The 144,179-nt window shown below is 42.9% G+C and overlaps 3 protein-coding genes across 4 annotated transcripts in view; all 3 read right to left on the reverse strand.

Moving 5' to 3' along the window:
- Positions 1–48,116: 48,116 nt before the first annotated feature.
- On the reverse strand, positions 48,117–111,290 carry CLIC4 (chloride intracellular channel 4). The gene is made up of 6 exons (XM_081962003.1): positions 111,083–111,290; positions 75,897–76,006; positions 60,251–60,376; positions 55,823–55,929; positions 50,724–50,905; positions 48,117–49,219 (listed from the first exon to the last, which is right to left on the reverse strand). Exons 1-6 carry the CDS (start codon positions 111,161–111,163, stop codon positions 49,058–49,060), a joined length of 768 nt encoding a protein of 255 aa, XP_081818129.1. The 5' UTR covers positions 111,164–111,290; the 3' UTR covers positions 48,117–49,057.
- Positions 111,291–118,480: 7,190 nt separating this feature from the next.
- SRRM1 (serine and arginine repetitive matrix 1) lies at positions 118,481–137,304 on the reverse strand. 2 transcript variants are annotated; one of them, XM_081962219.1, is made up of 17 exons: positions 137,146–137,304; positions 134,103–134,192; positions 133,182–133,304; positions 130,845–131,015; positions 129,895–130,007; positions 129,100–129,300; positions 128,704–128,904; positions 128,205–128,324; positions 126,305–126,576; positions 125,862–125,942; positions 125,474–125,560; positions 124,406–124,550; positions 122,398–122,502; positions 121,467–121,925; positions 120,709–120,904; positions 119,986–120,168; positions 118,481–119,589 (listed from the first exon to the last, which is right to left on the reverse strand). In XM_081962219.1, the coding sequence occupies exons 1-17, from the start codon at positions 137,164–137,166 to the stop codon at positions 119,485–119,487; spliced, it is 2,673 nt and encodes an 890-aa protein (XP_081818345.1). In that variant the 5' UTR covers positions 137,167–137,304; the 3' UTR covers positions 118,481–119,484. The 2 variants fall into 2 exon arrangements, with proteins under 2 accessions (XP_081818345.1, XP_081818346.1); XM_081962220.1 differs by lacking the exons at positions 134,103–134,192; positions 137,146–137,304 and having other exon boundaries at positions 130,845–132,888.
- A 6,328-nt stretch (positions 137,305–143,632) lies between these two features.
- The window catches only part of NCMAP (non-compact myelin associated protein), a 60,222-nt gene continuing 59,675 nt past the window's right edge, over positions 143,633–144,179 (reverse strand). The window contains exon 4 of the mRNA XM_081962015.1: positions 143,633–144,179. This exon is cut by the window's right edge and continues 302 nt beyond it. The gene's annotated coding sequence lies outside the window, so the exon portion shown is untranslated.

The raw sequence follows: 144,179 nt of genomic DNA on the forward strand, positions 1-144,179 counted from the left end.
ACAACTTGCCTCCAGGACTTATGGATGCTTCACCACTGGAGGTTTTTAAGAAGAGGACCGTTTATTAGGTATACAAGACCCAAAGATGGATAAGAAATATCAATATATAATATTATACATACTAATCGCTTGCTAGGATCGCCTTTACGCAAAATTGGAAACAAAAAACTACACACACACACACACACACACACACACGATGAAATGGTAATCAGGAAGATACTCAAATGTGCTGAAATGGACAGGATGACTATGGAGTTAAAAGAAAGAGAAGAGTTGGACTGCTATAAAATTTGGAGTAGACTGTACAAGCGGCTAGAGAATAAGCCAAAAGATTTAAAAACTATTGATTTTACTATGAAGAAGAATGTACATATGTAAAATCTGATTATATATATATTATACTATTATATTACAATATAATTATTACATTAGTATTGGAATTCTTTAAAAACTATGAGAAGGCAATAATTGAATAGTAAACTACAAAAGCAGAATATACATGCTGACACGGGAAGCTGTAAAATTATATTATATTGTTATGTTGCTTATGTTTTTATCTGTTTTGTATTTGTTTTTGTATTTTTTCTTGGTTTTTTCCCCCTTTTTCTCTATTCTTTTTTTAATTGTGGCTTTTAAACTTGAAAAAGTTCAATAAAAACTGTTTTTTTTTTTAAAAAAGAGAGAGACTGGGCAGCCATTTGTCTGAAATGATTAGGGTCTCCTGCATGAACAGGGGGTTGGACTAGAAGACACTTCCAACTCTGATGTCCTATGAAAAAGTAGTGACTTCCAACTTTTTTCAATGCAATAGAATACCCCAAAAAAGTTACCTCCTCAATCGTTTGCTTTACATTGCTAAATGTTTCAAGCTATTTCTATACTAACAAGAAAATCCAGGTTTTAAAGGGGATTAAATTGCATTTAGAATATGATCAGAGTGCAGTCCCAATGGATCTCAAGGGGAATATCATTACACCAGACAGTTACTGCCAAAGAGTTGTGCTTTTTTGTGTGCTACAGTATGTGTAAAGAATGCTGATATGAGACTTTAAACATAACCCATTAACTGCTGCCAATCAAATATTGGATAAGATAATTTGTAGGATTTTAATGTTTGTAAATCTGATTGTGATGACGTCAGTGCCTCACCAGCCATAAACCTCACCACACGTCACTGCTCCGAACTACTCAAAATTTCTGCAACTGGTTCTCCAGAACCTATCAGAACTTGCTGGATTTCATCCCTGGGTACGACCCTACTTATCTTACTCAATGGGGGGGGGGGGGAATTACTTCTATTTGAAGGTTTTAAAACTACACCACCTATCATCACGCACAACAGCAATGGTAACACAAAATCTCCTCTTCCTGTCGACCAAGGCCCTTGATTTATATTGAATTTTGAATTATTTAAAATCCGTTTCATCATTTTCCAAGATGGGTTTCTTGCCAGGAACTTCAATGCCCAGTTGAGTTGCTTGCTACTCAACATTGCCCTTAGCCTGACTCCACTTCAAGAAATTAAGAAAAATAGCACTAATGGGGCATTCATTAAGGCTGATTGCTTTTGGAAAAATAAGGATGCAAACGTCTTCCTTTGTGAGAACAATTCCAGCAGAATGCCCAAGGAAGGACCAACAGCCCTGGCAATAATAACAAAGCATGTTAACATGTTTCAGATAACTTCATTTTATCCAGCTAAAGCCCTCTTCACATGAGGATTTCAAAGTATTTTCCTGGCATTAACTTAATTAAGTTAATTTGGCCATTGGATGCTGTGTTATAAGTAGGCGTTGTGTGTAGCCTGTTCTAACCCTGGGTGCATCTTAGTTAAATATTCCTTTTATTTACTTTGATTGAACTATTGGTGTGCCAACGTTTTCTGAACCATTGCCTACCCAAGAAGCAATAGGTGAAACAAAAATCTGTAAATATTGTAATACAGGTTAGTACTCAAATAAAAAGGGATTTATGAAATCTACTTACCTTTGCTACCGGTTCTGCAGCCGTTCTTCAGACAGTAGGTTTTAGTCTCCAGGCCATTAATCATCTTAGTTGCGCTTCTCTGAACTTTTTCCAAGGTCTCAACATATTTTTGGTAGTATGGTGACCAAAATTGGTTCCAGATATAGATGAGAGAGAGAGGCAGAGAGACCCAGAAACACCATGGATATCTATCTATCTATCTATCTATCTATCTATCTATCTATCTATCTATCTATCTATCATCTATCTATCTATCTATCATCATCTATCTATCTATCTATCTATCTACCTATCTATCTATCTATCTCTATCTATCATCTATCTATCTATCTATCTATCTATCTATCTATCTATCTATCTATCTCTATCTCCATCTCTCTCTCTATCTAATCTATCTCTCTATCTCTCTATCTATGACTATCTATCTATTTATCTATCTATCTATATCTATCTATCTATCTATCTATCTATCTATCTATCTATCTATCTATCTATCTATCTATCTATCTCTATCTCCATCTCTCTTTATCTCTCTATCTAATCTATCTCTCTATCTCTCTATCTCTCTCTCTCTCTCTATCTATCTATCTATCTATCTATCTAATCTCTCCCCCCCCCCTATACCTACACACACAATTTTTTTGCTGATAAATAAATGGAGACTAATATAGATCTATTTCAAGCTATTTAGCTCTCATCAGCTAGCCATACCCTTACTGGGATTTGAACCTGGGCTGTTTTTACATGTTAGGCAGTTATTGAGATTGTCTTGGCAACGTTTCGGCGAAGTGTCACTCGCCATCCTCAGGCTGGTGTTTTCGGTTTAAAGTGTCATCAGAGCTGCCGTCTTTCTATAAATATTGGTGGGTGGGTGTGGAGTGTTTGCCCCGTTTCAGCAAGTGGATTGATTGGATGTGTGGCTGTATCATGATTGGTAGATTGGTGCTGATTGGTGCTGGCTATGGGTCTGTTGTTGTTTTGTGTTGTAACGACTTGGGTGGTGGGTTGGGCTCGTTTGTTCACCAGGGCTGGTTTCCAGATGTCTAGTAGGCGGGAGGTGTCGTCACGTCTATTCATGTTGTGGGGGTGTTTCTCTATTTCGATAGCTTCCATAACTATTCTCTTGTTGAAGTGTTCAACTTTGGAGATTAACCTGGTTCCTTCAAAATTAATTTCATGTCCTGTAGCTTTAAAGTGCTGGAAAAGGGAGGAAGTTTTTTCTTTTTTTTCTTACTGCGCTCTTGTGTTCTGCGATGCGTGCATTTATTCTCCTGTTCATTTGTTCATTTGTATGTTGCAGGGCAGATTTTGCACGGTATAGGACCTAGTTATCTGCAGGATCGCATCCTACCACACACGTCCCTACGACCAATCCGCTCACACAGGGAGGGACTCCTCCTGGTGCCGTCCGCTAGGCAATGCCAGCGGGCGACACCTAGGGGTAGGTCCTTCTCTGTGATGGGCCCAACCCTCTGGAATGACCTCCCCCCCGACATCAGAACCACCACCGACCTCCGCTCCTTCCGTCAAAAATTAAAGACTCACCTGTTTCAATTAGCTGGCCTGGCACTCTCTTAGTTTTGCCTCCCGGGGATATATTTTAACTGGGTTTGGGTATTTTAATTAGGGATGTTTTTTAGGGTTTTCATAGCATATTTATTTCTTGTACAGTCTCATCTCCTCCACCTAAATGTTTAGTATTCAATTGTTTTATATTATTTATATTGTTATTCATGTATTTTATCTGCATTTTATCTGACTGTACACCGCCCCGAGTCCCTTTTTGGGAGAGGGGGTGGTTTAGAAATCTAAATAAATAAATAAATAAATAATAATAAATTTCATAGACTCCTTGGTTTTCTAGCTGGGGTTTCTTAAGATGTTGTATATATATAAAATTGTCTCTGAAAGAGAGAATTTAACATTCAAATAAAGCACAGGTACTCCTTGACTTTCATTTAGTGACTGTTTGAAGTTAAAGCAGCACAGAAAAAAGTAGCTTGCAACCAGTCCTCACACTTATGAACATTGCATGGTCATGATCAAAATTTGGTTGCTTGGCAACCAGTACATATTTATAAGAGTTGCGGCATCCTGAGGTCATGTGGCCACCATTTGCGACTTTCCCAGCCAGCTTCTAGCAAGCAAAGTCGATGGAGAAAGATGGACTCACTTAACATCCACTGGATGTATTTAATAAATGCAGTTATTTCCCTTAACAACCATGGTGAAAAGGTTGTAAAATCAGGCACGCCTGCCTTGCTTAGCAATTGAAATTCTGGTCCCAATTGAGAGCGACCAAGTATTCATACCCTGTGCCAGTTAATTCCTTTTCCTCGTTGTTTGACACTTAGCATCCTCCTAAGTGTCTCAGAAATATTAACGGGGGGGGGGGGGAAGAAAAATAAAAGAATACTTGGCAATCAATAAACTACAGCCCCATGCTGCTTGCCTTGGGGGGAACTAATCCGGATGGCTGCAATTCCAGGGTTCTCGATTTCAGGGTGAAAGGAATTGCAATTCATACTTTCATTGGCTGGTGTACAATGAAAACAACGGCATGTTAAGCTTTTCCCATTAAAAAACAAGGCCATTCACATCCAGAGCTCTCGGTCCAGCTGATGGAATAACACCCTGTGTTTTTAGCACCACTTTGGGTTAAGGCCAGTGAAGAACAGAAATAATCCATGTTTATTTGTAGTTCTGAGGGCATGAATACTCTTCTCCTCTGGCTTAACTACGACTGGGCTGAGACTTTACTCACAGGCTTTACCAATATTAATGTTTAATTAAAGTTTGACTTAAGTTGGTTTTTATTTTGAAAGAAAAAAAAAAGCTAACTCCAGAAGCATTCAATGTGGAAACATTGCTTTTAAAATGAATTGGGAAAGCCCTTTCTCCATTTCGGCGTCTCCCAAGGACTGGACAATCGTCCCATCCTCAACTGGCCAGGCCAGCTGACCACAGAACTTGTCGAACAGTGGTTCCCAACTTTCTTTTGGCCATGCCCCACCTAAGCATCTTTAAAATACTGATCCCCTCCCCCCGTGATATATAATTCTTACTTTACTCAAAAAGTGAACTCTACTCACATGGAGGAAGCCTAAAGTATATGTGGTACCTTTCTCAATAGTAGTAACTGTGAGAGGGATCTTGGAGTCCTAGTGGACAACTGCTTAAATACGAGTCAGCAGGATGCTACAGCTGTGAAAAAAGCCAACACAGTTCTAGGCTGCATTAATAGAGAAGGAGAAGGAGAGAGAAGGAGGAGGAGGAGGAGGAGGAGGAGGAGGAGGAGGAGGAGGAGGAGAAAGGAGATGGAAACAGAGAAGGAAAAGGAGATGAGGGAGAGGGAGGAGAAGGAAGGAGATGAAAACAGATGAGAAGTTATAGAACAGGTATAGATATAGAACAGATGGTACCTAGCTCAGTAGTAATTGTGAGAGGGATCTTGGAGTCCTAGTGGACAACCATTTAAATATGAGCCAGCCGTGTGCAGCAGCTGCCAAAAAAGCCAACACAGTTCTAGGCTGCATCAATAGAGGGATAGAATCAAGATCACATGAAGTGTTAATACCACTTTATAAGGCCTTGGTAAGGCCACACTTGGAATACGGCATTCAGTTTTGGTCGCTACAATGTAAAAAATATGTTGAGACTCTAGAAAGAGGGCAGAGAAGAGCAACAAAGATGATTAGGGGACTGGAGGCTAAAACATACAGTATGAAGAACGGTTGCAGGTACTGGGCATGGCTAGGGGAGACTTGATAGCAGTGTTCCAATATCTCAGGGGTTGCCACAAAGAAGAGGGAGTCAAACTATTCTCCAAAGCACCTGAGGACGGGATAAGAAGCAATGGATGGAGACTAATCAAGGAGAGAAGCAACCTAGAACTAAGGAGAAACTTCCTGACAGTTAGAACAATTAATCAGTGGAACAACCTGCCTCCAGAAGTTGTGAATGCTCCAACACTGGAAGTTTTTAAGATGTTGGATAACCATTTGTCTGAAATGGTGTAGGGTTTCCTGTCTAGGCAGGGGGTTGGACTAGAAGACCTCCATGGCCCCTTCAACTCTATTTATTTTATTCTAAAAGGCCATTAATTTGGTTTAAACAAGGTCCAAATTTCCCCCATTAAAAATCAAATTGCCCCCCTGTGGGGCATGGCCCCTACATTGGGAACCACTGTGGTAGAAGATGGGAAGCGTAATTCATCCTAACTCAGTGTTTCTCAACCACAATGACTTTAAGATGGGTGGACTTCAACTTCCAGAATTCCCCAGTCAAGCCATGAATTCTGGAAACTGAAGTCCACACATCTTCTAATCGCAAGATTGAGAAACACCACCCTAGCTGAAAGACACTAAGTGAGGAACGACTGCATCAAGATAGTAGAACCCAAAGGCTTTCTAAGCCACTCTACTTTGGATTTTCTTGGAGAATCCATCAGGCAAAGGCCACACGCATCAAATGTTGGCAAGATAAGGGTTTCAGAGGGTGAGGTCATGATGACAAGGGGTTGTGATTGCCTCATCCACATTGGCAAGGCAAGGATATTCTTGTGTTTCTGGTGAAGACACATTCTTGAAGCTGAAGAGCCTCGTTGAATGAGAAATGAAACATCTTCAAAGAAAACAAGAAAGTCCAGTTGCCGCTTGAAAAAGCACCTTTGGGACATTCTTGTTTCAGATGAACAGGAAGTCATATGGCTCATGCTGAGTTGTTGTACCACTTCATCTGGGTTGTCAGAAGAGTAACTAAGAATGTGGAGAAGATATTGAGAAGGGGGCAAGGCAGGGGTGAAATCCAGCAGGTTCTGATAGGTTCTGGAGAACCGGTAGCGGAAATTTTGAGTAGTTTGGAGAACCGCCAAATGCCACCTCTGGCTGGCCCCAGAATGGGGTAGGAATGGAGATTTTGCAATTTTCCTAGGTGGGTGCTAACTTCCTACCTTCCCTTGTAATCAGGGGTGAAATCCAGCAGGTTCTGACAGGTTCTGGAGAACCGGAAGTTTTGAGCAGTTCAGAGAACCGGTAGCAGAAACTTTGAGTAATTCAGAGAACTGGCATATGCCACCTCTGGCTGGCCCCAGAATGGGGTGGGAATGGAGATTTTGCAGTATCCTTCCCCTGCCACACCCATCAAACCACACCCACCAAGCCACACCAAGCCACCCCCACAGAACCGTTAGTAAAAAAAAATGAATTTCACTACCGGGGCAAGGGGCATCTTGGGTGAGAGAACCCTGCCCACATTTTGGACATCCTTTCCTCCAACTTTTAGATCAACGTTCCTCAACCTTAGCCACTTTAAAAGATGTGCAACTCCCAGAATTCCATGCTGGCTGGAGAATTCTGGGATTTGAAGTTCTCAAGTCTTAATGTTGTTATGTTTGGGGACCCCTGCGCTAAAAGGACTCATTCTGGCTCCATATGGCTTCTCTGGGCTGCTCCTTTCTTCTCAACGGGGAGCCCGATCATCAGCCACACCAAGCATCTACCCCCTCCTCTCTTTCCCAGAGCTCATCTTCCCTGCAGCTGCCACGCGCCTTGCCGAGCTGTTCCAAAAAGACCCACCCGGACGGTGGAAATTAATCAATCAGACCAGCAGCTTCCGGAAGCTGTTAAGCAAAGCCTGATGCCTTTGAGGCTCCACAAGCGGATTCTGAGGTTGTGTGGGTGAGAGCCGGTTTCAGTGAAATAAAATTCTCAGTGGAGTTTTGTGTGGGTGAAGTTTCTGTGGAACTGAGAGGGCCTGAGATTTCGCTCTTCCCTCCTGGGCTACCGAAGGCAGGAAAGAAGCCCCTCAGAAGTTCGAAGTGAATTTGCCGGGGGTCAGCCTTCCCCTGTCCCCTTTTTAAAGCTTTTTAAGGAAGAAGTTGGACAAATCATTTGTCTGAATTGGTATAGGGCAGTGATGGCTAACCTTTTTTGGATCGCGTGCCAAAAGCGGGGGGAGCACAGAGGGGTCGTGCGCGGGCGTCCCCACACCCATAATGCTATGCGCGCAACCCATGCATGCATGCATGTGTGACCAAAAAAACACACATGTGCATGTGACCAGCGTGCCCCCCCCTTTTTGCGTATTTTTGCCCCGTCCCCAGGCTCCAGAGACTTTCTAGGAGGCTGGGGGGGACAAAATTAGCCTCCCCCCCCCGGAGGCCCTACAGAGGCTTCAGGAGGCTTCCCTGAAGCCTCCGGAGTGCAAAAAATGGCCCAACACACAAACCGGAAGTCTGTTCCCAAACTTCCGGTTTGCGTGTTCATGGTAGCCTCCGGAGGTTGAAATACAGCCAAAAAAAGAAGGCCGAAGTCAGCTGGCCAGCACACGCATGCAAGCTGGAGCTGACAGGGCAACGCCTGGCGTGCCCTAACAAATGGCTCACATGCCATAGGTTCGCCATCACAGGTATATAGGGTTTCCTGCTTGAGCAGGGGGTAAGACTAGAAGACCTCCAAGGTCCCTTCCAACTCTGTTATTCTCTTCCTCCCCAATAAAGGGGTGAGAAAACTTTCTGCTCCTGCAGCTCTTTTTAGGATGGTGGCTAACCAAGGTTGGGAGGGAAAAAAAGAGAAACCAAGAAAGCCACCAACCTCCCCAAGATGACACAGCTCCATTTATGCTACATCATTGTCCCTGTGGTTGCCGCATTGGTGATTTCTGACATAGATAGTGGGTTCCTCAGCCAATGGCTTGAAATGAAAAGCGACTTCAGTGAAGCGACAGAAAGAACTTCCGGATAGTAAAAGCCATTCAACTGTAGAAACATCTGTTATGGAAAGCACCCTCTTCTTCGCCACATTTGAAGCTGGCCTCAATGGGTGAGGATGGCCTCTGTCAGATAGGATAGGTTGACCTACATCAGGGGTGTCCAACCTTGGGAACTTTAAGACTTGTGGACTTCAACTCCCAGAATTCCCCAGCCAGCATGGTTGAAGTCCACAAGTCTTAAAGTTCCCAAGTTTGGACACCCCTGACCTACATCATACATTGGGATTGAACAAGGCTAGTGCCCAGGGTCCCACGATTTATGAAGCCAAAATGAACGAACCAGATTTAGTTTTACTTCAGAGATGGATAATTTCCCCAGGTTCAGAGGGATCACAAGCAGTGGTGAAATTCAATTTTCTTTTTACTACCTGTTATGTAGGTGTGGCTTGGTGGGTGTGGCTTTGTGGGCGTGACAGGGGAAGGATACTGCAAAATCTCCATTCCCACCCCATTCTGGGGCCAGCCAGAGGTGGCATATGCCAGTTCTCTGAATTACTCAAAATTTCCACAACCGGTTCTCTGAACTACTCAAAATTTCCCGTTCTCCAGAACCTGTCAGAACCTGCTGAATTTCACCCCGGATTACCAGGGAAGGTAGGAAGTTAGCACCTACCTCTCTTCTAGGAAAATAAGACATTTTAGGAAATATATAAAAGGACGGAATATTTCCCAAAAAAGGGAGGCAGAGATTCCGCACACACACACCCTTTGTCAATGGGCCATTAAGGCCTGAACCATTTTATTCTATGTAACAATGATCTACCTCCTTCAGGGAGAGCCATAGTAGGAATTGCCCAAAACCCTCTACCCATTTCACCACATGGCACCTGGGAAGATTACATCAACCAGAAAGCCTCAACCAAGCCTGAGACTTGGGACAGCCTACAGAGTTGCCCCTGCATGGCCCCATGGGAGTTTGACAACCAATCAGAATACAAGCTCAAATTCAAAAGCCCTGAGAGGGTATAAAACTCAGGCACTCTCAGCATCTCTTCCCTTTTTTTCTTCTTCACCCAACATCTTGAAATATGTGAGCCTGTCCACCATTAAAACCATCTTTCCAAGCAGCCTCCATGTTTCAGTGTCTTTCTCCCCACTTGGAACTGAAGCCAGAAGGACATTTCTTCCAACAGGATGCTGCCAGAAGCCAATTCTTCTAACTAGGTTCTAGAGGTTCTTAAACTTTGACAAGTTTAAGATGGGTGGACTTTAATTTCCAGAATTCCCCAGCCAATCCAGAGTAGTGTTTCTCCACTTTGGCAAATTTAAGATGGCTGGACTTCAAGTCTATTCTAGACTTCCACCCAACCTGCCAAGGTGGAGAAACAATGTTCTAGAACAGACCTGGGTATTTTATGCCCCCTCCCCAAGCCACATCTGGAAGTTTAGCTGTCCCTATGTGACCCATGTGGATTGCTTTTATTTTAAAGGCAGCTGCTCCCAGAATGTCCTGTTTCCATGGATGGATGAGCAAGATGGGGAGACATGATAGCAGTGTTCCAATATCTCAGGGGTTGCCACAAAGAAGAGGGAGTCAAACTATTCTCCAAGGCACCTGAGGGTAGAACAAGAAGCAATGGGTGGAAACTGATCAAGGAGAGAAGCAACTTAGAACTGAGGAGAAATTTCCTGACAATGAGAACAATTAATCAGTGGAACAGCTTGCCTCCAGAAGTTGTGAATGCCCCAACACTGAAAGTCTTTAAGAAGATGTTGGATAGCCATTTGTCTGAAACGGTATTGGGTTTCCTGCCTAGGCAGGGGGTTGGACTAGAAGACCTCCAAGGTCCCTTCCAACTCTGCTATTGTATTGTATTGTATTGCATTATTATTGTAATATCACTTCGCTGGGAGTGACCCTACAAGACAAGGGCCCACGCATTTGTCCAGGGGCTTTAATGCCTGGGTCAGGGGCAACTCTTCAAAAAGTGGCAGATGAGGCCAGGATGAAAATCCAATTGTGCTGAAATGCAATAATATTTTGAGTTAATTAAAGTTAGAGTTAGTTAAATTTAATTAATGTAATTGTTCCCTGGTTAAGTATTTAAGTATTTACCTTTCTTTTATGTATGAAACATTACAATTTGGTTTAAAGCTGTGGGGACTTCCCTGTGCATGTCTGCTATCAGCTCCAACATTAAATACCATAGTTTTCCTATGGATTGATTCATGAATTGGCACAATTCATTAAATGGTATTGTTTGTTCCCACATTGCTTCCAAGAGCTGAGAGTTGTCTTTCTAACATTAAGCAAACCTTCTGGCTCACCTCCACTTTCATTTTTGGAGTTTAGATCAGTGTTTTTCAACCTTGGCAACTTTGAAATGTGTGGACTTCAACGCCCAGAATTCTCCAGCCAGAATGCCTCTCCAGAATCGTGCAAGACTGCTTGAGCTGTACATCTGCTCTTTCTGAAAGTGATGGCAAATCTAGACAGCATAGTAAAAAGCAGAGACATCACCCTGACAACAAAAGTGTGTCTAATCAAGGCTATGGTTTTCCCAGTTGCAATGGATGATTGTGAAGGTTGGATCAAAAGGAGGGCTGAGCGTCAAAGAATGGAGGCCTTTGAACTCTGGTGCTGGAGAAGACTCCTGCCAGTGCAACCGGTCAGTCCTACAGGAGATCAACCCTGGCTGCTCTTTAGAAGGCCAGATCCTGAAGAGGAAACTCAAAGACTTTGGCCACCTAATGAGAAGGAAGGACTCCCTGGAGAAGAGCCTCATGCTGGGAAAGATTGAGGGCAAAAGAAGAAGGGGACGACAGAGAATGAGGTGGCTGGATGGAGTCACCAAAGCAGTTGGTATAAGCTTAAATGGACTCCAGAGGATGGTAGAGGACAGGAAGGCCTGGAGGAATGTTGTCCATGGTGGTCACGAAGGGTCAAACACAACTTGACAACTAACAGCAACAACAATACCAAAGAACAGGGGTCCTCAATCCCAGGTCCGCAGACTGGCACCAGTCCACGGCCTGCCAGGAACCAGGCCACACAAACAAGCAAGCAAAGAAGGATTCACGCAGCATGCGAAACTATGCCCCTCCCCCCCCCCCCGAATCCGCAGAAAACTGCCCTCCTCAAAACCGGGGGCGATTTTTCCTACAAACAGTAAGAGAGGATGCACTCAGGGGTGAGATTCAGCCAGTTCGGACCGGTTCAGGCAAACCGGATGTTAATTTTACATCTGGTTTGCCAAACCAGTAGTTGCAAGGACTGGCTGGCCTCGCCAACCCTTCCCCCCCCCCTCCCAGGAGTCTCCACACGGCCCATTTTGGATGCCAGGTAAGTGCCGGGCCCACACGGAAGGTCTGGGAGGGTGAAAAACAGGCCTCCCGGAAGTTCCAGAAGTCTGAAAACAGGTCCAAAGCCCAGGGGAGGACGTTTTTGCCCTCCCGGAGGTTTGAGAGAAGCCTCAGGAGCTTGAGGAGGACGAAAACGCCCCCTTAGCTGTGGTGCAAGAGGTTGAGTAGCCCCCCCCCCCCATGGTCATGCCCACCCAGCAACCGGGCAGAGAACCAGTTGCTAAAAATTTTGAATCCCACCCGTGGATGCACTCCTGTGCACTGCTTTAACTTTCCAGAAGAAAGGCAGGACAGAAATGTAACAGAAGGATATTTTTTTTATAAAAAAATAAAGATGCAGCATTTGTTTTTACTCCTAATATTCTCTTCCTACTCTCACCAGCCACCAATGGGCTTGGAAATTGTGCTGGAGAGATGGGGAACATCTCAGCTGAATTCTTCCCTAAGCATTGCCTTGTAAAGATGGACTGAATATACAGTAGCCAGTAGGTTTCATGCAATGTGTGAGAAGGGGCAGAATAACAGAATAACACAGTTGAAAAGGACGTTGGAGGTCATCTAGTCCAACCCCCTACTCAAGCAAGAGATCCGATACCATTCCAGACAAATGGCTGTCCAATTCCTGAAGCCGTTCTTCATAGGTTTGAGCCTCCAGCCTCCTCCTCATCTTTGTTGCTCTCCTCTGCACTCTTTCCGGAGTCAAAACGGAGCAAAACAGTCAGGATGGGCTGCTGGGTTGAAGGTATGCATTTCACAATCATAGCTGCCATCTTGATATTTTTGGAAACGTCTCGGACATCTCTGCTCTTGAATTTCTAGAACTTCATAAATTCTGCAGTTGATGTTCTTTGCCGAACATTTCACGTTCCATTAAACCCCAACATTATTTTTATATCTGCAGCAGGATCACACTGTGACATTTTCATGCACCATACACACACACACACACACACACACACATTGTGGTTCAGCTTTGGCCATATTTCACAGAGTCTTCAAACACTCTCCCTTTCTCCCTAGACTTCCTGGAGTCTTCTTAGATAGAAATTTGCCCTGACTCATTTCTCCCAAGAGAGGGAATATAGCGGATAAAGTATTCCAGCTTCTAATTTGTTTTTCTTCTTTCTTTTCGGTCTTTTCTTGGGCCCCTTCCTGCTTTTTCCCCCCCCTAATATTAATTTTATAAAAAGATATGGGCCATGCAACATAAAATAAATATTCTCCAACTGGGATGCTTCAAAGTGGCGGAGTAGAGTAAGGTGGCTTTTACACGCTTCCTTTGGGAAGCAACGCTTTTCATTTAATCCTTGAGGAAAGTTTGCAAAATTGGAAAGAAGGTCTCTTTCCTTGAAGTCTACTCTGTTTCCATGGCTTTGAGGAGCTTTGAACTTTCTTTGTGCCAAGGGAATTCTTAATAGGCCATCGGGGATGAGAACGTAGCCTCTATTTATTTTCCAAATCCTTTATTTTCCATTTCCTTGTTTCTTTCATTCATACACAGGTGGTTGTCCAGCATAAATGAGCCCTAAAATTTCTGTTGCTAAGTGAGACAGCTGTGCAGAGAGTTTTCTTCCCCTCCCCCATATTAAGACCTTTCTCGCCACAGTTGCTAAGTGAATCCCTGCCGCTGTTAATAACCCAGTTGTTAAGAGAATCTGGCCTCCCTATTGACTTTGCTTGTCAGAAAGGCACAAGAGGCAAACACTTGACCCCAGGGCATTGCAGCTGTCATAAAAATGAGTCAGCGTCTGAATTTTGATCACATGGGCATGGGCTTGCTGCAACTGTTGTAAGTGTGAAAAATAGTCATCGGTCATTTTTTTCAGTGCTGTTGTACGTTTGAACCAGTAGTGAAATTCATTTTTTTTACTACCAGACCAGTTACGTGGCCATGGCTTGGTAGGCGTGGCAGGGGAAGGATACTGCAAAATCGCCATTCCCTCCCCACTCCTGGGGGAAGGATACTGTAAAATCTCCATTCCCTCCCCACTCCTAGGGAAAGGATACTGCAAAATCGCCATTCCCACCACACTACTGTGGAAAGGATACTGCAAAATCTCTATTCGCTTCCCACTCCTGGGGGAAGGATACTGTAAAATCTCCATTCCATTCCCATTCCTGGGGGAAGGATACTGTAAAATCTCAATCCCTCCCCACTCCTGGGGGAAGGTTACTGAAAAATCTCCATCCCCTCCCCACTCCTGGGGGAAGGATACTGCAAAATCTCCATTCCGTTCCCACTCCTGGGGGGAAGGATACTGCAAAGTCCCCATTCCCTCCACACTCCTGAGGGAAGGATACTGCAAAGTCCCCATTCCCTCCCCACTCCTTGGGGGAAGGATACTGCAAAATCGCCATTCCCACCACACTGCTGGGGAAAGGATACTGCAAAATCTCCATTCCCTCCCCACTCCTGGGGGAAGGATACTGTAAAATCTCCATTCCATTCCCATTCCTGGGGGAAGGATACTGTAAAATCTCAATCCCTCCCCACTCCTGGGGGAAGGTTACTGAAAAATCTCCATCCCCTCCCCACTCCTGGGGGAAGGATACTGCAAAATCTCCATTCCGTTCCCACTCCTGGGGGGAAGGATACTGCAAAGTCCCCTTTCCCTCCCCACTCCTTGGGGGAAGGATACTGCAAAATCGCCATTCCCACCACACTGCTGGAGAAAGGATACTGCAAAATCTCCATTCCCTCCCCACTCTGGAGACAGCCAGAGGTGGTATTTGCCAGTTCTCCGAACTGCTTAAAACTTCAGCTATCAGTTCTCTGGAACCTGTCAGAACCTGCTGAATTTCACCCCTGGTTTGAACGGTCGCTAAACAAACTGCTGTAAGTCGAGAAATGGGGAAAACCTAGAAACAGCAGATATGTTCGTTCTGGTGACACATCCCCATCTTTAGTCATTCATGAATACTTAATGCATTATTCTTTATTCAGGCTAACAATCGTCATGATAAGAATTATTTATTTTCTTGGGATTTTTAGCCACCTCTTGAGTCTTTCTCAAGAACCTGTGATAGGGCAGATGTCGATATTTCATAGTGTTAGCGGTAGCGTTGAAGGATGGAAGCTGTTCTGACCAAAACTGCCTTTTGCAATTGAAGCGACGGTGAATGGTCAGGGTTGATGGTGTTCAAGTGATGTCAGAGGTGGGTTCCTACCGGTTCGGACTGCTTCGGCCAAGTAGGTAGTAACTCGGCTGGCCACGCTCCCGAACTGATTCTATCGGTGGTGCTGTAGGCACCGCCATCTTGATTTTTGCTTCTGCGCATACGCAGAAGCATTTTGTTTACTACTGTGCATGCGCGGGTAGCACGCCTCAAGCGCGCAAGCATGCGAAGCACGTCCCTGAGCAAACCAGCGGTAGAAGAAGCCGGAACCCACCCCTGAGTGCTGCCCCAGATGTTCTGGAATTGCACCCAAGGCACCTACCACTATTGGTATTACCTTTGATTTATTTTGCCACCGTCATTCTACTTCTAGAAATAGAAATAGTGTAGGCTGCATAAAACAGAGGGATAGAATCAAGATCACAGGAAGTGTTAATGCCACTTTATAAGGCCTTGGTAAGGCCACACTTGGAATAATGCATCCCATTTTGGTCGCCACAATGTAAAAAAAAAGATGTGGAGACTCTAGAAAGAGTGCAGAGAAGAACAACAAAGTGGATTAGGGGATTGGAGGCTAAGACATATTAGTTTAATGAAAAGAAGGAGTAGGGGAGACATGATAGCAGTCTTCCAATATCTCAGGGGCTGCCACAAATTATTATCCAGATTAGGGGACTGGAGGCTAAGACATATAAAACGGTATAGGGTTTCCTGCCTAGGCAGGGGGTTAGACTAGAAGACCTCCAAGGTCCCTTCCAACTCTGCTATTGTATTGTATTGTATTGTATTTATTGTATTGTATTGTATTGTATTGTATTGTAAGAACGGTTGCTGGAATTGGGTATGTCTAGTCTGATAAAAAGAAGGACAAGGGGTGACATGATAGCAGTGTACCACTATCTCAGCGGTTGCCATGAACAAGTGGGAGTCAAGCCAGTGGTGGGATTCAAATAATTTAACAACCGGTTCTCTGCCCTAATTATTTCTTCCAAAAGTCAGTTCACCAAACTGCTAAGAAAGTTAACAGCCAGTTCTCCCGAAGTGGTGCGAATTGGCTGAATCCCACCACTGAATCAAGCTCTTCTCCAAAGCGCCTGAAGGCAGGATAAGAAGCTCCGGATGGAAACTAATCAAGGAGTGAAGCAACCTAGAACTAAGGAGAAATTTCTTGTCAGAACAATCAGTTCTGTAGTTGTGAATGCTGTAACACTGGAAGTTTTTAAGAAGAGCTTGGACAACCAATAGCTTCTTAAAAAGAGATTGGCTAATTCTTAAAACCAATTCAGATTTGTCTGAAATGGTATAGGGCAGTGATGGAGAACCTTTTCGGCACGCTTGTCAGGGCCGCAACCCAGAAGAGGAGCTCTCAGTCCTGCCGCACGCATGAAAGCCAGCTGACATGGCTCTGCATACCACTCCGGGAGGGCGGGCCTTAGGCTCACCATCATGGGTATAGGGTTTCCTGATTGAACAGGGGGTTGGACTAGAAGACCTCCAAGGTCCCTTCCAACTCTGCTATTCTATTCTACTTGCAATAGTTCATTTAGTGACTGTTTGAAGTTACAACAACACTGAAAAAGTGACATGATATTTTTCACACTTACAACCACCACAGCCTCCCCATAGCCATCTGATCAAAATTCAGCCAACTAATTCATATTTATGACAGTTGCGATATCCCAGCATGCATAGCACTCCCTGGGCTGTTTCCCCTCTCCAAACAACAACCTTTTTTTTGGAAAGAAGTTTTTTTATTTTTCCTTTCAAATTCATTTTTAAATATACATTTTTATAATTGCTATTTAACATTTGACAATTCATATCATTTTGCTGCTTGTATATTTACATTTTCATACTTTCTTATTTCCCCTCCTCCTGATTTAATAATGTGTCGTCTGGGTTATTTGTTTTGTTCTTTGCTCCTTTCTCTTTCTATTTGCATCTTTTTTAAAGCCAATCGTAAAATCGCCCCCATGTCCTGTAGTACACTGATTTCTCTTTGTCCTTTATTCTCAATGTCAACCTATTCATTTCTGCACAATCTAATATCTTCTTTATTATCTCTCCTTCTGATGGGATTTTATCTGCTTTCCAATTTTGTGCAAATACAATTCTAGCTGCTGTTATTATTTGTACAATCAGATAGGAGTCTTCTTTAAGTATATTTCCCTGGTAGAGTACCCAATAAGAATAACTCTGGCTTAAATTCTATGGGCTGATGTACCATTTTCTCTAACCATGATTGTATTTTCACCCAATAGCTTTTTGCATCTCTACATGTCCACCACATATGATAATATGTTCCTGGTAGTTGGTGAAATTTCCAACATTTAGCTGATTTATTCTTAAACATTTTTGCTAATCTTTCCGGTGTCATGTACCATCTATAAAAAAATTTATATAAATTCTCTTTGTATGCTATTGTCATTTTATAGTTCCTTTCTCATAGTTGTTGCCATTTTTCTAGTTCTATTGTATATCCAAAGTTTTTTGCCCATCTTATCATTGTTTCTTTGACCTCTTCTTCTTCTAAGTTTATTCTAAGTAAGTAATTGTACAATCTTTTAATCATTTTTTCATCCATTCCCATGAATCTAATTCTGAATCTTCTATACTAAAACCATACTCTTTAACATCTCTCTCATATCTTGTTTGTATTTGCATTTGTTTAAACCATCCCAAACAACAACCGTGTAAAGTAGGTTTTGCTGAGTGAGAAAGTCTGGCCAAAATCACCCAGAAGCCTCCATAGCTAAGGGACTAGTAACCCGTGGTCACTTCTGCTGCAATGACCAGCCAATCTTGGTTTTGTTAAATGCAAAACGCCCCCATGTCCCTCTTTGTTTCTCAAGGAGAGCCCTCCCTTCATGGCTGAGCAGCCTGAGACTAGCCCTCTCCCCATGGCAGTCTGTGTGTGTGTGTGTGTCGACACTGCACATCTGGCCCCGAGCTGGAGATCAAAGGCGAGCGGGCGGGCAAGCGAGTGTGCTCCTGATTACATCAGCCCTGCCCTGAGGAGAGATCAGTGGGATAGAAGGGGGAACGACGCGATCCTGGGTGTAGCTGCCTACGGATTGCTAAAGTCCCCGTTTCACTCAACCGGCCCGTTTGGACAAAGCAGCCAGCATGACGTTAACTAATTTCGTTGTATTTATTTTGTACAATAACAATAAAGGCTGTGCTACTAAATAAACAAACAAACAACTAAATAAATAACTAAATAACTAAATAAATAACTGAATAAATAAATAAATAAACAACTAAATAAACAAACAACTAAATAAACAAACAACTAAATAAATAAATAAATAACTAGCTAAGTAAATAACAATAAATAAATAACTAAATAAGTAAATAAATAAGTAAATAACTAAATAAATAACTAAATAAACAAACAACTTACTAACTGAATAAATAACTAGCTAAATAAATAACAATAACTAAATAAATAACTAAATAAATAAATAAGTAAGTAAAGAACTAAATAAATAACTAACAATAACTAAATAACTACCTAAACAACTAACTAACTAAATAAATAAATAAATAAACAAGCAACCAATTAAATAACTAAATAACTAAATAGCTAAATAACTAAATAAATAACTAAATAGCAAAATAGCGAAATAAAAAACAAACAAACAAGCAACTAAATAACTAAATAAATAAATAAAAACAATAACTAAATAACTAACTAATTAAACAACTAACTAAATAGCTAAATAAATAAACAAACAACTAACTAACTAATTAAACAAACAAACAAATAAATAAAAAATAAAAAATAAAAAATAACTAAATCACTAACTAATTAAACAAATAACTAACTAAATAACTAAATAACTAACTAACTAACTAACTAACTAACTAAATAATAAATAAATAAATAAATAAATAAATAAATAAATAAATAAATAAATAAATAAAGATTAGATGATAGATAGATAGATAGATAGATAGATAGATAGATAGATAGATAGATAGATAGATAGATAGATAGATAAGGTGCCCAACCAGCCCAGTTGGGTCTTCCTCACTTGCTGGCTATGTATCTCCCCCACTTAGCCCAGGGGGGACCAACTGGCAGCCGGAAAGACAGACACGCCGTCCATCCCTCTGCACAGAGGCTCCTATTGCTTTCCTGGACCATGGAGGGAAGATGCCTTGTGAGCTGCATATTGCAGAACCAAAGCAGGAGCTGCAAAAGTCTGCTTTGATTGGAGCCCCTTGCCCACTCAACACCCATGAGGAAGAGGAGGGGGATTCCGTGGGAGGGTCTTGATTTTTTTTGGAGGCCTCCTCCCCATCATTGAGACCGTCCCCGTGCTGAAGCTATTCGAAAGCAAATGGTCCAAGCACCCTTCCTTGAAGGAGAGAACATTTCCTGTGCACGACGCAGCACTACCCACTCAGCATCACTACCCTTCCCATACAGGGCTGTTGGACTGTCCCAAATTAAATGCGATCGCCAGAACGCTGCCCACCCTAAGCTTAGCTTCTTCTTCTGTTCCTGCTAACTTGAGAAAAAGTTGCAGGGGGGGACCATGGTTTGTTTTAGATTAGCCCTAGTTGGACTTGGCAAACTGATGCAAGAATTAAGGCAACGGACCAAAACTCTTGCGTTGGTATGGTGTCATTTTCAACTCTATTGCTCTACCCATAAATATGGGCAGTTCTCAACTTATGACTACAATTGCTGAACAAACCGGTTGTTAGGGGAGTTGTGCCTGATTTTACATCGTTTTTGCTGCCATGGTTGTTAAGTGAATCACAAGGTTGTTAAATGAATCTGGCTTCCTCCCTCATTAACTTTGCTTGTCAGAAAGGTTGCAAAGACACTGCAACCATCGTAAACACATGCCAGTGCCCAAGTGCCAGAGGTGGGTTTCAAATCTTTTTAGAACCTCTTCTGTAGGTGTGGCCTGCTTTGTGGGAGTGGCTTGCTGACCATGTGACTGGGTGGGAGTGGCTTGCCAGCCATGTGACTGGGTGGGCATGGCCAACTTGTAAAATGTGGTGAAACTCACTTAACAACGCTCTTGCTTAACAACCAAAATGTTGGCTCAGGAACTCTGGCATTGAAGCACGTAAGTCTTAAAGCTATCAAGTTACAAGACACTTGTACCCCTAACCCTTTAGAAAAAAAACACAAGGGGTGTTCAAACTTGACAGCTTTAAGACTTGTGGACTTCAACTCCCAGAATTCTTCCTCCAGTCATGTTGGCACAAAAACTCTGGCATTAAAGTGTGCAAGTCTTAAAGCTGTCAAGTTACAAGACCCTTGCACCCCCTAACCCTTTAGAGAAAAAAAAACCCAGGTGTGTTCAAACTTGACAGCTTTAAGACTTGTGGACTTTAACTCCCAGAATTCTTCCTCTCGCTCTTCATCTTGATGATGTGCGGACGGGCGGTGGGAGGGAGCTGGAACCAGTTTTAAATGGCACAGTAGATTTGTGGAACCTCTTCTGTTAGATACTTGCTTCAACTACAGTGGTTTCCACCAAGGTCCTCTGTTCCAGCGGGAACGGAGGTTTAAACCCATTGGTCGAAGGGTCTGACAGCTCCCTATAAAAGGGCTGCTGTCAGACTCAACCTTCACTTAATTGTTCTTACTTGTTGTACTTTAACGGAGAGCTGTTGTTGCCTTTAGCCTTCCGTGCCTTTCCATTACCCAATCTAACATCTTCTATAGAAGAGGTTAGAACTGGCAGGAACCCACCCCTGCCAAGTGCCCAAATTTTTGCCATATGACCATGGAGAGGCTGTGACAGTCATAAGTGTGAGGGCCAATCATAAGTCGCTTCTTTCAGTGTCATTGTAACTTTGGTTGCTAAACGAATGGTTGTAAGTTGAGGACTGCCTGTGTATCACATTGTCTGTAGATAGGTCTCCGTGTGTATGTAAAATAGCAATCCTTGAAAAGAATTCACTCCAGGCCAAACCAGATCGATGAGTAAATGGTTGAATGAACAATTTCTTAGTCATCACATGCCCATTGTTATCAATGTGTCAAATCAAGTCAATCCAACAACCAAAATACAGCTGGGCTAGTAATAAACAAACAAATGCATCCAAGAGAAGCATTTTCTCTAACCACATTCTTTCCAAGTATAAAATATTACGTCAGTGTTTTTCAAACTGTGTATGGACTTCAATTCCCAGACTTCCCCATCAGAGGTGCAAATCAGCAGGTTTTGACCAGTTCTGAACCAGTAGCAGAAATTTTGAGCAGTTCAGAGAACTGGTAAATACCACCTCTGACTGACCCCATCTATTCTCTGCCTCTCAAGTCCCAGCTGATCGGGAGGGAATGGGGATTTTGCAGTATCCTTTCCCTGCCTCGCCAACCATGCCACGCCCACAGAACTGGTAGTAAAAAAAATTGAATCCCACCACTGTTCCCCATGCTGATCATGGAATTCTGCAAGTTGACGTCCACAAATCTTAAAGTTGCCAGTTTTGAAATATGCTGGACTACATCAGCCATCCTCTTCAACCAGGCTACCTAGGGGAAGTGATGGGCTTTGCAATCCTCAACAGAGGGTCACAATTAGGGGAAATGACTGAAATTCAGTCTGTGTTAGTCTCTGTCTGCTCTAAGGCTGCTTTTCTGTTTCCACTTCTTTCCTGTGATGTATTTCTTAATTACTGCCAGTCTGCAGGCTGTTTCTTTAAGAATCCTTGCCAGCCACTTTGGACTTCTCCATTCAAACAGAGGAGAAAATGCAATTATATATATTTATAGACGCATAAAGCGGCTGATAGGATTATAGTCAAAATAGTCAACATAATGGTACAATTAAAGCTTTTCTCTTTTTTAAATATGTGATGCGTATCAACGGGTGGAGCTTTGATTTCAGTGGGGAAACTGCCATTTTGACTTTTTTGATGCTAGACAACCTTTGCAGACACAGCTATACAAAGACAGCCTGGATTTACCAAACATCTCAATCAGAGAAACTGAATTAACTGATTTTTTTTTAAGGTTTATAAACAAACAAACTAAGAACACACAAAGTGCTAAGTGTTTTCCCCACTAAAAACAGCCAATCCAAATTAACCCTCTAACCTCATTTAATTTGCCACGCAAGTGCAAATTTGCCACTGTGTTTGTAACTGATCAGGTTACATGTGTTGTGCATACCCAGAAACACAACAGCACACAAAAACACATGTAATTAGTTTCATTAGTTTGGGGTTAGTTTCGGACAGGACACAGAGATTAATGTTAATAGGCCAAAAACAAATGGCTCATCTGAATATCCCAGGACAAATGTGGTTTAACCGTAAGCCTCACCTCCAGAGATTGGAATTTAAGAAAACTTTGTTCAATAAACCACCTGGATTTACAGGTAAGTCACAATTGGTACAAGTTAAACTCATGTGACATTCAAGTTAGTCTGAATTGCTCATTGATGGCAGGTTGCGTTTTATGTGAGAATTCAGTTAATGTAAAGCTTTGATGCTGCTAATCTTTGCACAAAATGGACTAAAGGAAGATTCCATAAAAGGAAACAGTAGAAGTTTTAAGAAGAAGAGACTCATTATTACATTTGAGCAAAAATTTGATGTAACTGAACTGAATCTGAATCGTCAGTCTATTTTCCAAGTTGTTAGCAATTCTTCTAAGCTTGGTGTCATCAGTAGGGTTTCTAAGCACTGTGAAGTTATGTCTTGGGCCCAGTGCTCTTCAACATGATCGAAGACAGGGATGGCGAAACATTTCAACACCAAGTGCCCAAACTGTAACGCACAGGCGCACATTGCATGTACGCGCCAGGCCACCTGGTGTTTGGGTTTCTGGCACTCTGGCTTATTTTCCAAAGCACCAGTCCAGTTTTACTGCCAGTTCGCTCATGCGCGCACATGCACACTTCAATTAAAATTGTTCTGTGCATGTACAGAACCCCCAAACAAGATGGCGGGACCAGAGATAGCCATCCTGAAACAAATCCCAAAGAAAGTTAGAGATAAAAGAAAAAATTATTCGCTTCTGGCGAAGAAATTATACCAGAAAGGGGTTTGGTTCCGTTGGCTTCTGCCAGAAGGTTTGCTGATATTCTGGGAGGACACTAGAGTTAGAATTAACACAACCATGGAGGCGGAGGCCTTCATGGAAAAAAACAAAGCGCTCCTAGATAAATCTGATGACACCACATGGGATATGCAGGACACAGGAGGGGCCGGAGCCTTGCTGGAGGGGGGAGAAGAGGCAACATCGAGAAAACTTAGATCACAAAAGTGAATTAGAAAAATAATGCAATTGCTAATATAGAGAATTTTTTTAATGCAAAATAGATTGAAATTATTTGAAGATATAAGGTTAAAATATGCTGTCAAAATATTGCTAAGTAGTGAATACTTAATGTATTAATAAGTGAAAATTATGAGAGTGGGGGGAGTGCCATTTCCTGCATAATGTAGCTGTCAAAATTTGTAACCTAATCCATTATCCCCTTTCCTGAAATTTTTTGTAAAACCAATAAAATTTCTTTATTAAAAAAAAAAAAGATGGCGGGAACCAATTCAGGGGCGTGGCAGGCCTGGGTAGCTGCTGGTTCCAGCGATCCAGGCCGCCATACCACTACTGGTTCGGCTGACCTGGGACCCACCTCTGAACCATTTGTCTGACATGGGTTTCCCTACTTGAACAGGGGGTTGGACTAGAAAAACTCCAATATCCCTTCTGATTGATTGATTCAGTCAATGTAGCCTCACAGTAAAATCTGGTTATGATTTCTGCCCGGTTTGCACCAGAAGGCCAACAGCAACATTGATAGTCTTGATTAAGCAGAGAGGAGCTGCCAGGGAATAAATCACTCTTCTACCAAGGAAACGGAGTGCACAGGTACAGTATAGGTGGTACCGTGCTCAATAGTAGTAACTGTGAGAGGGATCTTGGAGTTCTAGTGGACAATCATTTAAATATGAGCCAGCAGTGTGCAGCAGCTGCCAAAAAAGCCAACACAGTTCTAGGCTGCATCAATAGAGGGATAGAATCAAGATCACATGAAGTGTTAATACCACTTTATAATGCCTTGATAAGGCCACACTTGGAATACTGCATTCAGTTCTGGTCGCCACGATGTAAAAAAGATGTGGAGACTCTAGAAAGAGTCTAGAGAAGAGCAACAAAGATGATTAGGGGACTGGAGACTAAAACATATGAAGAACGATTGCAGGAACTAGGTATGTCTAGCTTAAGAGAAAGAAGGACTAGGGGAAACATGATAGCAGTGTTCCAATATCTCAGGGGTTGCCACAAAGAAGAGGGAGTCAAGCTATTCTCCAAGGCACCTGAGGACAGAACAAGAAGCAATGGGTGGAAACTAATCAAGGAGAGAAGCAACTTAGAACTGAGGAGAAACTTCCTGACAGTTAGAACAATTAATCAGTGGAACAGCTTGCCTCCAGAAGTTGTGAATGCCCCAACACTGGAAGTCTTTAAGAAGATGTTGGATAGCCATTTGTCTGGAACGGTATAGGGTTTCCTGCCTAGGCAGGGGGTTGGACTAGAAGACCTCCAAGGTCCCTTCCAACTCTACTATTGTATTGCATTGTATTGTATTGTATTGTATTGTATTGAAACGCCACAGCCACATTTGCCAGCCTCAGAAGATGCTGCCTTTCAGCAGCTGCAAACCATACAAGTCCTTTCTTTGCTGGTGTAGGATGACCTCTACAGGCAGCTGGAATTCATGGGGATTCTCTCCAGGCTTTTCCAAGGAAAAAATCAAAATCTTTAATGGGCTAATTGAAGAAGCCACACGGTTCCTTTCATGGCTGGCCCTGCTCAAAAATCTCTAATCCGGACGTAATTGCCAGAAGAGAAGCAAGTTCCATTCAATATAAGAGAGGGATTTTTTCAAGCAAAAAATGCCAAGATCACATTGCAATTCTTGCAAAGGAATTGGTGTGTGTGTGTGTGTGTGTGTGTGTGCGCGCGCGTGCGTGTGCAAATCCTTGTGTGCATCCATCTCTCTCTCTCTCTCTCTCTCTCTCTCTCTCTCTCTCACACACACACACACACACACACACACACTCTCTCTCTCTCCCTCCCTCCCTCCCTCCCTCCCTCCCTCCCTCTCTCTCTCTCTCTCTCTCTCTCTCTCTCTCTCTCTCTGGCTAGAGATAGGAATAGATCAGGGGTGTCCAAACTTGGCAACTTTAAGTCTTAAAGTTGCCAAGTTTGGACACCCCTGGAATAGATAGATAGTGAATTAAAACACTACCTCATAGGATTGTTGTTGTGGGGAAAATGGGAGGAGGAAGGAATATTAAGTTTGTTTGCTGACCTGGATTATATATACCAAATAACAAAAGAGGGATGAAATTAAAATTAACAAATCAGTTAAAATATTAAGATGCATACATTAAGATACGCACGTTAATGAATAGTGGAGGAAAGAATATCAAAATAAAAATCCAGAAAAGTTTGAGGATTTAGGTAAGTACTTATCTAAATCCTCAAACGAAAGGACCTAAGCCAAGTCTCACCAAAAGATTCCTCCTGCTTCCTGACTGACATTCCTGCTCCATTTTTACCATTGGCAAAATCAGTGGGTTCAGTGATGGTATTCAGCTGGTTCGGACTGGTTCAGACGAACCAGTAGTGGCCGCCCTGATGCCATGCCATCCTATTTAGCCACATTTTCTAAGCCGTGCGCGTGCGTGCAAGCAGAATGCATGCGTGAAAGGCCACGTGCATGCACAGAACACTTCCGGCGCATGGCAAACCGGTGGTAAAAATACGTGAAACCTATCTCTGGGTGGGCTGAAGGGTTAGCGGAAGCTTTTGAAATGGGTACCTCTCCAAAGTCAACCGTTTTTGCCATCCAGCCAGTTGTTTAGACTGGAGCTGGCACTTTATTCTGCCTATCAAATCCTGCCCAAGAACCTGGGATAGACAGATGGTGTTAGACGGTGTTGAAGGTATCATTGTTGCAGGGTGTAATCTCTTCCAAGAAAAGCTGCCTTTTGTAATTGACTCATGGGGATTTTGCCAATGCCTGCAACATTCAAGCGGTGCTCTAGATATTTTGGGATTGCATCCAAAACACCTGTTACTGTTGGCACTACCTTTGTACATGCTGATTGGGGAATTCTGGGAATCCACACATCTTCAGGTGGCCAACTTTGAAAAACACTGTATGAACTCTCCCCTCTTTGGAAGAGCTTTATAGCTCCCGCTGCCTTACGAAAATATTCTTAAAGATCCATCTCATCCTCAGCATCCTTTTTTTTAAAAACTATTACCATCTGGCAGACGGTACAGGACAATAAAAACAAGAACAAGTAAGCTGAAAAACAGCTTCTATCCCAGGGCAGTAACCATATTGAATTCTATGGTATAGTCAGTGCAATATCGGGTTTTTCAGTTTCAATTATATAGAATGTAAAAGATGTATGTTTGTGCTTTTATTTTTATAGTTATAATGTACACTGAAGATGGCATTTAATTTCGTTGTACGATGTGCAATGACAACAAAGTAAACTAAACCTTGATTTAAGTTTGGCTTGTTCCTTACTTCCCACATCACACCAAGGCAAAACCAGGATGTACAAATCACAGCAGTTCTGTCCCCACGTTTTAGTTGGGATGGGACAACTCGCCACGAAACAATTTAACAATCTAATAGTCAAATTATTTTCAGCTCTGTCATTCCCATTTCATTTTTCCTTCCTTTTTCATTCTTTGAAAGTAAGCCAGTCCCTTTTTCATTCTTGCAGTAAGCCAGCCTTTGTTTTAACTATAGTTTGCTTCAGAAAGCAGCACATCATGTTATGCCCTGCTACACTTTGCTGGGTCTTGGCTTAACAAGCTGTGTGAGTTTGCACTCAAGGAATTAGCACAAAGAGTCAATTTCAACATTGCAACTTTGGGGAGAGAATGTGCTTAAAGCAAATCAGAGTTTAGCAGGGGGTGGGCTTCACAAATTTTAGCAAGGGGTTCTCTGCCTGGTTGCTGGGTGGGCGTGGCCATGGTGGGCATGGACTAGTCAGCGTCCTGTACCATGGCGGCGGCGGGAGGTTGCCCTCCCCGGGCTCCAGTGGTTTTCCTCGAGCCTCCGGGAGGGCAAAAACAGCCTCCCCTGGCTCCGGAGGCCCATTTCTGGCCTTCTGGAACTTCTGGGAGGCCTATTTTTCCCCCTCCACAAGACTCCACGTGGGCCCTGCACTTACCTGCATCCAAAATGGGCCACGTGGGGACTCCTGGGAGGGGCAGGGTGGGTTGGGTGGGGCCAGCCAGGAGTGGGATTTAGGGGGGTTTCTGAACTGTACAGAATCTTAGCTAGAGGTTCTCCCGAACCCCTGCGAATTCCCAGCAGCCCACCCCCTGGAGTTTAGTTTAATGTAGGAACCAAGCCAACTGTGAAAAAAATAGCAAATTGCTTCCCCCCCTCCCCTTTCACTTTGGAATGGGGAGATGCTGACACTGGGAAGAAGCAGGGGTGGGAAAAAGCGATGTTTTCCAGCCAGGAGGACTTTTGCGCCCTCTTTTATGTGAATCAACTTCAGAGAGACACCAGGATGTAATGTGTTTGTGAGCATTGATGCCGTTTCCACTCCTTTCCAACAAAGGGCCTTTTGAAAGCAGCAAAGTTTCCCAGGCATCAACATCTCCTTGCCACACCCCTGAACATGTGAGGATGAAAGTAGACAAGGAACCCTTTGGCAGCAAAACACCTCAAATTGTCTTCAGCTCCGCTGCTTTCCCCAACCTGGTGCCCTCCCAATCCTGCATGCTGGGACTGGAAAGTTTAAGGAGAATTGCTTTGAGGTGATTTGCCCGGTCTGTGGCATTTCCTTGGCAAGAGCATGGATGATGTGGTTTGCGGTTCCACATGGCCATTTCTTACATGGTCTGAACTTAGTATTGCTCATGGAGAGGGAGTGAGGGAGAGGGAGGGAGAAAAAGAGAGGATGAGGGGGAGGGAGGGAGAGAAAGGATGAGGGAGGGAGGGAGAGAAAGGATGAGGGAGGGAGAGGAAGAGAAAGAGAGGATGAGGGAGAGGGGGAGAGAGGGAGAGAAAGAGGATGAGGGATAAGGAGGGAGTGGGAGGGAGAGACGAGTAGGGAGGGAGGGGAAGAGAAAGAGACAACAAAGGAGAGGGAGGGAGAAAAAGAGGATGAGGGAGAGGGAGGGAAGGAGGGAGAGGAAGAATAGAGAGGGAGTGGAGGGAGTTAAGCATGCCAAAAGGAGCATTCCACCTTCTTAGTTCAATTGGAATAAAATGGAGAATTGGGCTTCCCCCCCCCCCGCCCCCCCATACACACACAAACACACTAAGGACTGAGGCAGGGAGGCCGTTGCTTGGCATTCATTTTGCACATTCCTGGTCACTTTCATTTGGCTAAGTTGGGAGCAAGAAAGGAAATAATTTAGAAAGGAGGCTCAGCAAGGTTGGAGAACACATGTGTGTCTGCTTGGATCTTCCCTGTTTTGTAACTGGGTTCATGCTGTGCAATCCAATGCAATCCAGTCCATTTTTATCCCTATCACAGAGCAGCCTTAGGGCCTGCGATCCATTTTGCCTGATGCTGACTAGTAATAATATATCGCTCTGGAAACAAACATTGCTTGATTGTAAGAACTCCGCCAATCACATCTAGAGCAGTTCTGGTTTCAGATTCACTTTACCAACCATGTTACTGACTTAAAAACTACAGTGACTCACTTTACAACTGTGGCAGGAAAGGTTGCAAAATGAGTCAAAGCTCACTTAACAACTATCTCCCTTAGCAACAAAAATTTTGGCTCAATTGTAGTCATAAGTCAAGGACTACCCCTCCTCTCCTATCTCTCTCTCTATCTCTCTATCTATCTATCTCTCTCTCTTTCTATCATCTATTTCATCTATCATCTATCCATCTGTATCGTCTGTCTGTCATCTATCTTTATAGCATCTCAGTTACCATCCTCTCATCTGGACAGGCAACAAAAACCTCAGAATGAAACATAGCACAGAGCGATTGACTCATTAATTAAAGGTTCTACCCAACTAAATTACTGCAGTTAGCTAATACGGGCTCATAGTCCATCGTGATTAACTAAGGCTGCGCTTTAATTAAGCCAGTGGAAGGTTTACAAAGTGATGAACAAAGCTTTGAATTTCCAAGAACTCTACAGCAGCCTGACTAGTTGACTATCCAGGAGAAGAAAGAGGTGGGGTGGGGTGTGGAGGGAAGAGAAGTGCCTTTGAACTCTGTTGGCATCAGAGGTTACCACATCATCGCCCAGGTCACACACACACAGCATACTTAGCTGGGTCAGCTACAAATGAACCGGTAAAGTAGGGGAAACACCTGGATAATTTGGTTTGGGGTTTATTGACATTCAGGCTGTTTTGTGGTGGCCCCTGATTTGCCTGAGCCAAATCAAACCAGGCCATTTCTGGTTTTGTGGGCCATTGGCATTTTCTGTGGCTGCCCTTATGGTAGTAGAACCAGCCACTAGTTCCTCCCCATCAACAAATGAGACCACTGAAAAGCCGTCCTCCAAGTTTCACAGGTGGTTTCACAAAGATGACGGAGAGTCACATTCGTCAGGTGCTGCTCCACAAATGAGTCAGAAGAGATCCCATTTTGCAGAGTTCAGTTGAAGCCGGCCCCACGCTTCTCCAGCTCTTTGTTGACAAGCGGTCCTTCTGCGGTGAATCAGTGCCCTACTGAATGCTTTGTAACAAATAAGTCAGTAGGTAAATAGGTTTATGGAGATAACCACAAGTTGTAATGTGCGCAGAAGGAATGTTCTAACAAAGCCAACAAACCAGCAGAAAGAAATCCTTGGTCTTCGGTGCCAGGACATCCTTAAATCTATTTTGCTTTCCCGAGTTTAGAAAAAGTCATCATCCAGTTATCCATAATGCCAAAAAAATAAAAATAAAAATGGACTGGATACATCTTATTTATTTATTCTGTGTTTTTATATCTTTATGATTTTTCTATGTTCTAATATGTGAATAAACCCGCCGTCCTGGGCCCAACGTTTAGGAAGCCAGGCTCTGCCTGTCACAAGCCAGGGCAAAGGGTGAGTGATGGAGGAGTAACACCTCCTTTAAAAATCCTTGGTCCAGCTGGCCTGGCTGAGTACACCTCGTAAAAGCCCCTTCCCAGGGTTACAGGAGAAGATGGTTAACGGTTTTGAAGGTGGAAGAGGGCTCTACGGCCCAACAGCAGATATCCGCTCTGCCATTCCATGGGACTATTTCAGTGACGTAGAGAGGGGAGATCTGCTGCTTGGGTAACAGTCTATCCTCCATATTAATCTACCCAGGCCTCGTTCTTTGGAGAGGACACTCCCGCTTTGATCTCTTCCCATAGCACAATACCATACTTTACTTACTTTACTTTATTTCGTATTTCTAGACTGCCCCCTCTCCCAAAAGGGACCATAGTCTTTCGAGACTGATGGATGCCAATGCAATATAGGAATACATTGGCTTGTTGGGAGCTCAAGGATGTTTGGTGAAACAAAGCACCTTGGCTGACTTGTAAGCCGCAGTTTGTGACTTAACCATCGGAATGGATCCAATCAACTCTAGTCAACTCAATACACGGTGGTGGTGAGAACTGGTAGGTTTTCGTGAATGAGTGGATCGCGACAATTAGCTGTGGCGTCCTTCGGCAGAGATCACTGAAAAAAGCAACAGGGCTGCAAAAATACTTAGCTTGAGTCAGGCAGAAATTCTCCTTAAAAATCTCCCCCCCCCCCCCCCGGAGAGAATAAAAGATCCACCTGAGAAAGATCCAGAGGGCTGCAACCGTGGAATGGATGCTCTGCTCTTCATTTAGCTCAGGGGTGTCCAAACTTGGCAACTTTAAGACTTGTGGACTTTAGCTGGCTGGGGAATTCTGGGAGTTGAAGTCCACAAGTCTTAAAGTTGCCAAGTTTGGACACCCCTGATTTAGCTGCTGTAAAAAAGCAAGAGTGCCCATTGTGTATTTGTGGTCCCCATCTTGATTTTTCTGACTGCAGAGATCTGTGCTCATAATCAACACGCACAATGAAAAATCAGAGCGGAATTTGCTTGAGCTACAAAAGAATCCTTCCTTCCTTCCTCCCTCCCGCCCTCTCTCTCTCTCTCTCCTTTCTTTCTCTCTCTTTTGATTCTTTCTTTCTCCTTTCTTTCCGTCTTTTTTTATTTAATAGTAGTTTTGTTATTTACTATTAAAATTATAAAAACTAATACAAAATAAAGAAAAAAAGACAAAAAAATAGAAAAATAGAAAAGAAAAAATTAAATATAGTTAAGAAAAAGAAAACATATATATAGAAATTACTTCCCAGTTCATCACAGCAAGTATAAACAATTTTACCATAGTAATTTATCACCTCCTCAACAGATGATTTTTTTTCCAATTTTATTAACAAACATGTAAAATACACACACACAAAACTTAGACGTACACCACATTTACACAATGCAATACAAACAGGAACTTCCTGTTCTTTCTAATAGCAATTATCAATCGATACCGCTCACCTTATATTATTTCCCCTTCTATTGTATTTCATTTGGATTTCATCATTCATAACTCTCTTATTTTACTCATAACTATTATTTTTGAGTTTTGTTATATTCCTTCATTGATTCTTGTTTCTTTCCTCCATCCACCTATACCATTTATCTCATATCTGGTAGAATTCTGATTCTTCTTTTCTCTGAGTTTCTTTAGTTAGTTTGTCCATTTCAGCACAATCCATAACCTTTCTTATTATTTCATGTTCGCTTGGAGTTAATTTGTTTTTCCATTTCTGGGCAAAGGCAATCCTTGCCGCTGTAATTATATGTAGCATTAAATACTGGATTTCTTTTTTGTATTTCGCAGACATTATTCCTAATAAAACAATTTCAGGTTTCCATTCTATTTTAACCCCCGTTATTGCCTCCAGCCAATTTTTGATCTTTTTCCAAAAATTTTTAGCCTCCTCACAGGTCCACCATAAATGGTAGCATGTTCCGTGTATTGATTCGCATTTCCAACATTTTGGGGATGTATTTGTTAAGATTTTAGCTAACCTTGTTGGTGCCAGGTGCCACCTATAAAACATTTTGTCCTGGTTTTCCTTGTATGCAACTTCTGTCTTTCTTTGTCTCCCTCTTTTGCTTCTCTCTCTCTCGCTTCTTTCTTTTTCTTTCTTTCTTCTTTCTGTCTTTCTGTCTTGCTTTTCTTTTCTCCCTCCCCCCCTCTCTCTTTTGCTTTTTTTTTTTGGTCTTACTTTCTCTCTCTTGCTTCTTTCTTTTGTTCTTTTGTTCTTTCTCCTTTCTTTCTGTCTTTCTTTCTGTCTTTCTTTCTTTCTTATAAAATTATTACTAAAAAAAAGGCTTTTCAGTCCTTGCAATCAGGTACCTGGGCTGCAAAATCCAGAAGCATCTCAGCAGCTGATAGAAAACCCTGCTTGGTGACTGCCATCTAGAGGTTCTTTTCTCGTTTGCCACCGGGCCTGGCCAGCCTACTTGTTATGGCTCCTTGGGAAAACACACTCGTGTCGTGGCTGACCTAAGCCAGCCCCAGTTTTCACAAGCCTCTAAATCACCTTGAGGCTTGTGTGCCTCAAAATACTGCAAGGATTATTTGGGTCAGAGGCTCTGGTGGATGGAGCTGATTTGGCAACTTTCGTCCAACTTCAGGTTTTGCAACACTTAGCGTTAATCCTCAGTGGCACGGGGACAGAATGTTACTGTATTTTTCAGACTATAAGACATGCTGGTATATAAGACACACCAAGATTTCGAAGAGGTAAGTAAGAAAAAAAGTTTTGTCCTCCCCTGCCCCCAGGAGTACTCTGCAGGCTTCAGCAGGGCTGGGGAAAGGCAAAAACGCCTCAATTTCTTGCAAAAAAACAGGTTAAAAATGAGCCTTTTTCACAAAAATGGAGGGGTTTTTGCCTCCCCCCCAACCTTGCTGAAGCCTGTAGAGTGCTGTTAGGCGCTGGGGGAAGGCAAAAGCGCCTCCATTGCTGTATTCGATGTATAAGACACACCTGTCGACTTCTGTCAACTCCCCTGTGAGGGGAGCCGTATGTCAACTTCTAAAGCGTTGCCATGACTATGATCAGGCTGACATGGAGGGGGAAATTCCATGCATGCCTTCGGCCGGAGTCGGACCTCATGTCTACAGCCCAGTTGGAGAATATGAGTTATGACGCAGGACAGAAGGGAGGGGATACAGGGGTAAAGTTCAAACGCAATTAAGCAAAAGCAGTTTTGGCTCCACAGGAGTTCACGCCAGAATGTCGATCCTAATAAATGATTGGATTTCTTTTGAACTTAGTCTCGAGGCTCGTAAATTAATTAGGTCGCCTTCTGGGAACTTCACAACACCAACATTTCCATGCTCTTTTAAGGGGAGAAAAAGGTGTGTCCACAAAATACGGTAATTTAAACCAGGGGTGGGCTGCTATGGGTTCGCCCAGGTTCGGAAGAACCCATAGCTACCGTTATGGCCAGTTCGAAGAACCTCCAAATTCCACCCAGCCCTGCCCCTCCCCTCCCAGGAATCTCCATGCGCCCAGTTTAGGATGCAGGTAAGTTCAGGGTGGGCACTGAGGCTCAGGAAGGGGGGGAAATGGGCTTGCTGGAAGTCCGGTCATTTCTGGCCTCCAGAGGGCCTCCAGAGTCCGGGGTAGGCAGTTTTCACCCTCCGAGAGACTCAAGGAAAGCTTCCGGAGCCTAGAGAAGGTGAAAATGTCATCCCCTCCCCCCCCCCCCCCCGTGGTGCAGAAGATCAACTGGGCCACGCCCACCCAGCAACCAGGCAAAGAACCCATTGCTGAAATTTTTGAAGCCCACCACACTGTCCCCCTTGCTTCTTACAGCACCTGGGATAGTTTTTTTTTGGGGGGGGTGTATTTTGCTGTTTTGGGTCAGCTGATGACAGCACACCAATGAAATAGGGAAAAGCAAAATGAATTAAAAGTTCGGGAGTGCGTTTGCATTGTTACAGTTTCCTGCTTTGACTGATATTCTAGCCATCGAATCATTTAATACAGGGGTGTCCAAAGTTGGCAACTTTAAGACTTGTGGACTTCAACTCTGCTGGCTGGGGAATTCTGGGAGTTGAAGTCCACAAGTCTTAAAGTTGCCAACTTTGGACACCCCTGATTTAATGCACCCAATTGTATTCTGAATGGGGATCCCTGGGTTTGGGTAAAGGAGCTTCCTCCCCCCCCTCCCTCATTAAGTTCCTTTTCCTATGTTTTTCTTGAAAAAGGAAATGCCTTGATCAGTCTTTTAACAATGCTTGATGTTTGATGCCTTTCTCCAACCCTTTGGTGCTGCGAAAGATTTATACGATCTGAAGAGAAAGCAGAGTATATGTTTGTATATGTGGTAAAGGAGAAGTGGAAGATATCTCACATGTTCTATTACACTGTGAGCTATACAGAGTTTGTAGGTCTGCACATATTCTCCCCTTACAAGAGAGATTGCCAGGGAGGGCAGACAATTTTTATCTAGGCTTTCTCCTCCAGGATACAAACCCGGCTACCACGCATGCAGTGGCAAAATTCTGTGTTGCTGCAATGTCCACCAGAAAAAAATAGTTGTCATCTTGTACCAATTATTTGGACATACAGTATCTCTAACAATTTTTGGACCATTGTATTTACTCCAATACGTACTCCCAGGTAAACCAGGGAGTGACCTGTACAATTTGAGAACATACAATACAATACAATACAATAGTAGAGTTGGAAGGGACCCTGGAGGTCTTCTAGTCCAACCCCCTGCCTAGGCAGGAAACCCTATACCGTTTCAGGCAAATGGCTATCCAACATCTTCTTAAAGACTTCCAGTGTTGGGGCATTCACAACTTCTGGAGGCAATTTCTGTTCCACTGATTAATTGTTCAGGAAATTTCTCCTCAGTTCTAAGTTGCTTCTCTCCTTGATTAGTTTCCACCCATTGCTTCTTGTTCTACCCTCAGGTGCCTTGGAAAATAGTTTGACTCCCTCTTCTTTGTGGCAACCTCTGAGATATTGGAACACTGCTATCATGTCTCCCCTAGTCCTTCTTTCTCTTAAGCTAAACATACCCAGTTCCTGCAACCGTTCTTCATATGTTTTAGTCTCCAGTCCCCTAATCATCTTTGTTGCTCTTCTCTGCACTCTTTCTAGAGTCTCCACATCTTTTTTACATCGTGGCGACCAGAACTGAATGCAGTATTCCAAGTGTGGCCTTACCAAGGCCTTATAGAGTGGCATCAACACTTCACGTGATCTTAATAATCACATGTATGTTATTATCCACTTTTAACGTCAATACTTTTTAATTATATTTTAATGTCAGTACTTTTTAACATATTGTAAAAACCTGACTCGCTCAACAACCGTGTTGCCAGCTTAACAATTTCAAAGATTCACTTAACAACTGTGGCAAGAAAGGGTCATAAAATGGAGCAAAACTCACTTCACAAATACCATCTCGCTTAGCAATATAAGTTTGGGGCTCAACTGTTGTCATAAGCCAAGGACTACTTGTATATAAGTGTGCAGTGAGGGGCCACCTCCTCAAAGGAGGAGAAGGTTGCATTTGGAGAAGGTTGTACCAGGAGAACTTCTGCCTTCCATCTCCACCTGACTTGTGCCTCTGAGCCTGATCTCCTGCAACTGATCCAGACTTGTCTCTCTGAATGCCTTCGTGATCTGGAGGAGGATGAAAGACATTCCCACGGCGGAGATCTTAACTGCAAAAGCCCAAATGGAGCATCAATGGCATATCATTTCCTTTGAGTAGCCCCTACTGGGAAAGGCTTGGTGAGGCAAGAAAGCTGGGTGTTGAGTGCGGGAGAAGCAGTTTAAAGTCTGCTTTAAGAGCTGTGGTGGTGCAGTGGTTAGAGGGCAGCACTGCAGGCTACTTCTGCTGACTGCCGGCTGACCGCAATTTGGCAGTTCAAATCTCACCAGGCTCAAGGTTGACTCAGCCTTCCATCCTCCCAAGGTCAGTAAAATGAGGACCCAGATTGTTGGGGGCAAGAGGCTGATACTCTATAAACTGCTTAGAGAGGGCTGTAAAAGCACTGTGAAGTGGTATATAAAACTAAGTGCTATTGCTTTAGTGATAATGATTGATAGATAGATGTTAGATGATAGAAGATATAAGATAGAAGAGAAGATAGAAGATAGAAGATAGATGATAGATGATAGATGGATAGATGGATAGATAGATGATAGATGATAGATGATAGATAGATAGATAGATAGATAGATAGATAGATAGATAGATAGATGATAGATAGGCAGGCAGGCAGGCAGGCAGGCAGGCAGGCAGGCAGACAAATAGGAGCCCAGATGGCACAGTGGTTAGAGTACAGTATTGCAAGCTAACTCTGCTGACTGCCGGCTGCCAGCAGGTCGGCAGTTCGAATCTCACCAGCTCAAGATTGACTTGGCTTTCTATCCTTCAAGGTTAATAAACTGAGACTGCTTAGAGAGGGCCGTAAAGCACTGTGAAGCGGTATACAAGTCTAAGTGCTATTCCTAAAGTCATCTCCTGCTGAGTGGCCATGCCAGACTTGCAAGGAGAAGAGGCACCTTGGAGTCCATTGTGGTCATAAATCAAGGACTATCTGTGGACATTTAGACTCCATATATCTGGCTGCCTTCAGAGGTTTTGGAACAGTATCACCCCAGAATTCCATCGGAATATTCAGGCACATAAAATTCCACATTCCAGAATCTGTATCCTAATGGCTCCCTGTTTTTCACCGCCCCGAGTCCCTTTTTGGGAGAGGGGGCGGTTTAGAAATCCAAAGAAATAAATAAATAAAATAAATTTTTAACGAAGTTGAAAAAAAATCTCACAACACTCACTAGTCAGAAGGAACAATGGTTTGCATGCAGTGGTGGGATCCAGCCGGTTTAACAACCAGCTCGGTGATCGCGTGCTTTGCGTGCGCAGTTTTAACAAAACTTACCGTATTTTTCAGTCTATAAGACACACCCGTGTATAAGACGCACCAAGATTTTGAAGAGGTAAGTAAGAAAAAAAAGTTTTTGCCTTCCCTAAGCCCCCAGCAGCCCCCTGCAGGCTTCAGCAGGGCTGAGGGAAGGCAAAAAAGACTTCGTTTTTGTGAAAAATGGCCCATTTTTCACCCATTTTTTGCAAAGACTGGGGCATTTTTGCCTTGCCCAAGCTCTGTGGAAGCCTGCAGAGGGCTGCTGGGGGCTGAGGGAAGGCAAAAAAGCCTCCGGTTTTGTGAAAAACAGCCCATTTTTTGCAAAAATGGGATGCTGGGTCGGGGCTTCGGGGGGCAAAAAATGGCTGTATTTGGTGTATAAGACGCACCAACATTTTCATGCTCTTTTGGGGGGGAAGGTGCATCTTATACTCCAAAAAATACGGTACCTTCCACATTACTTCTTGGGGAGTAATACAGCTGAGGCAAGGCAATCCGTTCAGCTGCGCTAATCAGCTGAGAGGATATACTATAGGTAAGTAAAACACAAGGGAGGGAGAGTGGGCCCACCTGATTGTCGGAGTGAACCGGTTTGCTCTCAGCTGATCACCAGAGCTACCGGTTCGCCCAAACTGATCCGAATCAGCTGAATCTCACCCCTGTTTGCATGGGTTCAGATCCAGACAGGTTTTGATTCAATGGGCCGCATATGGGATTTTGAGAATGTGTGCTTACCAGGGACGTGCGGTCAGGGGAGGCAGGGGAGGCAGAGCCTCACCGCTCTCATCATGAAAATAAAAAAAAGGGAACAGGGAAAAGGCGCTGAGGAGCCTTCTGCACATGTGGGCCAGGAATGGGACTACGTGTGCAGGAGGCTCCTCTAGCCTCAGCCTCCCTCCTGCACACGTGGTCCCATTCTCCGCCTTCCTGAGTCAACATGAAGGGGACTGCGGAGTGTGAGCCGCGATCCCGTGGAGCACGCTCCGTGGTCCCCTTCATGTTGACTCAGGAGTCAGGAAGGAGGGAAATGGGACCACGTGTGAAGGAGACTGAGGCAGCTTCAGCCTCCTGCACACGTGGTCCCATTCCCCGCCTTCCTGAGTCAACATGAAGGGGACTGCGGCTCGTGCTGATGACGTCACCAGCCTCACCAGCCATAAACCTTACCGCACGTCACTGGTGCTTACTAAGGGGCTAGAGCAGAAGTTGAAAATGTTGCCCATGGTCCCTGTTTCAGGATACACATTAATGCATGTTATATGACTTGCATTTCTTCCACATGGGCTACGGGGGAGCAGGAACGTCCCGAAGTATTATTGTCGGTAAACATGACACCGATACTATTCGGTTAGTCTGATAGACGTTATCAGTCTAGCAAAACTACTCAAGGCAGTGTAACAAGCTTAGGTTTTAACCCTCTGTACTATGTTTGAAAGCTGCTTGGAGTTTTATACAGTCATTTCAATTGCAAATCAATATTTTAGAAGAGAAACAGAAAAGAAGAAACAAGTCACAGTGCTTTGATCCAAAAGTCTGCATCTATTGTATCTCCATATATGGGTAATGAATTTTGTGTCATTCCTCTAGAACAGAAACTGGGAAGCTGTGGTCTGTCTGAGTCGAGAATGTATAAAAAATGTAGAATGTAAAGATAGGTCTGATTCCATGTACGCATTTTAAGTGGTCGTCTGTGAATTCACTAGCAGAGATCCCCATCTGGAACACTGTAGAGCAGGGGTCTCCAAATGTGGGAACTTTAAGACTCGTGGACTTTAACTCCTTCTTCGCGTTGAAGTCCACAAGTCTTAAAGTTCCCAAGTTTGGACACCCCTGCTGTAGAGCAATGTTTCTCAATGTGAGAGATCTCGACTTCAACTCCCAGAATTCCCCAGCCAACCTAAAGCTGCCAAAGTTGACAACCACTGCTCTAGAGCAGGGGTCTCCAACCTTGGCCACTTTAAGACCTGTGGACTTCAACTCCCAGAATCCCTCAGCCAGCTTTGCTTTTCATCCAAGAAGCTTCTTCAGCTCTGACTGGATGGTGGGAAATGGGAGATCCAGTCAGAGCTGAAGAAGCTTCTTGGATGAGAAGCGAAACGTCTTCAAAGAAAAACAAGAAACTCCAGTTGCCTCCTGAAAAAGCGCCTTTGGGACAACCATGACCTGGATGACTGAGAATCTCCCGAGACATTTAACTTCAAGAAAGATGTTCAGGGCTCTGTTGTGCTGGGTGTGTAACAGTACATTCTTTCTGTTTGTGTCAGAAACATTGGTAGCCTTTGAACAAGAGCGGAGTGGTACCTCTGTTATACACACTATTGTATGAAGCTTTGAACCAGTGGTGGGATTCAAATTTTTTTTACTACCGGTTCTGTGGGCGTGACATGGCTTGGTGGGCATGGCAGGGGAAGGATACTGCAAAATCCCCATTTCCTCCCGATCAGCTGGGACTCGGGAGGCAGAGGATAGATGGGGGCGGGGCCAGCCAGAGGTGGTATTTGCTGATTCTCCGAACTACTCAAAATTTCTGCTACCGGTTCTCTAGAAATGGTCAGAACCGGCTGAATTCCAACTCTTCTTTGAACCCATCCAGGATGTAATCAATTTTATTCAACCAGATTGAAGGAAAAGTCCTCAGCTCTAGCCTTAGCCTCCAGGGCCAATCCAATGGAGCCAAGCCAGGCAGGGGGATAAAAAGCAATAGAAGGGAAAGTCACGTTGACATTAAAACTCAGGCATATGATGAGGCCTAATTATTTTTTTGCCTGGGAAAATCTGCTGCTTCCTTTTGAAAAGAGATCTGCCTTTTATAATAAATGTGATAGGAATGATAATATCTTCCCAGGCAAAAAATAATGAAAATCACGGTATTTTTGCCATGTGGCCAGCCCAGAGGAAGAGAACTTTTTAACACATGTAACTTCTTAAAAGGATCAGAAAGCAGCTGATGAGGTTAGGGCCCCAGGAGCAAACGTTAATCCGAGCAGACAATAACAGGGTGGATTGAAACAGCACTGGGAGTTGCCAAGATTTCAATCTGAGTCTTCTGCGAGTAAAAGATGGAAAGTGAATGCTTACGAAACCTAGAATTTAGGAGTCGCTGCGGATTTTACTCCGCTAGTCGTTGCCAGAACAGGAATTAAAGACAAGGACAGAGAAAGCTCGAACAGCATTCTTCAAAATGAAAAAAGCCTCCTGCAGTTACGACATAAACCTAAAACTGAAAATCAGGCTTGTCAGATGCTACATCTTTTTTATCCTGCTCTACGGAGTAAAGAGCTGGTCCCTGACAGAAAACCACTTGAAGAGACTAGAAGCATATGAAATGTGGATTTGCAGGCGACACTTACGTATAAGCTGGGTTGACAAAATCAGAAATGAGGAGGTGATAAAGCATCTGGGAAAGCCAAGGGAAATCATCAAGACCATTAAAAAGCGAAAGTTAGAATATTTTGGACAAGTGATGCAACACCTGGAAAAATGCAGCAACTTAATCCTGCAACTTAATCCTCCAAGGGCAGGGGTCTCCAACCTCGGCAACTTTAAGACTTCTGGACTTCAACTCCCAGAATTCCTCAGCCAGCAAAGCTTCACTAAAGCTGGCTGAGGAATTATGGGAGTTGAAGTACACAAGCTTTAAAGTTGCCAAGGTTGGAGACCCCTGCTCCAGGGAAGGATTGAAAGCAAAAAAGGTCCAGGCAGAAGAAGAATATCATGGCTTCAAAATCCAAGGGACTGGTTTGGATAAAACTCAGCAGCACTTTTTTGTGCAGCTGTTGATAAAAATAAGATCGCCAACATGATCGCCAATGTCCGATGACAGATATGGCACAAGAAGAAGTCGTTGCCGACTATAAGGGGCAGTGCTCATCTCCATTTCAAGGCCCTTGAGGCAGCGCTGTCCAAAGATATTTCCGTGGTCATGTCGCCAACATGATTTCATGGAGTATCGGTTCCTTTCCACCCAAGTAGATAAATAGGTACCCAAGTGGTACCTATTTATCTACTCGCGTTAAGCATGCTTTCAAACTGCTGGATTGGCAGGAACTGGGACTCATCCCATCCCATCCCATAATGTGGCAATTGGGTCTTGAACCCAGGTCGCTGGCTTTCCAGCCAACATGCCCAGCATCTTTAACATCTGAGCCACCGTGCTGCCCTCTGTCATCAGTAGGTGAAATAAACTAACTAAATAATAATAATAATAGTATTGTTTAGCTTTGTTATATGCTGCCCAGAATCACTTATTTGGGGACATGGACAGCTACGTAAATTATGCAAAATAAACCAACTTTTACTTCCCCGATTAACACCCTCAGCAATCCACACAGAAACATCCTTTACTACTGATCCTGTTCAGTTTTATTCCCACTCCTCTTTGGCTAAATTAAACCACTACTAAATCCAACTTAATCTTAAACGCACCATCTTTCTAATCCTGGGTGCTCTCCTAGTCTATGGGCCTAAACATCACCAGCCAGCCAGCAAGCCCATTGCTAAGAATTCTGGGAGTTGAAGTCTACACATCTGGGAAATTTCTTGGGGTTGGGAAATATTAAGATGACTTGAGCAGTAGAGATTGTTGTGCCAGCTAAGAACAGGATGGACTTGTGCCTTATTTAATTTATGCATACGATTTTATATAGTTACTCGTAGCATCGACCTAGATCAGCTCAGAGTACCGTACCACAAATAATGGGCACGCCAGAAATATACAAAATAGGTAACTGAAATACTAATACTAAAAACAATAAGATGATGCCCAGGGTTTAACAAAGGTGGCTCAAGCACTGAGCTCGTGTCCTCTTCACAATTGTAACACCCATGTTAAGGGGGATAGTGAAGGAAGGCAGTGACATCTACAGGACAAAAGCTTTAAAGCTTTAACATCCATTGCATTTTCTGATATATTATGTTGCTCCAAGACGTATCTCTCAGTTGCCTGTATGCAGGGGTTCTCTGCCCAATTGCCGGGTGGGCATGGCTCCCATTTCTGGAACTCTCCCAGAGCCTCCGTGCTTGTTTGTTTGTTCGTTTGTTTATTGGATTTATATGCCGCCCTTCTCCCAAAGGACTCAAGGCGGCGTACAACATTTAAAAAAAAACCAACATATTACAAAAGTTAAAAAGGAAATTAAATAAAGTATCCAAAAACAAACCCAATTAATATTAACAATAAAATTTTTAAAAATAGATTAAAATTAACAATTAAATTAATCATTTGTTTTATTCTGCTCAGGCCAGGCCGGCTTGCTGGAAAAGCCAACTTTTTTTTCGCGGACCTTGTACTTACCTGGCATCCCAAACGGGCCGTGTGGAGACTCCGGGGAGGGGACTGTTGGGCGGGGCCAGCCAAGGGCGGGATTCGCGGGTTGGCCAAACTGGGCAGATCCTTAGCTAGAGGATCGCCCAAACCTGTGCAAACCTGCAGCAGCTATGTGTGATCTGACTCAAACATTAACTTCAGAAAATAGATGCTCCATTGGATGCCTGATAGCGACAACTGTTGATTTATGATCTTGTTCATACAAGTTATTATCAAGTTCTTTGAAACCACATTAAATAGAATAATTGGGATTCATGCATAGCAAACAGACTCTGTGTAGCCATTTCTGGGAGTCTGTGGTTAGCTTCTGCATTTCTATATAACTCACTGGTCTATATTCTTCCAACTAGTTCTCATAAGCATTAATTATTTTACAGATATTGGGGAATCAAGAAAATTTCCTTCTCAATTAAATTGGGGACAGGCTAGCCCTGAAGACAGATAGATAGCCATTTTTAAACCAACTGATATGAGGAAAATCCCCACATGGACAAACAAACATGTTGGAAATCGTATTCATTCTCACCAATCTAAGCATCTCTCAAGAAAACAACCAAAAGCATCGTTAAGTGAAAAATATATTTTATTTTTTAAAACAATAGCTGCCAGCAGTTTGCCACTATATCTCTAAAAGATATTCCAGAAAAGTGAAAAGAAGCATCTTACAATATGTCATATGGATTACCGGGTATCTCTCAAAAGCCAAATAAATATCTTGCCCACTCTATGAAGTTTAAAATGTTATTGGATAATAATATTTTCAGATATAGTCAGAAGATAGAAAATTTGGCTTTTAACTAGGAAACTGGCTTCATAAGAGATAAATCTTCCTCCTTTAGTCATAGTTGAAAGAAACAAGGTATTAGAGTTCAGCATTAACATTTGATTTAGCACAGTGAACAAATATATATATTTTCACGGGTGTAGGTATGCTGGTTTTGTTGTATTCGGGTCTTTTCCCGTGGCTGAAGATGGCGAGTGAGATCTCGCTGAAACGTTGCCAAGTCAATCTCAATCTTACACAGGAAAAGACCCGAATACAACAAAACCAGCATAGATAGATAGATGATAGATAGATAGATAGATAGATAGATAGATAGATAGATAGATAGATATCGAAGTCAGATTTTAAGACAGAATCTGTGTACTGTATAAACCTAATTTTAACTTTTACATGGCCCCCAGTACATATATAACTGTTTACATGTAGCATCAAAGAATAAACATTAATTTTTAAAAAGGCATAGCAACAGCTCAATTCCTTGGTGACCCATTTGCAATATTGCATATTTCTTCCCATGCAAACCATCTATTCATTTTTATCAATGTCTACCACATAACCAGAACACATATAAACAAACCACATTCCATCCCGATTTAAGCTCTCACGGAAACACTTGAGATCAAGGGATGTGTTTGTACATACTGGCTTCTGTATAAATTTTTTAAAAATGAAATGTTGCAAGGTCTTCACAACTTTGGCAAGGAAATTCAGCATGTTCCTGTTATAAAAAATTCTATTCGCTGAACTGACGAACAACATTTTTCTTGGAAGGCATAACTTACGCATGTTTTTACCGCAACTTTAGTGACGTTTGAGTATATCAGCAGTACTTTCTCATCCGGTAAAATATTGCTGTCATGTTCAAGACAACAGTTCCCAGCTACTAAGTAGTTCAGGGATAGTTTTAGGTAAGGGTCCTATGTACAATTCTGTTGTAGAGATAAAAAAAAGGGGGGGGAATACCCCTTAAAAATGGCTAAAAGATTGCAAGATTGGCTTTCCTGCTCGAAATACTGTTAAGTCTTAAGGTGAATTGCTCAACAACCCATAAAAGTTTAGACAGGAACAACAAAATCTTGTGGAATTTGGCAGCTCTTGACATATGTAGTTTACTTTCAAGAAAAAATATGGATGTCACAGAGTGATGGCGTCACTCTTTCCTTGCACACTAACCTTTGCTGAAAACCCCTAGATTTGACTTCTGGGAAAACTGTATTTTCATGAGTTGGAAGCACAAAGGTTTGCATAGAGAATTTCCAAAGCTTTGTGCCTCGTCGGCTACATCTATGATCGTTCCCCATGATGTGATCAAAATGCAGGTGCTTGAGAGCTGGTTCATATTTAGGACCGTTGCTGGGTCCCAAGATCATGCGATCCCCTTTTGTGAGCCAAAAATCAATGGGGAAGACAGAATTCACTTTGCCACCGGGTTACCAACTTACCCATTGCAATGATTCACTTCATTGTGGCAAGGTCGTAAAAATGAGGCAAAACTCAACAAATGTCTCACTTAACAACAGAAATGTTGGGCTCAATCGTAAGTCGAGGCCTACCTGCATTCCAGAATTAATGACAATTGGGCAATTCTCTGAACTCCAGTCCTAGAGTTTTCATGCTGGAGTCCCACCTCACCTGACATAAAACAATCTGTAACACAGGGGTGTCCAAACTTGGGAACTTTAAGACTTGTGGACTTCAACTCCCAGAATTCCCCAGCCAGCAGAGCTGGCTGGGGAATTCTGGGAGTTGAAGTCCACAAGTCTTAAAGTTCCCAAGTTTGGACACGCCTGCTTTAACAGATTCATCACATCCCTTGAAGTAGCAGCCCATTCAAGCCTGGATCCTTTCAACTCATCTCAGACATGGCCGCTTATCTGAAAAACTAAACAAGTCTTCCATTATATTTAAACGGACTTCCTTTCTTTGGTCTATTTTCCACTCCATCCCACCCCATGTCTCTCTCAATTTATTCAGGGGGAAAAGAGCGCTTCGGTCCATGTGGCCCCTCACTCAAACCCTCACACGTGCACCCTGTTCTGCGGGTGATGTAGCTACCCACAGCAGATACATCACTGTTTGTGTGAGTTGCTCTACTTCGGTTTATCAAATCAGGCCAAGAACAAGCAGCTGCTGCCGGTTCGTTCAGGGACGCGCCTTTCCGCTTGATGCACACATGCGCAGTACTTAAAAAATTATTCCGCGCATTCGCGGAAGCCAAAAACAAGATGGCGGTGCCTACGGCGCCATTGAGAGAGCCGGTTTGGGGCATGGCAGGCCTGGGTCGCTGCCTGTTCCACGCCGCCAAGTTACTACCGGTTCGGCCGATCCGGTCCAAACCGGTGGGAACCCACCTCTGCCTGGCTTGGACCAACGGCTCGGGGAAGGGTTCCACGAATACCTCAGTTCAGGCTGAGGAAAACATTCCTGACCTGTTCAGGGATAGCAGAAAATGGAGGGAAAAGAGGCTACTCTCCCCACTGGGCAGCGGGATTCTCTTCTGGTCTACAAGTTCATTGAAAGACATTTGGTCCTAAGAGACACTTTCACGCCACTGAATTTTCCCTTTGCCAAGGACGTTAAACTAGATTATTCCTTCTACATTTGCCATCAGTGCCACTTAAGAACCCAGACCAGATTTTATCGACTTTGTTATCTTTTTTTTTCTGGCAGTGTCTCTGAAATTTAACTGGAAGTTTTAAAATGGTAACTCTTTTCCTTTAGGATTTCTACCATACGATTATTGGAGGGGGGCGGGTGAGTTTGTCAACTTATTAGCCCCAATCAAGTTTTGGCAATACTGGACATTTTAGGAGGAGTCAGGGGATCCAGCCATATAGTAAAACATATAATGCATATAAATCTATAAAGCTATTTGTGACTAAATCTTTTCATTATTATAAAAAATGGTCGGTGATATGATAAGATTTGATGCCGGGGGGTGGGTGGGTGGGAGAGAAATCTTTGAAAAATATCTTATTGTCGAGTGCCTCGCACAAGAATTGCTCTGTTTCTCTTCTATGTGCCCAAGTTAAACAAAATAATTTAAAATGCTTTCCTCTATTTCCTATGATAAATCATAATAAATTTAGTGGGGCTTGGTGCTCTGCAAATTGGTCAGCAAAAACTTAAAATGAAGGATGCTCCCTTGAAAACAACAAGATTTCAAGGTAAAAGGTTTACACATCAATGTAAAAAATGATACCATTTTTTTTTAAAAAAAAACAAACAAATCCCACATAAGCAAGACGGTTTTGAAGCTTATTATTCATAGCAGTTAAAACAAACGGAAAAGTCATTCCATGCCTCAAGCAGTGGCCTTTTAAATGGAAGAAAATCAAATTTATTAGGCTTCTGGTCTTTTGAAATTGAATTACAACATTGTTCCTCAATGCTGTTATAAGTGGGGGAAAAACACAACTGACCTTTTGCTATATTGTGATTGCGGCATGAAAAATAATCCATCAGGTAAAGAGGCAAGGAGCTACTCTCTTCTCTTTCTTTCTCTTATTTTTCTAACTTTTGTTTTTCCTATATTTTATATCTTATAGTAGTGCTTAATAACATTTATGGGGGAAAAAGGTACAGAATAGGAGACAGAAGGATGCACCTCAGCCATTAAGTTACTCTATTTTTGTGGAGACCTGCAAAGATGATGCTCAAGGAAGTCAAGATGGAAACGACAATCAAGCAATCAAAGTCTTACCCTATGTTACTTTGCATCAGAACGCATTGTGGTTTGAATCACAGGCTTGTGGCCTCTACCTTGATTTTTCTGATCCCGTGTCCTAAAGACACCCCTATGTACTTCTACTTAACTTTTTTAAAACTTTTTTTTAAGCATTTGGGGTCCGGTTTTGCTCCCAGGAGGCTTCCCTGAGGCCTGCTAGGTCAAAAACGGGGGTTGGGATGGGTGCTGCAAAAGAAAGGAAGGAAAAGGAAGGAAGGAAGGAAGGAAGGAAGGAAGGAAGGAAGGAAGGAAGGAAGGAAGGAAGGAAGGAAGGAAGGAAAAAAGGAGAGGGAGGAAGGACCACAAACCTGGCACTAGACGCAGCCTCAGAGGATAACTTGAAAGAGCACAGCAAACCAGGACTGGAAGGAACATGGAGGTCATCTAGTCCAACCCCCTGCTCCAGCAGGACATTGTTAAAGTGAGTTTCCGTCTTTTGACACCCCCAGTTACATGACTACATAGCCATGCCCACCCAGTCACATGACCCCCCACCCCACCCAGCCACACCTACATAATTGGTAGGGGGGGGGAAATAGATTTCACCGCTGCTTTGACTGTTATTTAAGAAATAAATTCTGCATTCTGACAAGTCCCTTATTGACCTAAAAAGAAACCACTTGCAATTACAGCTTGGGAATTTGTCTCGTTATTTACAGGGATACCAAGCTTCTAAAAAAAAGACCACCAGGTTCTAAGCTGATCATCCAGCTGATGGACTAATGCGCTTCCCAAAACTTGCCCAAGAGTTCTGCAAGTAACTCCGGCAGACATTTTGGTGCAGGCAAACTGGCAAGTATAGCTTTAAAAAGAGAAAATCAAGCTCCCCTTCCAAGTGCAACAAGATGGTAGTTGAGCCACCACCAAGCAGCTCATCCTCCTAAGCCAATTTAAGAAGTCCAGGACAATTTGAGACCCAAAGGGCGGTTTATGAAGGTAGTACTATCAAGACATCAAGCCTTCCCTAGACAGTTCGCCATCGCTATGGGTGAGGAGTTGTAAGTCCTTGCACATGAAATACGACTTTAGGGAAGGGTAGACAGGACCAGCTTTCCCCATTAAGACGGTGTGCATATATGTGTGGGTTTAACATGGAAATTGTATTCAATTATGTCAGGGGTGTCCAAACTTGGGAACTTTAAGACTTGTGGACTTCAACTCCCAGAATTCCCCAGCCAGCCATGGCTGGCTGGGGAATTCTGGGAGTTGAAGTCCACAAGTCTTAAAGTTCCCAAGTTTGGACACCCCTGAATTATGTACTCGCCTCTGTTGGGGGAACTTCAGGACAAATAGCAATAGCCCTTAAGTCTTATATACCGCTTCACGGTGCTTTTACAGCCCTCTCTAAGCGGTTTACAGAGTCAGCATATTGCCCCCAACGATCTGGTTCTTCCGTCTGTCAGACCTGGAAGCCATCTTTTACCTTTTGTATTTCATTCTACTGTGGGAAAATGGGAGGGGGGGGGTTATACTGTGTGTGGGTACTCTGTAGCCATAACAACATTCTTTCTTAGAAAGTCAAGGTCATCTGGTCCTGCAGCTGCGATGAGGTGACTGGGAGGCATCTCCAGTTGGGACGGTGCCTGATTGGGCCATGTGACGGACATATGGGTGCTGGGCAGGGACTTGAACTTTCTTTGAGGTTGGGTCTTCCCAGATGTGCCAATATCACCTCTCTAATAAAATGGAACTTGGAGGAAACTCAAGCCTCGGAGTCTTCTTTCATTGAGGGTGTTACTTGGAACCCTGACATTGTCAATTTGAACCGGCTCTGGGACTAATCTGAATCCAGAACCTGCTTATTAGGGTAGAAAACCCTGGACCACTCAAGTTTGGGAAGAGGTGGGGGGGGGGAAGAGGCGGAGATTCCACAATGGCTTCACTGCCCTCTTGAATGGCTGCATTTGCCCTTTTACAGGAGGCAAAACAAATAAGCCGTGTTAATATAAATGTGCATTTCACAAAAGGGAGGAAGACAAATGACAATACCTGGTCTGCCCAGTGTAGCACTTGAATTAACTGCAAGATACATGCAAAGTAAATGGCTATCTTAAAAGACAGAAACAAAAACAGAGAGAGCAGTCTGTTAAAAATAGCTTTCGCTTATACATGTGCAACGCCACTTTTTTTTTTTTTTTCAAGCGAGTCTTTTAGCTACGTCGCTGTAGGCGATTTCAATCTCTTTCTCTCCAGGACAAGTGTTGGTGAATTCATCACGGCTGTAGGCGTTCTTCAGGTATCTCCAGATGCCCGTCAGGGACTTGGGAATATCAAAGTTGCGATACTTTTTGGCCACAATCTAGGAGCAAAGAAAGAACTGGGTCTCAGTAAAGTGTTTGGAAGAAACGTGAGGCCTAAATCAGGGGTGTCAAACTCGATTTCATTGAGGGCTGCATCAGGGGTTTGTTTGACCTTGGGGGGACGGGATGGGTATGGCCAGGATGGGCATGGCCAGCTCAAAATCACTTGTGTCTGGAGCACCTGTGGTGGCCTGAGCGCTCTGCCACCGAAAATAGACTCCCGAGCTCCGTTTTCAGCTGCGATAGCCTCTTGCAGCCCTCTGCCAGCAAAAATAGGCTCTCGAGCTCCGTTTTCAGCTGCAACAACCTCATGCAACCCTCTGCCAGCAAAAGGAGCTCCTGAGCTCCGTTTTCAGCTGCGATAGCCTCTTGCAGCCCTCTGCCAGCAAAAATAGGCTCCCGAGCTCCGTTTTCAGCTATAACAGCCTCCTGCAACCCTCTGCCAGCAAAAATGGAGCTCCTGAGCTCCGTTTCTGCTGGCAGAGGCATCATGGGCCGGTCCTTCGCTGTTTCCAAAGCAGCCCCCCAGGCCAAATCTAAGTACCCCGTGGGACAGATCTGGTCCCCAGGCCTTAAGTTTGACACTCCTGGTCTAAATGGAGCTTCTCTGAGACCCACCAACACAGCATTTAATTCACTGGATTTCCTGCAGAAATCCTCCAAATAACCCACCGATGCACACTTTAGCAACTTTAAGATGTGTGAACTTCAACGCCCAGAATTCCCCAGCCAGGGAACCTAAAGTTACTAAGTTTGAAAAACAAAATGCTGATTTAAATAAATATGAGGCTAACTGTTTCTGGAACCTCTTTTAACTTCCAACTGATTCAGTGTTCATCCAGCAAATTCTAAATTAGCCGGTAACGCAAGGGTTTCAGAAAAAAAAATAACAGTTTAAACTGGTTTTCAGTTTCATGGATTTAGCATGAAATCCCCGAAGGTGTTTTTCAAAAGGCAACTGGACTTCCTTGGTTATTTTCCTTGGAAACTTTCTCTTTCTCATCCGAGAAGGTTCTTCATTTCAGAACTGAAGAAGCCTCTGGGAGGAGAAGGAAAACAACTAAGAAAACCCAGCCTCAACCATCACTTGGATGATTGAGAATCTCGATAGACATTTAAGCATTTAAGCCCGGCATTAGAATAACGACCGATCTCCGCTCCTTCCATAAGAAACTCAAGACCCACCTGTTTAACTTAGCTGGCCTGGCCTAACTGTAGCTTTTGTGTCCCTCTAGCCTATATTTTAAATTTTAAATGTTTAGGGATAGATTTTTTAGGTTGTTTTAATTTTTAACTATAACTGTACAGCCTATCATATAATTTGTTTTAATGGGTATTTATAATTATCTAAGTTTGTATATTGTTTTATTGTGGTCTGTACACCGCCCCGAGTCCCTTTGGGGAGAGGGGGCGGTCTATAAATTTAATAAATTAAATTAAATTAAGCTAGCGTTAAATCTGCATGTAGGCTTGTTTCAGTTCTCCGGTCAAATTCCACCTTACTTTGACGATATGCAGCTTGGGTAACAAGTTGCAGTCTGCTAGCGTCATCTCGTTCCCATCCAGAAATTTGCGCGTAGAGGCAGGAATGTCTTCCATGCTGTTCTCGTCAATCTCATCAGGGAGGGGACTGATTAAGTACTCATCCAGCTTCTGTAGAGTTTTCAAAAGACCCCTCTCTAAGGCTGTAGGAAAAAAGGCAACAGGGGAAGGGGAAAACAATAGTGAAGAATTTTAGGGCATCCCTCTGACATCTCTCTAAAACAGGGTTTTTCAACCTTGGCAGCTTTAAGAGGTGTGGACTTCAACTCCCAGAATTCCCCAGCTGGTAAGGTTAGCCAACGGATGGAGAAGTAGCCTCCTGGGAAAAGTTCAGAGTAACTTTAATGACTTCTACTGCCTTTTACCCTGTTTCCTCAAAAACAAGACCTCCCAGATGATAAGCCCAATCGGGCTTTTGAGCACATGCGCTAAAATAAGCCCTCCCTCCAAAATAAGCCCTTCCCTAAAATATTTAACCGCTATGCATAGCCAGTCCCCGCCATTTCTTGGGGAGCGGAAAGGGGGAAACATGCCCCACGGGCCCCACACCCACCTGCCATCCACGCAGAATAGCCTCACTGATTCAGAAAATCAATTGTATTGTCTAAGAGCCATTGTGGCTCAGAATGCAGTGTATCAGGCTAACTCTGCCAACTGTCAGCAGTTCGACTCTGATCGGCTCAACGTTGACTCAGCTTTCCATTCTTCTGAGGTCGATAAAATGAGGGCCCCAGATTGTTGAGGACAATATGCTGAGTCTGTAAACTACTTAAGTAAAGCACTGTGAACTGGTATATAAGTCTAAGTTCTATTGCTTTTGCTGTCTCGGCTATCAGTTGTAGACTCTTCCTTAGTGATCTGGTTGAGAATCATCTCAACCAAGATGATTGGTTCATCTCACGGAAGCCACTCCCACAAACCCTTGCTAACGAGCCCCTTCTCTTAGTGGCGGCCACAAAAAGAGCAACAGGCCCAGCTGCGCTAGGGCTGGCAAGAGCGTGCCAGAAACAGAGACAGAACTTCCGACCCTCTCTGGATCAGCTGATCCACGGGCCAAGGTTAAGGGGCCTCCTGCACCTCAGAAATAATAAGACCTCCCTGAAAATAAGGCCAAGCGCTTATTTTGGGGGTCAAAAGAAAATAAGACCCTGTCTTAATTTCAGGAAAACACGATACCACTGCTGTTTACAAGTAGTCCTCGACTTACAAACAGTTCATTTAGTGGCCATTCGAAATTACAACTGTACTGAAAAAAGTGACATGACTATTTTTCACACTTACGACCATTGTAGCAACCCCATGGTCATGTGATTTACATTTGGATGCTCGACCACCGATTCATATTTATGACAGTTGCAGTGTCCTAGAATAATGTGATCCCCTTTTGTGACCTACTAACAAGCCAAGCCAATAGGGAAGCCAGATTCACTTAACAGCCACGTTACTAATTGAACAACTGCAGCGATTCACTTAACAAAACGTAGTGAGGAAAGTTGTAAAATGGGGCAAAACTCACTTAACAAATTTCTCACTTCACGGCATAAATATTGGGCTCAATTGTGGTCATAAGAGGAGGACTACCAGCATTGGGCTGTTCCTTCTGACATTTATTTCCATTATTGCTTTGGGTATTTCTGTTTACTTTTATTCATTCATTGGATTTTTCATGCTGCTCGTCTCGCTAAAACAGGTAGTCCTCGACTTACAACAGTTCCTTTTGGAGTTACAACAGCACTGAAAAAAGTGACTTGTGACAGTTGTTCACTTACGACTCTTGCCCAGGGTCACGAGTTCAAAATTCAGACTAGAATGGCAACGGATTCATTGCAAAGTGATCGTGTCATCCCCCTTTTGCACCCTTCTGCCAACCGAAATCAATGGGGAAGCCAGATTCACTTTACAACAGTGTTACTAACTTAACAACTGCAGTGATTCACTTAACAACTGTGGCAAGAAAGGCCATAAAAGGTGAGGCTGTTTAGTCCAGATGCTTGTGGGTTTTTTGTTTTTTGCCAAAATCTCCATCGCTGCTCTGGCTTGGTTCCTTCAGAACACCACCAGAGGGCGCTCTTGTTCAACCCAACTTGGCTTCTTGCAGAAACCTGGGCTAAAAACAGAGGTTCCTTCTCTCCTTCCAAATAGAAATGAAAGATCTGGAGACTTATTTACCTAAGCCTGCAGTTACAGAACTAAAGTGTCTCCAAGACTTCCCAGCTGCCACACTCGTTTTTTCGATTTTTGTTTGGATAAGTTTTGGGGAGCAGAGCACACTTTGTTGGTTCTGTAGAGGAAATGAGGTCTCTCTAATTTTAAGAATTTATGTCCCTCCTGTAGGAAGTTAGCACCTACGCCTCCCATAGGAAAATGAGATATTTTAGGAAATATTAAAAGGGCAGAATATCCCCCCCCCCCAAAGGGAGGCAGAAACTCAGTCCCCACCACCTTTGTCAATGGGCCATTTAAGACCTGGGCCAGTAAATGGGAAAGACTCAATCGGAAATTAACAATGGCCACGCCCTACAAGGAAAATCTGTACAAGATGTTTTACAGGTGGCATCTTCCCCCAGCACGGCTCCCTAAAATGTTTAAAAATTTGGCCCCAAATTGTTGGAAGTGCAAAAAAACCTCCAGACACCTTTTCCCATATGTGGTGGACATGCAATGAGGCCAAAAGATATTGGAGAATGGTATAACAATGGCTGGAACAAATGGTGGGAGATCCAATTTTGTTCAAACCAGAAATTTTCCTCCTAGGTCTATTACCAGAAGGGTATAAGAAGGATGTGCTTTATTTAAATACGAGCCAGCCAAGTGCAGCAGCTGCCAAAAAAGCCAACACAGTTCCAGGCTGCATAAACAGAGGGAGAGAATCAAGATCACGTGAAGGGTTAATACCACTTTATAATGCCTTGGTAAGGCCACACTTGGAATACAGCATTCAGTTTTGGTCGCCATGATGTAGAAAAGATGCGGAGACTCTAGAAAGAGTGCAGAGAAGAGCAACAAAGAGGATTAGGGGACTGGAGGCTAAAACATGAAGAACGGTTGCAGGAACTGGGCATGGCTAGTTTAATGAAAAGAAGGACTAGGGGAGACATGATAGCAGTCTTCCAATATCTCAAGGGCTGCCACAAAGAAGAGGGAGTCAAACTATTCTCCAAGGCACCTGAGGGTAGAACAAGAAACAATGGGTGGAAACTAATCAAGGAGAGAAGCAACCTAGAACTAAGGAGAAATTTCCTGACAGTGAGAACAATTAATCGGTGGAACAACTTGCCTCTAGAAATTGTGAATGTTCCAACACTGGAAGTTTTTAAGAAGATGTTGGATAGCTATTTGTCTGAAGTGGTGTAGGGCTTCCTGCCTGAGCAGAGGGTTGGATTAGAAGACCTCCAAGGTCCCTTCCAACTCTGTTATTCTATTCTATTCTATTCTAAAGTTGGGCAACACCCAAATACAGGCAGGATCTTGAAATGTCATCTTAATTGTTGTTGCCATTTTAGAAGACACCCATTGAAAGAAGAGGTTAGCTTCTTTCTGCCCCCTGCTTATTCTCTGCTAACAGAAGCATCCCTACTTCAGGTGCTTTCTTCGTGCCCTGTTGCAAAGAAGGCCTTGAGGTGAAGCAAGCAGACTGGTGAGTCAGAACAGGAAATAATCCATCACTTCTCTGCTCCTGACACTATTCTGCTGCAACAGAGGCCAGCAGGGTTCATCGCATGCCTCTGTGCAACATGCAGCTTGCCCGGTGCTGGTTAGGGGTGTTGAAGTCTAATCTATTTCAATATCACCCATTTGGGGAAAACTCTTTTTTTAAAAAAACCCTACTTTCTTAGGACAGGGGAAGAATTAGACCCCAGGTATCCTTGACTTATTGAGCCCAAAATTTCTGCTACTAAGCGAGACAGTTGTTGAATGAGGCTTGCCCCTCCCCGTTTTATGACTTTCCTTGTCATGGTTGTCAAGTGATTCAACGCAGCTGTTAAATTAATTAACACCGTTGTTAAGTGAATCTTAAGTGCTTGTCAGAAGGTTGCAAAAGGGGATCACGTAACCCCAGGACACTGGAGCCACAAGGATAAATATGAACCAGTTTCCAAGCAGCTGAATTTTGATCCTGTGGCCGGGGGGGGGGGGGGGGGGGATGCTTCAACAATTGTAAGTATGAAAAACAGCCATGTCACTTTTCTCAGTCACTTTTCTCAGTCACTTTTCTAAGTGAACTGTTGCAAGCCAAGAACTACGTGTATATTTACAGAAAAAAAAGCTTCCTTCTATACCGCACGAGTCAAAAAGAGGGCTGTGAAAATAACTACAGACCCATCACATCCTGGACATAAATTGTTTCAACTCCTACCCTTAAAAAGACGCTAGAGAGCTCTGCAAACCAGAACAACTAGACACAAGGATAGTTTTTCCCCCCAATGCCATCACTCTGCTGAACAAATAATTCCCTTAACAGTGTCAAACTATTTACTAAGTGTGTGTTGCTATTAATCTCCTCATCTTTCCTATCACCCATCTCCTCCCACTTATGACTGCATGACTGTAAGTTTGTTGCTTGTATCCTTACGATTTATATTGATTGTTTCCTAGTATGATTTGATTGCTTATTTGGTACCCTATGACTATCATCAAGTGTTGTACCTTATGATTCTTGACAAATGTATCTTTTCTTTTATGTACACTGAGAGCATAGGCACCAAAGACGAATTCCTTGTTTGTCCAATCATGCTTGGCCAATAAAGAATTCTATTCTATTCTATTCTATTCTATTCTATTCTATTCTATTCTATTCTATTATTCTTGATGAATGTATTTTATTCTCTTATGTACACTGAAAGCATCTGCACCAAAGACAAATTCCTAGTGTGCCCACAATAAAGAATTCTATTCTATTCTATTCTTCTTCCCATTTTATTTTATTTTCTATTATTCTATTCTATTCTATTCTACTCTACTCTACTCTTGCTCTACTCTACTCTACTCTATTCTAATTGGATCAAACAGCCCTAATGCAACATAGCAATCAAAGGACAAACCCAGCATGGATTTCCTACCTTCATTGGCTTCAGGTCTGGAATTCTTGATAAAAGCTGAAAATTTAGCAAAGATGTCCATTCCAGCAGTATTTGATTCTGGGTGTTTTGCTGAAAGCTTTAGATATCTGAAAGAGATTAAGTGACAGCATGAGCTGGGATACAGGATTAGGCCTCTCAATTGATTCCGTGTAACATTCATTATTAGTAACATCCTTTTCAATACCGATTTGTGACACTCCAACATTTGAATCTTAATTTTCTGACCGAAGCCTCCCAAGAGCATGAAGCAAACTCCTGGTCCCGCCAAAAACCCCTTTTATTAATTTACTGTGAATTCTGCTCACTCACATCCAGCAAAGTTTTTCAATGGAGGATTTACAGTCACAGAATTTATCTGACTTGGAGAGCTGACAGGCCGATATCTGCAAAACTTGGCAAGGAGCCTTTGAGAGTCAGGAAACAATTAAGTGAACTAATTGTCTCCTGCAAACTCCACTCCCCTTTTGCTCCTCTTTTATTTCCTCTGGGAGGGGCCATTCATTGTCCACCTGTGGCCTTACTCCCAAGTCCACCCCTGTTCTTTAGCTGTTCCCTTCATCTGGCAACTCTGTGCATGCGCACACTGGGAACAGGCTCCAGCTGTTCGTCTGCCTCACTGTTGTCTGACTCTGAAGGCAGCTGATAACTGGCATACGGCTCTGGTCCCATCTCTGCCTCTGACACAGAGCCCTCATCAGAGCTTTCCCCAGCCTCCAGGACTGGCCCTGGTTCCTCCCCAACCTCCTCACTGTCCGAATCTGCTGCCAGCTCTGCTAGCTGCTGGAGGGCCACAACACTTGATTTTGATCCAATATCCACTTAAGAAGTCCTTAAAATGATCCTTAGGATTGAAATATCCAGGTATTCCTCAACATACCACAGTTCATTTAGTGACTCTTCAAAGTTACAACCGCACTGAAAAAAGGAACTTATCACCATTTTCCACACTTATGATTGCTGCAGCATCCCCATGGTCCCACGAACTTCTGAGAAGCAACGTCAATGGGGAAGCCAGATTCACCTAACAGCCGTGTTCCTAACTTAACAACTGCAGAGATTCACTCAACCACTGTGGCAAGAAAGATCGTTACATGGGGCCAAACCTATTTAACAACTGTCTTGCTTAGCAACAGAAAGTTTTGTGCTCTGTTGTGGTCATAAGTCGAGGACTACCAGTACTGCAATTCTGTATGAAAAGGCCATTTGAATTTTTTTTTCAATTTTTCAATTTTATTAACGAACATGTAAAATACACACACACAAAACTTAGATGTACACCACATTTACACAATGCAATACAAACAGGAGCTTCCTGTTCTTTCTAATAGTAATTATCAATCGATACCGCTCACCTTATATTATTTCCCCTTCTATTGTATTTCATTTGGATTTCACCATTCATAACTCTCTTATTTTACTCATAACTATTATTTTTGAGTTTTGGTCACAGTCTAAAAGTGTGGGAGGCGGTAAGATTGTGAAATGAAATTTATTCAATACTAGCCAATAACCTGGTATTCATTTATAAGGGGAAAATGTCAGGACCAAATGTAATTTCTAATGTTGTATTTTCCCCCTTCTCAGAGGGAGCCTCCTTCTGTAGTACTATGAAGCCATTACCATGGCAACTCCACTGCACTGCACAGTAGGAGCCATTTTATGGGAGTACGGTAGAAGCCATTTTAAGGCACAACAGGCTGTATCTTAACAGAATACACACACCGAGAGGTATTAGGGATGTCTTACACCCCCCCCCCCCCGTGTTTTTCTCCAGAGGGTAAGTCATCTGTATACCAAGTTTGGTTGAAATTGCTCGATGAGTTCCAGAATTATGCTGGAACACACACACATACATGTGTGTGTGTGTGTGTATGTTGTATTTGTGCTGATAAATTTGGGCATACCAGGGGTTGTAACACACACACACACACACACACATATATAAATATAAATATAAAAATGGGGGCAGGGGAGGAAGAGAATCGTGCAAACATTTGGGTCCCAGAAGCCCTAAAATACCCCATAAATCCCAACAGCAGCTCACAGGTGTGAGGATGCTAGTCTGAAAATCATTGTTCTGCTTGCTTTGTTCCACAGCTCTTACCCACAGGAAATTCTTCCAGATGTTGTCTGAATCTCCTTTCTATTCATTTGCAGCCCCCCCCCCCCCCCCGGTCTTTGTCAGTCTGAATGTCAATGAAGAATAGATCCCACAGCAACCTCTTGCAACCGAGAAATTTTTAGGTAGTGTTAGAGCACTACCTTTTTTTCCTTTTTTTATCCCATCTTTATTATTTTTAAATAACTCAAGGTGGCAAGCACAGCCGCTACTCCTTACTCCTTCTCATTTCCCCCAAAACAACCCTGTGAAGTCAGGTGAAGTGGACTGAGGAAGAGTGACGGGCCCAAAGTCAGCTTTCATGCTTAAGAGAGGACCAGGACTCACCATCTCCTGGTGCCCTTCATCAACCAAAATGGTTCTCTAAAACAGTGATGGTGAACCTTTTCGGCACGTCGCATGGAAATGTCATGCGTGTGCGCACTCGTCAAGGCCACGCTCTGGAGAAGCCAAACTTCCATGTTCTAGCGCTCATATGTGCCCAACAATCAGCTGGCCGGCGTGCATGCGCAGGCTGGTTTTCGGCACTGCCACATGCACTAAGGGATCATGCTCTGGAAAAGCCAAACTTCCAGGTCCTAACACGCATGCACACCCAACAATCAGCTGGCCAGCACGCATGCGCACACCGGTTTTTGCCACTGCTGCGTGCGAGAAGGACAGCTGATTGTCGCGAACGCATGCACGCCAGAAACCCAGAAGACAAACAGGCAAGGCTGTGCGTGCCGGGAGCCATGGATTGCCTGCCACTTTGGGCACGCGTGCCATAGCTTCACCATCACGGCTCTCTAAGATGAGGTTCAGAACTTTCTATGGTTATTTGGTGAGCTTGGCGTTCAGCATCCCTTATATCTCTTTTCTGGCTCTGTTCGAGTGCATCCATATCCCTTTCAACATCCCTGTCCAGAACTGAATATAATATTTCAAATCAAACCAGGACAAAGTCACACCCCGTCATGTGGAAACAGTGTTGTGTAAGACAGAGCTTTTGACCGAAAAGTCAAGTATATCCCAAAGTAGTTTTAAAAATAATGAGACAAAAACTGTCTATTTGGCAAAATAGAAGCCAGCTTAGAAACAGCTCTGCCTTTATCCCTAGCTCCGGCAGTATGACAGTTCTGGCACAGTATTTTCAGTGGTAAATTTCTGGCGTCTTCTCCTTTTATAGATAAGTAGGCACCCCTTTTTTTTCCTGTCCTGAGACTGAATTATCATGCTTGGGGGTGTCCAATAACCTGCAGTTAAGAGGACAGCAGTTATCATGCATCTCCTTTATTTTACTAATCACCTCCCCACTTGTAAGGAAGAGGAATTATGGACGGGGCCCAGATGCTATGTGTTTTATTTTTCATCTTCCATGTTGTCTTTATTTTAATATATGTTAATGTAATTTCACCCATTTTTTTAAAAAAATAAAACAAAGATAAAAGATTACAAACTAACAAAAAGCAAGTGGTCAGGAAGAAAATAATAGATTAAAAAAGAGAGACGGGGAACTATGTAGGTGATAAAAGAGGGGAAAAAGTAAAAATTAGGCAAAGAAACAAAAACGTGATATAAAGCCCATTTCCAACTTCTTTTGCAGAAATACCGTATTTTTCGGAGTATAGGCCGCTCCTGCGTATAAGACGCACCTTAGTTTTGGGGAGGAACCTAAGGGGGAAAAGCTGTCTCTGCCTTCCAGCATCCATCGGTATTCTTCTGGCCGGCGTCCTTAGGGAACAGCCTGGTCAGCTTCAGCATATTAGAGCACTTTGGGAGGCTGTCTGTCAGCCTCAACTTTCCTTGCTTGCTATCGGCTGCCATAGAAACGGAGAGAGAAAGGGGCTTGAGATATTTGGGAGGGGGAGTTACTGGTGCTGGAGGAGTTATGAAGGTAACTCCAGAGCAGTCCCACAATGGTCTGAGCTGTCAAGAGTCCACCAACAGCTCAGCCGGCCACTGCTGGGCCACAACAGTAGTGAGGGTCGGTAAGTACGAGGACCGGTTGTAAGTCCCTTTTCATAAAGATGAGCCCCTTGCCAAAATTTGGATCATGCGAGTGTGGGGCTACTGCAACGGTCGTTAAGGGTGAGGACCAGTTGCAAGTCACCTTTTTCACCGCAACTTCAAAAAGATTGCTAAGTTGCAAGTTGCGGATGACCTAGGCTGCAGCGTGCAGTGCAAACAGCTACGGATTTGGCGAGCCAAAGCCACACTTTTGAGAACCGTCGAGAGGAATGACGGAAAATGACCGCGTGAAACTCTCTCACCCTTCCCTTCTACCCAACCCTCTCAATGATACCTACTTGGGTGGGCAGAGAACTTCTTCGAGGAACTCTTCAATCTTGTTCACGTCCGTTTTCACTTCGTTATTAAAGGTGATGAAAGGCGGGTGTGTTCCCGGAGCCAAGTTCTGAAGGTCTGCGGGCTTCCTGAAACAGAGATTGGCATACATTGAAAACCGTTCAAGGAATTCCCCCGAATCGTAGCTCACATTGTCATTGGCAACGTAACATGCCCAAGGACCCTGGGAATCATTACACGTTGGAAGACTGCAGGGGTGGGTTTTTTCCCCCAGGCCTTTCCTTACCCAAACTAGGAAACGTCACAAGTGCCCTGAGGATGCTACCTAGTTTGGCTAATGAAAACATCTGCAAGAAAACCACTCCAGCTCAGAGAGCACCAAGCATTCCTCGTTCACCATTCCTTTCTCACCCCTTTTGCATGCGTTGGGAGAAAAGCTCAGGGATGAAATACAAACAGATTCAGTATTAAAAGAGAAAAAAAAACCACACTATCCCATCAAGGCTGGAAAATCAGAGGTGCCCCTTAACCTTCTTTGATAAAAATCAAAGAAAGGAAATTGTATTCTTCGGCATTTACTCTCATTTCAATACAGAGAGGTGCAGCCCTTTCGGTCTCCAAATAATATTTCCAAATAAGGCAAGGGTGGATGTGTAGGCTATAAATCTCTTTGGAAAGTGACAGCAGTAGATCTGCAGGGGGAAAAGCAAGCCAATTCCACCACCCCCTCCGCCCCCAAATAGCTGCCTGCCTGTCGTCAAGTCTGCTTCCTCTTGGAACAGGGCTGGCTTCACAAGTTCATATCAGAGGCTGTCACTGCTGCTATCACAAGACATTAGGTAAAGGTGCCCCTCGCCCGTATGTGCTAGTCGTTCCTGACTCATTCCCAGTTGCCTCATCTATCTATCTATCTATCTATCTATCTATCTATCTATCTATCTATCTATCTATCTATCTATCTATCTATCTATCATCTGTCTATCTGTCATCTATCTATCTATCTATCTATCTATCTATCTATCTATCTATCTATCATCTATCTATCTATCATCTATCTATCTATCTATCTATCTATCTATCTATCTATCTATATATATATATATATATATATATATATATGGCTCTGTGTGTGTGTGTGTGTGTGTGTGTGTGTGTGTGTGTGTGTGTGTGTTCCAGCATAACTCTGGAATGCCTCGAGCAATTTCAACCAAACTTGGCACACAGATGATTTACTCTCCGGAAACAAATACGGTGGGGGTAAGACACCCCTAACACCCCTCGGGGTATGCGTTCTGTTAAGATACAGCCTGTTGTGCCTTAAAATGGCTTCTACTGTACTGCCGTAAAATGACTCCTACCATACAGTGCAGTGGACTTGCCATGGAGTACTCACAGTATTCCACAAGGGGTCTCCCTCTGGTAAGGGGGAAAATCCAACATTAGATATTACATTTGGTCCAGACATTTTCCCCCTATAAATAAGTACCCGACCAACGGCGGGCTATCAACTAGTTAGAAATAAAATACCTGATGCCTTCCCCTCATTTAGATTTCAGAGTTATGCCCAGAATCCACTGGAGTTGGGTGGCCAATAAATTTTAATAAATGAACCGATACAAATTTCAAAATCCACTGGACTGACAAGCTGGGGATGGCTAGCAAGAGTGAAAAACAGCTGGAAATCATCAGATTGCCTAACCCGAGCTTGAAAATTTCACTGACTAATGGCCCATCTGAGTTAAAACCTCCCAAATTTTAATATCGGTATCTGCGGTGGAGAGTCTCATGTTGAAATTCTGGATGCCTCCTAATTGTGAAGCATCCTGAAGAAAAAGTACAGCATGGGAGTTCCAACAAACGCAAACGCTGAATGCTAAACATCAACATGCAACCTGGAGAGAGTGAAAGACCGCTCAGGTGTATATCATCCAAGGCAGGTGACTCATATTCCACCTTATCCCAAAGCCAATATTCCCTGCCTTATTGTTTCCAGATCCCTCTCCCTCCTTCAACCCCAGGACAATAGGCAGCTTTGTAAACCTGTTGCAAACTCTGTAGGTGGTTTGAATGTCCCAATGGGTCTTTTTCTCCAGAAGTTGCTGAGAAATGTGAGTCACTTGCATGCCTGAAGCAGCTGAAGCTTCAATTACAACATTGCTGTGTACACCCATAATAATTACAGGAAATCACTGGAGTGGCTTTCCCCCTTTGGGTGGAAGGAGAATCCTTTTAAGAGCACGGCGAGATGGACAACGCTAATCCAAAATGGTAAGGTGTACTTAAATGGATTGCGAACACTGCATTTCGTTCTTTGAGTAGGCAAAGTTAGCTCTTTAACTTGCTGCCAAAAAAGACATTTCGAAAGCAGGAAAAGGGAGAAAAGGGGGCGTGGCAGCCTAGTGGTTAAGATGTTGGACTTGCCAACAGGAAGGTTAGCATTCAAGACCCAAGCAACATGCGATGGGGTGAGCTCCCATTCTTGCTGCAGCTCCTGCAAACTAGCAGTTCGAAAGCATGCAAATGTGAGTAGAGAAATAGGTACCATATCAGTGGGAAGGTAACCTTGTTCTCAGCTTCTTGGTATATGATCATGCTGGCCACATGACCATGGAAGCAACTAGGAAACACAGATGAGCATCACCCCTAGAGCAAAGGTGGCGAACGAAGGCCCCTTTATGACTTGTGGACTTCAACTCCCAGAATTCCTGAGCCAGCATGGCTAGCTCAGGAATTCTGGGAGTTGAAGTCCACAAATCATAAAAGGGCCACCATTCTCCATCCCTGCCCTAGAGTCAGATATGACTGGTCAGGAAAAGCCCTTTTAAAGGGAGAAAGATGAATTCTGGCATCATTTTCTTTGGAAATTAAATCCAGTGACTAGAAGTGTCCCTTTATCCATATCAAAAGTTACTGGGTTCTGTGTAAACTTCCTTTTTTCTCCTGGATTCTTGCTAGTTACTCTCATGTTAGTTGCATATTTCTATTAGTCCAAACACAGGAAATGAAATCCTAGCGTGTCTTCTCCGGATATGCTGGACGGTGACTTCTCAACCAGCACAGTTAAACCATGGAAGTTGAGTTCAAGTGGAAGACCCAAGGTTTGGGAAAGTTACACCAGAGTAGAGGAAACCTACTAGCCATGTTCCAGTTGTTCTGAACTAAAGCATCCTTGGGCAACAGAGCCCATGATGAGGGATGCTGGGAGCTGAAGTCCAGCATCATTGGTGCTAGTTGCCTCTCCCTGCTCTAGAAAAATCAAGTTTATTGAGGCCAAAATAAAGGAAATACAGCACTTGTTCACTGACAGATTCTTTTCCAATTGGTCCTTATTTTAAAGCAGGGGTGTCCAAACTTGGGAACTTTAAGACTTGTGGACTTCAACTCCCAGAATTCCCCAGCCAGCCATGCTGGCTGGGGAATTCTGGAAGTTGAAGTCCACAAGTCTTAAAGTTCCCAAGTTTGGACACCCCTGTTTTAAAGAAACAAAATGTATCAAGCAATTAAAAAGGGGGGAAAAGCAAGGATCACTTTTCCAACTAAATCTTGGTTTAGCTATTGGATTAATATTGAACTCAGTCAGACAGCAAACGGGCCAGTTACAAATTCCAAGCTACAAAGTCATCATCGGTTTCTAGCTTAATACAAGAATTTTGGGCTATCCATAATTCCCAACTTTTTACCAATGATGTGCAAGCACAGCAAGGACACTCCCGGGGAGTGGAACGGGGAACAGGCTGATAAGAGTTCCCACCTCACTCAAGATGTGCAGGGAAAGGATCGGAGAGCCTTCCAGAAACAGGAAATAATCTTTAAGCTCGGGAATCCAGCCCAAACTAGTTGAAGACATTTGTACCAGCCTGCCTAAAGATGCTAATGTGTCATTTTGGCAGAGACTTGGAAAACCAAGCTCCACTCAATTACCAGCCAGTTTTTTTTTAAAACAACCTTCCCTGCCTGGAAGGGATTTTTACTCACTTTAGCAAAAGCTACAGAATCCTCTCCATAAATCCCCCCCCCGCCTTCCCCACTTGGGGAAAATAATAATAATAATAATAATAATAAACTTTTATTTCTAGACCGCACCCTTTCCTAGGCAGGACTCGGGGCGGTGTACAGTCATGTTAAAACCATATACAAATACATAGACATGAACGTAGACGTAGACGTAGACATAAACGTAGACGTAGACATAGACGTAGACGGAGGAGGTAAAAAATATACTGTACAATTCTTAGTTAAAATACAAATACAATTAAAATTCCCTTAAAAAATTCCCCAATAAAATGTTTGCCAGGAGGTGGAAGATGGAACTATCAATCGGCTAAGCCAGCTTAGGGAAATAGGGAAGAAAATAATAATATGTAAGTATATATTCAAAAGTAAGATACAAATTGGGGGGGGGGGACGACAGACCACAATCAGGATAGATTTGAGATGGAAAGGGAATAAGAAATGATATTCAACTGTATTTGGGATCTGCGGAAATACCACCCCTAGAAAATAAAAATTAAGAGCTGGAAGAGACGCCTACCACAATAGAAAAAAGAAAGGAAGAGAGGAGGAGAGGAGACGAGGGAAGGAAGATAGAGGTGAGGAGAGGAAGATGGATGGGAGAAGGAGAGAAGGAGAGAGGGCGGGAAGGGGAAGAGGAAGAGAGGAATAGGGGAGGGGAAAGGGAAGAAGGAAGGGAAAGGAGAGAGGAAGGAAGAAAGTCAAGAAGGGAGGGAGGGAGAAAAGAAAGGGAAAAGAGGATGGTGTCAAAATAGGAAAGGGATGGTAAACGAAGCAACTCAAATGATATATTATAACCCTGTAAATCAGTGGTTCTCAACCTTCCCAATGCCGCGACCTTTTAATACAGTTCTTCATGTTGTGGGGACCCCCAACCGTAAAATTGGTGTCTCGGTTCCTAAGGCCATCGAAAATATGTGTTTTCCGATGGCCTTAGGCAACCCCTGTGAAAGGGTCGTTCAACCCCCAAAGGGGTCCCGACGCACAGGTTGAGAACCACTGCTGTAAATGGAATGGCAAATGTATAAGAATGACAAATGTAAAAAAGAATAATAATTATGTGAATGTGTACCTATAATTGTATACAGAGAACAAAAAAATTAAAAACTTCTCCGACAACCCCCCCCCCCTCCTCAAAGGTGCAGCTGAAATGAGGAACGCCAGCAGAAAATGGATTCCTGTGTGGAAGGACTAGAACAGGGGTGTCAAACTCGAGGCCCGTGGGACGGATCCCGCCTGCTGGGCTGCCCTGGAAATAACGGAGGACCAGCCCGCGGTGCTTCTGCCACAAAAAAAAAAAGGCTCCTGAGCTCCGTTTTCGGCTGCCACAGCCTCCTGCAACCCTCTGCCAGTGAAAACGGAGCACCCTGGGCCTTGAGTCTAACATCCCTGTTATAATGGGGCAACTCTTAATATGAACCATCCTTATTTGTCAGTTGCAGTTTTAATGCAAAGATTTTCCTAGCAATTTTTAAAAGAAGAACGTTGGGTCTACTTTTGGAAGCCTCCCTCAATACTTCAATGAGTTTAGATCTCCTTAGTGAGCTACGATGCTAGAGTTTGCCTCAAACAAGGAAGAGGTGAGACAAAGTCCTCTGTGTGTGTGCCTTTACACTAGCTTTGGACACCAACGGTTGATGAGCGGACAAATGCATGTTTCACTCTCTCTGAGGCTCCATGGAACATCAAAAAGCTTTAGCCTCACGTAAAATTGCGGAACAGTATAAGCCTCCTACATATCATTGAAAGCCTCTAGTAGAGGTTTCTCAACTTTGGCAATTTTAAAATGGGTGGACTCCAGCTCCCAGAATTCCCAGCAGACATGGCCATCAGTTCCTTTTGCATAATGGCTGGGTAATTCTGGGAATGGATCCACCTAAAAGTTGCCAAGGTTGAGAAACAACTGATTAGTCCAACCGGTTTGGTCAACGCAATCTACTATTACAGTGTCTTTCTGAACAGTTCTTTCGGTTAGAGCAGGGGTGTCAAACTCAAGGCCCAGGGGCTGCATCCGGCCCACAGGGTGTTTAGATCTGGCCTCTGGGGATGCCCTGGAAAGAGCGAAGGACCGGCCCATGGTGCCTTTGCCAGCGAAAACAGAGTTCGGGAGGGCCACGGGCAGCACTGCCAAGCTCCACTTTTACTGGCAGAAGGATGCAGGAGGCCATTGCAGCCAAAAACGGAGCTCGGGAACCTTTTTTCGCTGATAGAGCGTCCAGGCCAGCAACAGCACCCTCGATAGGAGTGACATTGAGCTGTCCACACCCAGCCCTGCCACACCCATCCCGGCCCCCAAGGTCAAATACAACCCTGATGCGGCCCTCAATGAAATCCAGTTTGACATCCCTGGACTAGAAGAACTCACTGGTCCTCAGGTCAAATATTCAGCATTTCTGAACCACTCTGCTTGTCTTCTGGACAAGTCTTCCTTCCAAAGAAAACAAGGGGTGTGCATAAGTCTCCGATGCAAATGGCCATGCCGCATGCTCCAAACTTAGAACAAAATGCCACCCTCTATTCTTCTGTAGCCCAAGCTTGAAATGAAATGGGCGTTTCTCTCTCCAGGATGTTTGGAGCTTTTCAACACCACCCTATTGGTGTTTTTTAAAAAAATAAATAACTTCCAAACCACAGAGACTCACAGAGCTCAATAACCCAAAAAGCAGTTTCTATTCATGCTGCCGCCAGCTGTGGCGGAGGGGGAGGAGGGAGGATCAGCGCAGAGAGTCTTTTCAACCACTGCTTCTTCTTAAAAAAAAGAAGAAGAAGAAGCAAGAAACATCACACAAGCATGACAGCTTCGTACCCTCTTGCGGCTTGTGAACTTCCAACATTTTGATGCGTGAAATGGAAAAGAATTTATGGCATATGGGGGCAGAGGCGCATGAACTGGCACATCCTCCAAATAGCTCAAAGCAGCATCTGTTAATCCTATTTAGATTCCAAGAGCCTCCTGGTTAAATAAATTCAATCAAAAGAAACCAACTTAGGATCACAGGGCTGGAAAGGACCGTGAGGTCTTCTAGTCCAACGCCCTGCCCAAGGCCAGGGTCCTTCTACCAATATTGTCCTGGCTAAATGGTCGTTCAATCTTTTCTTTGAAAAGCTCCAGTGATGCAGAGTGACCCACAACTCTGAGAGGCAAGCTGCTCCATTGATGACTTCTTCTCGCTGTCAGGAAATGCTGCCTTATTTCCAGGTGGGATCAGCCCTCTGACGAATTTAACAGATTGACGGAGTTGGAAGGGACCTTGTAAGTCTTCTAGTCCAACCCCGTGCCCGCGCTTCCATCCATTACTTCTTGTCCTGCCTGCAGGTGCTAGGAAGAGTAGGTCAACCGCCTCTTCTCTGGAACAGCTCCTCAAATCTTGGAAGACTGCTATCGTGTCTCCCCAAAGCCTAATTTCTTAGGGCATACATACCTAGTTCCTGTAATCATTCATCTATGGCCCTGATGGCACACCTATGGCACGCGTGCCACAGGTGGCATGCAGAGCCATATCAGCAGGCACACGAGCGGCCCTAAATATGTTTAGCAGCGACACCACCTGATTTTCGGCTGGCCCGCCCACGCTGCCCTTTCCTTCCCAGGAGTCTCCACGCGATGCCAGGGAAGAACAGGGCTTGTGCAGAGGCTCTGGGAGGGCGTTTTCAGCCTCCGGAGGGCCTCCGGGGGGTGGGGTGGGCATTTTCACCCTCCCCAGGCTTCAATAAAGCCGTGCATGTGCAGGGCAGTGGGGGGGGGGTGTCAAACGTGCATGCGCAGGGGGCACGGCACAGGGGGGGAGTAAAGTATGGTGTAGGCACGCATGCACACGCGATAGCTTTTGGTACCCGAGGGAACCAAGGATCTATGGTTTAGGTTCCAGGCCCCTTATCCTCTTTGTTGCTCTCCTTCTAGGGCCTCAATATAAGTATAATCTTTATTGTCATTGTACTTAAATACAACAAAATTGGTTCTCTTTTTATATCTTTTTAGTATCGTGGTAGTATGTATTGTGGTGGTCCAACCATGGAACTCTCTCCAAACAGACCTTGAAACATGGAACCGACAACGTCCCTCTCGGTCTTCTCTCCAAAAGTACTCAACACAAATTCACTTTTCAGAGCAGATGTCTCAACCTTACTATCGAGTAACTAAAGCTCCTGGGATTTTCCCCAGCTCTCCGAAAGCTCTACCGTGTTTCCCCGAAAATACGACATGTCCTGATAATAAGGCCAGGCCACATTTTTCGGGTGGGCAAAAATGTAAGCCCCCCCCAAAATAAGCCCCCTGGACAACCCTCCCTCTGGCCAGGCAGAGCACCACTCACCGACCTAGCGGTATCCCAAAGGCGCCAAGCCACAGAAACAGGGTGGGGGGAGCAAAGGCTTGCGTTGCTTGGCGCCTTCAGGATACCACTAGGTCGGTGAGTGATGCTGTGCCCAACTGGAGAGGGGGATTGCCGGGAGGTTGCCCTCTTGCGAGCGGGCTCCCAAAGAGCCGGGCACAGCCTCAGGGTCGAACGACTGTGTTGTGCTGTTGCAGCAGCCAAGCAGCCGCCTGGCAAACCCCCTTTCCAGCCGGGCACAGCGCCATTAACTGGCCTAGGTGTATCGCCAAGCCAAGTGAGCGGCTGTTCGTCACCAGCTGGCTCCCGCAGCTTGGCGCCTTTGGAATGCCCCGAGGTCAGTGAATGGGGCTCTGCATGGCTGGAGAGAGGGGTTTCACGAGCGGCTTTTCTGGTCCCCACTTCCATGACTCCCAGGTTCACGATGCCCTTGCCTAACTCTCCCTGCAGAACCAGGGCATCTCCGCTGCCGCCGCCGCATCCACCCACCGTATGGCTTTTTCTGCGGCTTCCAAAGCATGGAGGTAGGATGCCGAGTCTTCCGGAAGTTGCCACTCTGGGAATATGCTCTATGGTCGTACGCTCTGAGAGTACGCTCTGCCGGCAGCCAGCCCACAACCATAGAGCGTATTCCCAGAGTGGCCGCTGCCGGAAGACTCGGTTGTAGATCTCCGGAGTTTGGAAGCTGGAGAATAGGTTATCCTTGGAGCGCCGCAGCGGTGGCAGCACCCTGGCCTTGCAGGGAGAGTTGGGCCAGGTCATGGTGAGGCTGGGAGGTACACGAGCTGGGGGCGGAACAGGCACTCACGCAATCTCCCTTTCCAGACAGGCAGAGTGCAATGCACTGACCTAATGGTATCCCGAATGCACCAAGCTGCGGGAGCTGGAGGGAGGGCCGAGCATCACACGGCTTAGTCCCTTTGGGATATCACTGGGTCGGTGAGTGGCACTCTGCCCGGCTGGAAAGGGGGGTTGCCGTGTGACTGCTCGTGAGCGTGGTCACCTCATGGCTGGTGCATTGCGCTGCTGCCACAGCGCAACACAGCCGTTTGCCCCTGAGGCTTTGCCTGGCTCTCCGGGCGCCCGCTTGCAAGAGAGCAGCCACCAAGCAACCCCAAAACAATAAACCCCCCCAATAATAAGTCCCAATCAATATTTTAGGGGTGAAAAGAAAATAAGACCCTGTCTTATTTTCAGGGAAACACGGTACATAAACACATAGCCAAAGGAAGATGTACTTGGGGTAGAGGTTGCTTGGCCCTAAATATGTTTAGCAGCGACACCAGCTATAAATACTACATTAAAAAAACACACCATATTTTCCAGTTTCCAGTCTGAGAAAGAACTAGTAGGGCAAGATATGGGACATTTTAGCATGTGTTATTTAACTATAGCTAGTCCTCAACTTACAACAGTTCATTTAGTGACCAAAGTTACAACAGCATTGAAAAAAGTGACCATTTTTATGACCATTTTTCACTCTTACGACCGTTGCAGTACCCCCATGGTCACTTGTTCAAAATTCAGACCTTTGGCAACTGACTCGTATTTATGACTGTCATAGCTTTCGGGGGGGGGGTCATGTGATCACCTTTTTTGACCTTCCGACAAGCCAAGTTCAACGGGGAAGCCAGATTCACTTAACAACCGTGTTACTAACTTAATGACTGTGGGGATTCATTTAACAACTGTGGCAAGAAAGGTCATAAAATGGGATAACGCTCACTTAACAAATGTCTCGCTTAACAACAGAAATTCTGGACTCCATTGTGGTCACAATTCGAGGGCTACCTGTGTATTTTTCTCCCCATTAAAGGTTTGTATGAACAGATACCAAGACAAACAACTGGTTAGAAGGTTGGGTGGCATTCTGGGTGTGTCTGTGTGCCGGCTGAGGAATTCTGGAAATTGAAGTCCACCCATCTTAAAGTTGCCAAGGTGGATAAACATTGATCTATGCATTTTATCCTCTGGAAAAACTTAGTAGGTTTGCAGCAAAACACTGCCGTCTTAGAGAAAGAAATAATAGTTGCTCCTGGAAAGGAAAGCAATGGCAAATCTAGACAGCATACTAAAAAGCAGAGACATCACCCTGCCAACACAAGTCAGGACTATGGTTTTCCCAGTTGCAATGGATGGCTGTGAAGGTTGGACCATAAGGAAGACTGAGTGCCAAAGAATGGAGACCTTTGAACTCTGGTGCTGGAGAAGACTCTTGCGAGTCCCTTGGACTGCAAGGCCATCCAACCGGTCGGTCCTAGAGGAGATCAACCCTGACTGCCCTTTAGAAGGCCAGATCCTGCAGAAGAAACTCAAATACTTGAGTCACCTAATGAGAAGGAAGGGCTCACTGGAGAAGAGCCTCATGCTGGGAAAGATTGAGGGCAAAAGAAGAAGGGGACGGCAGAGAATTAGGTGGCTGGATGGAGTCACCGAAGCAGTAGGCAAGAGCTTAAATGGACTCCAGAGGATGGTAGAGGACAGGAAGGCCTGGAGGAACGTTGTCCAGGGGGTCGGGATGGGTTGGAGTTCTCAACTAACAACAACAAAAGGAGGTTTATTTATTTATTTATAAATTTTATGGGCTGCCCATCTTACCATAAGGTAACTCTGGGCAGCTTACAGACATAAAAAATAATAATATCTACATTAAAGCATGAATAAATTAAATTAAAACCAAAGATCAACATCAAGGAGACGTGGGGACGGTGGGGGTGGAATGAGGGGAAGGTGGGGCCCTAAACTAACTGGCAGAGCCAAATCTTTAGGTGCTTATGAAAGGATAGAAAAGTTGGGGACAACCACACCTTGGGAGGGGCGGCAAGATGTTCCAAGAGGGCAGGAGCAACAGCAAAGATGGAGGCACGGCTCAACCCACCGATCTTCATTTCTACTCTCCTTAAACTGCACGGAGCCTAAAGCACAATCCAGCACAGCTTTGTGAAGAAAGCAGCTTCTAGTTATTAGCTTCCCCACTGCTCTCCAAAAAAAAAACCGAGCCATTCTTTAAAGCTTTTAAGAACCTCCGGGCTTCTCAAAAAGAAAAAAGAAAAATCTGAAAACCGCTGGCTCGCTTCCGAGGCGCTGCAAAACCGAGTCCCCAAAAGTGTCTTCTATTCCCAAACAAGCTAGAACTTGGGATGCTGCAGCGCTCCTCGTTCCAACAAAGACCGTTTAATTCCTGCATAACAGACTCAAGCTGCATTCCTGAAGATGGAAAAGAACGAAACCTCTGTCTTTAGTAGTTGCAGAGGGGGGGAAAAATACGAGCGCTTGGCAGTGGAGGAAAAGGCTGGTCTGTCCCCATTTAGCCTGCATGCAGTTGTGCTTGTAGGATTAACAGAACTGCAAACATCTCCCTTGTTAGCGTAGAATTAGATATAAAAAGAGAAAGTAGCAAAGGAAGATGCAGAAGAGAACATTGATAGCATTTTTTCCTGAGTTGCACAATTCCTTAGCTGTGAACTTTTCAACGGGTGGGAGCCATGTAGAGGCTACAGGAATTCACCCAAGTTCTCTGCAAATATGTGCTCAAGAGGGGAGCTTGCGTCTTATTGCCATCGTCTGTGGCGACACGGGTGAGGAAAATACCCCGTTGACCTACTGCGGCTATGTTAAAGCTCAATGTTTATGTCCTAACAGAAGAGGGAAAATGAGTTTTCCCTTTTAAGGAAATGGGAACGAAGAGCCAGGCATAGAAAGTCCACAGTGAGTCAAAAGCATGAGTTTTCGATCGGGCAATAACGTTTTGTTTTTCTGATAGTTCACAACTGTCAAAGCTATACAAATGTGAACTTAAGTGTTTTGACCCAGCTCCCAAACATGAAAAACACTCTGTAGTTAAATAAATGTTCCCTTTATTAGGAGCACCAGCAGCCCGCCCCGGCAAAAAAGTCTCTCTCTCTCTCTCTCTCTCTCTTTCTCTCTCTGTCTCTCTGTCTCTCTGTCTCTCTCTCTCTCTCTCTCTCTCACACACACACACACACACACACACACACACAGAGCAGACTAACAGGTCTGTCCAGCAGGGAGTAGTCTGCCACACCCATTCATCTCCACTCCCCCTGCCATTTATCTCCAGAACTAGGGCGGGGCTTCACTAGCAGCAGTGGCTCTTCCGTCCCAAGGATCGGCCCATAGATTTCCATTGCTCTCCTCTCCTCTGCTTTGTGCACACCTGAGCGTCAGGCATTGGACCCAGCTGTTGCTTTGCTTCCTAATCAGCCACCTCCAGATCTGGGGGCTGTTGACTCTCCATCTGAGGGCAGACGGACAGCCCAGGCTCCACCTCTGTCTCTCTCTCTGACAGCTCCATTTTCTCTTCATCCTCGGAGCTCTCAGGTGGCCTTGATGCTGGCCCTGACTTCCATGCCGCCTCCTCATCTGATTCGGCTGCTGGAGGAGCTGGCTGCCGACAGGCCACAACATTAAGTATATTAGCCATCTTTCTCAGAAATGAGGGCAACTTCTTAGGCTTGGCATTACATATTCACACACCTCATTTTCCGATCACTTAAGGTATTCACGCATGAATGAAGGGAGCCCATGATGACAGATCCCAGTTAGAAGCAAGAAACCTGTCATCCTGATCTCTGGGCATTCATGCATGCAGGTTCTAATCCCGTGGCGGGAACGGGGAAATGAAATCACATGCGTGTGCTGAATAGCAACCTACAGTTAGTCCTCGACCTACAACTTTTCGTTTAGTGACCATGGGAAGTTATAAAGACACTTCAAGTTAAGAGGACTTGTTCCAAAGTCACAAAGCTTCAATCCAAAACTTCAAAAAGAAAAACTCTCATAATGAGGAAGGGCTCAAATAATTTCCCATGAACATCAACAGCCCCAAAGAAAGTCTTTATCTCCTCTGCCATTTCTCTCGTTCCATGAACAATGGAGAGAAACAGCACTGAGGATTTGCTGGGCTCCATTTGGTTAGTTAGTGGGTGGCATTTAGTTACTGGGTGGCATTTTATGTACCTGTGTGTGTGTGTGTGTGTGTGTGTGTAGTATGTGTGTATGTATGTATGTATGTATGTGTGTGTTTGTGTGTATAGTATGTGTGTATGTTGTGTGTGTGTGTGTGTGTGTGTGTATTCGGATCTTTTCCCGTGTAAGATTGAGATTGTCTTTGCAACGTTTCAGTGAGATCGCACTCGCCATCTTCAGTCTGTGGTCTTTGGCTAAGCCAAATGTTGCAAAGACAATCTCAATCTTACACGGAAAAAGACCCGAATACAACAAAACCAGTATACCTACACCCGTGAAAATCTACGAATATATATGTGTGTGTGTGTGTGTGTGTGTGTGTGTGTGTGTGTGTGTGTGTTGTGTATGTATGTATGTATGTATGTAAGTATGTATGTATGTATGTATGTATGTATGTATGTATGTATGTATGTATGTATATTGGTTGCAGTTCATGGTGTCAGCAGTGCAGTAATTGGAAAAGCTGCCTCCATCAATTAAGAGTTCTTCCCTTTACTCTTTGACTTCCTGGGAAAATTCCATGTGGCAGAAACAGGCGTGCTGCCGAGAGAGCAATGACCCCGTTGACGGAACAATTGTCCGATGCTGTATTTCGACGTTATTAATCTGTTCCTTTCATGCTTCAACGTGCCATATGAATAAGAGAAGCCTAATATCAATTCAGCAGGGGAGAAAAGGAAGAACCAGCTGGCCTTTGGGACAATCCGTTATGAAAGTGACATGGTGGAAGAACAGAATGCAGCTGGTCTCGGGGTGAAGGCTCCCCCAAATTCCTTCGGATACCATACTAGGCACCGCAAAGACCAGGGAGTCTCGGGGAGGGAATGAGAGCCTAGCCAAGCTGTAAACTACAAAATAAGCAACAGAGTAGACAATATGGCAGTGTGGCTTCTACTGGAACCACTCACACCCTGCGAATAAACTGTTGAGGTAGAGCTTGAGAGTGACATTAACCTGGGGCAGTTAACAGAAGTGCCATTAAAATTATCTTAGCCTGTAAGTTTCAGTGGGATCCACCCAGGGGATGGTTTCAGCAACAGGTTCTCTGGGTGGGTGTGGTTGCTGGGTGGGCGTGGCCATGGTGGGTGTAGCCTAGTCGACCTCCTGCAACATGGCGGGGGTGCCGTTTTCGCCTTCCCCAGACTCCAGAGACTTTCCTCAAGCCTCCGGGAGGGTAAAAACAGAAATTTTGGACTCCATTGTGGTCGTAATCTAGGACTACGTGTCTAGTAAGAGGTCCCTAAGAACAGCAATGTTGGACCCTAAGGAAAGCTGAGTGCCAAAGAATGGAGGCCTTTGAACTCTGGTGCTGGAGAAGACTCCTGTGAGTCCCTTGGACTGCAAGGCAATCCAACCGGTCAGTCCTGGAGGAGATCAACCCTGACTGCTCTTTAGAAGGCCAGATCCTGAAGAGGAAACTCAAATACTTTGGCCACCTAATGAGAGGAAAGGACTTGCTGGAGAAGAGCCTAACGCTGGGAACGATGGAGGGCAAAAGAAGAAGGGGACGGCAGAGAAGGAGGTGGCTGGATGGAGTCACCGAAGCAGTCGGCGTGAGCTTTTTTTTTATATATAAAGTTTTTTATTTTTTCATTTTCATAGCATATAACCACATGTACAAAGGACTATGTAAATGGGAGGATGTAAAAGAAAAGACCCAGACAACGCTTTGTTCCTATAATATGTATAATTTGTATTAAAAAAAATTTTAAAACCTTGGGGGGAAAAAGAAATACTTTTCTGCAAGAAAAACTTTTCTCCATTTATTTTTGGAGTTACTTGTTGAAGTAAATAAAGCCGATGGATTCGGTAGATTAATATATGTGAGTATTAGATGTAGTGCGTGTAGTCAAGGCTCTGGTTTTCCCAGTTGCAATGGATGGCTGTGAAGGTTGGACCATAAGGAAGGCTGAGCGCCAAAGAATGGAGGCCTTTGAACTATGGTGCTGGAGAAGACTCCTGCGAGTCCCTTGGACTGCAAGGCGATCCAACCGGTCGGTCCTAGAGGAGAGCAACCATGACTGCTCTTTAGAAGGCCAGATCCTGAAGAGGAAACTCAAATACTTTGGCCACCTGATGAGAAGAAAGGACTCACTGGAGAAGAGCCTAATGCTGGGAAAGGTTGAGGGCAAGAGAAGAAGGGGACAACAGAGAATGAGGTGGCTGGATGGAGACAATGAAGCAGTAAGTGTGAGCTTAAATGGACTCCGGGGAATGGTAGATGACAGGAAGGCCTGGGGGAACGTTATCCATGGGGTCGTGATGGGTCGGACACAACTTTGCAACTAACAACAACAAAGAACAGTACGTTCCTTACCTTTTCAAGTCAACTGTTGTGACGCTAAATACCACTCCTTTGAGCCACAGTATCATGAAGAGCCTCTGGGAGAAGGGGCAGTTGCCTATGCTTTCGCCATCACTGCCAGCCTGTAGAAAAATAAGGGGGGGGGGGAAACATTAGTACAAAATGGACAAGCTGTGCCAAACTATCCTCTTTCGTCAGACAAGAAAGCCATCTTAGCAAGCAGCAGAGCCCTCTCACTCTTGCCTCAAGCTTCACAAAATAAGGACCATGCGTGTCCCATGTGTAGGAGAAGTGGCAGAGCATGGGGGGGGGCCGAGCGAAAACAGGAATCAGCCTAGAACTTCTACATAGCCACAAATGAACTGGGCTCAACCCTTCTTGAAGTCCATTGACGCTTAGGCAAGGTAGTGCTAGCCATTAGTAGATTCTCGTGCATTGGTATGATTAGTAATAAATCATTTTCATGGGAATTTAATACGTGGGCTCCTGAGGTTCATTCCTGACACCCTGCATGATACAATATTAGTTTGCGAGATCGAATTTGGTCCCGCTAACCAACCCAAACTCGATCTTGCATCACTATCCTGGGCCACATATATTTGCCTTCATTCATAATATTAGTTTGATTTATATACAGTTTTTCCATCAAGAACCTGATGTAACATATATCGTGGTCCCTCTTTTAATCCCAGAGGTGGAATTCAGCCAGTTCTGAGCAGTTCTGAAGAACCGGTAGCGGAAATTTTGAGTAGTTCGGAGAATCGTCAAATAGGCTGGCCCCGCCCCTGCTGCCTCCCAGCTGATCTTCTTTTGTTGCCCTGAACAGGAGAACGGAGCTGGAAAGCAGGTTAGTGGGGTGGAGAGCGAATGGGGATTTTGCAGTATCCTTCCCCTGCCACGCCCACAAAGCCAAGCCACGCCCACAGAACCGGAAGTTTTTAAAAAAACTGAATCCCACCACTGTTTAATCCCCCAACTAACCAAACATGGCAACATCTTGGGACCAGTGGGAATTCAGTTACTAAAGACCCATAAAAGAATAAATGGCTGACTTTGAGGAAGATGTAAGAAACACATCATAACCTCACCTTGATGGAAAGACAGAAGTAACCTGGCCAGGCTTTCAAAACTGATTCCAGGAATGCTTCTTTATTGTTCTCAACAGATTCTTGAAAGAGTGTCAGAGTTTCTCTCCGCCCATCATTTAGCAAACAAAAATCAAAACAGGGCTATTTTAAGTTCCTTGTCGTACTTCTTTCACTCCCTGCCCAGCATTACTCAACCTTTGCAACTTTAAGACGTGTGGATTTCAATCCCGAGAATTCCCCAGCCAGCATGCTGACTGTTCATTCATACTTCCCCAAGGCCAGCTCTACAATCCTTTACGGTACCTGACAAACTATAAATACATAGTAAAGAGACTTGCGTTTGGTAGCTCATGTATTATGTTGATGCAACTCACTAAACAATTAAACACTACAAATATACACTCATAAATTCTTTACCCTGTTGCACAGTGGCAGCAACTGCTACCACAAATTGTATGTATGTATGTATGTATGTATGTATGTATGTATGTATGTATGTATGTATGTATTTGTTGCATTTGTGCTGATAAATAAATAAAGGGAGACTAATAGAGATCTATTTCAAGCTATTTAGCTCTAATCAGGTAGCCATACCCTTACTGGGATTCAAACCTGGGCTGTTTTTACATGTTAGGCAGTTGTATTCGCCTCTAAGCCACAGCTCTCCTCCCCTATTTGGGCATACCAGGTGCTTTGACATAACACTTTATTTATTTTTACGTATATGTATAGGTATAGGTATAGGTATATAAATGGCTGTGTGTGTATGTATGTTCCAGCATAATTCTGGAACGTCTCGAGCAATTTCAACCACACTTGGTACACAGATGACTTACTCTCTGGAGAAAAATACTGTGGGAGTAAAACACCTCCAACACCCCTCGGGGGAGTGTTCTATTAAGATACAGTCTGTTGTGCCTTTAAATGGCTTCTACTGTACTGCCGTAAAATGGATTCTAGTACACAGCACAGTGGAGTTGCCATGGTAACGGCTTCACAGTACCCCACAAGGGAGGAAATCCAACATTAGAAATTTCGTTTGGTCCGGACATTTTCCCCTTATAAATAAATACCCAGGCAAAACCGGGTTATCAGCTAGTTTCATATAAAAATGTTTACAAACATGCTGCAATGATCCCATGGTACAGGCCTATGTTTCTGAAACATATTTAAACAGACAGCTCTGACATGATATATACTTGGATGGGAGACAGTTATTGCTTTAATCAGGTAAATCAGATTCTTTTGTTCAGATAGGAAATGATCAAAATGTCAGGCACAGCTCTCCTCCTTACAGCAACACAGCAGTTCATTGTACAAAATACACAAGCTCTAAAACGACCGTTTGCAGGAAAAATGAAGCAAGCAGATGTGTTTGTTTGACAAATTCGGCACAATGGTTTAGAAGTGCCAAAAGAAAGAAGTCAAGCCAAAAAGCCAACGAGGAAGGGGGGGAAAGTGGCAGTGTTATTAGGCAACCTAGTCAGAAGACGACAGTACAGGCCTCTCTTCCCTGAAATAATACATTGTTTATTAAATAATTATTAACCCGCATAAACAAATTTTAATGCTAGCTCAGCTGCTGGTAGAATGACTATCATCCAGGAGTTAATCTTCTATGAAAGCATCAGCCTGGCACGTATCACAGAGATTTGAATAAGAGGAGAGTCCATTTTTCTGTCTGCCAGGGCAGAAACCACCAGCTCCATCCAGCAGTCTGCCAATATTTTAGTCTCCGCTTCTGTTATTTATGTGGCTGGGATAAGAGAAGGATAATATTAGTGTACCATCTACCCATCACACAACAGTCTGTCTTCCTGAGCATGCCAGGGTGATTTCGGATGGGTTACTTTAAAATCCACACGCTGGATAAAAAGGTAGAGGTAAAGATTCCCCTCGCACATATGTCCCTGACTCTAGGGGGCGGTGCTCATCTGTTCCAAAGCCGAAGAGCCAGCACTGTCCGAAGACGTCTCCGTGGTCGGCATGGCTAAACACCGAAGGTGCACGGAACGCTGTTCCCTTCCCACCAAAGGTGATTCCTATTTTTCTACTTGCATTTTTACACGCTTTCGAACTGCTTGGTTGGCAGAAGCTGGGACAAGTAACGGGAGCTCACTCCGTTACGCGGTGCTAGGGATTCGAACCGCCGAACTGCAGACTTTTCTGATCGGCAAGCTCGGCATCTTAGCCACTGAGCCCCCGAGAGTGCTGAACCCTCTCCCCTTATTTATTCAGTCTTTATGCAGGATATACGTATATTAAGCTGGATAGGAAGAGGATGAGTGTGGTTTTAAAAGTGGAGGAAGAAACATCAATGCATTATGTGGATGCTACTACCCCAGTAGGTGAAAAAGGGGGGGGGGGGGAATCTACAAGCTCTAGTAATAAATTCAAGAAACAGAGTGAAAACATGGGATTTAAATGTAAACAAGACCAAATTAATAATCACAGGCACAACAAACACCTTAGAGCTGGCAATGAAGAATGCTGAAGTAGTTGGATAGTACTAGAGGGATAAAGACTGAATAAAATAATTTGTTTATAATTTGTAAATGCCTGATGAATCTAGACGGCTTTCCATCTTTGATGCCGTCACAGCCTTGGCTATTGTGAGTTTGATGATACTGAGACAGAGGTCCAAGAACATCTAAAAAGCTTCTCACCCAGGAGGAGATTTCAACGTGTTCTCATGTGATGCATCATTACACTACACATTGGTCTTCCTGCACTGACTTTTGAAAACCAGGATTACCCATGAACGGACAGCAGCAATTAACGCCAATGTTTTACGGATGTAAAATCTTCCGAAGAATCCAAAATGTGTGCGAAACAAAAACAAATTAAGTAGGGATTTTTCTAAATCGTTTGGAAGCAATGCACCACTGACCCAAAAACACATCTTCTGCTCTGCTTCCAGTCTGCAGTAAAGCTGCTAGAAGGACCTCGAAGGGAAGTTTGTAGGGGGCACGAGATTTCAGCCATGCAGCTTCATAAAAAAAATATGCTGTTCCACCCCACCCCGAGAATTAAGAAAAATAAGAAAACTCAAAGAAACAGGGATGGCTGAAACTCCGTAATGAAATTAGTCATCCCGGGTGACTTTCACCCATTAATAACCGAGGACATTTCTTTCCTTAGTGACAGATCTAGTTCACGATGGCGGTAACAGCTGGTATCTGAGCACAGAGGGTAGAGAATGAGAGTCAGAAGAGGAAGACAATGATAGCATAGGAGTGTAGAAAGTCGGCACCCACCCTCCTAGAAGAATGAAATAATTTGAGGACTATTTTAAAAAGGGAAGAATAATATATTTCCCTAAATGAGAAATGGGAGTGTTGGAAGAAATGTCCTTCTGGGTTTAGTTCCAAGTGGGGGAAAAGACATTGGATTCATGGAAGTTGCTTGGAAAGAAGGTTTATTGATGAACAGGATCACATGCTTCAAGATGTTGGGTGAAGAAGAAAAGAGAGATGCTGAAAGTTCCTGGTTTCATGCTCTCTCTGGGCTTTTGAGTTTGAACTTGTATTCTGATCAGTTGTCAGACTCCCATGGGGCTGTGCAGGGGCAACTCTTTAGGCTGTCCTGAGTCCCAAGCTTGGTTGACTCTTGCTGGGTGATGATGGAATGAAAGGGCTTCGGGATTCCTTTTAAGGCTTTGCTTGAAGGAGGTAGATCTTTGTTATGTAGAATAGACTAGCCCAGGTCTTAATGGCCCATTGACAAAGGTATGGGGGGCTGAGTTTCTGCCTCCCTTTTGGGGGGAATATTCTGTCCTTTTCATATTTCCTAAAATATGTCATTTTGCTAGGAGAGGGGTGGGTGCTAACTTCCTACAGGAGAAACATGTTTTTTTAGAGGCAGGAAGCAGACTCAGTCTTAATAGCCCCAGCAAATATTTTCTGCCCATTAAGAAAGACTGGGCCAGCCTATCTACAAAACAAAAGACCTTCAGCTCCAAGATGACGGGATTACCCATCATCAGGAAAAAAAACCTTTAAGCCACAATAGGAATTGCCCAACATCCTTTCAGAACACAAGCCCCTTCATTGCATCACCCTCAGAAACTTCAACCAAACTTAGCTCAGAGAAACACCTAAGATTTCTACTTTGCCTATAGAGCCAACTGTGACCTCTACATAACCCCAACATGGCCCTGTGGGAGTCTGACAACAGCCAATAGAATACATGTTCTTGTACAGGAACAGGAAGCTCAAGTGCAAAGCCCAAGAGAAGGTATATAAAAAAAACCCATTCTCAACTCCGTGTGGTCAGCAACACCAGAACCCATGTGGCTCTGCTTAATCCTTAAACCAACTTTCCAATCACCCTCCATGTTTCCAGCATCTTTCTCTCACCTTGGAACTGAACCATGGAGGTTTATAGAGTTGGGGCAAGTAAATACCCCTTCATAGCAATCAATGTAACACAATGGCTAAAAGCTAAAAACGGGGAGACCCAAAGGTTAGTCCTAACTTGACCAAAAAACACACTGGGTGACTACGCTGAGTTAGAATATAGAATAGAATATTTTCTTTATTAGCCAAGCGTGATTGGACACACAAGGAAAATCTCTCTCAATCCAAACCTAGGGATTTTGGGGGGGATACCCATGCGTGCACTCTTAAACTCTCCAAGAAAAGAGGATATAAAATGCAATAATTATCTAGGATTAATCCTTTAAGGAAGAAAAAAACCAGACTGTTTAGAGCTGTAATTGGACTGGCCTAAACTGTTTATATTCCATACTCTCGCAGTAAAAAGAGATTTCAGGAACAAAAATAAATCAACGCAGGGCATCTGCTTCTTATTTAACTTACAAGGCAATGTTTCAGAAGGAAGTGGAAATGTCTCTTTACCAAAACAATCGCCTGAATCCAAAATAAAACCCAAATTTAATTCCGGATACGATGTCTCCAGGAAGCCACTGTAGTTCGATACACCCTGTCTGAAAAACTTTTTTGTCCCCTTATTTGTTTTTCTTCGCTTTAAATTGTCTTTTAAGAGCCTGTGCGAAGAAGACTACGAGAATCACAACAAAAAATTGGCTTTATTGGCTCAAAAAGGACCCAGCCACTTGAGTTTGTAATCAATGTGTAAAGAATTCTGTATATACATAGCCAAGTGCAACTGTGACCACCATATCAGGCTCATTAACATTCGTCCTTAAGAAGCGATTTGTAAAGCTAACTATCTTTTTCCTTAGTAGGATTCGATCAAATTAAACAAAACCTTACACCATTTAAGCAGACAGGGAAATACTGAAGGCAGTTATTGAGAGGTCTTAAAAAGGATTGACTTCAGTTTTGCAAGAGAAAAGAAATCTTTGGATTCAAATACAAGAAAAATTAGGGAGCAAAAGTACAAGAGTGAATGATAACATTAAGATGTTAGGTGTCAGAATAACAGAGCCGGAAGGGACCTTGGAGGTCTTCTAGTCCAACCCCCTGCTCAAGCAGGTAACCCAGATAAATGGTTGTCCAATCTCTTCTAAAAAACCACCCATAACATCTGAAGGCAGTTGATAATTGGCAAATTTGCGGTTGCCAATTAAAAAGGAGAACTCAAATTATGTCTGAAAAGCTCTCTTTTGCATAATCCAGCTCAACAAAGGGGTTTTTTTAAAGAAAAAAAATTGCAATGCTTAAATTTAGCATGAATACAACCAGGGTGTGTTCCAAGGCATTTGATAAGAAGGGTGGGAAGGTATTTCTCAAGAGCTGAGTATCATCCATGCTGGAGCAGAGAGATTCTTGCAGGTTTAATTAACACTTGTCATTCTACAGCTGACTATTTTGACCTTCAAGCAAGTTAAGTTAGAAGCAGCATTTGCTTAAGAACATGTTTTAAATACATACTTTACAGAAATATTTGTTATGGCGAGATATCACATTATAATACTGACAAGAGATAGATGATAGATAGATAGATAGATAGATAGATAGATAGATAGATAGATAGATAGATAGATAGATAGATAGATGATAGATAGATAGATAGATAGATAGATAGATAGATAGATAGATAGATAGATAGATAGATAGATAGATAGATAGATAGATAGATATAGGCAGGCATGTAGACATGTTAATATGCCAAAATTTGTTCTTACCTTACAACCACAATTGACCCCAAAATTTCTATTGCTAAATGAGATATTTGTTAAGTGAGTTTTGCCTCATTTTATGATCTTTCTTGGCACAGTTGTTAAGTGAATCACAGCAGTTGTTAAATTAGTAACACGGTTGTTAAGTGAATCTGGCTTCCCCATTGACTTTGCTTGTCAGAAGGTGGCAAAAGGGGAATCACAAGATCCCGGGATACTGTAACTATTACGAATATGAATCAGTTGCCAAAAAAGCTGAATTTTGATCATGGGATCATTGGGATGGCCCCATGATCAAAACAGATATCCAAATAGATTTCCAGCCTATTTGAAAAGATTAAATGCAGCTAACATTCAAAGGGTAATGTTTACTAATATATATCAAACTCTCATTGCAACAAAAACAGCAGGATAGAAATTGCATCTACAGATACCTCGATTCTAAAAGGATATTCTAGAACAGAGGTGGCAAACTCAAGGCCCTGGGACCAGATGTGGTCCGCAGGGTACTTAGATCTGGCCCGCAAGGTCGCCCAATAAATAGAGAAGGACCGGCCTGCAATGCCTCTGCCAGTGAAAACTGCATGCAGCCCTCCGGAGCTCCATTTTCACTGGCAGAGGTTTGCAGGAGGCTGTCGCAGCCGAAAACGGAGCTCGGGAGCCCGTTTTCTCTGCCAGAGTGCTCGGGTCTTCACAGGCGCCCCCGACACGAGTTATGTTGAGCTGGCCACGCCCACCCTGGCCATGCCCCCCCCTCGCCTCCCCCCCAAGGTCAAACACAACTCTGATGCGGCCCTCAGTGAAATCAAGTTTGACACCCCTGTTCTAGAAGTTGGGTAAAATAGGAGGATAATTTCCCTCTCCTCTTCTACTCTCAATTCTAAAGAGCTTAAAATGTTCTAGAATCAAAACCAACAAGAGTCTGACAACATGTCAGTCAATGCAGAGCATTTGACTCTAGTACATTATGATCAATATTATTAGCAACCTTTTCTTTTTTAAAAAATATTTTGAAGTTTTACATTTTGCCTACTATATATTTACTCTACATTTACCTTCCTCCACTTCATAAAGACAGTGATCTTCAACCCACAATCCACACCTACACTCATGGAAAGCTTAATGTATGCTTGGAGACAACAAAAAGAAGCTACAGTACAGTATTTTAATACAGGTGGTGTATTTCCAAATACAGGTAATTGTCATAAGACGAGAAGTACCTGTATTGCAAATCAATCTAGCCAAAACTACAAAGGCCTGAATCCCAAAGAGCTATTCAAGGGCCTAAAATTAGGACTTTGTCTAACCAGTCGGGTATCGTCAAAATCCCTTCTCTACCAGCAGAGCCACCACTCACATAACTTGTCAATTCTTAGTCCTCACCTCATCCATATTGACTCCAGATTTTATTTAAGCCTTCAGGTTCCTCACCTGGATTAACTAAAAAGGGGAACTAAGACCTGAATAGCAATAGCACTTAGACTTATATACCGCTTCATGGTGCTTTTACAACCCTCTCTAAGCAGTTTACAGAATCAGCCTATTGCCCCCAATAATCTGGGTACTCATTTTACCCACCTCAGAAGGATGGAAGGCTGAGTCAACCTTGAGCCAGTCAGGATCAAACTCTTGGCAGTGGACAGATTTAGCCTGAAATACTGCATAGGAAGGAAGGAAGGAAGGAAGGAAGGGAGGGAGGGAGGGAGGGAGGGAGGGAGGGAGGGAGGAAGGAAGGAAGGAAGGAAGGAAGGAAGGAAGGAAGGAAGGAAGGAAGGAAGGAAGGAAGGAAAAAAGGAAGGAAAAAAGGAAAAAAGGAAGGAAAGAAGGAAAGAAAGAAGGAAAGGCAATACCACTTAGACTTATATACCACTTCAGAGTGCTTTTACAGCCCTTTCTAAGAGGTTTACAGAGACAGCCTATTGCCCCCAATAATCTGGGTACTCATTTCACCCACCTCAGAAGGATGGAAGGCTGAGTCAACCTTGAGCCAGTCAGGATCAAACTCTTGGCAGTGGACAGATTTAGCCTGAAATACTGCATAGGAAGGAAGGAAGGAAGGAAGGAAGGAAGGAAGGAAGGAAGGGAGGGAGGGAGGGAGGGAGGGAGGGAGGAAGGAAGGAAGGAAGGAAGGAAGGAAGGAAGGAAGGAAAAAAGGAAGGAAAGAAGGAAGGAAAGGCAATACCACTTAGACTTATATACCACTTCAGAGTGCTTTTACAGCCCTTTCTAAGAGGTTTACAGAGACAGCCTATTGCCCCCAATAATCTGGGTCCTCATTTTACCCACCTCAGAAGGACCTAGTTACCTGCGGGATCGCATCTCACCTCACACATCTCTACGACCTATTCGCTCTCACAGGGAGGGACTCCTCCAGGTGCCATCCGCCAAGCAGTGCCAACGGGTGGCGCCTAGGAGTAGAGCCTTCTCTGTGATGGGCCCAACCCTCTGGAATGACCTCTCCCCCGATATTAGAACTATTAACGACCTCCGCTCCTTCCTACAGAAGCTTAAGACCCACCTGTTCCAATTAGCTGGCTTAGCCGATTTATAGCTCCATCTTTCACCTCCTGGCAAACATCTTATTGTGGAATTTTTAAGGGAATTTTAATCTTATTTGTATTTTAATTAAATATGGTACAGTATATTTTCTACCTCCTCCGTCTATGTCTATGTTTATGTATACGTATTCTATTTTGATATGTATATGGTTTTTAATAATGACTGTACACCGCCTCGAGTCCTGCTTAGGAAAGGGTGCGGTTTATAAATAAAAGTTTGATTGATTGATTGATTGATGGAAGGCTGAGTCAACCTTGAGTCTGGTGGGATTCAATCTGCCAAACTGCTGGCAGCTGGTGATCAGAAATAGTCTGCAGTACTAACCACTGCGCCAACGCGGCTCATAAATAAATATCATAATCATCAATAGCCCTTAGTACGTATCTAAATTACCTCCCTCGCTGCTTTACTGTACATAAAAATGAATACCATCAGGAATAATATCAACTACCTCAGAATCTAACAGAAAAAATTCCACCGCTTCATAGCACTGTACTTTCTCTCGGACTGCAAAGGACCAAATTTTATGGAATAATGAGTTTTTCTTCTGTCTGGGTTCTATTGCCAGAAAAAGAGACAAGGGCATGGTAATCAATTGTAATCCAAAGCCAGTGGCTTTTTTAGAAATATAATTATAGGCACCAATTCAGACGACAGACTTGGAATTCCAACAAAGTTGACTGGGCCAAATTTCCATTTTTTATTTCTACAGCCAGTTCTTTAAAAACGCTGCCGTTTCCTTCGCTTCTCCCAAAGGAAAAAAGAGTCAGTAGATCTTTTAAAGGACAAAAGTAAAAGGCAAAAGATTTATACGATCTGAAGTGAAACCAGAGTAACCAGAATACAGTATTTGCACAATATTGGAAAAATGAGGACATTCCATTAGATGAGGATGCAATTCGGAAAATATTACTGTGCAGAGAGAGAGAGATTGACATTAAAAATAAAGCACAAAGAAGACCCAGAATATTACTTAACATGGAATAGACTTTACGAGTGGTTAGAGATAAAGAGCTAGAAATTAGATGAAGAAAGATTATTGCTATGTATGAATTAAAGATAAAGATGGTTTATAATTATGAATATGCTAATATAATTAACTTGTGTCTTATTTTCTTTTGACCCACGGAATAAGCACTTGGCCTTCTTTTCAGGGGAGGTTTTATTATTTTTGAGGTGCAGGAGACGGCAAGCGTAGTCACTTCATGGCGCTGCTGTGCTGCAATATTTTTGGGAAGGGCTTATTTTCCCGTGGAGGGCTTATTTTAGCGAATGCACTCAAAAGCCCGATTGGGCTTATTATCCCGGGAGGTCTTATTTTCAGGGAAACAGGGTACAAATAAGCCAATATAAAGAGAAATCTAGTTAAAATTATTCTGTTACACTATTGTTGTTGTTGTTATGTTAATCATTGGTGAGAGGCACAGCCTTTGGGGCTGATTGATAGCTCAACAGCTCGAGTCCTAACCAAGGACCTAGGAACTGTTAAGGTAACGTCGGAGGATATGAGCTGTCCCAAGTAGGGTGGTTTTTTGTAGAGTCAGAAAGTTCAAGTCCAATAGCGAGAGAGCCCTTTAGGTATTGCTCCAAGGGCTCCAATTACAATCAGAACAACACTCTATTTATTATTGTTGTTGTTGTTGTTGTTGTTATTATACGATTGTATCACAGCGGCCAGTTGTTTCGCCGGATTTGGCATTGATTACTAGTCGGCCCCACCCAGGAGCCTAGGACATCGTAACGTATTTTCGTAATATACGTGCAGATCCAAGCAGTGCAGCTTTTTGCATTTGACTGATGGTGATTTTGTCAAGTTTTAACTGTTTTAAATGTAATTCCAGTGCTTTTGGAATAGCACCCAGTGTGCCGATTACCACTGGAATTACCACTGCTGGTTTGTGCCATAATCGTTGAATTTCAATTTTTAAGTCCTGGTATTTCACGACTTTTTCATGTTCCTTCTCCTCGACCCTGCTATCACCTGGTATTGCGATGTCTATGATTGTAACCTTATTTTTCTCAACCAGTGTGATGTCTGGTGTGTTATGCGCTAGTATTTTGTCTGTTTGTATACGAAAATCCCACAGGATCTTGACCATCTGATTTTCGGTGACTTTTTCAGGCCTATGTTCCCACCAGTTTGTTGTTGTTTTAATATTATAATTTTTGCACAAATTCCAGTGGATCATTTGTGCTACTGAATTGTGCCGCAATTTATAATCAGTCTGCGTGATTTTTTTGCAGTAAGGAGATTATTATTGTTGTTGTTGTTGTCGTCGTCATCATCATCATCATCATCATCATCAGTATATGTGTTAATATTTCTTTTTGTTCTTTCTTTGCTTTTTTGTAAATGATATGCCCTGGCAATACAGTGTATTCAAAAGGTTTATGAATAAAAAGGAAAAAAAAAATAAAGGACAAAAATAGAAATCCTTGATGGATTAGGTCAATGCTTCTGAATCACAAAGAACCCCGTTGCAAAACGGTAGGATAGAAGAAGGTGGAGTAACAGTGAGTCAGTCCTTGGGGAGAAACAGCTGGCCAGACACAGGGAGACTTATGAATGTTTTTTTAAAAATTGCTTGGCAAGTTCCAGCTTTCTGAAAATCCAATTTACTGTAGGGTTATTATTCACTCCTTTTAGCTTCCAAAGTTGAAGTTAATATTTAATGCAGTCAGAAAAATAACTTTTATGTTGAAGATACTGTTTAACCACATATTAGGATCTAAAAAAAATGGAGCTTGAATGCCAGCAGACACAATGCCACAAAGGCAGTTGTTTGGGGGTGAGGGGGAAGGAAATTTAACTACTGGGATTTGAAAATGTAAGATTGCAAATAAAACCATTCTGGGGGATGGGAAAGCTAGAAGAAATCTGGAACAAAACAAAACAATTTTTTTAAAAAGCAGGGAAAGAATGACTTCACACACATCCAATCACATCTCTGGAAGGAGAGGGGGGGGGAGGAGGAGGCAAGCACCTCAAATTTAATCCAAACAAGGTGGAAATATTCTTGTGGAATTTCAACGACCAGACTGTGGATCTTTGCTATTTTATAGGGCTGCTTCCCCTTAAAAAGCAACTTGTCTGCAGCTTGGGAGGTACTGCTGAAAAGGCATTTTTACAGTTCTTTGGAAACTGTGACCACTAATGTCCTCCATCAACTTCTTCTGGGAAAGCCAAATGGGTTCAGGTTGCCTTCAAAGTAGACTACAGCCGGTCCTTGACTTCTTCCAAGCAGTTTGTTTAGTGACCATTTGAAGTTACCTGACATGATCATTTTTCACACTTACGACCTTTGCAGCATCCCCATGGTCATGTGATCCAAATCCAGACCCCTTGGCAACTGACTCGCATTTATGACAGTTGCAGTGTCCCCGGGGTCCTGTGATCACGTTTTGCGACATCCGGATGGGCAAAGTCAATGGGGAAGCCAGATTCACTTAACAACCGTGTTGCTAACTTGACAACTGAAGTGACTCGCTTAACAACTGTGACAGGAAAGGTCATAAAGGGGGCAAAACTCACTTAACAATTGTCTTGCTTAGCAACGGAAATTTGGGGCTCAGTTTTGGTCGTACGTTGAGGACTACCTGTATGATACTGCATTTTATGCAGGCTTCTCTTTGTGAAACCAACTGAAACACTTACATGAGTGTAGAATAACCTTTTAACCATTTTTTAAATCTTTGACATTGATTTTACTATCAGATGGGACCATTTTTTGTCCCTGAAAATAATACAGAAAATATCTGTATTTGTAAAACCACATCGGGTGGCCATGAGGAAATGCTCTCTTAAGCCCAATTCACTTCAAGGCTTCCCCGCGCCAGGAATATAAGCAATAATCACCACTGAGCCCGAGTCCATCATCATCATCATCATCCCCCAATGTACAACGCAACCATTGTGCCAAACTCCCTCGGTGCTCACCATGAAACTCTCCAGGGGTGAAGTAAAATGATGACAAAACTGCCAAACGGCTTAACTGCTGTCAAGTTTACTCTTTGGAACTGCTTTGCTTTGGAGTCAAAATTACACATTAGTAAGGGCCTTGAAGAGCTCTTGTCCAAGAACTTTGCCCTTCTACGCTGGTACTGTATGTGCCTTGGCAGTGGCACAAAATGCCCTTTCTGCCCCATATGGCTTCATCGCAAAGACAGCAGAAGCTTCCAAACTGCTGTTTGAAGGTGATTCTCCCAGTTTAACCCAGCCTTACTGGTTTCCTTTATAAAAAATAATGATATAATAAAGCACCAAATTAATTGGCATCCTGGCACTTCCGTTATTCATAAGCCCTGCAGTTATTCAAAGACTAAAATGTATTTAGGGGGAACTGTTTATCCTTATTCTTAATGGAACTCAGATGCATAACACACCCACACAGGGCTGAATAAGGCTATTGGGCAGAATCAAAGTCATACACAACACTTTGGGGAGAACTGATTGTTTAAGTTGGTAGTCCTCAACCTGTGGTCTGTGGACCTCGGGGGGGGGGGGGGGGCGATGTCATCACAGGGAGACTGCAAAGGCTTGAAGAAACGTTGTGATTAAATCTTGAGTTACGTCTTGGGAGTCCGTGGCCACAAAAGGTATTTAAAGGAGTGAAGAAAAGGTTGAGAACCAATGGTTTAGATAAAGCTAAGTATCCAAAAGGGATGCAGTGGCTCAGTGGCTAAGGCGCTGAGCTTGTTGATCAGAAAGTCGGAAGTTCGGCAGTTCGAATCCCTAGCGCCACGTAATGGAGCTCCCGTTACTTGTCCCAGCTTCTGCCAACCTAGCAGTTTGAAAGCACATAAAAAATGCAAGTAGAAAAATAGGAACCACCTTTGGTGGGAAGATAAGTGTTCTGTACACCTTCGGCATTTAGTCATGCCGGCCACATGACCGTGGAGACGTCTTCAGACAGCCCTGGCTCTTTGGTTTTGAAACGGAGATGATCACCACCCCCTAGAGTCGGGAACAACTAGCATGCATGTGCAAAGGAACCTTTACCTTAAGTATCCAACTGACACCAATCAAAGTACTATGACTTCTAAGAAGACAGCTGGCCTTTTATACGAGAAGGGATGAATGCTGTTACTTCTGTGAAGTCTCTCTCCAATCAAGCTTGATTCTTGGTGACTTCATGGAGTCATATCCTTGCAGTTTTCTTGGCAGAGGCAGAGAGAAGCAACGTATCACTGCCAACTTCTAGCACGTTCACCGGTTTAGCCTGCAGTCTGGTATTTCCTGATCTTCCATTAAAGACTCTTACCAGACCTGAGCTTGTTTAGCATCTGAGCCCAGACAAGGCCAGGAAGAGCTTGCTAACTGCTGAAGGTTTCCCCCTTCCACACTTCCTACAGCCGATCGCTTTCAGCTGGTCTTGCAATCAAAGTCAGAAAATGTCTTTCTATTAAAAAAAAAGTACAAAGTACAATTGAAGAGGGTTTTCCGCTGCCTGAGAAGGCCAGATTTTCACCACTGTACATCTCAATGTAAACAGGATGAACTCACGGAGAAAACATATGGCCGCTGGGCCCCTAAACAAATACATTAATCTGTTGAGTCAGCATGTTATATTTAGCTCTGTTTTAGCAAAACCAGGGCAAAATGTATTTATTTTGATTGATACCCATGGAGAGTTTAGGGTGGTGTACACATCACTCCCTCCCTCCCTCTTTTCTCTAAATAAAAGTTCCAGCGGCATTATGGTCATCCAGCTGAAACAGTTGGACTTTTTTTGGGGGGGGGGGGGACTTCCGTGAAGCTTTACCATAAAAAATGTAACCAACATATTTAAGAGATATATATGCATCCAGTTTTGGTCACCACGATGTAGAAAAGATGCGGAGACTCTAGAAAGAGTGCAGAGAAGAGCAACAAAGAGGATTAGGGGACTGGAGGCTAAAACATATGAAGAACGGTTGCAGGAACTAGGTATGTTTAGCTTAAGAGAAAGAAGGACTAGGGGAGACATGATAGCAGTGTTCCAATATCTCAGGGGCTGCCACAAAGAACAGGGAGTCAAACTATTCTCCAAGGTAGGGACGTGCGGTCAGGGGAGGCAGGGGAGGCAGAGCCTCACCTCTTTTCATGAAATAATAGTATATAATATTATATACTATATATATATATATATATATATATAATATTATAATATTATATACATCCGGCCGGCCGCGCCCGGGAGCTGCGGAGGCAGAAATGTTGTTGGCGCTCCCAGATGACGAAGGCACGAAAGCGACTGGGGAACGACGAGAACCTTCCTGCCTCTGCTGAATTTCGCGCGCTCCTCGCAACTGCAATATGCAGTCGCGAGGAGCGCGCAAAGTCCAGCAGAGGCAGGAAGGTTCTCGTCGTTCCCCAGTCGCTTTCGAGGACTGCGGAGCGCGAGCTGGCGGAGCACGCTCAGGAAGGCGGGGAATGGGATCACGTGTGCTGGAGGCTGAGGCAGCCTGAGCCTCCAGCACACATGGTCCTATTCCCTGCCTTCCTGATGACGTCACCAGCCTCACCAGCCATAAACCTCACCGCACGTCACTGCTCCAAGGCATTTGAGGGTAGGACAAGAAGCAATGGGTGGAAACTAATCAAGGAGAGAAGCAACTTAGAACTGAGGAGAAATTTCCTGACAGAACAATTAATCAGTGGAACAACTTGACTCCAGAGGTTTTGAATGCCCCAACACTGGAAGTCTTTAAGAAGATATTGGATAGCCATTTGTCTGAAACGGTATAGGGTTTCCTTCCTAGGCAGGGGGTTGGACTAGAAGACCTCCAAGGTCCCTTCCAACTCTGCTATTGTATTGTATTGTATATATAAATGTTCCCCTCGCACATATGTGCTAGTTGTTCCCGACTCTAGGGGGCGGTGCTCATCTCCATTTCAAAGCCGAAGAGCGAGAGCTGTCCGAAGACGTCTCCATGGTCATGTGGCCGGCATGACTAAATGCCAAAGGCGCACGGAACGCTGTTCCCTTCCCACCAAAGGTGGTTCCTTATATATATATATATTAGGATGACCGCCACCAGAGGTGGGTTCCTACCAGTTCGGCCTGGTTCAGCCGAGTAGGTAGTAATTTGGCCTGCCACGCCCCCGAACCGGTTCTATCGGCGGCAGCGCCATCTTCATTGCAAAAAAAATATTATTTTTCCTTTTCAAACATTGTGTGCATGCGCAGACCTTTTTAGGTGCAACCCATAGTACACATGTAGTGTAAAACTCTGTACCTTTTGCTTAACTTAGTTTGAAATCAGCTACAGAGACTTCATTTTGGTTAAGACAGTTGAACCGAGAGAGATAATTAATCCTATACTCCTAGTAATAATACATGGTGGTGGATAAACACAATGTGATAAAAAGGTAAGCTAAAAGTGAGCATCCAAGGGGAATTAGTGCCATGGTTGAAAACAGTCCCATCTTTCGGGAATGTTCTATCATCTCCCAATTGTTTTGGTCTTAATTTGTGCCTCTCATTTTGTGTGTCATGAAAAAGGGGCAAAAGATGTGCGCACACACACACAGAGCGCGTTTGAATGCATGTGGCAAAGCTACCACGTTTGGGCAAAAAAAATTCCGGACCGAACCGGCAGTAATGCCAGTAGCAACCCACCCCTGACCGCCACAAATAGTATTCCTATAAGATAATTCTTCTAGCCACAATGACAATAATGGTTTTGGAATATTCCTATGATTAACTAATTAATAAAATATTACTAGATAACCCATGTGTTGTTAGGTCATTGTTTTAGAGATATTTCATTACCAGATTCCTCAAAGCCTTGCACAAGGGCAGAGCTTCTAATCTACTTGAAAAGTTCTTCAAAAGTCAGGGAGATCTTGAAAGCAAGCAGCCCTTGTTGAACTGTCTAGCACAGTCAAACATCAGCAGCTGTGGACTACAGAAAATGTTTTAGGGCACTTTGTATGTTTTATAAAATTCGCCAAATTTCAATTCCACAGAAGTCATGGATCTCCAATTTTGGATGCATTATGTAAAGTTAGTCCTTTTGAAGTACCTTGGTTGGAAAGGTTTTAATCTATGCTGCCCTGTTTCAGCTAGTTAAATGTTACAGACATGAGAGTTCTAGCAGATAGATAGATAGATAGATGATAGATAGATAGATAGATAGATAGATAGATAGATAGATAGATAGATAGATAGATAGATAGATAGATAGATAGATAGATAGATGATAGATAGATGATAGATAGATGATAGATAGATGATAGATGATAGATAGATAGATAGATAGATAATAGATAGATAGATAGATAGATAGATAGATAGATAGATAGATAGATAGATGATAGATGGATGGATGGATGGATGGATGGATGGATGGATGGATGGATGGATGGATAGATAGATAGATAGATAGATAATAGATAGATAGATAGATAGATAGATAGATGATAGATAGATAGATGATAGATAGATGATAGATAGATGATAGATAGATAATAGATAGATAATAGATAGATAGATAGATAGATAGATAGATAGATAGATAGATAGATAGATGACAAATATATAGATAGATGATAGATAGATAGATAGATAGATGATAGATAGATAGATAATAGATAGATAGATGATAGATAGATAGATGATAGATAGATAGATATTTAGATAGATAGATTAGATAGATAGATAGATAGATAGATAGATAGATAGATAGATAGATGATAGATAGATAGATAGATAGATAGATAGATAGATAGATGATAGATAGATAGATGATGATAGATAGATAGATAGACAGATAGATAGATGACAAATATATAGATAGATGATGATAGATAGATAGATAGATAGATAGATAGATAGATAGATAGATAGATAGATAGATAGATAGATTAGGAAGGTATACTAATCAGAAAAATATACATGTGAACAATTCTTACTAGTTAATATATTGAAAGATAGAGAACTGCTGTCATTTTTTACTACCAGCAGTCTGGAATTGTCCCCATATCCCTACAGCTTATGAAATTTATGTTTGCGTGAATAAAACTGAAAAGATCAAATAATTTCAATATCTTTGATAACCAGTTGCTTAAACGCAAATGATAAAACCAAGCTTTATGTCATTACAGCAATAAGATAAAATAACTCATAGTAGAAAGTCAATGAAACCTGTGTCTAACCTTTCGGCAATTACAGAAAGTCCTCATCTTACGGCCACAAATGAGCCCAAAATTTCTGTCCTTAAGTGAGACATGTGATAAGTGAGTTTTGCCCCATGATACAACCTTTTCTTGCCACAGTTGTTAAGTCAATCATTGCAGTTGATAAGATAGTACGCCGGTCATTAAGTGAATCTGGCTTCTCCATTGACATTACTTCTCAAAAGTCACAGGTGGTGATCTCGTGATCCTGGGACCAGAGGTGGTATTCAAACTGGTAGCACCAAACTGGACACCCACTGGGTGGGCACTCATCCACCTGGCTCAAAGAAGTCCTATGTAGCCTCGTTTGTGACGCTGCGCGCTTGCGTGCACACCCCGCGCGCAAGCAAAGCACATGCACGGAAGGCACAGGTGTGAGACAAGCATGCACGTGCATTCACACTTGTGAACCAGTGGTAAACCTTAGTGAATCCCACCGCTGCCCGGGACACAGCAATGGTCATAAGTATGAGCCAGTTGCCAAGCATCTGAATTTTGATCACACGATCTTGGGAATGCTACAAAGGCTGTAACTGTGAGAAATGGTCATAAGTCGCTTTTTCAGTGCCGTTGTAACTTTGAACAGTCACTAAATGAACTGCTGTAAGTCAACGACTATCCCTGTGTAAGGCATATAACCCTGATAAATCAGTACACCCTCTCATAAGGCAAGAACTCCAAAGCTCTGCGTACCGAAAAAAAGGCATTTATAATTCATGCGTGCTTCAATTCTATTTCTGGCAAACTGTTTTGCTAAAACACCCTACTTTCATTTCTTTTTTTTAAAACCACAAAGAAGAGAACAAATGCTGGATCTTCAAGTGGTTAAACGGGACCCATTAAAGCATAAAAAGAGGGAAAGTCTGAAAGTCATCCAGCAGCAACAGCAAATGTGACTTCACTCCTGGATTATATTTCTATATTTAGTTTATGCCTAATATGGATTCAACTGCAGGCCCCGGCAACTTCCTCTCAGAGAGAAAAAAAAAGCTTGTTGCTTTGTTTAGCCAACAATGCAAGGATTAAATGATGACTTGGGGAGAAACATTGACCAATCTTGTTATTAACCTGATTTATTCTTAAGCTAACAAAAGCAAGCCTTAGCGGGGAAATTAGATGCTGCTGAAGCCTCTTTTACAACTGTGAATTTTATTCACTTCTCTAAAGGGGAGTCAGAGATGTTAGGGTTAGCCAATAAAGAAATTCTGTTCTGTTCTCTCTTCTGCTCTATGTTCTATTCTATTCTATGTTTTACTCTACGTTTTACTCTATGTTCTATTCTATTCTATTCTATTCTATTCTATTCTATTCTATTCTATTCTACTCTTGTGCAGAGTAATTAACTACTATTTTTTTTCTTCCACTCAATTGTGTGATTTTTGTAGCCTGACTGAACAAATCCCCACAGTTTGTTTGGCAGATTTTTCAAATGTGGTTTTCCTTCCTTCCTTCCTTCCTTCCTTCCTTCCTTCCTCCCTCCCTACCTCCCTCCCTCCCTGCCTCCTTCCTTCCTTCCTCCCTCCCTACCTCCCTGCCTCCTTCCTTCCTTCCTTCCTCCCTCCCTACCTCCCTGCCTCCTTCCTTCCTTCCTTCCTTCCTTCCTCCCTACCTACCTACCTACCTCCCTGCCTCCTTCCTTCCTTCCTTCCTTCCTTCCTCCCTACCTCCCTGCCTCCTTCCTTCCTTCCTTCCTCCCTCCCTGCCTCCTTCCTTCCTTCCTTCCTCCCTCCCTACCTCCCTGCCTCCTTCCTTCCTTCCTTCCTTCCTTCCTCCCTCCCTCCCTACCTACCTCCCTGCCTCCTTCCTTCCTTCCTTCCTTCCTTCCTTCCTTCCTTCCTTCCTTCCTTCCTTCCTTCCTTCCTTCGGCTGAATGATGGGCCCAAGGTCTGTCCAGCTGGTTTTGTGTCAAAGGTGGAACTAGAACTCACCGTCTCTTGGTTTCCAGCCTGATGACTTAACCATTCCTTCAAACTGGCTCCCTTATTGGCTCTCTATTGTAGCTGGGCTAAAGTGCAGAATATTTAAGAGCCGCAGAAAGAAACGGCTTTCAAATTCTCAAGGAAATGCGATGCTAAACAAGTCCATTTTGAAGAAGTCACCAGTGTTTTGGGCTTTAATGTCTCCTGTGGAATCCTTAACCTGATCGTCTGAAGGGATGTGATTAGCCTTACTTGAATCGCTGATCGTTTTAACATGATTTTTGCAATTTAATTTCTTTTCCAATATGTTATAATAATTGTATCCCGACACTTCAGGGACAAATGTTTTGACCCAACTACGTAGCACAAACTCTTTCCGTAAAAATATTGTCTCCGTCTTCAAAGCAGTGCCAAAACAATTAGTTATGACAGAGTCGGGTGCTAGACTTCCACTACTAAAAATAGGAATGCTTAAAGCGGATATATGAAGAGCAAAGCGTCTCCCTTCAACTTTTAAAGTTCTTTGAAATGTTTCAGGCTCCCCTCGGCTCAAGTTCAGCAATGCGTTTTCCTTCATATCTGAAACCCGTCCTTTCCATTACTTCATTTAGCAACGCTGTTGACAAAAATTAGGAAATCAATTGCATTCAGTTGCATTGCTGCCAAAGGACAAATATAGCACGATCTGGTAATGAGAAGGTAAGGAGTCCCCTTAACGTCTGACACTCCTTATTTAAAGTTTTTTTTAAGTGACAACAAGTAGTCCTTAACTTGCAGCCACAATTGAGCCCAAAATTTCAATTGCTAACAGAGACACTTGCTTAGTGAATTTTGCCGCATTTTATGGCCGTCCTTGGCACTGTTGATAAGTGAATCCCTGCAGTTGTTAAATTAGCAATACAGTTGTTAAACGAATCTGGTTTCTGCGTTGACTTGACTTGTCAGAAAGGCGCAAAAGTGATCACAGGACCCCAGGACATTGCAACCGTCCTAAGTATGAACCGGTTGCCAAGCGCCTGTATTTTGATCACGTGACCAGGGGGATGCTGCAATGATTACAAACGGCCATAAGTCACTTTATTTAGGGCCGTCGCAACTTCGAACAATCACGAAACAAATGGTTGTAAGTCAAGGACTATCTAGAAGTCTTCCCAGCACAACCAAATCAGTGAAATTATTGAGAGCCCATTCCAAACATTTTCAGAAGTGCAACATGGCTCAAGTTACATATTACCTCTGTACAGAGGTGGGTTTCAAAAATTTTTAGAACCTCTTCTGTAGGTGTGGCCTGCTTTGTGGGAGTGGCTTGCCAGCCATGTGACTGGGTGGGAGTGGCTTGCCAGCCATGTGACTGGGTGGGAGTAGCTTGCCAGCCATGTGACTGGGTAGGAGTGGCTTGCCAGCCATGTGACAGGGCGGGAGTGGCTTGCTAGCCATGTGACTGGGTGGGAGTGGATTGCCAGCCATGTGACCGGGTGGGCACGGCCAACTTGTAAAATGTGGTGAAACTCACTTAACAATGCTCTTGCTTAGCAACCAAAATGTTGGCTCAGAAACTCTGGCATTTGAAGCACGCAAGTCTTAAAGCTGTCAAGTTACAAAACCCTTGCACCCCTAACCCTTTAGAAAAGAAAACCCCAGGGGTGTTCAAACTTGACAGCTTTAAGACTTGTGGACTTCAACTCCCAGAATTCCTCCTCCAGTCATGTTGGCTCAGGAACTCTGGCATTGATGTGTGCAAGTCTTAAAGCTGTCAAGTTACAAGAGCCTTGCACCCCTAACCCTTTAGGGGGAAAAAAACCCAGGGGTGTTCAAACTTGACAGCTTTAAGATTTGTGGACTTCAACTCCCAGAATTCCTCCTCTCGCTCTTCATCTTGATGATGTGCGGACGGGAGGGGGGAGGGAGCTGGAACCGGTTCTAAACGGCACTGTAGATTTGTGGAACCTCTTCTATAGAAGAGGCTAGAACTGGCAGGAACCCACCCCTTCCTCTGTATCAGTGTTTCTCAACCTTGGTGACTTTAGGTCCTGTGGACTTCAACTCCCAGAATTGCCCAGCCGTGGAAGTCCACAGGACTTAAAGTCGCCAAGGTTGAGAAATGCTGCTCTGTAGAGTATAAGGCTGTGATGGCGAAGCTATGGCACGCTCCATCGTGCATGTGCGTGCGCCTCCCACTGGCCAGCTGGCTTTCAGGTCTCTGTTGCGCATGCAAAATGGGCACATGCATGAGACACATCTGCATGCATGGGGGGCAGGGGGGATTTGCGGGAGACATGCGTGCATGCACGGGAACAGGGCACGTGGGGGGTGCACGCACATGCACAGAGTGCACTGGGGGTTGGGCACACATGTGCTGGGGCAGGATACACAGGGGGTTGCGCACATGCTGTTGTGCATGCACACATGGACATGGCGTTGCGCATGCGCTTTCGGCACACAAGAACAAAAAGGTTAGCCATCGCTTGCATATGGTTTCTCCCTGAAAGCCCCAAAGATAGAAAACGTTATGCACGCTGGCCTTCAGGTGACAAGCAAGGGAGGGAGGGATTCTTGATGGAAGAGCAATTTAAGTTCTAGATCAGGAACCTGTAACATTTTCCCCCCAGGGCTGAACTCGTCCCCTGAAAAGCAGGCTGAGGTCTTATTAAAAAAAAAACACCAAGGTCTACATAAGCAGGATAAAAGATAATTTTTAATGCAAATCAAATCAAGCACAATCAAGATTAAATAGAGGTATTATGCTTGCAATAACGTTCTTTTCATTCAAATCCGATGGCCTTGAGAGCAGCCTAGAGAGAGATATCTTGACAATCAAACTCCGAAGCTAGAAGGGCTCCCAAGAAAAAACTGAAAAGCACATATATGACTATATATGTATACTTTTTTGTTCTCTTTTTTTTAAAAAAAGGAGGAAGATATATGTCAAAATTAAATATGTATATTGAAAAGGAATTATAAATACCATCAACATAAAATGGAACTCGCTGAGAAGCTGAAATACACTAAGTAAATGAGAGGAAGAGTGGGAAGTAGAGGAGAGACGTAAGGGAAGAAGAGAGGGATAGGAGAGAGGGCAGGGGGGAAGAGGAAGAGAGAAAGGAGGAGCGGAAAGGGGAGAGAGGAGAAGGAGAGAGGAAGGGGAAGTAGAGAAGAGAAGGATGACAGAGGAAAGAAAGGAGGTAGAGAGGGGGAGGAGAGAGGGTGAAGAAAGTGATGGATAAGGGTACAAATATGGTGTATGGCAGGGGTGTCCAAACTTGGGAACTTTAAGACTTGTGGACTTCAACTCCCAGAATTCCCCAGCCAGCTGGCCCAGCCGTGGAAGTCCACAGGCTGGGGAATTCTGGGAGTTGAAGTCCACAAGTCTTAAAGTTCCCAAGTTTGGACACCCCTGGTGTATGGAGAGCAGAAGAGCCAACAATTGTTTTTGGGAGCTGATGGTAAGGTGAATTGATGTAAACATTTAATAATACAATATGATGTTGGCTATGTAATAGTACACATGTGGTTATATGGTATGAAAATGGAAAAATAAAACAACTTTTTTTAAAAAAGAAAAAACTGAACAGCCCTCCCTCAACAGAGGGAGAGGGATACGACATCATCTATCTCCAATCTGCAACACAGGCCTTTCAACAGTTCCAAGAAGGCTCCACACCAGGGGGTGGGTTGCTGCTGGAATTACTGCCGGTTTAGCGCCCGTGAGCACTTGCATCTAAAAATGTCTGTGCATGCGCAAAACATTTTAAAAAGGGGGGGGGAAAAGACATTTCTGCAATGAAAATTGTTCTGCGCATGCGCAGAAAAGAAAATCAAGATGGCGGCGCCATAAGAGAACCAGTTAGGGGGACGTGGCAGGCCTGGGTGACTACCGGTTCCAGCCACCCAGGTCAAGTTACTCCTATTCGGCCAAACCAATCCAAACCAGTAGGAACCCACCTCTGCTCCACACCCATTTACACCACTCAGGTGACCTTAATGCCCCGCTAAAAGGATGCAAATGACCAGCTGCCTGCAAGGAGTATAAATTCATTCGCCGCCATCCAGTCAGAGCTGAAGAAGCTCCTTGGGGGAGAAGCAAAACATCTTCAAAGAAAAACCAGACAGTCCAGTTGTCTCTTGAAAGAAAGAAAAAAGCACCTTTGGGGCAACTATGACCTGGATGCCCGAGAATCTCCATAGATTTTCCCAAGGAAACATTAAAGCAGAGATATCCAACCATGGCTGTCTGGGGAATTCTGGGCGCTGAGGTCCACAAGTCTTAAAAGTCACCAAGGTTAGACACCTCTCTGCATTAAAGCTGAACGGTTATGCTCAAAGCTGAACCCGCTATGACTTTTTCTCTTTCCACCGGTAACTTTCTCAATGAGATGAGGGCAAAGCATTAGACCAGGGGTGTCCAAAGTTGCCAACTTTGGACACCCCTGCATTAGACAATGAGAACATCGTCAAAGCACAGATGTGGCCTCAAGGCACTCTCTTCCTGCGGGCTCAACGCGCATCAACCAACGATAAGCGTGAATTGGGTTCTATAAAATCCACGTCGAGGAAAGCAGATTCAAAGAGGGGGAGAAGTAAGCGACCTCTGAGCGTGACTCATAGAGAAACTACAGATGAACAAGAGAGACTCTGGCGGTTTCAGCCACAGTTGAAAAATTACGATCCAGCCCTTCAAAGCCTGCTTTTCTTCCTCCAGAAACCATAGCTACAGTCCGGATGTCAATTATGTGAGGTGCTGCAGATAACTAGTTTGACTGCTTAACCTATATTAATTTTGCCTCCTTGAGCTACCCTCTGAAACAGTGGTCACCAACTGGTGGTCTGTGAGAAAATGTTGGTGCTCCGCAGAAAAATTATTCACATTTTTTATATTGCACTAAATTAGAGGTCTTCAAACTAGCGTCCCTGGGATGGATACGTGCCACGAACATTTGTGTTGCTGCAGAGAGTCTCCCCCATTCTGGGTCTTTTTATGTGGGCCAGAGAGGGGCAGAAATTCCAACTTGGGGTCTGCTTCGGTCTCCTGGTGCAATGCTTTGGTGAAGGCTGAAGGAAGTGCCGCCGGTGGCAAAGAGCCGGAGGACCTTGTTCCAGCGAGACAGCATCATGGCCTGGAACTGGCTGACCATCTCAGCCCAGTGAGCCTCCAGGCACCGGTACCTGGCCTTCCACTCCTGCAGGCCTTCCTACTTGGAAAGCCCATGCTCGTAGTCCTCAGTGAGGTGCTTCTGCTGAGCCTCCTTCTCGGCCAGATCCAATTTGAACTGAGCTGTTTTGCCAACTCTTTTCTCGTGGTGGCTGCTTAGCTCCAACAACTGCTTCCTGTTGGGGCCCCAAGCAGCCCAGGCGGGGAAGGGAGGAGCGGCTGGGAGGGGAGGGGCGCATAGAGGCTGGCGAGGCACCCCCTCAATGTGAGTGACATCGAGTTGGCCACACCCACCGAGTCACATAACCACCTAACCACGTCCATCCAGCTGGTCATTAGGCAGATTATATTAGTGGTCCACGGGATTTAAAATTACCGTATTTTTCGGAGTATAAGACGCATCTTTTTCCCTCAAAAAAAAAAAGGCTGAAAATCTGGGTGCATCTTATACACTGAATACAGCATTTTTTGCTTCCCAAAACCCCGCCCCCTTCCCCAAAATGGCTGTGCAGAGCCTGTAGAACCAGCAAGCATAGAAGTTCAGGTCAGCACCTTTCTTAACTGCACCGTGTCCAAACTATCACTTCCAATGCTCTACTATCGCAGCACATCGAATATGTCTCTTCTTCTGCAGCAGCTGCTTATGTACAATGAATGCATTTCCGATTAGCCTACAAATTACTGAGTTATTTGCCCCTCTGTACATTAAGGTCTCAAATCCTACCGAAATAATTTCCTAGGAAACAAGTTCTGATATCAGGGTTACATGCTTTCAGTTATTAGTCACAGCCAGTTTAATTAGCCATTAGAAGGGACACGGTGACTCAGTGGCTAAGACGCTGAGCTTGTCGATCAGAAAGATCAGCAGTTCGAATCCCGAGCGCCGCATAACGGAGTGAGCTCCCATTACGTCTCAGCTTCTGCCAACCTAGCAGTTCAAAAGCATGTAAAATGCAAGTAGAAAAATAGGGACCACCTTTGGCGGGAAGGTAACAGTGTTCTGTGCGCCTTTGGCATTTAGTCATGCCGGCCACATGACGGAGACGTCTTTGGACGTGCTGGCTCTTCGGCTTTGAAACGGAGATGAACACTGCCCCCTAAAGTCAGGAGCGACTAGCACATATATGCAAGGGGAACCTTTACCTTTAATATACGACTGTCCCAATAAATTTTGGAAACTCTGCCATTATTTTTTCCAAGTTTGCAGAAGGGGAGAGAGAATCATGCCCATAGGTTCATTTAATAGTACCGACCCATCACAATTAACCCTCCGTCCAAATGAGCCATTGTTTGGTCACAGTATTTGAGTGCCTTGGACCACAAATCAAAATTGAATGAACCTTATAAATCTTTGCAATCCTATTTGTAAGCCAAGCAGGGGCTTTTTTTCTTCATTTTGTCCATGGAGATTCTGTCATCCAGGTCCCGGTTGCCCCCAAAGTGCTTTTTATTTTTTCTTGAAGACGTTTCACTTCTCATCCAAGAAGCTTCTTCAGTTCTGACGGTGGAAAAATGGAAGGATTGATATTCCTTGCAGTCCTCTGGTCGTTAGCACTCTCTCTGAGAGTTGTTTTCTTCATTTTGTAGCAAAATGCAAATCAAGGATAAGTGACACAATATGACACTGGCAACTTCAAATGGGCTTAGTTTTTAGGCCCAGCAAAAAAAAAAGTAGACTCTGGATTTAATTAAATAGAAACCTTCATAGAATCATTTTTCTAATGTAGAATACAGCTTGTTCTTTGGGGTTTTTTTTTGGGGGGGGGGAATTCCCAAAAGCGGACACACAGCAAGCATATATATTTTAAAATGCATGGTCTCCTGCTTTCCCTCTATTTGTATTGTCTGGAGTTTCAGCATTTAACAGGGTCATTTTGAAATGCCAAACGCTTTGGCTTGTGGCCAATTTTCCAGAAGTGGGCAGCACAAGCACAAGTTTCGATTCTTTTCCATATCAGCTTTTATAGTTTCACTATGCCACTTATAGTCAGCTGTTTCTTTATAAGCAGCAGTATCATAATACGCTTCTCTGTCCATGCAGTCTCCCAGAAAGGGCCAAGAATTATCCAGGCAACAAAGATTTGGAGAAGGCCATTTACAGCAGACTTAATACTGGCACCCAGGTTCTAACTGCAAAAAGCAATATTTCACAGATCTATGTAAAAGAATATGATTGGCAAAGTCATCTTCTTCTTATAGCCAAACCAGACAATGGTAGCAACAACACTTAAGATTTATATACCGCTTTATATAGTGCTTTACAGCTCTAAGTGGATTACAGAGTCAGCCTATTGCCCCCAACAATCTGGGGCCTCATTTTACCCACCTCGGAAGGATGGAAGGCTGAGTCAACCTTGAGCAGGTGAGATTTGAACTGCTGGCAGTGAGCAGAGTTAGCCTGCCATACTGCATTCTCACCAATTATCATACCCAAAATATGCCAGACGGATTGAAGTAACCTACAGCTTGTATACTGTATTTTGATCTCACAAAAGCAAACACCAGACAAACATGGGGAAGCATAATAGCAAATGTTCTTCACAATTCAAAAATAAATGTGCTTGGATGCATATTAGAGTATAAGGCAAGCTTACGGTTCTGACCGAGGCTTCCCAAGAGCATGAAGCAAACTCCTTGTCCCGACAAAAACCCCATTTAATTCACTTAATTTATTGTGAATTCTGCTCATTCACATCCACCAAAGTCTTTCAAGGGAGGATTTACAGTCACAGACCTTCTCTGTCTTGGAGAGCTGATAGGCTGAAATCTACAAAACTTGGCAAGGAGTCTCGGAGAGTCACGAACCAATTGAGATAACTAATTGTCTCCTGCAAACTCCACTCCCCTTTCACTCCTCTTTTATTCCCTCTGGGAGGGGCCATTCATCGTCCACCTGTGGCATTACACCCAAGTCGACCCCTGTTCTTTATCTGTTCCTTTTGTCTGGCAACTCTGCGCATGCGCACACTGGGAACAGGCTCACTGATGTCTGACTCTGAAGGCAGCTGATAACTGGCATACGGCCCTGGCCCTCTCTCTGCCTCCGACACACAGCCCTCATCGGAGCCTTTCCCAGCCTCCAGGACTGGCCCATGTTCCTCCCCAACCTCCTCACTGCCCGAATCTGCTGCCAGCTCTGCTGGGGGGCCACAACACTTGCCTCTGACATATATCTTTTCTTCCCTTTAATATGCAAATCTTTATAAGACATTCTAAAATGTTAAAGCTTAGCAATTTTATACAACAATACATCTTTTTTTTTTTTTACAAACATAGTGTAATGAATTTTAGGGTGCCGGTTCATCTAAGAAATAGCCCCCCATTTAAATCTCTGTTTGGCTGGGAAGAATCAAGCCTTCTGGGCAACTTACTGCCCCATAACTGCAATATGGACAATAATTTTCATACACAGTGCACATTAAGGATAATGAATAACATGCTAATTAAACCATATGAATTATATCCCCATCTCTGTGAGACTAAGACAGGATGTTATTAACATTTCTTCTACTAGATGCAGGAAATTAGCTTTCCTTTATTAACTATTTATACTGAACCTGTTAGTGAATGAGATATTAGCTGTTTCTGCTTGAGCAGCATTACGACAGCAAATATTTGCATTGAAGGTTAACTTAGACAGTAGGAAGATCAACATACTGGATGGCAGGCACAGATGTAAGTTACTCATTAGCACAGGCTATCAGGGAAAGTACTACAAGCAAGTTATATTTTATCCCTGCATCAAGGTTTGCTTTGAGAAAATCCTCTAGAGCAGTGTTTCTCAAACTTGGCGACTTTAAGTCCTATGGACTTCAACTCCCAGAAATCCCCCAGCCAGCATAGCTGGCTGGGGAATTCTGGGAGTTGAAGTCCACAGGACTTAAAGTCGCCAAGTTTGAGAAACACTGCTCTAGAGCAAGAATAGGCTATGAGTTACAACCATGCTCAGCATATTTTTCTTCCATGGGAATTAGTAAAGTTGCAATAGTTGTACTTAACATTTAATTTCCATCTTTTTTGCCTTCAGTTTTTTTTTCTCCAAATGCCAGTTAATAAAGATCACCTTAAAAGGGAGGCTCAGTGGCTAAGACGCTGACCTTATTGATCAGAAAACTCAGCAGTTCAGTAGTTCGAATCCCTAGCACCGCGTAACGGAGTGAGCTCCGGTTACTTGTCCCAGCTTCTACCAATCTAGCAGTTCGAAAGCACATAAAAAAATGCAAGCAGAAAAATAGGGACCGCCTTTGGTGGGAAGGGAACAGCATTCCGTGCGCCTTTGGCATTGAATCATGCCGGCCACATGACCACGGAGACGTCTTCGGACAGCGCTAGCTCTTCAGCTTTGAAATGGAGATGAGCACTGCCCCCTAGAGTCGGAAGCGACTAGCACATATGTGCGAGGGGAACTTTTTCCTTAAAGATCACCTTTTGGAGACATGTTCTGTGGGCAGGGAGGGGGGAAACCCTAGAAATAATCTCACTTTAATTCTGAAATCACACCACTTCGCCTCTTTAACAATATCACTTACTTGTTTTGGAACACTGAGAGCATATGTATCAAAATGGAAATCAAAATTTCCCCCCAAATATCCCCCGTCTCGGCAATAAGTTATCTTATGGCTGACGAATGCACATTGATAAAGGGAAATTATTTTTTCCCCATCCAATCTGCCTTTCAGCTAAATATGGTACTCATTTTCCTCAAAGACTCAAATTCAAATTCTCCACACCAAATAGCCCAGGTCGGGTAACTCCAGACAAACAAACCTCTTATGAATATTATAATACTAACACCTTCATATTATTTTCTTCCGCCTTTAGAAATGACTAACTACGGTAATACAGGTGCGTTCAACTCACTGCATGTGATTCTAGACGGCTAATATGGCTCCACAAAATTGTAAACTTTTAATATGATGTGATATATATATACGGGGCCCAAGACAATTCCTTTTCACTCAACGAGGGAGGCCCAGTCAAGCCAAAAGGTTGGACATCCATGACCTAACATAAATAACATGCAATCACTTCACTTTATGGTCATTAAACAAATGGTTTTAAGTCAAGGACGAGTAGTCTTTGTAGACCATTTGAAGTTATGACGGCCATGGAAAAAGTAACGTGATCATTTTTCTGCGGCAAGAAATGTCGCAAAATGGGGCAAAACTCCCTTCACTACTGTCTTTGCTTAGCAATGAAAATTTTGGCTTTCATTGCAGTAGTTAGTAAGTCAAAGGACTACCTGCCCATGGCTGTTCTCAGACACTCAACAGTCACTTCCCCACTTGAAAGGAGAAATCTTTAATAAGTGCAACTCCTATCAGCAAAAGGTTGCGTAACAACTGGTAAAGCAAGTGATGAGAACAGGGGTGGAACTCATGCATATGTTCACCGCATGCGGGACGTAAACATGTAAATGCATTTCATAAAATATGTAATGCAGATTTGTTTTTATTGTGGCTCCTTAGAATCCCCCAAAGCCAGGGGTGGGTTCCTGCCAGTTCTAACCTCTTCCATAGAAGAGGTTCCACAAATCTACAGTGACGTTTAGAACCGGTTCCAGCTCCCTCCCCCCCGTCCGTCCGCACATCATCAAGATGAAGAGCCACAGGAGGAATTCTGGGAGTTGAAGTCCACAAGTCTTAAAGCTGTCAAGTTTGAACACCCCTGGGTTTTTTTATTCTAAAGGGTTACGGGTGCAAGTGTCTTGTAACTTGACAGCTTTAAGACTTGCGTGCTTCAAATGCCAGAGTTTCTGAGCCAACATTTTGGTTGCTAAGCAAGAGCGTTGTTAAGTGAGTTTCACCACATTTTACAAGGTCATGCCCACCCAGTCACATGGCTGGCAAGCCACTCCCACAAAGCAGGCCACACCTACAGAAGAGGTAAAAAAAAATTTGAAACCCACCACTGCCCAAAGCCCATTTTTTTACAGGAGTGTGGAACTGAAGCCAAGTCTTCTGAGACTACTTCCAAGAGCGAGTGAGTAATGGACTATTCATAGACTGCATGAAGTAATGACTTCTGGAGAACATGACTTCATCCAGGCTCCATCATTCCCCACCCTTTATTTTCAGCTCGGGACGTCTGCTCTGACTGTGCCTGCCTCATACCAGAGCAGATGGGGGCTGGAATGGGTGTGTACATGTGCAACGGCAAAGAATTCCTCCATGGATGCATATAAAAATGCAAAGAGGAAGGTTTTATTAACGCAGCACTAGAGAACAAGGTTTGTTCCTGAAGGCGAGGCCATGCTGAACTGATATAAAAAAAAATCCCAATATAGGTTATGATCAAACAAAGCAAAGGTTAGGTTATAGCAATACAAAAATAGAATTCCCCAAATAGCCATGCTATATATTCCTTGTTGTAACCTCTGCCTCACTAAGGACTAGGAACATACAGTAAATGATTAAAATATTTCAGGTATATAGAACTTATATGTCACCGAAAATCATGCCAATATTTATCAACACTCTCTATATAATTCTAAAATTGAAGACGAGGAGAGGAAATAAAATAGGAAGTGATTGAGCTAAATCTCAGTGAATCAAAGTGCCTGATAAAAATAGCTTCCTAATGCATATGTGACTGGGAAGAAAACCTCTGAAATGAGATTTTTAAAAAATAATAATAATCACATTCTCTTCTCATGACAAAGCTGAAGATAAGTTAAATGCTTTGAAAAGAGGCTATAAATCTATCATGGGTAACTAAGATCCATATATACTGAAGAAGGCAGAAAAATTCTCACAATTCCAATAAATTTCCATTTTACAGAACAAGGGAAACTGACTACTCTAACCTCCTATCACCTTTGCCTTTTTCTAAGCCCCAAATGCTTTACCCCATTTATCAACATGCCGTGGAGTCTCATGGGATCCAAAACCACTACTGAGAATACTTCTGAACTCCTGAACTATCACCGTGGTCCTTCAGAATGTAGGATTAGGCATATTGACTGACGAAATAAAAAGTTACAAAGCACACAAAAACTTAGATGTATATTTCCATTTGACAGCACTCATACAGTATTGGTCAGTTCAAAGATAGCTGTAATAAGTACAGCTCAAACTTCCAGAAAGCCTTAGGGATATCAAAAGGCCAGGCTACGTTTAGGTCAGTGGTGTCCAACCGTAGCCACTTAAAGGCTTGGACTAAGGGGAGGCATGATAGCAGCGTTCCAATATTTGAAGGGCTGACACAAAGAGGAGAAGGTCAACCTATTTTCCAAAGTATCAGAAGGCAAGGCAAGAAACAACAGATGGAAACGAATCAAAGAGAGATGCAACCTTGCACGAAGGAGAAATTTCCTGACAGTGAGAACAATCAATCAGTGGAACAGCTTGCCTTCAGAAGTTGTGGGTACTCCATCACTGGAGGCTTTTGAGGAAACTCAGCAGCCACCTATCTGAAATGGTATGAGGTCCTCTGCTTGGAGACCTCAGACCATTTGAAACTCAAATCCTTTGGCCACCTGATGAGAAGGAAGGACTCCCTGGAGAAGAGCCTAATGCTGGGAAAGATTGGGGGCAAAAGAAGAAGGGGACGACAGAGAATGAGGTGGCTGGATGGAGTCACCGAAGCAGTCGGCGTGAGCTTCAATGGACTCCAGAGGATGGTAGAGGATAGGAAGGCCTGGAGGAACACTGTCCATGGGATCGCGATGGGTCAGACATGAGTTCGCAACAACTCCTGCTTGAGCAGGGGGCTGGACTAGAAGACCTTCAAGGTCCCTTCCAATTCTGGTGTTCAGCATGGCTGGCTGGGGAATTCTGGGAGTTGGAATCCACAAGGTTGGAAACCCCCCCCCCCCATTGTTCTAGATAGTTTTCTTCTTCATCCCAACCAGAAAGCCCCACCCAGAATGGAAAAGGATCCAGAAGGAAATCTACAGTGTCTTCCGGGTGCTGGGCTGAAGAAAACCGCCTTCACATCGTCTCCTCCTTCCAATGACTTTCTTGGAAGACTCAACCCACTCAAGCCCCCTCCTAGGATTTCCAGCCCTTATTACATTGCTACTTCCCTTTTCAGCCAGAGAGTCTGGCTTTTCATTCATTTTATGGCTTTATGTTTACGTTTTATTCTGAGCCGTCCAGGGTCACGCCTGTTGGGGGGGTGGGGGAGATGACTCTTAAAGTTGTCCAGGCTGAGAAACACTTTTCTGCATCATTACAGTGGAAAAAGTTTGGGACATATTTTTTTAAAAAAATTGTACTAAAAATACTGTTGGAAGTCTGTTAAAAACGAAGAAGACCGGCCATCCTTTAATGCAGTGCCTACCTGACGGGTTGGAAAAGCTTCCATCATCCCCCATCAGTTTAGGGCCATTGTAGTAACCCGACCCATCTCGCGGGCACCAGGTTGGAGAAGACTGAAAGAGTCTGTATGCTGAGAACCATCCTGCCTTTGGTTTGTGCCAGAATGCAATTAAAACAAGCCAATAAAACTTTTGCCCCAAGCCGGATGCAAAAAAAAAAAAAATTTGATGCAATGCATCTCAAGAAAGTTAAGTTTGTACCTAAGGAGAATATGGGTACTTTAAACCTGTACCTTTGGGTATTTTTTTTTGAGAAGTTAATACATTTGGATCTATTCTGTAGCTGTTGGGACTTTTAAAAAATAAAATAAAAAGTTTGAAAAAATAAAGAGACGACGGGGGTGGGGATAGGGGTGGATCTAAAGAGGATGCATACAGCAGGGGTGTCCAAACTTGGCAACTTTAAGACTTGTGGACTTCAACTCCCAGAATTCTGGGAGTTGAAGTCCACAAGTCTTAAAGTTGCCAAGTTTGGACACCCCTGGCATAAAAGGAATCGATCCATACATGCATTCAAGCCTTAGCAGTTTGGGGGCTTCCAAGGGGTCACCGAAGCCCACCTGAACCTCTCTCGGTGGGGCAAGACGGAAGCCCAGACTCAGAAGGCGGAAGGGGGCTGCGGGACCCTTTCCTCGCGCCGTCTAAGGGGCGCCCCCACTTCTTGCAAGCCCTTCGCGGGCAGCTCCGAGTTGAACCTCCCGGGCTCGATCGGGCAGGCGGGGTGGAGCAAGACCCAACCAAGGAGGGCGATCGGGCAGGCGGGGAGGAGGGCACGAGGGTGCGTGAGGCTGTCCATCCCGCCACCGCGGGGAAGAGGCAGGAGGGCGACCTTCCTTTTACCCCACCCCAGGCGGGAAAGCGAACCAAGCCGATGCCCTCCACGAGAAGCCTCTTTACCTTGACGAAGAGTTCGATGAGGGGCTCCTTGCCGTCGCCGCCCGCCTCCTTCATGCCGTTGACCGGCACCGAGAGCGCCATGCCGATCCACCCGCACAGGAACGCCCCTCACCAGGCTCGGATCGGCTCCTTCTCCGGGAGGGGGGGGTCCCTCGAGATGACAGGGAAAGGGGGGGAAAAAACCAGAGCTCACTCGCCCTCCCGCACCTCAAGCGAGACTGACGGGACGCTTTCAAGACACCGACTATTTATACCCAAGGGGCGTGGCCCCAAGAAGGGGGCGGGGTTCGGCGAGAACGGCGAGAACATTTTTTTTTTTAACAAAACGGGAAAGATGCCGCCCAAAGCAGAGCCCACCGTGGAGGGGGCGGGGTTTAAGCGGGAGACAAGGGCGGCTAGACAGGACCAACCCGCCGGGCGCCGCTGAGAGGAAAGGAACCTCGCGCTCTTCATGCAAGTGGGCGCGGCCTGGAAGTGGGCGCGGCTTGAAGTGGGAAGGGCGGGGCTGTATAGACTCCCGCCTTTTTTGCTTCCCTTAATCCAGATGAGGGAGAAGAGGAGCGGCTGGCTCTGATTGGTTGATCCTAAAGGCACGTCTCTCGATTTTGGCAAGCCAAGTGATGCGGAGGACGTATGGTAGTACAAAGTGCTGAGCAAGAGGCTAGTCCCTGGTGAGTTTTGATTGTTTGATGCTTCTCTGATTAGGTTAAACCTTTCCATTTCACAAGGTGTCTTAAATTCAGTGTCAGGTATTTTCAAAAGCATCCAATAAAAAACACCAATGCACTGCAAACCATAAAAAGTGCATCCATCTAGCATGAACATTTTCTGGTGAGTTTTGATGACAGGAACAGGAACAGCCTTTGAGAAATATGGGATACTAGCTGGAGATCCGTGTTTCGCGATGAAACTATATGATCGGGCAATGCAGGACGAATCTGGTTCACTCCGGTTCAATCCTTTGGCTCAGTGGTGGTCAGTGATTGAAACACATAAGGGAATATCGCTCCCACCGCCTTGAGTCTGGAAGCAGTTCCATAGGTGGAAGGCCTAGACCAGGGGTGTCCAAACTTGGGAACTTTAAGACTTGTGGACTTCAACTCCCAGAATTCCCCAGCCATTAGTATGCCACTGGCTGGGGAATTCTGGGAGTTGAAGTCCACAAGTCTTAAAGTTCCCAAGTTTGGACACCCCTGGCCTAGACGTTATGGTGAGATACCGACCTTTAGTACTATAAGGAGCCCCAGAATGAATGATTTCAGGATTCACTGAAAGAACGGAACCATGGGTATATAATCTGTGTTTGTAATTGCTGCAAAGATCAAAAGTTGCTTCTTTAAATATTTCTTTCCTTCCATTTTTTTTTTTTTGGCATTTCTCTCACTTTTACCTTTCTCACTTTTTCTTTTCATACCTTTCTCTCTTCGCTACTTTTAAAAACATTTCAGTAGTTTTTAATCCTGTATGAGCTTTTCTTCCATACATTTTTTTATTTATTTTAAAAAAAACACACACAAGGCGCTGTTTCCAGGCACTTCCAAATAAGCTTATAATTGGGGACATTTTGAGCCTCTTATCAAAACATTTGGCCCTCAGCCAGACAGTAGCTGAATCATAATCACTCAGCACTCCACTATTTTTTCTCTCTGCAAGGTACTGATTCCTAATAGCTATTTCTAGCCAAATACATCAGCAACTTCCTCTTCCAATTCCCCAGACACTGATTTCCCAATACCAGAATCAAACCAGGCATGAGTCTGTACTCTGTTGCTTGAGGTCTTTGCTTAAACTTGTTTGTGTGCTGCAGAGTGAGTTCTGGTGTTGGAAAGAGAATTAATTTAGTCCCCCGGTTCTACACGTTAATTTTAATTTTTTTAATTAGTCAAATTTTTAATTAGTCAAATTAATAATTAAATAAGGCATTTCCAACCTGTGACCCAAAGGCTGCCATGTGGCCTTGGAACAGCTCATAATGCAGCCCCACAGTTCTAATAAAAAGTATTAAACCAGAAAGGAAGCTTGTTATTTACGGTATGTATACCCCTGTATATAAAAGCAAAATACCATCATGAAATCTCCAGAACCGTAAAGCCTATAAACTTGAAATTTGGCACGTATGTTCCTCTTGGCTTCTAGGTGCTCGCTAAGAAAGGATTTGTTGAAATGACCATCAAATCATTAGTATGTCTGCTATAGTAATTAACACGCTCTGGTGTTAAAGAGTTCTACTCCCCCTCCCCACCTGAAAAGAACTCTGTTCCAGCTGCCAGTTGTCTCCCATTCCGTTACCTCTGTTCAAACTGGCAGGCGTTCCACTCCTTCACTCAGAGGCTGTTTGGGCTCCTTACAGTATTAAATGTCAGTACCTCACCACAATGTCTACGCCTTCCACCTATGGAACTGCTTCAGGACTCAAAGCGACGGGAGCGATATTCCCCTATGTGTTTTAATCACCCGCCACCACTGAGCCAACAGATTGAACCAGAGTGAACTGGATTTCTCTTGTGTTGCCCAATCACAGTTTTGTCGCGAAGCACGGGTATCCAGCTAGTTAATTATATTACTGTATATATTTCATATGTGGCCCAAGACAATTCCTTTTCACTCAATGCAGCCCAGGAAAGCCAAAATGTTGGACACCCATGTACTACATAATAAAATTAATGTCATTAATTTAATTAATATTGGTCAAATTAATTTTAATTTTAAATTAATAACTACATAAAATTAATTTAAATTCATTTACCCTGGTCAAATTAATGAATTAAATTAATACAATTAATAAAGACATGTATATGTGTGGAAATGTGATCCTAGACTTCATCAACTGAAGTGTAGAACCCAGATCGAAAGGGAACACTGTTCTACTCTGTTCTGAATTGGTCCAACCACACCCAGAATTATTACATCCTTTTAAGGAGGACATGAACACGCTGAAGGAGGTCAAGATTTTAAAAGGCAGGGATGGAAAAACCCGGCTATATTTAGCCTGAGAAGTGAAGACTGTGGGGAGACATATTTTGAAGTAGCTGAAGGCTTGTCATGTGCAAGACAAGGCAGAATGGTTCATTGTTCCAGCAAACAGGACAAGAGACAATAGGGCTAAATTATAAAGAAATAGATCTCATCAGAATATATCAAGGGATTCCTCGGCATGGTTTTAACTCTCTCTTAGACCCTCTAACACAGGGGTATCAAACTCAATTTCATTGAGGGCCGCATCAGGGTTGTGTTTGACCTTGGGGGCCGGGATGGGCGTGGCAGGGGTGGGCATGGCCAGCTCAATGTCACTCCTTTCGAGGGCACCATTGCTGACGTCAGCGGAAACAGGCTCTCGAGCTCCGTTTTCGGCTGCAATGGCCTCCTGCATCCTTCTGCCAGTAAAAATGGAGCTTGGGAGTGCTGCCCGTGGCCCTCCTGAACTCTGTTTTCGTTGGCAGAGGCACCACAGGCCGGTCCTTCGCTCTTTCCAGGGCATCCCAGGGGCCAGATCTAAACACCCTGCGGGCCGGATGCAGCCCCTGGGCCTTGAGTTTAACACCCCTGCTCTAACCGAAAGAACTGTTCAGAAAGACACTGTAATAGTAGATTGCGTTGACCAAACCGGTTGGACTAATCAGTTGTTTCTCAACCTTGGCAACTTTTAGGTGGATCCATTCCCAGAATTACCCAGCCATTATGCAAAAGGAACTGATGGCCATGTCTGCTGGGAATTCTGGGAGCTGGAGTCCACCCATTTTAAAATTGCCAAAGTTGAGAAACCTCTACTAGAGGCTTTCAATGATATGTAGGAGGCTTATACTGTTCCGCAATTTTACGTGAGGCTAAAGCTTTTTGATGTTCCATGGAGCCTCAGAGAGTGTGAAACATGCATTTGTCTGCTCATCAACCATTGGTGTCCAAAGCTAGTGTAAAGGCACACACACAGAGGACTTTGTCTCACCTGTTCCTTGTTTGAGGCAAACTCTAGCATCGTAGCTCACTAAGGAGATCTAAACTCATTGAAGTATTGAGGGAGGCTTCCGAAAGTAGACCCATAGCTAGCTGGGTAATTCTGGGAGTTGAAGTCCACAGGACTTAAAAGTCGCCAAGGTTGAGAAACACTGACTTAACAACCGCTGCGATTTGCTTAGCAATTGTGCAAAAAAGTGTTATAAAATTGGGTGCGACTCACTTAACACACACACACACCCGCCGCCTTGCTTAGCAATAGAAGTTCTGCTCCCAATTGTGGTCATAAGTCAAAGGCTTATATATGCGAACATAACTTTCCCAGCTAAACCTCTGTGTGTCTGTATTCAATGATCCCCTTTCAAACCTGAATGGACCAGTGTTCCACTGAAACGTTCCTATGTCTGTGCCAAACATGTAGTGTGAGCGAAGGGCGAGCTGGCCTGAGGTCAGCCTACAACAGATGCTTTCCAGGGTCTGAATTTAGACGCCTCCTCCCTCCGAACAGTCACTGAGCTGCCATTTCCAGCTGCAGCTTCCCCTGCCAAGCCTCTATAACTGAGCACACAATACCAGAATTCAAAAACGTCTCACCCCAAAATACAGATATCGAGGGCAGGATTGGCATATTTTTTTCCTACAGGGTCTGCATTGTGAACATCACCATCCGGGATTGAATTCTGTTTTGTTTTGTTTTATGAGTTTGCTTTTTCCTGTTCCCTGCTGGCTTCCTTTTCCTCCTTCTCTCTGCAGGCTAAAATCTGTGTTTTCCCTCTCCTTTTTCATTTCCTTCTTTTCATTTGCTTTTTCCCTTTGATTGGATCTTCTCTTCCTTCTCAGGTTGTTACATCACAAGGCTCATTCAGTAAACAGCCTTCCAGGTACCAATGCTTTAGCTTCTTCTCCCTGTGCATCATTATGTGCAATCCAATGATGTTTCCCATTTCACAATATGTATGTTTTAGAGGGATGCAGTGGCTCAGTGGCTAAGATGGTGAGCTTGTCGATCAGAAAGGTCAGCAGTTTGGCGGTTCGAATCCTTAGCGCTGCGTAACCGAGTGAGCTCCCATTACTTGTCCCACCTTCTGCCAACTTAGCAGTTTGAAAGCGTGTAAAAATGCAAGTAGAAAAATAAGGACCACCTTTGGTGGGAAGGTAACAGTGTTCAGTGCGCCTTTGGCATTTAACCATGCTTACCACGACCATGGAGACATCTTCGGACAGCGCTGGCTCTTCGGCTTTGAAACAGATGAGCACTGCCCACTAGAGTCGGGGATATATGTGCGAGGGGAACTTTTACCTTTATGGGTGCGTGCACGCACACACACACACACACACAATCATTGGTCTAGCAACTGCTCAGTTACAGCACTGAAAAAAGTAACTTACAACTGGGTCTTTGCGCTTACCACCATTGTAGCATCCCCACAATGACATGATCAAAATTCAAGTGCTTGAGTATCTGGCATGTATTTATGAAGGTGGAGTCATGTGACTGCCATTTCTAACCTTCCTGGCCAACTTCCAACAGTCAAAAGCCGGATTCGTCACATGATCCATTTAACAACTGCAGTGATTCGTTTAATAACGAACCACGGGAATAAAGGTCATGAAATCAGGCGCAACTCACTTAACCAACGCCTTGCTTAGCAATGGAAATCCTGTCCCAACTGCGGTCATAAGTCAAGGACCATCTATACTCAAGTGAGAAAATGCAGCTTCTTTCACTTGATCCAGTCCACCCTCTAGTGCAGGGGTGTCCAAACTTGGGAACTTTTAAGACTTGTGGACTTCAACTCCCAGAATTCCCCAGCCAGCCAAAGTTCCCAAGTTTGGACACCCCTGTTCTAGTGGATCATCAGCTGTCATTGCGTAACCCAAGAGTGTTAGGAAGATACATAAAAATGACAACTAAAGTCCAGGGCCCCAATGGAAAAAAGAAATTAGACAATCTTCTATCGTGTTTGGAATAAGACAGGGTCTTATTTTCTTCCCCCCCCCAAAAAAAAATAAGCACCTGGCCTTATTTTCAGGGCGGTCTTAATATTTTTGAGGTGCAGGAGGCGGCGAGCGTGGTCACCTCATGGCTGCTGCTGTGTTGCAATATTTTGGGGGGGGGGGGGGCTTATTTTAGCACATGCACTCAAAAGCCCGATTGGGCTTATTATCCAGGGAGGTCTTATTTTCGGGGAAACAGGGTAAGTACTAAGGAACTAAGTGCTTTCAAGAAACATTGGATCAGCATGTTGATAATTTAGGGAATTGAAACCAAAAAGAACTAGAATAAGATATTGAAAAGGACTCACTAAAGTAACACTATCTTCAAAGTTTCACAAAATACCAGTGTCTGATTTTTGTCAGTTTTCTCACCAATAAAGATGAATATTTGTAGCTCAGGCTTGAAATGTTATTTTTCAGTACCAAAGCAGTTTCTTGCAGCCTAGGACTAGATACTTTTTAGAATATTTGCCAAGTCTAGCTTTAAAGACGTTTGACATTCAAAATTTTGTGGTATACTTTTATACCCCATGGCAGCAACAAACACAATTATACAAGTCATTTGATCCCAATCAACCTGGGGTCTCCAGGCCCACCCACAAAATCTTGATGGAGAAGGGAGATAACTTATTTAGCATTCAAAATTAGTGATACTGGCTTCTTTCTCTGAACAAGCCATCCATGAGAACAAACTAAGGCTTATATGTTTATGATTTGGGACATATGTCAAGTGATCCAGAAGCATACAGATAATAAAGTCCAATAACGCAAGGATTTTAGATTGATGTAAACAAACAGCCATTTTGGAGCTAAACCGGGAAACTGAAAAGATGTGAAGAGGGGACTGGCAGATGGTTATAGAGATAAGGAAGAAAAATGAGATAAGAAAGCCATTGCTAGTACCATTTTCCTTTTCCATTAAGAGTCATTTCATTCATCCACTGCCTTTTTATATGTATGCATAAATCAGGTTTAATGAGAGGAAGATGAGGATCAAGAAGCCAGCAGATTCAGAACTTCGTCCAGTAACTCTTTCTCACCTATGAAACGAAGTTAGTTTGTAAATGTCCTTGTTGGTATTAGAAGTTCCCCACAAGCAATTGTGTCCCTGTTCTCTACATTGGGCTAGAATAGGAGTGTGTGTTTGTGTGTCAATTTTATACCAAGGGAAAGGTGTGCTTTGGAAGTGCCAACTCTTTGAAATGCATGGTCCCACAGAAGCTTCCAATATGCAGAATGTACAAAGAGTGTTAGATGAGGGGCACCATCTTTTAAAAGCTCTAGGAAAAGAAATAGCTCATGATCTATTAGCTTCTGACATTCTTTGAAGTCCCCTTCATGCAAATTATTTTACTTCAAATTAACAGGATTGGACCCCTCAATAACTCTACATATTATTTTCTTTAAAAATCAGAAAGGAAGGGGGGGAATTGAAACAGGAAGCTGAGATCCTTTAAATTTAGAAATTTATTTTGTTTAATACACAAGCTTTGTAATAGCTTTAGTTTAAAAAAACAGAAACAAAATAAAACCCCCAATGTGAACATGACAATATCCAAAGTTCAGGTCCTTCAGGTTTTCAGAAACCACAACTCTGAAACTTACATACTATTCCAAAGGACTTCAACAAGACGAAAGAAAACTATGAATGGGGCAACAACATTCCACAAAACAAAAATTTATGCCAAATTTGGCTGAGACTTTTGATCACAGGAACTGTTTTTTTTTTAAGGTAAAGGGGATAAGAGAAAAAAAAAAGGTACAAATTAAAAATCCAGTGTTCCAAATAAGTCTATCATATAATGAATCCACTGCCTTCTGCCAAGCAAGTTTATAAAGTAGATATGTTGTGCCAATTTTAAACATAAATTATTAGGAAACACTGAGAAACCTGGGTGTTTGGCAAGTGTTCCCACATAATTCTTTGCCAAGAGTGGCTGTCTCATGCCTACAAAACACAAAAGATCTGGAGCAAGAATTTACAATAGAAATGTTGTAAGCATTTGTACTATGACCTTTTAGAGCAGGCATGGGCTACCATGGCCCTTTACGCCCTGTGGACTTTAGCTGGCTCAGGAATTCTGGGAGTTGAAGTCCATAGGTCATGAAGGGGCCATAGTTGCCCACCTGTTTTAGAGAAACTGTGAACTTTTGCCAGGCCCTTTTTTAAACCATTGAATAGAGATAGGGAGGGGAAGAGATCCTTGCTGCTTAAGAAAATTCTAACAAAATCATGTCAACTGTCAAAGGCGGTCACTAGTACACTGTAAATGTTTTTTTTTTTTTGTAATGAAGATCCATGCCCTTTTTTTTAATAAACATGGTGAACTTTAACCTAGCAATTATTACAACCAATGTTAAAGTCTAAAGCTCAAACACATTTTAGCAATTTGAAATTGAAATCTTGAGTATAAACCAAATAAAATTTACATGAAATCAAATGCTGCTTCATCCTAAGATGGTGGAGATGCCTGCGCCTTCCTCATCGACCTCAGAGCTTTCTCGCGCAGGTGTTTTTCCAAGTCATCCAGGTTATCTTCTGCTTCACTCTCAGTCTCCTTAACGCAATGGAAAGTCAGCAATTACTTGTATAGTTACAGAATATGAGCCCGGATTAGATTTGGCCAGAGTGTAGAAACTTTCGTGAAACAAGCAGCCTAAAAAGCAGGGAGTCCTGCTAGTAATTTCAACATCGAATACATTAGAGAAGGACAATCTCATTTGCACATTGGTTTTAAGGTTAAGTCACCTACCAACGCCCAAATTATATAGATTCCAAAACCAAACACAAACTGTTCCTAGAAAAAGAATATTCTTAAGACTCTGCAAGAGCACTATCGCAATAGATTTCAATATAATCCCTGAATTCTTAAAATATTTAGCCATATCAATATTCAATCTTAAAAGATGAAGAAAAGCACTCAAGCTTATTTAAACAGAGGCTAAATATTCACCTTTTTGGGTTCTACATTTTTTTCTTGATCTTCCTCTGCAGGTGTTGTAAAAACAGCCATAGCAGCAGCTACAGCCGCCTTTTCTTTCTTATGCTTTTTGTGTTTCTTGTGCTTCTTATCCTTTTTATGCTTCTTATCCTTCTTTTTCTTCTTCTTTTTACCACCTCCTTCCTGATCAGAATTCTGGAAGATCAAGCCATCATTTAAAACAATACATTATAAACATTTCATCTCCACCCCATACATGGCAAGTAACAATTCCAAGCTGAGTCTTGATAGACATCTCTTTTGTTTACTTTCACTTTGAAAATAAGTCTGTCCATCAAATGCACATAAAGCAGGGGTGTCCAAACTTGGCAACTTTAAGACTTGTGGACTTCAACTCCCAGAATTCCCCAGCCAGCAGAGCTGGCTGGGGAATTCTGGGAATTGAAGTCCACAAGTCTTAAAGTTGCCAAGTTTGGACACCCCTGACATAAAGGATCCAGTTACAGATCTTTCCTCATCAACATCCACAGAATTTGGTCTGTCACACCAATGGATGTGTCTGTGCACAACTGCTAGTTATACAGCAGTTGGAATAAGTTCACACGTTCCATGAACTGAACTCAGCCAACCTTGCATTACAGCTTAAAAGTGATGTATAATGTCAGCCATTGTTCCAACCGGTTAAAAAGCGTTGGTCAAACGAACCCTCATAAATTTACAGCCGAAGATACTCACTCGTACTGGTGATGGGCTTGGAGTCGGACTTTTAGCCTTCTTGGCAGGTGCTACCGGTGACCAGTGAGCAGAAGGGGATGCTGATCGAGCAGGAGAGGGAGGTGCTGGATGCTTCTTGGGGGGTGGTTCAGGGGATGCTGAAGCTGACCTAGATGAAGAACCCCTTCTTGCAGACTGGGGACTTGGTGGAGAAGCCCTTAAAAGAAGAAGCAGAACATATTATACTTTCTAGAAAAGGCAGCAAAATCAATGTTGAAAATTCAAATCAGCTGTGAATTTTATAGTGCCTATTGATTCCAAAGCGAAAAAAAACCCGTTTTTATTCCTAATACCTATGATACTAGAATACTACACCCCTTGATTGGGGAAACGGTTTTCCTACAATTCCAGAGCAATTATAGCAATAGCACTTAAGACTTATATACCGTTTCATAGCCCTCTCTTGTGGTTTACAGAATCAGCCTACTGCCCTAACCATTTGCATCCTCATTTTACCAACCTCGGAAAGATGGAAGGCTGAGCCAACCTTGAACTGGTCAGGATCAAACTCCTGGCAGTGGGAGTTAGCCTGCAATACTGCATCCTAACCACTGAGCCACCACAGCTCTTACAGTTGTAGCCCAACAATCTAGATCCATGTTTTTGAAAGTTGACAACTTTAAGATGTATGGAGTTCAACTCACAAACGTTCCCAGCCACGTCTTAAAGTTGAAGTTTGAAAAACACAGATCTAAAACAGTTCCATGTGTTTCGCTTACTTCTTTGACTTCTTGGGCTCTGGAGTCCTTGAGACTCTTCTGATGGGCCTAGAGGTTGGAGATGGTGACTGCCTTCGCGGAGGTGATGAAGAAGGACCCCTACGCAACAATGGGGGGCTGGCAGAGGTCCGTGAAGGTCTAGGCTGCGGGGAAGGTGAATGCCGCTTGTTCTGCAGTGGAGAGCGGGCTTCCCGGTTGGACCTGCTTGGAGGCGAGCTTTTCCTGTGCTTGGAAGATGCAGATGGTGAACGTCTTTTTGCGGGTGGAGAGCTTCTTTGTTTTGGTGGTGGAGAGCGAGAGACTCTGAGTTTAGGCTGCGGAGAAGGAGAAGCCCTTCTTTTGGGAGGAGGAGATGCCGTTCGTCTCTTTGGAGGAGGAGAAGGAGAATACCGCCTCTGGATGGGAGGAGAGTATCTTCTGGGTGTGGGCGAATGCCGGCGAGGTGGGGGTGAAGGAGACCTAAGAAGTAAGAAGGCACATAAACACATTGATCAAATCACCAAGTTACAAGGGTTGCTACCTAGGCAACTTACAAAATGAAAGGACAAAAATACAGTGAAATAGAGGAGAGGGTACGTTTTCAATTAACTGCAATTGCACTTACATATCACAGCAAAAACATATTGAGAATCACCTGTTAAAACCTGTTCACTAAAATAATTTCTAAATGTTCCTACATTTTTAAAAATCTTGTATTATAAAGGTAAATGAAGGCTTTTTCTGCTCTTAGTTGTTTCATTTGCATTTTAAAATAATTCTGCTAAAGTCATCCTGAAGGGATTGATTTATTAACAGTATTAGAAAATGTTTTAGACTTATTGAATGAATAACGTTCCTTCCCCCCCAAAAAATGCTACAATGCATGCTATGGAGCTGGACATCCCGATTTCCAGCTTAGGGACTAGCATTTTCTACAAACATGCAACATTACCTTCTTCGTGGGGGCGATGGTGACCTGCGACGTCTCGGAGGGGGGGCAGGAGAAGGAGACCGTCTTCTTCTGGCTGCTGGTGGGGAGGGACTTCGCCTCCTCCTACTATAAGGAAAAAGGACAATGTGTGAAAGAGCAAGGGGGTGCTTAAGAGACTGCTGTTACAGTATTATCAAGCGGTGCTTTAGGACTATAGTTCCTCAAGTCCCAAACCACCAGCCAGTGGTCAGGAGCCACAGCTGCAGTCAAAGACATCTGGAAACCACCAAGTTGTTTCCTGCTTTACGAAGTGCCTGGCTTCCGTGATAGGAAAAGCTTACACTTGCTGGTAAAACAAAATAGCCTTATGCATGATTTCCTAAGTAGGCAACTAGTGTATAATTGAAACTTGGGAGACATATATTTGGCAATTAAGGTGGTATTCAGAATGTCTTCTATTGCACAAGGCCTTTCTTTCAAAATAGACAAGAGCACTGAATGGGGGGGAGGGGGCTAAAGTCACATGATTGTGATTTAGACGCCTGGCCTCCAGCTTGCAATCACGGTATCCCATGGTCACAAGATCATCATTTGCAACTTCATTGCCAGCTTCTGACAAAGTCAATGGGGAAGCTGGCAAGAGGATGTGCAAAAGGTGATCAAATGAACAAGGGACACTGTAACTATGTAGAATTCAACTAACAATGGCAACTGCTAACGTAGGTTGATGTGCTAACATGACATTGCACATTACAACGGTATCACTTAGTGATGGAGTTGCCAATTTCATTGTTCAGCAAGAACTACCTGTTACTGGCAACTGACCTACTCACACTGATGAGGGCCATCAGAATACTACTGGAACTTGTACAGAAGTAGCAGCTCTCCACTTTAACCATTCCATTCCTGGCAGACCCCCACACCTGCTATGAAAACAGCTCTAACAGAGACTCTGTGCATTAAGGGAAAATGTCCGGGTAACCGATACAACTATGAAGATTTTAACCAAATTATGTCCAATATTCTTTATCTCATTTTTATCACAATACATATCACCTCTCATTAAAGTATCTTGATCTTTTGCCTTTAGAGAGAAGATGGATATGTTTTTGTTTTTTAAAATTGTTATTTTTAAATCTCTGCTCAGTGATTAAATAAATTATAGAAGCAATGAAGATTGCCAGTTTAAGGGATATATTTTAATCACTTTTGCAATTTAGTAAACATTAAGTAGATCAATTAATTGGTTCTTCCATTATTCTACTTTCATTATTTTAGCTTTCACCTTTATGCCACCATTTATGTAATTTACTTGTTTTACTGTATTTTCTAGAATGGAGAAACATGTGGTTGTGATCAGATCAGCAGCAACTGCTCTATTCTCAAAACACAAAGTTTAACTCTTAACAGAATGACCTGCTGACCAACCTTTTAACAATTGGTGACTGCCACCTCTTTCCCATCTGCATCCTGACAGCAGTGGAGGGAGGAAAAAATTCATTTGTGAAGCTCAATTAGCAGGAAAAAGCTGATCAAGTTACAATATAGGTTGCATTGCAGTGCAAAATGGCCTGTATCTGCATGCAACGAATCCCTTACTCATCAGGTAAACAGCTACCCGTTATGTTGCTATCAAAACGATATAATAATGGATGAAAACGAGAAGACTGGAACAGAGCCGCAAAATTGTCATGGCCAAAATGAAAGCAAAAACTGGACATGGTAGCTGGGTTCACACTATATTCATGGAATGATTCATTAGGGTATGAACTCAGGCATTAGGGTTTATAAACCATGATTTTATGGCTTACTGTATCTCAAGCCAGGCTTATTTTTTTAAAAACTAGCCATGAACAGAAAAGCCACAGGTTAAGAATGATGAGTGAATGTAGCCACATGCTTTCAGAATGGGCCAGGAACTGAATTATGTTCACTGCGATCTATTCAGAAAATCCAGTAGCTTTTATCAGATGGTCAAGTAACCATTAGTAACAAAAAAAATTAGCCTGGACACACAACAGGAGTTTACCGAGGAGAAGATTCTTTCTGCCACTTTCGTGGAGAAGGAGATGGGCTGCGAGAATGTGAGTGCCGCCGTCGTCTACCCACTTCACCGTTTTTCACATTTGACTTTTTCGGTCGTTCCTCTTCAGAAGATGATGATGAACCAGAATCTGAACCGTAATAAATCATTGTTATTAAAATGTGATATAACTTTGCAGTGCAGAATATTCAGTGTATTCTGTACTACAAACTAGAAACAGAAAGGGAAGGAAGCACACTTATTCAATTATTTATTCAGTTGCCCCACAGGATGCAAACCAAGCAGCTCAAATCATATGCCTAGGCAGGGGGTTAGACTAGAAGACCTCCAAGGTCCCTTCCAACTCTGTTCTGTTATAGAAATTTAGTGAAGTATTGAAAAATACAAAACGCTTTGATAAACCATTTTAAAAGCAAAATGGAATGCTTCTGCCCATTTAAAGCTTAATCTAGGTCTACCCTACAATTGTTAATTAGGCTTAAAGTTGAGAAACTACTCCTAACAATATTTTCAGGATTGTTAAAAGTTCTTTGTTATACAGAACTTTAGTTATAGTGGGAGGGAAGAGAAGGATCACAACTATATATTTACATAATTTTCACTTGTTAATTTTTATTAGTTCAATGTGAACGTTTAGTCTTTGCTTCTTCAAAGAACCAAAACACTTGGCAATGACAAGCAAGAACACAATGTCCTTTTAGGCAGAAAACAACCTAGACAGGCATTGAATAAAACTTTTACTCTCCACTACCCAAGAAAATAAGATATTGTAATTTTTATGAAGTGCTTTAATATATTCATATATATTTGGGATTCATGGGCAACGAACAAAGCTTTACTACATTTCCCTTCATTTCCCCCCCTCTATGCACCACTGTCTCTTATCTCTAAAAACAAACTTTTGCTCATATCTAAGACTTGGGGTCCCATTGCATCACGACACAAAAAATCCCAGTCTATGTCAAATTATAGTTTATACCTGAGAAGAAAACCTCAATAAATAATAAACAACTTATTTCAAGTATACGTACAAAAGAACGTAAAATACCATACCTGATGAAGACTGCTGGTTCTGCCTTCTGTACTGTCGTCTTTGCTGCACGGAGTCTGCAGCTGCCATTTTACCACCTTTGTCTTCTTCTAAATATTAGGCAGGAAAGAATTATAGCTCATATTAATAAAGTACTTTGAGACTCAATATATACTGACTGTGATCTTCCTTTGTATACATGTAAAAAATAAGTTTTAGTTCCTTTAGGCTTTTTGGCTATGGAAATCAAATGATGACTGATTGCAACTTTTGCTGTTGTTGAGTTGTTCTTACTTTTGATTTTAATTAAATTGTACCTACAATGGGTATTAGGATATAACTGATCAAATTCCAGTTAACTCTTTTCATTATCACAGACATTGGAAAATACAGGACAATTCTGAAACCTACCTGATTCTGACAATTCAACTTTTCTTGTTTTTGGCGCAGGTGAGGGAGATTCTCTCTTTTCAATATTTTTATGTTTAGGTGCTGAGAAGAAAAAAGTAAACAAAATTTAAAACTCATTTATATCATAGTCATGTGAAAGTATTTATGATTCTTATGCAAGTCATCTTATTAAAAATTGTCAATGTTTAAAAGAAAGCCTACTTATTTCATCAAATTAAGAAAAATATGACACACAAATCAAGTAACTAAAATGCAGAAAAGGACTAATTTCCTGGTCAGTTCCACACAGTAAGTTGCAGCCTGGAAAGCAGATCTTACTGGAAAGATTGCAATTTTCTTTCAAAGTTAGGTAATGTCTAATTAAGCACTTCAATATAGAAGAATTTGAGGCTAAAAACATTATCAGAATGGCTTGGGATGTTTTCAAAAATACTTCCATTTACCTGAAGTCCTATTGGGAGAAACGGAACTACGAGCTTTTCTCGTACGATTAGACTGCTGTGGTGTTGGTGATCTGCGGGGTTTGGGGGGAGGACTTGGAGGTGGGGATGGTCGGTGTCTTCGTCTTGGGGGGCTTGCAGAAGGAGAAAGCCTTCTTGCTTTCCGAGGAGGGCTGGAGACCACTCTCTTAGGCGGCTTCTTTGGTGGTGATCGAGAACATGAAGACGATGAGGATGAACTACTTCCTGATAATGATGCTGATGATCTCCTCCTCCTAAAACATTAAATTTGATATTAAATATGCTCTAAACTTAGTCTGAAGACTGATCTGCCTTGCAGTTTCACATAGATTTTACTAACCCCTAATACGATACTTCCAATAACAGAATGTTCATTTTCTACATTATGCAGAACTATTGGTTGCATCAACTTTATAGGTTAAATATCATTTAGTAATGTTGAATGTTTCTGGATTGAGAACGGGATAGTCAAGAATGTTTAACATATTACACAATGTTTTTATTCTTGGTCAAAATCACTCAAAATAAGGGAACTGAAAAATAGCTGATGTTTTCCTTCTCCAAACATGAAACATCCAAACAAACACATATAGAGTCAGCAACTAAACTGAATTCATCACATTACATTTAAAGGAGGGCCTACAGAATTCTGACTACAATTGTGGTCAGTTCTGTTGCTCTCATCTAGTTGATGACTCCACCTTTGATTGTAGAATTCCCAAGAACAGGGGCGGGGGGGGGGTGGGAGAAAACCTCCCTTGAGCAATATTCATTAGAAGTAAGGCCATATGACTAAGAATCTGTACGTCTTATAATCCCACTAAGCAAATTCAACTGCTGTTTTGTCTGTCTCAGCTTTACAAATATCAGTATCAGCAACAGTAGAAAATGGGCGGATAAGAAGTCAGAGAAGGGGTTTTAAACAACATTGCAAACAATCCTCATGTTCTTCCTTGAAAGCCCTCCTGCCAAAAGCATAGCCACAAATATATTTCCAACTAAACTGGTATATCATTCTAAAATGTGACCAATAAAGAAAAAACAAGGTCTTAATTTGTAAGATGACCAATTTTTCAATATAAATAATATAAAAGTTTAATAATAAATAAGAAGTACAATAAAATTTCATAGTCTTGTTTCCCTAACAGAATTGTGTTGCAAAGCAGACTTATTTCTTATCAGGATTTTAAGCTTAATTAAACTCATGTTTTCAAGCCAACCCGAAACCTATTTTCTACTATCTTCTCCCTGAAACCCAGAGAGTTGTGGGTAGCATAAGCAGCAACAAAAATGTAGCATAGCTTCCTCCTATTGTTCTGACCTGGGCTTCCCAAGAGCATGAAGCAAACTCCTTGTCCTGATAAAAAATCCTTTTATTAATTTACTGTGAATTCTTCTCATTCAAATCCAACAAAGTCTTTCAAGGGAGGATTTACAGTCACAGACCTGCAAACTCCACTCCCCTTTCCCTCTTTTATTTCCTCTGGGAGGAGCCATTCATCATCCACCTGTGACCTTACTCCCAAAGTGACCCCTGTTCTTAGCTGTTCCCTTCGTCTGGCAACTTTGTGCATGCACACACTGGAAACAGGCTCCAGCTGTTCGTCTGCCTCACTGATGTCTGACTCTGATAACTAGCATATGGCCCTGGCCCCCTCTCTGCCTTCAACAGAGCCCTCCCCAGCCTCTAGGACTGGCCCATGTCCTCCGCCCGCCCGCCCCAAATCTGCTGCCAGCTCTGCTGGCGGGCCACAACACCTACTTGGAGTTTTCTGAAGTACAATTGCTGAAACTGGAGTTAAGATCTAACAAAGATCAGGATTGGACAGTCCCAAAAGGTTTCAGTGTTAGTGACTGTTGCCTCTAACTCCAAAATTCTTACCGCCTCACAGGAGATCTGCTTCTTCTATGCCTGGGTGGAGGTGGAATACGTCTTGGTGGGGTTCTTCTCCGAGGAGATGGGCGCCTCCTTGGGCTAGGCCGCCTCCTTGGTGAATAAGACCTAATCGTACAAATGATAAAAAATCAGATACTGAACCCATTATAGAACTCAATGTTTACAAAGTTTCCAAGGGAAGGAAGAGCAATAGCACCTGCCTACATGCCAAAGCTACAAACTAGTCTACATGTTTACTTGTGTAGCAGAGAAAGGGAACTGCTTTATGATAATTTGCATCAAGAAAGGCAAGTATAAGGCTAGTATAAGTATGAAGATACATTACAAAAAAACCAAAGAGGATCATTTGAGAATCGATAAATCAAAGCATTAAGGCTTCATATATTTAATATTCTGAGTTATCATTAAGCAACACATACTTACAATGGTTAACAAGATTAGATATAAGATGAGCTATTTTCAGAAAGAATTTGAACTATCTAACCTAGATCGTGATCTATGACGTCTTCTTGGTCTTGAATGAGATGGGGAACGTGATCGAGACTTTGATCTTGACCTAGATCGAGATGGAGATCTTGGACGAGCCTTCTCTTTTTCTTTTTCCCTTTCTTTTTTGGAAACTCTTTCTGGAGATATTTCCTTAGTATCTGGTATAGGGTCAATTTTAGGGACTTTCAAGATATCGCTGTTAAAATAAATGACGAAGTCAAGACTATATTAGCAGAAGGTTATATGTTATATAACCAGATATTTAGCAACCAATATTTCAGAAGCCCTAAGGATAAAAAATAAGCAGTGCGTATAACATCTAATTTCATTGATTTAACATAATCAACATTGCAAAATCAGGAGGAAAATAATTAATTATCTGTGGTGTTACCTGGTAGATGTGGCCTCCTGGATCAATGTTTCTTTTACTTTCATGGAAGGTTCTGGTTCAGGTGTCTCTTCTTTTTTTACTGGTGGTGGTGTAACACTGCGACTTTTGGCTGTGTGGTGGGGTGATCGAGAATGGCTATGTTTCCTCTCTTTCCTAACAGGAGATGAACGTCTTCTAGGGGAAGGTGATCTTGATTTGCGTCTAGACAAATGTAAATTTAGCTTAGGATAGATCTAAAAAAAATCTCATTCTAACATGCATTTTGATTAATAACCTTTATCACACGGACATCCCTAACCTTCTATTTTGACTGCTGACTGAAAAGGTAAAATTACTGCATTCAGTAACCTTCGGGAGACATTTAGTTTGTAACTGTGAGGACTGAAAATGCACTGGGCTGATGCCATGTAGGCTGCCCTTTCCTTCCTATCTGCCTGTGTGGAGTATTGTACCTGGGGAAGCCTGAAAGTACTTAGGATGAAGGCCCTTAAAGTTCATCAAAGAGTTGGAGCTCGACCTTATCAGAAGCCCCAGTACAGACGTTTTTGTTCAATATGCCTAGTTAGTGTAAAGGACCTGAGTGGCTGGATGCAATATATATGGGCCAACCCTTAATTCTTTTATGTCTTCAGCTAAATACCTGCAGCAAACAAAGCAAGGCAAAAATGCACTTCAACCACAACATTTAGATAGCAAGCGTTAAGATGGCACATTCATTAAAAAACATTTTCGTGCGTAATTGCTCTACCAACATCTTCAAAACATTCTCAGAGTCAATATGCAAATAAATATCACCTTCTAGGGCTCCGAGAGCGGTCCCGCTTTTCTCTGTTCTCTTTATCTTCTTTGTCTCGCTTATCCTTGTCTTCATCTTGTTTCTTCATTGAAGCCAATTTTTCCTGTTCAATCTGAAACAGCAAATACCAACATTTTCTTAATTAAAAAGCACACAAAAAGCTGAATCCTATTCTACTTACATTACTGACAGTGCCAGGGATGTGTGTGTGTGTGTGTGTTTTCTTTGTTGAAATTAAAGTTTTTATACTGTTCTAATCCCAGCAGGAACATAATAAATACATGAACATATAAAGAAGTGCCTTTGATTTTCTGTCAGAAGATTAGTGGGAATAACTAAATTTGACAGGAAAAGATAAAATCTCTGGGTGGCAAACAACACAAAGACAGTGCATACTATAGTAAATAACAGAGCATTTTGTTATACTCTTAACATCTTATTAGTGCCTCTAAATCTTTAAAGACAAATAATAGAACGAAATTTGCCCTTTCTGATACATTTTATTTGGCAAATTTGTAATGTTTAATTAAAAAAAAAAGATTATCCTACAAATGAGATAGTTAAGCACCTTGGCTTCAAAACCACGACTAAAAACTATGCAAAACCAAATTCCATTCTTCACAGCAGACATGAACACTGACCATCTTTTTGTCGATTTTATGCATATAATAAAAACTAATTGTTCATGTCTTCAAATGTTTCTAGTGCTCACATCTTTAAAAAAAACTTTCTGGCAGTCAAGTGCTTAGTAACCAAAAAATTCTAAGACACTGCAGCTCAATAATTAGTGTCTATCCACTTTGGTCTGTTATATTTTCTCCAAAGTAATTATTACAGATTTTCAGATCATATACTAATTTTTCAAATATTTTCTCCAGAGCTATTCTATTCTATCAATCATTCTTTGGCCTTAGATTAAACCCATAACCCACCCTTAACATAATCCCACCTGTCTTTGTTTTATTTCTTCTTTCTTCAGCTCCAAAAAAGCAGATGGAATACCAGCAATGTTTTCTTGAGCACTTAACAGCAGCGGCCATAGTTCTCCCATGAATTCTCGCGCGTTTTTCCCATTCAAAAATCCAGTCAAGTTGATTTGCATCATTTTGGAATCAGGATTCTGTAAAGAGATATGACAGGAAGAAATACAGGTTATTTGAAAAACCAAACCCAGTCAAGTTATTCTTTATTCTGATTTAATCTTCTACCATGGACAAGAGCATATTACACTCATTTTATTAGATTTTTGTTTTTAAAAAAAACAAAACTTTGCTTAAAAGTTGTTCAGTAACTGTCCTAACAATAACCAACATTCTCTTGCCTTACCCATTACATTCAGAGTGGCCTGTTAATCCTTTGTGGATTTCATAAGAAGGTATGATCTGTACAGCCACTGAAACATAGGGCTATGAATTTGCCATAGCAGCATCATAATAGATGGTGTGTGATTCTTCTAATTAACTTTCTAAACATTTTCCCCCAGCATTCTTTGGTACCAATCCTTGAAAAATTCTTTTAAGTTATCTGTACAATGGACAGAAGCTGTACACTGAACATTACAGAATCATCATCTACAATATCACTGAAATCCTGCTAAGAAAACTGAAAAAGAAATTATGCATGCATTTTCTGACTTCCATCAGTAGACTGAACTAAACCTCCACTAACTATTTAATGGAATGAAAGCTGCCATCATTTTCTTAAGGACAATTATGTGATGGTCACAAAGGATTAAGAGGTCAAGTGTGGTTCACAGTACAGGTGGGCAATTTAGTTCTAAAGTTGCTGGTCAAAGCAACAAGGTCCATGTAACAAGCACAGCTCAACAGCACAAAGCAAGTACAGATTCCAGGTGTCTTCTTTTCTTCTTGGAACTTTGGGGGGGTTTGGAATCGCCAAGTCCCCTGTAGAGAAAGATGTTCCCTTGGCTTGCTTCCGACTCCCTACTGCAACTCAATCACCTTGAGTTTAATGTTATACCATTTATCTAAATTGCAAAAGACGAACAAGCAATAATGAGTACACAACCACAGAAAGAAAAAAATGTTTTTTTAAAAAAAGTTCTAAACTTCAAATCATGCTTTCTATGAAGGGGAATTAAAACTGCACACGTTTTATTTTATTAATGCATATTAGTAAAGTACTTCCTACCACAATTTCATACTTCATCTGATTCCCCCTAAACCAGCTCCCCCAACAGAATTTCTATTAAAAGTACATTAAGGGATTATAAATATGGATACTTAAAAATAAAAACCTACATTCAAATTACAGCATGTCTTTTTTTAAGGAAAACATCAATACCTTTCTCAGTTGAAATTTCAACTGTTCAGTCAAATCAAAGATGAATTCTTTGGAAGAAAGATTGAGCATAGAGAATATTAGAATAAGAACATTTTGCCAATGGTTCAAGAAACACTCTTACTATCTCTTGGAATGCAGCGGCAGACTGTGCAAAATAAAAGACTGTTTATCATGAACGCAAGTTCATTTACGCAGTTCATGTTGTATAGTATGTCTCGCTATCGATTAGCTGTTTTCCAGTGGTAGCAGTCCAGCTCCGCTGATATCAGAGGGGCGCCATGCCACTGATTTCAGTGAAAAACAGCTTGAACCTTTAAGCTTTCTAAATTAAACTGAAGTGTACTTTTATAATCAGATATTAAGCCCACCATCCCAACTGAACATAGCTCTAAACAGAGTAGGTCTCCACTGAACGCCTCTTACCAATTTAGAACTGCACTTCATTCTTTATTACTTAATGTGATTTAATTCAAAACAATTTAAAGAGCAGTGTAAAGCTTTGCCCAATTTCTTTCTGTTGGATGTTTTCTGTCTTTGGTTCGGCCACTTTACACAACTCACCTCCAAACACACACTGCATCATCAAGGGAGTTGGTCAGAGCGACATTGGACACTCACTCTGCTGTGACCTAATAAGGTGATGGTGCTATACTTCAGACGCAAGGAATAACTTCCATTTTGGTTCAGGCCTTTTAAATCATAAATCACATCATCATTAGAAAATTGCTGTCAAAGTAGCTTAACATGTAACAGCAAAATCAACACAGTTAAGTCTGATTTTTCACCTGAGCAGTTTTGCATACTATGCACCTTCACTAAAACTGTCAACAAATGTTTTACAAAGTGAATTATTCACAATATGCATTGCAACAAAATCCCTCCTAATTTCAACTGGTTTTTTGACAGAAAAAATTCAGTTTACACAGAATAATTATGCAATACAATTACGTATACGGAAAAACAACCACAGCAAAATCATTACCTTCACTTCCAACTGATTGAATATAAATTCAATTACTACATCATCTTCAAATCCAAGGATTTCTGTTACTCTCTTTGTTATCCATGGCTTGATTACTTCCAGGTTTACCTTGCTCATGTCAACCTACAGAATGAGATAAAGAATGTTAAAATATATACAGATATGTCCAGTGTATATCCACAAAGCAATGTGGTTTGTGAGCCTTCTTAGTAGCTTTCTTAGAGATTACTGGAAGCCATTTTATTAAAATGTATATTTTAATGTCATCTAACTACCTGTAGTGATCATTAGAATTTTCCTAAACAGAAACAATTCTTCCAAAGATTATTAACTGCAACGTTCTGTATAGGAAATCTACATACTGCCCATGGACATCACTGTAATGCAATTCCTTCCTTTCAGTTTTCAAAAAATAAAATAAAAATGTTTTACTCTTTTTGTTCTGAAATGAGATGCTGTTATTCAGATAGTGGGATATTAAAATTCCATGTTCTGATTTGAAGTGCCCCCAGTCATTTTTTTTTCTTTGATCATCACCAGTTCATACAAGAAATAGGTATCTTGTTTGGGAGAGAACTTCTGCTCTATTCTTAGCTTCTTGGTAGTTACATGTCTCTAAGGTACATCAATTTGCTTTCTGTTATAGGGAATTTGGATTAGAGTAGATTCAAAATAGAAAAATGTTCCAAAGGAAATGGATTATAAATGCATATAAATCCAATAAAACAAAACAAACAAACAGAATGTATACACTGCAATTTGAACCCTAATCTGTCTTCTATATGTAGTTGTTCTGTTACATCATGACTCTCAAAATTCCAAATAAGTCTATTGACTTGAAAAGCAGCAGCTGAAGGCTCTCCTCAAAGTTAAATGTTTATTAAAAATAAAATAAATTCATTAAATATAACAAAAACATACTTTCTTTTCAAGGCATTCTGCAAATTTCAGTTGCTTTAGCAGCTTCTTCTGTTTGTTGCTGAAGCGATTATCCTGTTCTGCACTTGTACCCTGTAAGAACAAAATAATTCAATTACATATACTCCTCAACGTAGTGACTGTTCAAAGTTACAAGGGCACTGAAAAAAGTGACTTATGACCGTTTTTCACATTAAGACAGTTGCAGGACCTCTATGGTCAAGTAATTAAAATTCAGGTGCTTGACAACTGACATGCATTTATGAAATTGCACTTTCCAGGAATGATATGATCACTATTTGTAACCTTCCCAGCTGGCTTATGACAAACAAACTCAATAGGGGAAGCCAGATTCATCTTAACAACCACTAATGTTTGCAAAACACTCTGCATAAACCTTCTGGCTTGTCAACTATAAGCTATGTCTTAAGAAAATCAGATCATACAAACTCCCAGAAATCAAACAAGTCTGAATTAATGTATCTTACAAATAAGTATGCGCGCACACACACAGAATTGATTGTTCACTTGTAATGTCATTATCTTAATTTATTTACTGTACTCATAACTAAAACAATCAAAAGACTAAAGTACCGTTGTGTTTTTTTGTGGTGCCTTCAAGCCAATTTTGGCCTCTGGGTGACTGCCTAACAAGTCACTGCAGTTTTCTTGGCAAGATTTTGGAGGTGATTTGCCATTGCCTCTTTCCTAGGCTGAGAGTGAATGAGTGGTACCAAATCACCCAGGTTCATGCCTCAGGCAGGACTAGAATTCAGTTTCCAGCCTGATGTCTTAACCACTACTTCAAACTAGTGCTCCAAAATATTAATATGTGAAGACAAAAACAATTCCACTGAAGATTTACATGTTATTAAAGTGGGAGAAACAATACTTAAAAAGAATTAGAGATTCAATGTTCTATTAAACTGAAATTTACTTTCAAAAATTTGCAAACTAAGAAAAATACATTTGTGCATATGAAAGAATGAGGAGATATACATTGTAGAAACCAATTTATTCCTTAGATAAAGTTAGGTGACTTAATGTATGTAATACATTTATTTTTTGTAGAATGAATTTCAGAGTTGAGATTCTATTTTTAGTTACTCTTCTTGCTTTGAAATTTAGTTATTTAATTTAATCAAACATTTTCAGGTTTATATGGCATGTTTAATTCATTATTTCTCCTAAAGTTATTTTGCTTGAAAATGAAAGCACCAATATGGTTTGAGCAGAGTTGTAGGGCAGGAAATGTGCAGTCCAGCATGAAGGGATTCTAGCAATGCTAAGCATGGGTCTACACTCTTGCCATTTCACAGGCCAACTGCCACTTACATAACATGAAGTATACAATTATATAACCCATTGTGGTCAAATCTGACCAGTGGCTTGCTTGATATCCAACCCCAATATGCACAGAAGAAAGGCTGCTAACTTTTAGTATGCATGCCGCAAAGTATCAATGCCTGTAAAAGACAATTTGTAATCCCAGCATTTGGGGATTATTTTTGTCTGTGAGGTTACTGTCCTAGAAAGCAAGCAGCAGTGCACTTTACTACAGTATGCCAGTTTCATTCACAAACTAGCAATATCCCAAATTGATTATCATCTACTCAAAACCATTTTTCTCACAATGCTCAAGGCAATCTGTGTAGCAATAGCACTAAGACTTATATACGGCTTTATAGTGCTTTATAGCCTGCTCTAAGTGGTTTAGAGTCAGTCTCTTGCCCCCAACATTCTGGGTCCTCATTTTACCCACCTCGGAAGGATGGAAGGCTGAGGCAACCTTGAGCCAGTGAGATTCAAACTAAACTGCCAAATTGCAGGCAGCCGGCAGTCAGCAGAAGTTGCCTGCAGTACTGCACTCTAACCACTGCAGCTCATATAGGAACGCTTCCTAACTTTATGCTTACAAAACCAACCAAGGGAAGGTAGAATTAAAGTTTACTCACAGATATTATCAGTCCAAATTCAGTAATGTTAACTGTTGCAGTACAGCTTTGTTTGTTTAGTAAGTGGGTTTACACCAGCTTTCTCCAAACCAAAATATTCTAAAACATTTTTGAGGACATCTTGCCAGAGAAAAGCTTAGAGGATTTTCGCTGAACCGATACCTGATTTTGTACCTCTCACTTTGATTTTAGGACTGTAAAATTTGGGAGCCTGAACCAAGTTTCTGTTTCTCTTCCCCGATAAGGTTAGCAACGCTTACAAAAGAAAACTAGTTACATTTTAAGTTTTCACTGTAAACAAGCTGACTTTAAGAGGACTTGTTTTCGAATTGGAAAACTTGCAGATTCTATAACACTATTTTCTCCACCAAAGAAATTAGAAACGATTCCACACACACACGCACAATGCCCTCCCCCCAATTATTGAGGCTTTGGAATCAATCGGAATAGTTTTATTACAAATGCACTCTCTTGATTTATCGAACACGCCGAATCTCCCACTCAAATAATAAAATAACGGCGTTGGTTTTTTAATAAATGGCAACGTTAATTACAGAATTGGGGAGTATGTGTGCGCCTGGCGGGGGTAAAAGAAAGGGCACTAAAGTAAGGGAAACTCTCTCCATCTAATGTGTTGCCTGGCCGGGAGTCATGGACATTGTAGTCCGTGTCCCGGCAGAAGGGCGCCAGGTCGAGGAAGGCTGCAGCTGGTGAGAGGAAAGAAAGCCCCGGCAGCCCTCTCCCCCCGCTTAGGCCTCAAAATAACTCGCGGCGAAAGAGGAAAAAGGCCGGGGGGAAATGCACGGACCGACCCGAAGGGGACGGCATGAAGCGTGCGGGAGGAGAACCGAGTCCTTTCTCCTCAGTTTCTACCGCGCGCTGAAGAGTCGCCGCCTCCGCCGCCATTTTCTTTACTCGGCGGCTCCTGGCAGGATGGCGGGGGAGGGAAGGAGAGGAGCGACACAGCTACGCCGGCCGCCCTGAGGCGGCTGAAGCCTCGCTTCGGATCGCTTGGAGCGCCTTCGGCTCTCCGCCTTAAGCTTCCCCGTCGCACCCGTCCCAGCAGGCCTCAATCCCTACTCGGCACTTACGCGGAAGAAGCCTGCGTCCATCTTGACTCCTCCAGCCTGGCCTTACAGAGCGCGGCTCCGTATCCCGGCGTGCACCGCGGCAAAGGGCAGGCGCGCGCAGGCGCCCAAACGGCAGACGCTCCGGCTTTTCTCCCTCTTCTCGGCTTTAAGGGCGCCGCTCCACCCCTTTTCGCGCGGGAAAGCGCCAGGAGGGGGAGGCTGCGTGATGCGCAATAATAAATCGAGGCGGGGCCCGAAGAGAAAGCGAAAGAGGCGAGAGGGGGGGGGGCGGAACAAGAGAAAGAAAAATCCAGCCAACGGGCTTCGTTTCCCGACCAATCCTGCGAAGGGGGGGAGGGGGGAGTCAGCCAATCGGGCACCAGTAGGGGAGAGGTAGTCCAAAGAGCCGTTCGCTCCTGATTGCGTCACAGCTCGCGGTTGCTGTGAGAAGGCAGGCAGAAGGTGTCTTGTTGCTATGACTACCTGTAAGGCCCGGGCGCAATTGAACATGGAGACTAAGGAATGGGCTGCAGAATACAGGTGTTTATCGACTCACATTACAACAGTTTATTTTTGTGACCGTTCAAAGTTACAACGGCACAGAAAAATTTGACTTATGTCTGTTTTTTCACAGTTCAGAATTTGCAGCTTCCCCCATGATGAGGCTTGGCAACTGACAAGTATTTATGACTGTTGCAGTGCAGGATCTGGAGTGGTTCATCCTGAGAGTCAAAGATGAAAACGAAAAAGTTGGACTGCACCTTAATAACATCAAGAAAACAAAGATAATGACAATTGCAGAGAACACGCAGGTTAAGAGGGTAGATCGACCACGAGACCATCAAACAGTAAAGGAATTCATCTTCCGGGGCTCTAAAGTCAATCGAAGTAGTGACTTGCAGCCCTGAGATCAGAAGGCGTATAGCACTTGGAAGAACTGCAATGTCTGGCATGAATAACATCTGGAAGGGTAAAGAAATGAGCTTCACAACCGAATGCATATTAGTTAACACAGTAAAATTTTTCCAGTTGCTACCTAAGCCTATGAAATTTGGACTCTGAAAAAGGCAGATAAGAGAAAGGTGGATGACTTGAACTGTGATGCTGGAGGTGACCATTTTGTATCCCATGGACTGCAAAAGTAACAAAGAAGTCCTTAGACCAAACCTCACCAACAACATCCCTTGAAGCCTAGATCGCTAAAAAGAGGCTGTCGTACTTTGCTCATGTCATGAGAGCTGGCTCATTGGTCAATCATGCTGGGAGTGATCAGGAGAAAAAAAAAGAAGGGGCCGCCCTAACACCCGCTAGCTGGACACTATAAAAGATGACACTGAGATGACCATGGCAGATCTGAAGGAGGCAATGTGAGGCAGGAGGACATCGAGAGTGCATGAGTGGCCAAGGGTCGGACACAACTGAATGGCTGATGATGATGACGACGATATGTTTTTATGTTGTAAGCCACCATTGGACAAGAGATGGGCGGCAAATAAATTTCATGATAAATAAATAATAAAATTTACTAACCTACAAGATAATTAAGCGTCAGTGTCCTTTTCCTGGGTGCTTAAAATCTCTTGCATCATTAGAGACCTTTTCAATAAAATGGAGGTGGAACTTATGGCTCAGGTAGATTAAAAACAAAACAGCCAAAGATCTGGCATACCACACAGTGAAAGCAAGAAGGCTCTTAATGGGTGGATGTGGTAGAGATCAAAAACCACACTCAAAAAAGGGAAGCATGTTGGAGGTCTTCGAGTCCAACCTCCTGCTCAAGCATGAAACCCTATATCATTCCAGATAAATTGGTTGTCCAATCTCTTAAAAATCTCCGGTGTTGGAGCACCCACAACTTCTAGAGGCAAGTCATTCCACTGATTCATTGTTAAAAGTTTCAGGAAATTTCTCCTTAGTTCTAGATTGGTTCTGTTCTTGATTAGTTTCCATCCACTGCTTCTTGTCCTGTACATTGAAGGCAAGGTAGAGAAACACCCTGAGGACACATCCATCAAAAAATAAATAAATGATGAAGGGCCTTTGTGCAGTAGCCAGCAGGATGTGGGAATGAAGCTACAATAAAATATTAGCTGTGCAGAATTTACAACTTAACACTAGAGGGAGCAAAATACTTAGGTGTTCAGCTGAAAAACCTGTGCTTAGTGCTTTGAATTCGTACAGCCCTGTGCACAGACTTGCACATAAAAACACAAATAGAGTTACAACAGTGGACTACATGGGCAGCCCAGAGTTGAATTATGGAATTCATGGTGTTCCTTGCAAACATTTCTTGTAAACAATTCATTCCCAAACTAGATAAAATCTCAGTACTCTTACATGGTTTGTTTTGCTGGCTACATTGGGATGGATGGGTGTGTGGGTGGGTGAATGGAGCTTGTTCTACTAGACTTGTGTAGGTTTTGGACAGAATATGTGGAATGAGGCTACTGTCTGGAACTTGTGCTGGTGATCAGTGGTGGTTTTTGCTCATCTGGGTGTTGGTTAAAAGATGTGGGACCTTTGGTTGCTGCTTCTGGATACTTCATAAATAGAGTTAATTTCTATATGTTACTGATGGCTAAAATTTGGCAACGTAACAAGCTTCTAGAAATTCCCTTGCATTCTTGGATTAAAATCTCTACAGCTTCCCAGCTGAAATGGTGATTGAACCCGACAAAGATCTGTGCAGAAGACATGCAAAGCCCTCATTACGCCCCAACACAACCATGGCAAAACTGCAAAACATTTTTTTGCTAGTTTAATTCATTTTGGAAACCAAGATTCTCTACAAAAGACCCTCAACAAGAGGGTTAGGTTGGTTTGGCAGAATGATTTTTCAGATTCTATTATGGAAAACAAAACAGAGAAAGTCTGGAGTAGTTCTCCCAATTTCTGTTTTGACAATGCAACTTTGGAGATATTTTTAAACTAAGGGAATAACCAGTTTCTTTTGAGTTATTCTCCTGGCAGGTTCTTAAAAAGAAGGAAAGGAAACCAAACACCTTATATATTAAAGGAAGAATTGGATCCCAAAAAATCAAAAGTCTTCCTATTTCCACAGCGTATCCCAGTGGAAAAATCTAGGGAATATCTATCCAACAAATATTTTGCAGAATCCTTCCCCTGCCATGCCATCAAGCCACACCCATCAAGCCACACCACGCCCACCAAGCCATGTCCACAGAACCAGTAGTAAAAAAAAATGAATTTCACCACTGATCCAAAGTATATTTATAATTGTTTTTATTGCACTTGAATGCCTTTGCAAACTGCTTTGGACATTTGGTTGAAGGACCGGGTTGGATTCTGGGAACTATGGTCAAAACCTTTTACCACTTCTTCAGATTTGTTTGGGTCCCACAACTCCCTCTGTGTGAGCCCCTCAGCCTAGAGAAGAACAATTAATGACACAACGTAAGGGACAATGCCATCACTGTGCACTTTGTGAAAAGAATTGAGTTGGATTATTGCACACCCACTCCTGTAATACCAAACATGTGTAGTCTGCCAACATAGTTCCTATTTTCTGAGTTTTGTTGTGCAAAGAAGAGCCTTTTTAATGAGCTTTTTTTTCTTTTCCTCAGAGCAATAACTGTAGTTGAGAGTAGTCATGAAAATCACTTTTCAGCTTTTTACCAGCTGGTTTGGACACATTACACCATCTGCAATACGGTGAGTGAACCTGAAACGGAAGTGGATGTTGCCTTGAACTACTGAAGCAAGGTGTCACCTATGGAATGCACAGTTACAATATAGGTGATACCTTGCTCAGTAGTAGTAACTGTGAAAGGGATCTTGAAGTCCTAGTGGACAACCATTTAAATATGAGCCAGCATTGTGCAGCAGCTGCCAAAAAAGCCAACACAGTTCTAGGCTGCATCAACAGAGGGAGAGAATCAAGATCACGTGAAGTGTTAATACCACTTTATAATGCCTTGGTAAGGCCACACTTGGAATACTGCATTCAGTTCTGGTCGCCACAATGTAAAAAAGATGTGGAAACTCTAGAAAGAGTGCAGAGAAGATGCAGAGAAGAGTGCAACAAAGATGATTAGGGGACTGGAGACTAAAACATATGAAGAACGGTTGCAGGAACTGGGTATGTTTAGCTTAAGAGAAAGAAGGACTAGGGGAGACATGATAGCATTGTTCCAATATCTCACGGGTTGCCACAAAGAAGAGGGAGTCAAACTATTCTCCAAAGCACCCGAGGGTAGAACAAGAAGCAATGGGTGGAAACTAATCAAGGAGAGAAGCAACTTAGAACTGAGGAGAAATTTCCTGACAGTGAGAACAATTAATCAGTGGAACAGCTTGCCTCCAGAAGTTGTGAATGCCCCAACACTGGAAGTCTTTAAGAAGATGTTGGATAGCTATTTGTCTGAAATGGTATAGGGTTTCCTGCCTAGGCAAGGGGTTGGACTAGAAGACCTCCAAGGTCCCTTCCAACTCTACTATTGTATTGTATTATTGTATTGAATCTTACAAATTACTTTATGCCATACCTCTTTGCCTGCCCGGGAGATACAATTTTGTGCTGCAATCAGAATTAGAATTGAGCTGGAAGGGACCTTGGAGGTCTTCTAGTCCAGCCCTAGCAGGAGATCATATATCATTTCAGACAAGTGACTGTCCAGTCTCTTCTTAAAAACCTCCAGTGATGAAGCACCTACAACTTCTGAAGGCAAGCTGTTCCACAGGTTAATTGTCCTGTTAGGAAGTTTCTCTTTAATTCCAAGTTGCTTCTTTCCTTGACTAGTTTCCATCCATTGTTTCTTGTCCTACCCTCTGATGCTTTGGAATATATATTGACTCCCCTCTTCTTTGTGGCAGCCGCTCAATACTTAAATACTGCTACCATGTTCTCCCCACCAATCCTACCCATTTCTTCTTCATCATAGTTTTTTTCCCCATCAAAAGCTGCTTCAAAAGAGTGAGAAGAACAGAGCGTATAAAATTAAAAAAAATTAGATATCAATTGAAGGTGTCTGAAGAATCAGGCAACTTCATCAGAGCAGTTAAAACCGCCCGGGGTGGAGAGATTCCTGAGGGGGAATTAAGCTGGTAATTAAATCATCTCCTTCAATTCAGATGTCACCCTAAACCTGCTTATCAGGTAGTGAATTCCATTGAATTTGAATAGGGATGTGATACCTGCATAAATTGGGCTATGATTGAGCTATAAGGTGGGGGCAATGCTTTCCTGTGCATTTGTGTGGCTTTTTTTAGGTACAAAAATTTTGTGCTGCTTGAGAAACACGTGGCTTTCTTGAGTCATCTGGTATTTCAGTTCTGAAAATTTGATGATCATCCCATCTTTTGCCACTGTGTAACTGCATTTTGGGCATTCAGCAACTGGCTCACATTTACACAACCATATAAACAGTGACTGTGCTTCACACTTTCGCCCCAAACCCAGCATGGAAGTGGTTACTGGACTGACCACCTTCCTGCTGTGTTCCCTGTTCCCGCTCCGCCTATCTTTTAATTCATATTATAGTATTGCAAATTTATTGATTATTCCCACTGCTTCATTGCTTTGTTCTTGTTATGTTTGCATTTAATCTTTTTTTTTCTTCTGTTTTACTCTTGGGAGCCATCCAGAGTAACCCTAGGACAAGATGGGCAGCAAATAAATTTAGCAAATAATTAAATAAATTTGCTTCCGGGTTTTCTGGAAAAGTGGCCTTTAAGGAACAATTTGTTCACTTAATGAACACTGTAAAAAAGGTCATAAAATCAGATCAGTCAGGTGACAATTCTCTTTTCAACTTTCATGACTTAAAACCTTAATGGGCAGGCTCCCTTATGGTCATAAGTCTAGGATAGCTTATATGAAATACTACTATCATATTACATTGATATAATAAAATCTTGATATTTTATTACTGTATTTTGAAAAAAATTAACATTTTCTCATAGAAAGCTACTAATATTCCGGTCGGGTTAGAAACTGTACTATAATCAAAAGCTGGATACTTCACTTGAATTTTTATCAATGGTGTTCTTGTTGTTTTTGCAAGTTTTACTGAATTTCTAAAAATTGTCTTTGGAATAGAGCCGTGATGGCGAACCTATGGCACACGTGCCAGAGGTGGCACATAGTGCCCTCTCTGTGGGTACACGGGCTGTCGTCCCAGCTCAGCTCTGCCATGCATGCGCTCATGCCTCCCGGTGGCCAGCTGATCTTTGGGTCTCTGCTGCGCAGGGGCAGGGCACATGCAGGGTTGCACATGGACATGCACGTAGGATGTGGGGGGCGTGCACACATGGGAGATGGAGCACATGTGCAGGACCGCATACATTGCAATTTGGGGATTCAGGCACGCACTTGCACTTTGGGCACTCGGTCTGGAAAAGGTTAGCCATCACTGTCCTAGAGGTCTCCATCTATCTTCTGTCCTGACAAGGCAGCCTAAAATTCTAGCTTTGATCCACTTAATGTTATCAACACATTTGTCACTTAGGTGAAAATTGAACTTGGAGAATACACACAGATTCTCAAAAAAAATGAGGTTGGCTAAGATCAACCTTAGCAAAACATGATTGTCGAAATCCAATTCTTTGCTTGCCTGGGTAAACCGTGTTTCTCAATTTGAGCAAATTTAAGATGTTTAAGACTTCAGCTTCCAGAAATACCCAGCCAGCACATCTTAAAGAAGCCGAGGTTGAGGAATACTGCCCTAAACTACGGAAAGACAGCGACTCTGCCAACAAAAAAAAGGAACTCCTAACTTTGAAAATTGAACGTTGGTGGAAGAAGGTTGCAACTGGTGATAATGGTTGCTTCTGCTTTTTCAGAACCCAAAAATGAAAGAATATTGATCCTATATTATCTGCTACCAACCAAGAGGAGGACTGAGCCCTCTGACGTCTTCAGCACCTCCACCCAGCAGAAGGTTCATTTTCACTTACAGGACAATAGGAACGGGGCCTAAATTAAAGAGCAAGAAAATATGAAGGACACGATGGATTCCAAGAATGATGGTAGCTGTGCTTCTCACCATCTCTTCTGATAAGCAGTTGGAAAGTTTCTCTACGTATTATTTCCACAA

The sequence above is a fragment of the Natrix helvetica genome, assembly GCF_964273705.1.
Source record: "Natrix helvetica genome assembly, chromosome: 9".
Lineage (NCBI taxonomy): Eukaryota > Metazoa > Chordata > Lepidosauria > Squamata > Natricidae > Natrix > Natrix helvetica.

What these genes read in the sequence shown, in the direction of transcription:
- SRRM1 (XM_081962219.1), bottom strand. Translation starts at nt 137,166, where the DNA reads ATGGACGCAGGCTTCTTCCGC. An exon ending in GAACCAGCAGTCTTCATCAG is followed by an intron (nt 124,551 to 125,473) that starts GTATGGTATTTT and finishes ATTACGGTTCAG; the next exon opens with ATTCTGGTTCATCATCATCT. An exon ending in CAAGCCCATCACCAGTACGA is followed by an intron (nt 120,169 to 120,708) that starts GTGAGTATCTTC and finishes TTGATCTTCCAG; the next exon opens with AATTCTGATCAGGAAGGAGG.
- CLIC4 (XM_081962003.1), bottom strand. Translation starts at nt 111,163, where the DNA reads ATGGCGCTCTCGGTGCCGGTCAACGGCATGAAGGAGGCGGGCGGCGAC. An exon ending in TCATCGAACTCTTCGTCAAG is followed by an intron (nt 76,007 to 111,082) that starts GTAAAGAGGCTT and finishes ATTTTTCTACAG; the next exon opens with GCTGGCAGTGATGGCGAAAG. An exon ending in CAGACCTGAAGCCAATGAAG is followed by an intron (nt 50,906 to 55,822) that starts GTAGGAAATCCA and finishes TTTTTCCTACAG; the next exon opens with CCTTAGAGAGGGGTCTTTTG.